General features: G+C 41.8%; 1 long non-coding RNA gene across 1 annotated transcript; it reads right to left on the bottom strand.

Moving 5' to 3' along the window:
- Positions 1-26,537: 26,537 nt before the first annotated feature.
- On the bottom strand, positions 26,538-142,303 carry LOC142153118 (uncharacterized). Its single transcript, XR_012691448.1, has 3 exons — positions 142,199-142,303; positions 27,754-27,869; positions 26,538-26,814 (listed from the first exon to the last, which is right to left on the bottom strand). It is a non-coding gene; the product is annotated as an uncharacterized LOC142153118 (long non-coding RNA).
- Between the last annotated feature and the right edge of the window lie 1,876 nt (positions 142,304-144,179).

Raw genomic sequence — 144,179 nt, 5'->3', positions numbered from 1 at the left:
GTAAGTCACATGAAATAGTGACTCCTAGATCCCTTTCCTCCTCAGTAGTTTCCATTATAGTGCCATTAATACTGTATTTAGACATTGGGTTTTTGAGACCCATACCTAGACCAATATGTTTTGATGTCTTTATTGAAATGCACTTTGTAAACATTGCAGGGTGGAAAAAGTATGTGAACGCTTGGATTTAATAACTGGTGGACCCTCTTTTGGCAGCAATAACCTCAAGCAAATGTTTTCTGTAGCTGCTGATCAGACCTGTACAATGGGACAGGATGAATTTTGGACCATTCTTCCTTACAAAATTGGTTCAGTTCAGTTTTCTGACAGAACTCTGCACCTGTTCCTAGTCCTGAAGATATCTGACCTCACCACCCGTAGTGAATCACAGCATAATATGCACAGGTGGATATGTAAATTACAATTCAGTTTTAGGGTATGTTTGCCAGAGCACCTTTATTAAAATTTATTTTTCATCTCCTAATCTGTGTTGAAGTGGGTGAGGATAGAACAATCATTTATTCAATGTTCGCACCAGCAAATTTTTTTCTGGAGGTCTGCAAAAATGCGCTGGATGGATTGCTGAATTTATACATAGAGGTATGGGGGTAAATGTATCAATCGTCTCTTGCCGCCGGTCAGCGACTGAAATCTCAGCATTGTGTACTCATCAGATCCCACTAGGGCCAAAAAAAGTAATTTCCGAAAGTGCAAAACCTACAGGTATATCGTCTGACCAAATGCACCAGTTTGTCAGCCTAGGACATTCAGAGGTGCATCCCTGCATTTCGGTTTTGGGAACTCCCACCGGAAAAAAGCACCGGAAAATCCGACAACTACAATCTTCAACTACTTTTTCTTATTTGCATATCTGTCAAGAAATGGTGGAGAGAAAATATCACTTCAAAGTCCAGCTTACTGCCACTGTCCGACCATTCCCATTATTTTTAAATTTCCCCCTAAAATATTGCTCAAATTTAGCCTCATTTCTTAACTTAATCAGAAGAGTGAGAGGACTCTCACTCTGCGTCAGCTCCACAGTTTAAATCACAGCAGTAGTTTTGGGTGTGATTAGTAATATGAACCCATTACTTGTAATCTCTTATCCCCTTTGTCTGCTAGAAACTATTACGATCACATTCTTGAATCATGTAGGACAGGCGTCGTGGTCAACCGGTTGCTCGACGGTTGTTGTGCAACTACAGGTCCCTGAAAATCTTTCCTTTCAACCATAAGAGCACAAAGCTCTGTCAATGGGAATTGGTGACACTCACATAAAGACTACTGGACTCACACTTATAGGTGTTGACTGCAGAGAATGTGTAGGGAACATAAGCTTATCAGTGGAACACAAAAGTGTATAATCAGCTATTTATTCTCAGCCGATGAGGTGTAACAGTGTAAGAAGCCATCAACACAATGGACTGTAAGTAATTAATGTAACGTGTCATCAATGCAAGGAATGTTTCCAGGGCTGTAACCTCTAATACAATAATCCCACCGAGGAACAGATATTGGGTTTAGTAATATAAGGGAGACTTTTTTGGACTGTAAACTAATACACATTTCATATTTTTTCCAATTTTGCACACTATTATGGGTGCAAAGCTGCTACATGCTGTAGATACAAAATACTGTATGTCAGTCAGACAATGCACTTCTTGATAAGTGTTTAGTTCATGAGAAAATGTGTAAACTAAGGCTGGGTACACATTAGTGTTTTCAGCAGATTATCAGGCCAATCATACGATAAACTTTCATTCGACCCAATATTGCATCAGTGTGTACGCTTCAACGATTAATGGTTATCGTTCCAAAGCTCATTGTATCGTTTGTTTTGATTTTTAAACCAAACTTACAATCTCGTTCAACGATGGAACAATGTTGTTCCAATCCTGCAGTGTGTATGCACTCAGGAGCGGCAGTGTCCATAGATCTCTATGGAGTGTGCAGAGTCACAATCTATTCAGCCGATGGTTATTTGCAGAGACTTTCTTATTGCTCAGTGCTTGTATTCCTATTGAGTGAGGAGATCGTGAGGATTATTACAGCTTCTGTGCACGAAGCTAGTCTCCAACTTTGTTTTTAAGAGGAACCTTACTAATGGAGGTGGTTTCCTGTCCGGACAGATTTGGTGCGCACCACAGAAACAGCTGAATCTAGCAGCCGCCGGAGCGGCTTAGAGGCGAGTGATTCATTTTCCGTCTCACAGAAGCAGGTAAGCGATTTTTTGCCTATAATACAACGTGGGCTATTACCGCTAGATACTACTCTTTCCTCCTAAAACGGGGAAGATATTTATGCCCAAATACATCGTGGGCTACTACCTCTAGATACTATTCTCTCCTCCCAGAAAGTGGGCAGGACATTTATGCCCTAAATACATTGTGGGCTACTACATGTAGGACGACCAATTGACGGAAATCTACATACCTCATATACGGAGGAAGATAGCGGCATAGAGAAAGTGGGCGGGATATTTATGCCCTAAATACATCGTGGGCTACTACATGTAGGACGACCAATTGGCGGAAATCTACATACCTCATATACGGAGGAAGATTGTTTGCATACATTGATTTGTAGCAAGTTTCATACTGCCGGATATAACGTGTATAATAACTGTGGAGTCATCTGGATTTTTTATTCATCAAGGAGACACATAGGGCTAGATTTACTAAGCTGCGGGTTTAAAAAAAAAAGGGGATGTTGCCAATAGCAACCAATCAGATTCTAGCTGTCATTTTGTAGAATGCACTAAATAAATGAAAGCTAGAATCTGATTGGTTGCTATAGGCAACATCCCCACTTTTTCAAACCCGCAGCTTAGTAAATCTAGCCCATTGTTGCTATATATTTCCATACTGATACAAGATTTTATTTTATTTTATTTTGTTTTATAAAAGTGTTTTACTCATTACAATATTGAGTTAAGACGCTAGAGTCCGTTTTCTGCAGATTTCAAAGAGTATTGATTGGATGCGGTGTTGGTACATTTTAATTATTGAGGGGATATACTTAGAGATGTATGTACATGTATATTCTCCATTTTTTGTAGATATGTGAGATCGTGATGGTCTAATAATTTGGTATCATTAAATCTTGATTATATGGTTAATAAGAAGTGAATTTGCGCATTCATCTTTTTTCTCTCTTTATATTGCGGCCGATGGTTATGACAGAGGAAGAGCACAGATCTGAGGGTAGATCATGTAAAACGTGTATAGTGTGTACACAGGAATCTACATGGTGATCGAGACCTTCTTCGGTAAAATAGTTAATGATATCGCATTGGGAGAAATTTTCTGTAGTGAGTACCCAGTCTTACCCGCAGAAGCTGTGTGGTTCACTGTCTATTGTGTTTTAAAGGTTTTTGTTGGTCATGAGTTAAAGGAATTTGGAAAGACATTTGTAAGATATATATATAATGGTAAGGTGTCTCTAAGGCCACTGTCCATTATTCAATTCTTCTGCTTTTGTTATGCAAAGTAGAAACAAATAGAAAACCATAGAAGACAATACTGGACAGCACCCACCACAGGATGATCCTCAATCATCTTCCAGGTGCCGTTTAGCATCGGCTTCAATGTTTTTATTTATTTTCCTATTGGATTACAAAGACAAAAAGCATTTCCCGTTGGTTTATGACAAACAGAGAGGTAATATTTTAATCTATATTACAGTGGTGAACTAGGGTTTTCATTTTCATGAAAAAGAAACCTAGTGCTTCTCACATGCTAAACACACACCCAAACAGGAGCAGCCATGACCCAACGTGGCTACTCTCCCATGAACTTGTGGGCATCAATATACTGCTCAGTAATGTGCATAGAGAATCGTATAAGCTGGTCAAGAAATACAGTTCAGGAGCAGTGTGTATATAACACAGCAATTGTCACAACTTATTGATTACTATGTGCCCTATGTGTTCAAGATGTGGATGGTGTAATCACTGAGAAGGTGAATGAATATTCCGGACTGACCTGCTGAATTTAGTTTGCTAATGAGGGCCAGTGTGCCAGTACGGATTCCAGAGTGATTACTGTGCCAGTCAGGATTCCAGAGTGATTACTGTGCCAGTCAGGATTCCAGAGTGATCCTGTGCCAGTCAGGATTCCAGGGTGATCACTGTGCCAGTCAGGATTCCTGAGTGATCACTGTGCAAGTCAGGATTCCAGAGTGATCCTGTGCCAGTCAGGATTCCTGAGTGATCACTGTTCCAGTCAGGATTCCATGGTGATCCTGTGCCAGTCAGGATTCCATGGTGATCCTGTGCCAGTCAGGATTCCTGGGGGATCACTGTGTCATCCAGGATCCCAGAGTGATCACTGTGCCAGTCAGGATTTCAGAGTGATTACTGTGCCAGTCAGGATTCCTGAGTGATCACTGTGCAAGTCAGGATTCCAGGGTGATCCTGTGCCAGTCAGGATTCCTGGGTGATCACTGTGCCAGTCAGGATTCCTGGGTGATCACTGTTCTAGTAAGGATTCCAGGGTGATCACTGTGCCAGTCAGGATTCCTGGGTAATCAGGATTTCTTGTTAAATCATTTTTCCTAGATAATTACTTTGTCTTGGGTAGATGTCAGTGCCATTCAAAATGGTAACTCACTTTCTGGGTAAATTACTGGGCCTGTCAGGATGTCAAGGTAATCAGCGTGACATTGTTGTTCCCTGATTAATTAATGTACCACTCTGAATGCTTGTTTAAATGAAATTATATTGAATCCTGTGTAAACTACTGTGTCATTCAGGATGCCCAGGATACCCTTTAACTCACTGTGCCAGTTGGGATCCATGGGCAATCACTGTCTGTATTCTTCATGTGTACTCATGTGCCACTCAGATCGCTGGGTAATTACTGTGAACTAGGTAGGAGTTGTGCCGATGAGGATGCCTGGGCAATCACTTTGCCAACCTGAAGTTTGCAGAAACCCTGTCAAAACAATGTCCAGTTATTGCGTCAATAAGTATCACAATAGCTGAATAACAGCTTCAGGTGGGTACTGTATTACCAAGATGGGCAGCCTCACTCTGCAGTCCCCAGAGAATTCTCCTGCCTTAACCTGTCTAACGCTGGTCACGGCAGTCTCTATGGGGACTATGATGTGACTCAATTTAACAAGCGGTGAACAGCTTTGCTTTTCCCTGCCAGCCTTTGAAAACGAACGTCACCTGAAGATGGCATCAGCTTACCGATCATCGCCGAAGGAGCAGCTCCTCATCCATTGTTGAGTGATATCGCTAGGTCCTTAGCAGCACATGTGCAATAGTCACACAGGCGTCAGAGCCTCCATGATGGAGTCTTTAGTCATTTTCGGAGGGGGGGAGAGATACTGAATGACTCTTACTGCCGCCCTCTAGCCAGCAATAATAAATAGACCCCTAAGTACAATCACACGTAGATGTCTGAACTGATCACCAATTCAATTGGGAATGGTGGAAAATTTAAACTGAAGTGATTGAATATAAGTTCTTTAAAGTGTGTATAATCTAACACTGTGACAAAGCTTTACCAATGTTATAATGTGAGTTGCGATCGTTCATTCTTAATCTGATCGTTGTTTTAAAAATGTCATTGCAACATGTTCTATAATTGAAAATATATCTAATTATATATATTATATGTCCATTATCAAAGACCAGCGTTAGGCCAAGTTCAACCAGCTGCTGACTTCTCCCCAAAGGAAATTGCGCTAAATAATGAGATTTAGACCTGGAATTCACCCTCTTTAAGTTTGGTCAATGTATAGGAACGCTTACATATATGTCTGTGAATTTTACAATAACATCGACTTTTATTTCACCCTTGGTGGATTTATCAAATTTTCTAAAAAGGAAAAGTGAGCTGTTGCCCATAGCAACCAATCGGGTTCTAGCTATCATTTATCTTGTACATTCTAGAACATGACAGCTAGAATCTGACTGGTTGCTATGGGCAACACATCCACTTTTCCTGTCTAGAATGTTGGATAAATCTACCCCTTAGCTGCACTTTAGTTGGTGCTGTATGTTCAAGGGAATCTTTAGTATTCGTTCTGTTGGCAGTGCATCATGGGAACTTGGTTCAACAAAAGTTTGCCCAAAGTTGCCTTGTTGCTCTTTTGTTTATTCTGCTGAAGTAAAGCCTTCTGCTGAATGCCAGTGATCATTAAAACTTTTCTTTTTAAAAAAAAATTAAAGATTCAGCAACTTGTAGTTAATCTCACGGTAGGACGGCATCTTTGTCAGTAGGTGAAAAGATTTTACTTGACATAAAATTACCTCAAGTGCAGACTGGAGGCGAGAAAAAATAACATCAAACAATAGAGAGACGGATGAGTTGTCATGAGAACATATGTGCAATTTATTGCTTGCCAGCATATTTAATTTATATGAGAAAGTAGAGTTGACTATTAGGAAATTATCTTTCAGACAGGCTCTGCGTTCTCCCTCTCGCTTCCTTTTCAAGACGTTCATGCTGTACAAAAGCTTATAATGAGCTCTAAAGACCGAGATTTGCTTATCACACTTCTCATCTCCAGGTATAAGTTCACTTCAGCTGCAGAATTAGACACTGAACACAGAGGTCAGAGGTCATTGACGACGTACACTTGATTTGCAAATGTCCTTGGTGGCGCTTGTCCCTAGGCAGAGTGCCCGGTGAACGCCTTCTCTCTGCCCACAGAAGTTGCCTCTGACCACTAGAAGAGGGCAAAGGTGTGCGTAGAGGCGGAGAACTCGTCAGATATGCATTATGATCAAGCCAACCATCTACATCTTTAAAAATACCCCTTTCATTAAATAAAACTCTCTCTTGTTCTTATAATGGCATAAAGACAGTCCTGGGGGTATAGTTACTAAACTGCGGGTTTGAAAAAGTGGAGATGTTGCCTATAGCAACCAATCAGATTCTAGTTGTCATTTTGTAGAATGTACTAAATAAAGGATATTTAGGATCTGATTGGTTGCTATAGGCAACAACTCCACTTTTACAAAGCCGCAGTTTAGTAAATATACCCCCAAGATTGTCTTTATTCCATGTCGTACTTTTGTGTACTTGAAGCTCTATATTACTTTGGACAAAATGCGGCAGAAATTAGGCTGAAATGCAACAGAAAGACGTAATATGTGTCACGTTAAAAGGCTGAAAATGTCTGTACGTCGCTGCTCACAACAAGGAACTTCCTTATAAATTACCCTTTCTGTCCCTCTGAAAACAACAGCATCTTGCTCCATAAATCCATACTAACCACCTTTTTACCCTTCCCTCTCGGGGAGGTGTAGTGTCAGGATGAAAGGGGGGTGTGGTGAAACGCGTCATTTTGGCCAAAATGACGCGATTCACCGCAAATCGCGTCATGAAGGCTCCCGCAGGTTGCGGGAGAATGGCCTGCTATACCTGGAATTCGGGACTAACCCTGACATTTCAGGAGTGTGGGCAAGTATGCATTAACCATACCTCCCAACGATCCCGATTTTGGTGGGAGTTTCCCGAATCGCAAATATTGAGAACTGTAAGGCTCATGTGAAAGGGCTGGGGCTTTGCCTAAAAGTTGGTGTTTTGGGATTCATCTCTGAGGTGGATCAGTAATGGGCTTATTTTGTCCGACTCTGCCTGTTTAAATGTTGGGATTTTATGCCCCTCTTTGGCTGTTTATACCTAAATGACGCTCGGAGATTCTCCTTCACCTAATTCACAGAAGAAGAGAAAACTCCGGGTACAGGATGTGTGAACATTTTTTAGCAAAATGGAAAAAATCCAGATGAGATTAGAGGAAAACTTGACTAATGATTGTTGAAACTGCATTTTTATATTTTGGAAGTGGGTGAGAGGAAAACTAGACTGTAAAGATTTTTCTTTTTTGGTTTTAGTTTGAATTCATAATTAACCTGTCCTAAAAAAACCATGGTGAATAGGGGAACTTGAATAACAGAAATGAATGTTCTGGAGAACACAACGAGAAACCACTGCTGCATGTAATATTAAGCACACTGTGTACAGACGACTTAATTAAAGCTGTATAATAAGGACCCTATTTTGAAACATTGTCTGAGAAAAGTGGCCTGACGTGGTTTCTGCGTCAGAAACTAGATGTCAGGTTTTTACATGTCAATTACACCTTTGTTAAATTTCAAGCCTTTGGGGATCAGAATATTATCTAACTTGCAACACTATTAAAACACGTTCCTCCTTTTTCTAAATAAAAAGGTATAAATCACGACAAACGAATAAAAGAAATTACGTAGAAATAAAAACAATTGGTCCATTGAACAAACAAAAGGGAACTCTATAACAATGGCGGGCACATACCAGGCATGCTACTTGTTGGACTTCATTCCGGACAGTAGATGCTCTCGAATACTTTTATTGGGGGGGGGGGGGGGGGGTCTCCTATTGTTCTCTTTATAGTTACTTTATTATAATTCCCTTATGATGAAAGATACAATCTTCACAGATGAAAGATAACCATTACTCAGACAACACTGGTAAATCTCACAATCTAATCAGTCTACTTTTCTAAACAATGGAACAAGATGAATGGTTCTGTTCTTTAGGAAATAACACATTGTGGGATAGTAGTCAAAATCCATGTGTTAAAAGCAGGAAAACTGGGCAAGCGCAAAGATCTGAACGGATTTAACAAGGGCCAAATTGTGATATCCAGACGAATGGGTCAGAGCACCTCCATGGGTTGTTCCCGGTATGCAGTGGTTAGTACCTACCAAAAGTGGTCCAAGGACAACCAGTGAACCGGCGACAAGGTGATGGGTGCCCAAGGCTCACCGATGTGTGTGGGGAGTGAAGACTAGCCCATCAGTTCCAATCCACAGAAGAGCTACTGTAGCACAAATTACTGAGAAAACACAGAAAACAACTGTGTACAACCTACAGACTCCTTATGTCAGTTGCTTCTCCATGATGAGAACAGAGCTGTCTCTTCAGAGAGTTCTACTGTACAACGTGACAGGGAAAGATGCGGAGAGCGGAGGAGGCAGATCAGACACTTGTTACATCGTATTTCGGGAAGCTCTGTCACTGATACTTGAGATATAATTGATACAAGATGCACCTTTATATTCACATATAGATACTACATGGCATATGCTGATGTAGGGAAAATTCTCTAATAAGGTGAAGCTCATGTGTGTCCAAAATGTCATTGTTCTACTCCAACAACTCAGAGGCAGCTCTATGCCATCGGCAAGAAAATAAAGACTGTAGTTTACCACAGTAAGAAACTTCATTGAATTATAAGCAGGAGAGCTCATTTACTGACATTGAATGTGGGAGCACAATGTGCACTGTGCATCTGCAACCAATCAGCCTTTAGCTTTCATCTGTGATGAGATCAAGTTAGACGATGGATGATTGGTTGCCTCAGCTATTATATATATATATTAATATTCTGTTGCAAATATAAAAAAATTAGTTGGAACAGCATTAATTGTTTGTTGGGGAGAGCGCAGCGTATCCATTTTTTTTGTTTATATATATATATATATATATATATATATATATCGATCAGCCACAATGTTAAAACCACTGACAAGTGAAGTGGATAGCATTGAATTATCTTGTTGCAATGACACCTACCTAAGGGGTGGGATATATTAGGCAGCAAGTGAACAGTCAATTCTTGAAATTGATGTGTTGGAAGGCGGAACAATGGACAAGCGTAAGGATCTGAGTGACTTTGACAAGGGCCACATTGTGATATCTAGACGACTGGGTCAGAGCATCTCCAAAACAGCAGGTCTTGTGGGGTGTTCCTGATATGCATGGCTTATTACCTACCAAAAGTGCTCTAGTAAAGGAGAATCGGTGAACTAGTGACAAGATCATGGGCGTCCAGAGCTCATTGATGCAGGTGGGGAGTGAAGCCGAGCCTGTCAGTTCCAATAGCAACTAATCAGGTTCTAGTTATCATTTATCCAGTAAATTCTACAAGGTGTTTGAAAAGTCACTGTGCACTTATCATAAAGCAGTGAAAACAGTGGAGAATTGAAGCAGTGGAGAAGTTGCCCATGGCAACCAATCAGTTGCTCCGTATAATTTTATAATATGCATATTAGAAATGTTACCTCAATGCTGATTGGTTGCCATGGGCAACTTCTCCACTGCTTCAATTCTCCATTGTTTTCACTGCTTTATGAAAAGTGCACAGTGACTTTTCAAACACCCTGTAGAGCAAAAGAGCTACAATCTGATTGGCTGCTTTGCGCAACACCTTCACTTTTCCTTTTCAGAAGTTTTAGATCATTCCACCCTTTGAAATTACCTCTAGTATGTACGTGAGATAAAAAACAACAACAAATCAAACAATGGCTAGACAGATGAGTTACTATGAAAATATAAGGGCAATAAAACTAATAAATTGCTTACTATTGAGTATATAAAGGAAGCTGTACCTTGCAGGGAGAGCTGACGGCTATCCAGACCACCAATTGTTATTGGATCATTAATATTTATACACAAAATACTATATGATCTTTTCCTTTAGTTTGAAGCAGTTTATGCTCATTGATAATATAATTGATAAAAAGGAGTGTAAGAAGTTTTTTTCTTGCAAGTTCTGTGTGTATTAACTTATAAAGTTGTATTCCATGTAATTAAATGTAATATATTTTTTACTCACTCTAATACAGATGCTAGAAAATGTTGAAACGGTTTGAAATTTAAACCAATTTCATTGGTTTGCTGATATTATGCTTTATCAAGGTAAATACACATATTTAAAAACCAGGTATAGTGCCAGAACTGGTGTAATTTTGTTTGGTTAATTATACAGTGAATGGAAGAAAACTCTGTTCCTGCAAATTATTTCTATCAGTGACCCTTACTTGCAGCACAGGTCAGAAATACTGTCTTTTAGTTTCCATATGGAATCTTAGTACCATTCATATTATAAAACTCACACGCTGAAGCAGTTTTGTAGACGCCAAAGCACAATAGAAAATTATCTTTCCAATTTAAAGATCTCTTTGGAGAGAATGAACACTTTTTCCGCCTGTCATTCTGAGCCTTGAAAAGAAAATTGATCGTATATTGTAGCTCACACTAATTTTGACACCCAAATTGCACATAATAATCTAAGGGGATATCAGGCGGGGTTGGCGAGGAAGCGCCGCAAACAGATCTGGGATGTTCCTAATGCTTTGCTTGATAACAGGTCTATAAATGGCCTGTTTTATCTTGGTTACAATTAGAGATGCTCAGGCTCGGTTCCTCGAGAATCGAACACACTCGAACTTAGGGGATCCGAGTACCGAGCCGGCTCGGTACTTTCGCGCGCCCTTGGAATTGAAAATGAGGCAAAACGTCATTGCTACGTCGTCGGATCTCGGGATTTTTGGATTCCTTTTTAAGGATCCAACATAACAGTGAGTGTGAGGGAGGGCGGGCCCAAGGAAAATTCCATCTTGCACCATTTTTCTTTTCTGCCACTGCTGTGTGCCAATGTGTCCTAGATGTGGTAGGAACTGCCGTGTGTTTGTGTCATTGCTCTGTCGCTTACCATCCAGCCAGGTCACTGCAGTATTTGTCCGAAAGTGTATGAAAATAATATTGTGCTCTGTGAAGTGGTCGAAATTGACTGCAAATGACTTGAAATTAGTGTTATTGAGGTTAATAATAATGTAGGAACAAAAAAAGAGCAAAAATATGTGATTTTAGCATATTTTAGGATTCTTCCTAAAAAATCCAAAACCAAAACCAAAACACAGGAGGACGGTTTTGCCAAAACCAAAACCAAAACACGAAGCTAATCCAGATCCAAGTTGGGTCAGTGAGCATCTCTAGTTACAACACATGCAGAAAGAGACCGGCTTTGTATTGTGTTGTTGTGATATCAGGATTGGTTGCACAGAATATGCAAACAATTCATCTGAAAAGCAAGATACCATAAGTGCTGCTGCCCTCTCCCAATAGAGGCAAAAGCTGAATTTAGGAGAGAGAATTCCAAACGGAAACAATATAGTACTGGCCTGACCAACCTGTGACTTGTGTGACACTACCAAACCCAGCATGGAGTCCCTGCTGTCAGAGCATGCTGGGACTTGTAGTTTCACAACACCTGGAGAGCAACAGGTTGGCCAGGTCTGGTAGAGTAGAATGGGCAGCACGGTGGCCTAGTGGTTAGCACTTCTGCCTCACAGCGCTGGGGTCATGAGTTCAATTCCCAACCATTGCCTTATCTGTGTGGAGTTTGTATGTTCTCCCTGTGTTTGCGTGGGTTTCCTCCGGGTGCTCCGGTTTCCTCCCACACTCCAAAAACATGCTAGTATGTTAATTGGCTGCTATCAAAATTGATGTGTGTGTGTGTGTGTGTGTTAGGGAATTTAGACTGTAAGCTCCAATGGGGCAGGGACTGATGTGAATGAGTTCTCTGTACAGCGCTGCGGAATCAGTGGCGCTATATAAATAAATGATGATGATGATGATGATGATTTACATGAGCGCCATTCCACTCTTAATGTCACATGTTTTTGGTTAATGCAAAGCATATATATATATATATATATATATATATATATATATATATATATATATTATTCAGAAGTATAGTATATATGAATCCTGCTGTATAACTAGACTACACAATGCATTGTATAATCAATACATGGCATGACTGGTAGAGCTCTGCATTGCCACCAGGTGGATAGAAGTGGTATTGTAGCCTTTTGTGTACAAAATGTCCTCGGTATGGGGCAGAGCCTGATTAAGGCCTCATGGGACCCAAGCAGATACTGGTTTTGGACCCCTTTCCTTCCACTCAGTTTGACAAAAGACCCACATAAAACATGCTAGAGTCATCTGGGCGCCTTAGTACTCACAGGACCCTAGGTGAATACCTCTGTAAACATGTTAGTGCCAAGTGGGTGATGTCAAACCTCCTAAATTTCCCAATAGAGGCAGGAAAGTCCTAATTTGTGGCTTTGTCCCATGGGATGTGAAGTTGGGAGGTATGTTTCGTTCACCATAGCTCCCAAACTTCCCCAAACATCTTTGTCCCGATTGGTGAAAAAGTTGGGGGAGATTCTGTTCATTACTGCTCTGCATGGCACCAAAATTCAAGTGGCAGGAACTAAGCCCTGATTGGCTCACAAAATCTGTACAGATTCGCTGTCACCAATACCGGGGAGCGAGGAAAGACAAAAGTACTTACCAGCATCCCTACGTCGGTGATCCGTTGAGTAGAATCTTCCTTTCTTCTTATCTTGGACGGTTCCACCGTTGCCCTTCGGATGGCTCCTCTTTACACTCTTCATGGGCTCCTCTCCAGGGGGCCACACAGTCACACTTTGACAGAGCTGATACAAGCCTGTACCAGTTACCCCAGGGTGGCAAATAGAATGCCTGTATAGTATTATATTTGTACCGTTGGGCGACGTATGTCTCTTCCTTCATAGTATGACTTTGTTAACCGTTTCTTGAAAGTGCAGTAATTGCTATTGGTGTATCTGTATTAATAAAGTTTACTTTTGTAATTTCGATAAAAAGCTATAATTTTATGTCTGCAAAGACAAAGCATAACAGATATAAAATTGATGTTTATTCATTTACTTTGGGCACCAATTGAAAATCGTCCATGTGGCGCTTTGAATTCTGAGCTGGCCTCACAACGCCAGGACACGTTGCAAATATTCCAGTTGACGATTCAAACCTCTCAGGACCCCAGCTGGCTTATAATAATTAGGTTGCCTCTCGCCTTTTAGTTATTTAATGGGAAAATGAGACCGATCCGGGTCTGGCTTACTTAAACATCTGACTATTAATTGTGCTTTCTGGGTTCAGTTATTAATACAGAGATCATATAATTAGCGAGCTGAGCAGGGGGCAGCAATAATCAGTATGTGGGCATGTTTTTTTTTTAATGTAAGCATTAATTTCATTCAAATTTACAAATACATTAGAACAGGGTGATCAGGGGCTATTTTCATTAACATTTTAATGTTTTATGTCCATAGACCATGGAACAATAAATGTTGTATGCAGTAAAATTGTATAAATTAAAAATGTTTCTGGTGTATGGAGATTTGCAAAAAATCTACGAAATATACTCCATATATATGAAAGTATATTATATTACATATTATATGAGCATCTGTCGACTACAGGCAGTGGAGGCGGATATTTTGTGAAATGAACCTGAGTCATTATAAAGTTGTCAAGTCATTAGGAACCAGTCCCAATTTTCACTGGAATGTCCTGATTTTCTGAGAGCCAATAGGGTCGTTGACTACCTGAAGGAGGTATGGTCGCATGGATCTTGGCATTGCTTAGAGGGATGTGACCTAATTTGTCCCACTTTGTGCAATTGTTAGATGTGGCGGTATGGTAGTGACATCACTGAAATACCTTATAGACAATGTTTATGGCGCCCTAGTCCCTAGTAAATCTATAATCTGCATTCTCATGAATATTAACACAGCCCACAAACTGCCTACCAACAAGCTTTTTATATATATATTAAATGGTATATATTATAGTATTTATCTTTGTCTTCCATGTTTTTTGCTTGCCAATGCCAAGGGCTGTGGCGAGAGCAGTTTACAGGGCATTCCAGGCATCGGAAATAAAGGTTAAGCCCTCCTGGCCCAGCCGGCAATGAAACTGTGATTATTTATTATGTATCGTGATGGTGTTATTTTATGCTGTTTTACTTTTTATCTTAAATTTTGCCAAGTAAGTCCCTTAGATACTACTAGGTTATCCAACTAAAAGAGTTATGCTCACCTGGGATTATTAGTCACTCTGAGGAGTTGCGCCAACCACTGGCTAAAGACTTTGCGGGACTATCACTAGCGGTTGGCCAGGTTGGGCCATAAGAACTGGTCAACTGTAGAGCCAGAATCGGCCAAAAAGCCAATCATGGGTTAACTGAGGGTTGGGACAAAGACTTACTTGAGTTTCTCTTTATTGCCTGACAAATGGTTGCCCTTTTATCTTGGTTGAATTCAACTAGATTTCCCAGAGCCACTCAGGACAGGGTGCCTGGTACAACCCGAAGGCTTATGGAAAGGGTCAAATGAGTAGTCTTATCTAAAACCAGTGCCATTGAGGCCACACCACAGTGGGAACCGATCTGGTCACTTAAGCCGCTTTACTTTATCTAAAGGCAAGTTCCTCTTTCTTCATTCATTTCCATTGTTGTCCTCCCAGTTGTCAGGCCATTTAACCAACGTGCCAAGACTTTTTTACCTGTTTTGTGTGTGTGTGTTTTATTTACTGGGAGTCAGCTTAGGCAAACCGAGGGGGGGTGGGGGGTTTTACTATTGCCTGGAAACTACCCTCCAAGCCTAGGAAACTGTATAATTGAGGTGGCTGGACCCTGCCCCCGCCTCACACGGCTCTTCTTGAAAAGGGAGAGCTGCGTGCACCTAACAGTAGTGCATGCAGCATTGCCCATGTAGATTATAGGGATAGGAAGTGTTGGAGAGCAGCCAAGTACTGTCTAATATTATATCCACGCCCCCATGCATTCTGGTCATGCCCACTGGTGGCGTGATGTGGAAACCCCCCTCTACAAATACTGCGTTTGCCCCTGAGTCAGGTTGGGGTTTCCCAAGTCCACCCCTAGTAGACCTTACTAAGAGTTTCCACCATGAAGAGAGAGAATACAGCACTGCATTTTGAGAAGAGGTATCTAACTGTAAAATTATCCAACCCCCCTCCAAGTACACAGAGATGGGTGTTCCATTCAGTGCTCAAAGTGGGACGCTATGTGCCGGTATGACGTTTCGGCTTTACATGAGCTATATTTACATTAACAATGCTCAAAAGAGTTAATCTGGGCAAGAACTGAAACAACCCATTGGACATTCGCTTTCATTGCACTTAATAAACATAAGCTAATTTATTGGTCACTATAATTTTAGTGCAGATGATCCCTTTGAGGAATGTTAGTAAATAACCCTCTTTTTGTGTTATGACATAATATGGACTATCCAAAGAAATTCTACTATCCTAAGAATCTGTACAGTAGAAAGGTAGCTGAAATGTTGTCCACATAAAACAACATCCATGTAAGATATTCTGCAGCAGCGACTAGCTCCTTAAGAAGGCGACAAACAGCAATGACTTCCCATTTGTAATTTACAAGGAATAACACACTTATACTCATTACCATCTCATTTGAACAAATCAGAATCATCTCCTGTTTGTTCATTCTCTTTGTAAGTACTGTGTGATTGAAGTTAATGAGGGTTTTTGTCCCCTTATTTAACAATCCCTCCATCTTCCAAGTTCAATAGCGATTGTTGTAGGAGTGATTTGCAGCGTGAATGCTGTGGATTAGCTGACGCGGTTTGTATTATTATCTGTGCTTACTAGTTTCAATGACTTTAAAGAGATCAGTTATTTATAATATAGGGAATAACACTCGGGTAAAGTACAGAACTAGTGGAAGAGAACATAGAAAATGATGTGGATATGTTGTGGAATTCGAGAACTGTGTCGCTTGTCACTGAAAGCTGCAAGTCACTGACTTGGGTTTGTGAATATATTGTGCTTTGTTTGCAGCAATGTATGATACAGGACGTCCTTATCCAGCAATGCATGATACAGGACGTCCTTATCCAGCAATGCATGATACAGGACGTCCTTATCCAGCAATGCATGATACAGGACGTCCTTATCCAGCAATGTATGATACAGGACGTCCTTATCCAGCAATGTATGATACAGGACGTCCTTATCCAGCAATGTATGATACAGGACGTCCTTATCCAGCAATGTATGATACAGGACGTCCTTATACAGCAATGCATGATACAGGACGTCCTTATCCAGCAATGTATGATACAGGACGTCCTTATTCAGCAATGTATAATACAGGACGTCCTTATCCAGCAATGTATGATACAGGACGTCCTTATCCAGCAATGTATGATACAGGACGTCCTTATCCAGCAATGCATGATACAGGACGTCCTTATCCAGCAATGTATGATACAGGACGTCCTTATCCAGCAATGCATGATACAGGACGTCCTTATCCAGCAATGTATGATACAGGACGTCCTTATCCAGCAATGCATGATACAGGACGTCCTTATCCAGCAATGCATGATACAGGACGTCCTTATCCAGCAATGTATGATACAGGACATCCTTATCCAGCAATGTATGATACAGGACGTCCTTATCCAGCAATGTATGATACAGGACGTCCTTATCCAGCAATGCATGATACAGGACGTCCTTATCCAGCAATGTATGACACAGGACGTCCTTATCCAGCAATGTATGACACAGGACATCCTTATCCAGCAATGTATGACACAGGACGTCCTTATCCAGCAATGTATGACACAGGACGTCCTTATTCAGCAATGTATGATACAGGACGTCCTTATTCAGCAATGTATGATACAGAACGTCCTTATCAAGGTTCTGTTTCTTTGTTAGCCAAGATTTGATTTAAAAACACACGCACACTCATATATATTTACACATATAACATACACACACATGCACTTTTAGGGCCCGAGTCATTAAGAAAAGTAAGGCAAAAAAAGGAGTAAATGTTCTCCGGGACAAACCATGTTACAATGCAAGGGGTGTATATTAGTATATTAATTTGCATGTAAGTTAAAAACTAGAGATGCTCAGGCTCGGTTCCCCGAGAACTGAACATACCAGAATTTAGCAGAACCGAGTACCGAACCGGCTCGGTACTTTCGCCCTTTTTCGGATTTGAAAACGAGGCAAAACGTCATTGTTAAGTCGTCGGATCTCACGTTTTTTCGATTCCTTTTTAAGATCCAACATAACGGTGGGTGGCAGGGAGGGCGGACGCAGGAACAATTCATTCTTGCACCAATTCTCTTTTCTGACACTGCTGTGTGCCAATGTGTCCTAGATGTGCTAGGAACTGCCGTGTGTTTGTGTCATTGCTCTGTCTCTTACCATCCAGCCAGGTCGCTGCAACATTTGTTTGAAAGTGTGTGAAAATAATAATGTGATCTGTGAGATGGTCAAAATTGACTGCAAATGACTTGAAATTTGTATTATTGAGATTAATAATAATGTAGGAACAAAAAAAGACCAAAATTATGTGATTTTAGCATATTTTAGGATTTTTTCTAAAAAAATCCAAAACCAAAACCAAAACGCACGAGGGTGGTTTTGCCAAAACCAAAACCAAAACAGAAAAGCTAATCCAGATCCAAAACCAAAACCAAAACCAGTTCACGGGGGTCAGTGAGCATCTCTATTAAAAACTGTCTGTTTTCATCTAGCACACAAATACTTAAAAGCTTTAATTTTACACTGAAATTTAAAGTTGATTTCGGACATGCCCCACCCCAACTATAAATCTGTCCCCACATTTTAAATGTACCTCCCCTCCAAAGCCACATGGTTTTGTCCAGGTGAAAATTACTCCTTTTTTATGCTTTGCTCTCCTTAGTGACTCAGGCCCTTAGACTCTATGTCCCTGTGGAAATTTGCACTCTCAGCTAATCAGCCAAAGTCGGGCTCCCTGCTGTTGTGGTCGCTTGCCAAAGATGGGTTTTGTATTCTGTGCTCGAAGTGGGGCGCTATGTGCCGGTATGATGTCTCGGCCCTTCCCACAGGCAACCGGAACCGGCAAAACGCAGGGTAAGCGCGGCAGGGGAGCACTGTGCCTGACAAGCGCTCTGTCTGCCTGTATTCCCCTGTTGTCCATTTCTGTAAAAGAAATAGTTGGTACCGCATCTGTCGGCAGCTCCCTCCACTCTTCTCCCTGATCAGCTGCTCCTTTCTCACTGACTGTCGGCGTGACGTCATCACGTTCCAACAATGTCAGTGAGGAGCAGCGCAGAGAGGAGCCAGAGGACCGAGGATAGGAAGAAGAGGAAGAGGAGAAGACAGAAGAAAAGAAGGTGATAGAAAGGTAAATAAAGAACGGAGGGGGAACAATGTGATGAAGGGGCAAAAGTTTGATTAAGGAGGGCACAATGTGATGGAGGGGGACATAGTCTGATGGAGGGGGCACAGTGTGATGATGGAGGGAGCACAGTGTTGAAGGGGCAAAAGTGTGATTGAGGAAGGGGCACATTGTGTAGGACGAGGGAGCACAGTGTGAAACAGGGTGATGAATGATGACACAGGGTGATGAATGAGGGCACAGTAAGATGAATGAGGGCACAGTGTGATGAATGAGGGCACATTGTGATGGAAGGTCACTGTGTCATGAATGAGGGCACAGTTTGATGGAGGAGGAAGCACAGTAGGATGAAGGAGGGCACAGTGTGATGGAGGAGGAAGCACAGTAGGATGAAGGAGGGCACAGTGTGATGGAGGAGGAAGCACAATAGGGTGGAGAGCACAGTGTGATGGAGGAGGAAGCACAGTAGGATGAAGGAGGGCACAGTGTGATGGAGGAGGAAGCACAGTAGGATGAAGAAGGGGGCACAGTGTGATGGAGGAGGAAGCACAGAAGGGTGAAGGAGGGCACAGTGTGATGGAGGAGGAAGCACAGTAGGATGAAGAAGGGGGCACAGTGTGATGGAGGAGGAAGCACAGTAGGATGAAGGAGAGCACAGTGTGATGGAGGAGGAAGCACAGTAGGATGAAGGAGGGCACAGTGTGATGGAGGAGGAAGCACAGTAGGATGAAGGAGGGCACAGTGTGATGGAGGAGGAAGCACAGTAGGATGAAGGAGGGCACAGTGTGATGGAGGAGGAAGCACAGTAGGATGAAGGAGGGCACAGTGTGATGGAGGAGGAAGCACAGTAGGATGAAGGAGGGCACAGTGTGATGGAGGAGGAAGCACAGTAGGATGAAGGAGGGCACAGTGTGATGGAGGAGGAAGCACAGTAGGATGAAGAAGGGGGCACAGTGTGATGAAGGAGGAAGCACAGTAGGATGAAGGAGGGCACAGTGTGATGGAGGAGGAAGCACAGCAGGATGAAGAAGGGGGCACAGTGTGATGGAGGAGGAAGCACAGTAGGATGAAGGAGGGCACAGTGTGATGGAGGAGGAAGCACAGTAGGATGAAGGAGAGCACAGTGTGATGGAGGAGGAAGCACAGTAGGATGAAGAAGGGGGCACAGTGTGATGGAGGAGGAAGCACAGTAGGATGAAGGAGGGCACAGTGTGATGGAGGAGGAAACATTGTAGGATGAAGGAGGGCACAGTGTGATGGAGGAGGAAGCACAGTAGGATGAAGGAGGGCACAGTGTGATGGAGGAGGAAGCACAGTAGGATTAAGAAGGGGGCACAGTGTGATGGAGGAGGAAGCACAGAAGGGTGAAGGAGGGCACAGTGTGATGGAGGAGGAAGCACAGTAGGATGAAGAAGGGGGCACAGTGTGATGGAGGAGGAAGCACAGTAGGATGAAGGAGAGCACAGTGTGATGGAGGAGGAAGCACAGTAGGATGAAGGAGGGCACAGTGTGATGGAGGAGGAAGCACAGTAGGATGAAGGAGGGCACAGTGTGATGGAGGAGGAAGCACAGTAGGATGAAGAAGGGGGCACAGTGTGATGAAGGAGGAAGCACAGTAGGATGAAGGAGGGCACAGTGTGATGGAGGAGGAAGCACAGCAGGATGAAGAAGGGGGCACAGTGTGATGGAGGAGGAAGCACAGTAGGATGAAGGAGGGCACAGTGTGATGGAGGAGGAAGCACAGTAGGATGAAGGAGAGCACAGTGTGATGGAGGAGGAAGCACAGTAGGATGAAGAAGGGGGCACAGTGTGATGGAGGAGGAAGCACAGTAGGATGAAGGAGGGCACAGTGTGATGGAGGAGGAAACATTGTAGGATGAAGGAGGGCACAGTGTGATGGAGGAGGAAGCACAGTAGGATGAAGGAGGGCACAGTGTGATGGAGGAGGAAGCACAGTAGGATTAAGAAGGGGGCACAGTGTGATGGAGGAGGAAGCACAGAAGGGTGAAGGAGGGCACAGTGTGATGGAGGAGGAAGCACAGTAGGATGAAGAAGGGGGCACAGTGTGATGGAGGAGGAAGCACAGTAGGATGAAGGAGAGCACAGTGTGATGGAGGAGGAAGCACAGTAGGATGAAGGAGGGCACAGTGTGATGGAGGAGGAAGCACAGTAGGATGAAGGAGGGCACAGTGTGATGGAGGAGGAAGCACAGTAGGATGAAGGAGGGCACAGTGTGATGGAGGAGGAAGCACAGTAGGATGAAGGAGGGCACAGTGTGATGGAGGAGGAAGCACAGTAGGATGAAGGAGGGCACAGTGTGATGGAGGAGGAAGCACAGTAGGATGAAGGAGGGCACAGTGTGATGGAGGAGGAAGCACAGTAGGATGAAGGAGGGCATAGTGTGATGGAGGAGGAAGCACAGTAGGATGAAGAAGGGGGCACAGTGTGATGGAGGAGGAAGCACAGTAGGATGAAGGAGGGCACAGTGTGATGGAGGAGGAAGCACAGTAGGATGAAGGAGGGCACAGTGTGATGGAGGAGGAAGCACAGTAGGATGAAGAAGGGGGCACAGTGTGATGGAGGAGGAAGCACAGTAGGATGAAGGAGGGCACAGTGTGATGGAGGAGGAAGCACAGTAGGATGAAGGAGAGCACAGTGTGATGGAGGAGGAAGCACAGTAGGATGAAGGAGGGCACAGTGTGATGGAGGAGGAAGCACAGTAGGATGAAGGAGGGCACAGTGTGATGGAGGAGGAAGCACAGTAGGATGAAGAAGGGGGCACAGTGTGATGAAGGAGGAAGCACAGTAGGATGAAGGAGGGCACAGTGTGATGGAGGAGGAAGCACAGCAGGATGAAGAAGGGGGCACAGTGTGATGGAGGAGGAAGCACAGTAGGATGAAGGAGGGCACAGTGTGATGGAGGAGGAAGCACAGTAGGATGAAGGAGAGCACAGTGTGATGGAGGAGGAAGCACAGTAGGATGAAGGAGGGCACAGTTTGATGGAGGAGGAAGCACAGTAGGATGAAGGAGGGCACAGTGTGATGGAGGAGGAAGCACAGTAGGATGAAGAAGGGGGCACAGTGTGATGGAGGAGGAAGCACAGTAGGATGAAGGAGGGCACAGTGTGATGGAGGAGGAAACATTGTAGGATGAAGGAGGGCACAGTTTGATGGAGGAGGAAGCACAGTAGGATGAAGGAGGGCCCAGTGTGATGGAGGAGGAAGCACAGTAGGATGAAGGAGGGCACAGTGTGATGGAGGAGGAAGCACAGTAGGATGAAGGAGGGCACAGTGTGATGGAGGAGGAAGCACAGTAGGATGAAGAAGGGGGCACAGTGTGATGGAGGAGGAAGCACAGTAGGATGAAGGAGGGCACAGTGTGATGGAGGAGGAAGCACAGTAGGATGAAGAAGGGGGCACAGTGTGATGGAGGAGGAAGCACAGTAGGATGAAGGAGGGCACAGTGTAATGGAGGAGGAAGCACAGTAGGATGAAGGAGAGCACAGTGTGATGGAGGAGGAAGCACGGTAGGATGAAGGAGTGCACAGGGTGATGAAGGAGGGCACAGAGTGATGAAGGAGGGCACAGTGTGATGGAGGGGGCACAGTGTGATGGAAGGTCACAGTGTCATGAATGAAGAATGAGGAAGCAGGATGTGAGGCACAAGGGAAAGCAAGGAGGAAAGGAGAGAGGGGGATACCTGCAATGATGATAGGGGCACACAGGAACAGAAAAAGGACACATATAAGAGAAAAATAAAAGGGTACCATGGAAGATATAAGGAAGATATTCTGGAAAGTTTTATTATAATATTATGAAGATATAAGGGAAAATACAAATTAGACATGATGGGGAGGTGGCGGGACACAGAGGAAAGGTAATTTGACACAGAAAAGGAGGGGGACACAGGGTAGATAACCTTGCATCATTTAATATATATTTTATTATCCTATATATATTATATTATATAGTGTTAAAAGGCCTCTAAAATGAATTTCACTCTACTAAAACCCCTAAACCCTCAGGGGGCCTAGGCGGTTCATGTCAAAGTGAAAGTTCCGAACCAGCGCTTCTAAATTTCCACTTCAACCACTGATTCTATTACTATGTACATCTGTACATTCAGCCAAGGACTTGTTACGCTCAGTTGAATAGCCGTAGGTGGGCTCCCTAACTACGGTGTAAAAGTGTTTACCAGAGCATGGTCTCTCACCGAAGTTCCGCTCAATGTAAGGAAGAGGCGGCAGGGATGTAAAGACAGGGTAGGTGGGAAGAAAATCAATGAGACGTCCGTTCCCCTTTAACATTGTCATTTGGGCTACAATGAAATGACTTGATAAGTATTCCTTAAACCACATGATGCCCATGGTATGTCACCACACCAGTAAAGCCTTCTCACAGCTGCATTTCACCAGCACGTGCGGAGTGTTCGGAGCCGGCAGCCCGTCCTGGACGATGTGACAGCTTCCAAAACTGGAAGAAGATAACCCACACTGAGCGTGGTGTCAGATTCCCAGCGACTCCTCGTTCCTGATGCCCACATCATATGTCATATGTTCTCCACAGGGAGCTGAGCAGCAGAGATAATGACGCTGATTACATGCCTCCCGTCCTTTATGTTCAGATCCCCCCCCCCTCTCACAACAGCAAGAAAGGGGGTGAGGGGGGCGAGTGTAAAGTTGAGTTAATGAAAATCAATAGAGGATAAAAAAAGGTTGTGATTTGATTTGAAAAGAATGGGGGCGACAGATAGGGTATAATCTCGCTGCTAAAAATATATCACTTGATGAGTAATTACAGTGGATTTAAATATATATATATATATAAAAAAAAAAGAGGCAGTGAATTGTGAAACATGGAATTCAGCTCTGGGCAAAAGGACTCAAATTAAAGTCGCTGACATCTGGCAGACGTCATGGGGTCCTGCAGAGACCGCTTCAATGTCACACGTTATTTCTCTGCTTTGTGTACTGGACAGATAATTAGTGACTTTTTAATGTGGAAGCGAAACTTTAGTTATAGGATACAGAAGCTGTTTGTGTTCAAGTGGGTATAATTCTGTGGTGGGATTTAGCACACAGGGCACAAATGTCTAATTATGTCTCTTGTTGTGCATGATGTCACTAGACAAGGGGCTGACCGGCCTGGGGGGCACCTTGACCAGTCCTATAGTGGGCTACCAGGGGGTGGGTCACCACCTGCTTTTTTTTCTTGAAAATGTTCCTAATAGGCTGCTGAGCTAAATCCCCACCCCCCCCAACCCCCCCCCCCCCACCCCTCCCATCCCTAAACTAGACGTATACAAAATCATTGGTTGGTTTAAGTGCATAATTACACCTGTGAGCAATGGTAGTAAGTAACCCTGAAGAAATATGGATTAGTCTAAGAAAATGGACTATCCTAGGAATCTGTACAGCAACAATATAGATAAAACTTCATCCAAATAAAAACCAGGGGGTGGCTGCATAATATTATTATGTGGTTACAACACAACAAGTTTGTGTTTTGTAACAGCTGTGAGTGTAATTAGTCAAAAATGTGATAGATGTTTATAGTTCTTACATAGTCTAACTCCCAACGTTTTACACGTTGCCCCTTGAGACAGATGGCATAGGAGGTGGCGTGGTTATGCCGCGCTGGTATTCCTCTCTGCAGTGTTCATATAGTTTTATACTATCAAGTGTACTTGGCTCTATAGATCCCATAGATGGACACAGCAGACTGCACGGATGTGGCAGCAGTCCATGTATATCGTCATGGACCAGGCAGGAGAATCTAGAATATATGGGGGCTACCAATGGTGGTTTTACGCTAACAGACACCCCCAAGTGATGTGGGATTGAATGAGCCGATACAATAGTGTAGTGATGGGACCAGAATATTTAATTACACAGGGCCAGTCTAAGTGCCGATTACTAGTAATGACGGCTGTGTACGCAGCTAGAACATGTCTGTGCAGTCAGGTGCAACTGTAAAAATGTGTTTTATGTACAGAAGACATTAAAGAGAATCCTGATAAATGTATTTCATGTAAAAAATAAACAATACTTGTTTTTAATGTCTTTTCATTAATGATTATATTACTAACCGGTATTAATGTATTTAATAATATTTTTTAAATCTGTCCGTTCTGACAGGAATTTATACTGTATATACATATGCATTGTGAACCTGGTTGTGTCTGACTTTATAGCATACTTGCCAACTCTTGGCATTAGCTTTCCGGGAGGTCCGAGGGGCAGGTGGGCATGTGGGGGTGGGGCTCGGAGAATTGTGTCACTGGCCCCGCCCCCTAAACGAATTCCCCCCTAGACACGGGAATTGTGTCACTAAGCCCCGCCTCCTCATTTTACCTTACCGAGCTGCCGGGATCCGGGAAGTTGTCCTGCTCTCCCGGGAGACTCCCAGAAATTTGGGAGTCTCCCGGACATTCCGGGAGAGTAAGCAACTATGCTTTATAGGCAATACTCGTATTTAATTAGAAACGTTTCTAGAGATTCTGTTATTGTTGGCTACGGGAGTACCTGCTGCCATTTTCCGCCCATATATAAAAAAACGCACATAGCGATCACGTTGCGTTCCTTATTGAATTAGGCCCTCTGTGTGTAGAGGGCCTGATTCATTAAGGAATCAGGCCCAAATCCCGCAGGACACAGGAGGCGACACACCCTGAAGGGGTGGCTCGAGCGACAAATGCAATGTGGCAGAACCCCAATCAAAGTGTAAGCTCTGGGGATCAATAATGTGACGTGTTTTAATTGTAACTTATGCAACCGAGAACTGTGCAGAAGGTTTAATAAAGTGATTATTCCATCACAGAGATGGTCAGGTACTTAATTATTTCTCAGCCATAATTGTACTGCGCTACCCTACTTGTGTCTGCACCACGCCAAACTTTCTTATTATTAAACCTGTATGTACGGGGGCACCTGTCTGTGTATCTTTCCACTGTCGAGACTCGGCCTGATGGAACATTTTAAATATAAAAAAAAAAAGATGGCCCCCTGATCCAGCCCATGGCAGCCAAATATAGGAGTGGCCCAGGGGGGAGATCCCCCCAGCCCCCAAACCCAGCCAGTCTCTGGAAAAGGAGACCGGATCTAGGCCTGAGTGGTGAGTGTATAGGTAGGTGCCAGGGAGTATACCCCTGAATACACCTAAGAGACATTGATGCATTCATGCAACTAGATATTAGATGGAAGCCAGAAGTTATTATTCATTTTGATTTGCGGAGGGACAGACATGGACCTTTTAGGGGCAATCGGGGATGGATGTCTCCTCGGTTGCAACACGTCAATAAATTTTAAGAAAAAACATAAGCCAGGAAGCACCATATTAAAAAGGGGCTTTTAAACCCCTTTATTATCTTCCCTGATCCCCCTCCTCAAAATTCTACATTAAGGCGTAGTTAGGGTGAAATTTCACTTTAGACGCGTTTCGCCACGAACAAGCTGTTCCTTCCAGCTACATAGTTTGCACTGTATTGTAAAGTTACTTTCAATTGACTAGAGTTGGGACAACAGCGGTCAATTCCTTCTGCTGAGTGGCGTGATGGGGATAGGACTGTGACCATTAAGTCATAATGACGCTGGCGAAACGTGAGAAAACTCAAATGCTGTACACAGTGAAATTCTGCTTTCATTCTTAACCATAGCCATGACAATACGGAATTATACAATGGGTGTTGCAGATCAAATTACAGATATAGGAATGATTACAGAAAACTCATTTCGAATACACAGAGATTCACAGATTGAAAGATTAGGGGGAAATAAACATTTATGCCTGAACGGTGAATCATCTGACGGATGGGTCCATGTGTATGTAAACCGTGGCCATTCCAGCCTTTATCTACATCCAGTGTCTGTCCAGTAAATTCAGTCTTTGAGGGTTGGTGTCACATGCTGAACGTGGGCTGTGTTTTATGGTATAAGCGAAGCGTATCGGGAGACTTCATCTTCCCTGCAGACAAAAGTTATTAAGACAAAGACAATGAGAGTTTTTATTTTCTCATTTTAAGTTAACACAGTGATTCTGCAGGAAAAGGGAATGAAGGCAAAGGACAACTAAACCTTCAAATTGATCATTTTATATATGAAGCCCGAAGTGAAAATGTATTGCTCAGTCTTCCATCCGGCTTTACACCGCAGTCCTATTAAAAACTAATATTTTAGTATTATCTGTCTCCTCCTTTACAAACAGCTGATTCCTTATCCCACATCTTCTGTGACTGATTTCATTACAAAAAAAATATTGCGACACTCAGCTTCCCAGCAATACTGACTAGGCAGCGATACTGACAAAGAAGCGATACTAGCAAGGCACGGTAAGAGTTAGAACAACGTTATCACCAGTGGTAACCTTTTCATGTATAGGGCGGATAAGAAAAAAAAAACGGTATCATCCGCTGAAACTCCCATTTTTGCAGTTGATAAATCATCCCCTAATGAGAACTAATGCAGGACAAAAAGCTGAGATTTCGGTCAGTTAGGCTGCTATGACATCACTGGCCCAGCAACTAAGTATTAATCATAGTGTAATTATGCAGACCTATAACTCACGCTCGTCTGCTTCAGTTACAGCGACACCTCCCTCCTAATATAATAACCTGCTGTACCACAGTGAAAGAGAGGTATATTATGGACCTCAGTAAAACATACACTTTGATTATATATTAATGCCGTGACTGTACGTGCCCTTTAAATATAAAGCTATTTCCCAATACAAAAGGTTCAGTATTTATACAAAATGAACCTCGCACATTCCTCGGTGAAAACATAATTAAATGGAAAAACATATTAATTTCTTCTTAAATGCAAATTAGTAATCTACTTTAACCATTAACTTTAATTTACAGCATAGACATACAGTAATTGCAGATAACACAAATTGTAGGATCACCTTTCTGTCTTTTCTTTCCTCAAATGTCGGAACAGCTCTGTTTGCTCAGGCGATCATTCAGTTACTCGCTGTACACTGCCATATTTATGTGACCATCCAGCACACATCAGAAGTCACTGTTGGGATGCAAATGGAGCAAGTGAGCTATCGGACAAAAGCCAGGAGCAAGGATTTTTAAAGCGGGTTTTCCAAATGTATACATAGAAATACAACACCTATGAGACCAAAGCGTCATCAGATTAATTTCAAGTCAACAGAAACCAGTACTGATTGTTAAATGGCTAAAGCGTGGAGTTTCTGGCCAGTGAAGGGTGGACGTGGGGGTATTGAGCAGCTGGACACAACAATGTGTGATCTGAACCCAACCAAGTGCATCCCAGGTTATAGTGAGCCCAGGCTGGCTGACGCTGGGGGTGCTTATAGTATTTGTAGCAGGATTTTAGGTATTTATTAGCAGTGCTGAACCGGCGTCAGTAGGGGAACCGCTGTTTTTTCTGCAGACACAAGACCAACTCTGTCCATAAAAGCAATAAACAATTAATAATAAATAATAATAATAATAATAAATAATTAATGATCAAAATGGTCAGCAAGACGTTCCCCTTTCATATCCTATAATCAGCCCTAGAGCTAGCCAGTCGCGGCTGATTATCACTTTAATGGTGAATCCAGCATCACAGGATTCCCACTTATAACGATAATCAGCTCTCAAACTGTCAGCCAAGGCTGGTACCTCTAATAGAGGCAGGGGCACAAGGCTATGTAGGCTTTCTCCAATAAAGATTATCAGCCCTGCACTGGGGTCTTACAGACGCCTCTGAGCTGCGGGAGTCTGAGTGATGAATGGGTCCCCTGCATAACAGCTAAGGGGTCCATTAGCCTTCTAGCCGCTATGCATAAAAACATAAGTTAGAAATAAAATCCCCCTATATCTCTTATATAATTACATTGTATTAGAACATGGCCAACACAATCCCCACACTCCTGGTTCAAAAGCATACTTGTCAACACTCCCAAAATGTCCGGGTGACTCCCGAAAATTGGGTTGGTCTCCCGGACTCCCGGGAGAGCAGGCAAGTATCTAGCATACGGCAACTTGCTCTTCAAAATGACGCGATTTCTGTCGTTTTGGCCCTGCCCCTGCTTCAAAAACGGCATTTTGTCGCTGGGGCGGGGCCAAAATGACGTGATTCACCGCGCCCTGCCTCTCCCGCCCTCCAACCACGCCCCCCCCCCTCCCTTCCCCGGGATCTACCGGGAATTAAGTTTTCAAAAGTAGGCAAGTATGTTCAAAAGTGATATTTTATTTTAAAATATAAATAACTAAAAAATCTCCTGTTCCTGTTAATCTAACGTTACCCAGCACTGACAGCTACCCCTGGTAGAAGCCCAATCCCCTCAACAAACGCTCCATTCATCCCAAATGTCCCGATTCGTGGACCAAAAAAGGGACGTGGTCTAACCAAAAGTGTGTGGAGTTTTTCATAAATTTGTCTATTTGTGGGTGGAGTTTGGATGGAACAGGTGGGGCTTATTTTGTCCCGATTTCGTGATTCTAAATGTTGAATGCAAACCAACAATAAAACTGATTGCATAATACATTTTCCTAAAAAGGAAAGTAAATATCAAATATCAAACAGTGTTCTACTGCAGTTTGTGCACCCATTAGTCATTGTATTCACTCTTCTGCTTTTTTACAGCAGCCCCGAAGTGAGACTCCGCTCCAGGGAACTGGTAGAGGATGAGAATGGGGGCGGAGAGATAGACAGCCAATCGCAATTAAAGAGCTGTACAATAAATATTTCCCTAAATGCAGAGTTTAGCTCAAAAGAACATTTCAATATAATAAAACAGAACTTAGCTCTGTCTTCACTTCTAAACATTATGTTTTATTATTTTGTTGGAAGCGTTGCATATTGCTCTATATATACCTGTCTTTGCCTATTAGCCTAGTGTAATGTATTTTATTTTTATCAGAATAAATGAATTATCACAGCATTCCCAATCTCGGGGGCCCGTTTTTCATCTGTTTGCTTTTCAACTCCAGATTAGTAGAAAAATATCTCTACCTGAGTGGAATGAGATGCTTGACCCGCGGCATTGTGTCTTATTGCATTTCTCTTTGTGCTTTTATGCAGTTTTCCTGTTGATTGGGCAGCGTATTTGTTCTATTTTGTTAAATCCTTTGATAAATATATGCTTTATGCTTCAAAACATGTCCTGCCAATGGAGTAGCCCTGTTTCTATAATCAATAGCTCATAAAGGGATAAACCTATTAAATAAACAGATTGTTCTGAGTTCTGACCGTTAAGTCCATATATTAAGCCTTATGCCACAGGGAAAATCTAAACAAAACTAGAAAATGAAGAAAATAATTGCCATTTACGGTGGATTAACTCCTGCACTGCTGAAGAAAGGGATCTCTTATTTACTAACGGGAAAATATATTTTTAAGTATGTCCTTTTCCTGTTTATTTTTCTATAAACGCTCAGTAAATTATACGACACAAGACGAATATCTCAGACTATAATAAAAAATAATGTACCCTGGTGCCAGTTAAGGCCCTTGGCATCCCCTCTCACTCAGTTCTGTAATGTATGCCGTTGGGATGTATGTTGTTTTAAAAAATGTGGGGTTCTGATATTTTTTAATGTTGTCACATGGGTTCTCTAGGTACCGCTAGGTTCTATCACATGTCCCTTAAGCTATTTTGACCAGGGATTATTAGGGAAACCTGTCACACAGAGGCACTCAGAGAAGTTGACTCAACTGCTGGCTAAAAACTTTTGCGGGGCTTCCTCAGCCATATAGAGACAAAAAGTCAGCTGGAGAACCACTTTGCCCGAAAAGACACTCATGGGTTACTTCAGGGATGGAACCTTGCTCAAGTGAATTATATTTTAATGCTCAACTAATGGGTGCCCATTGTTCTTCTCTAGTTTTAGAGAGACTTCACGGAGCCGCTTTTTGCAAAGTGCCTGTTGCAATCTAAATATTTTGGGGAGTCACAGTGGCCACCTTTTACGATGCATTGTTATCTGGAGTCAGCCCCACTGAAGCTCCACCACTGTGGGAACCAGAAGGTGTTTAAAAACAAGTAGCCCAGCTATCCAGGGGTTGTTCTACCTTATAGTTTGGGCACCCTAACTAGGTGTTAAGTCTCTTCTTGGATTAGTTGAGGATTATGATGAGGAAAGGACCTGTTATGATTCTACTTATTTTGCTACTTTGTGGACCTGAAAAGCAGGATGACATTGGGCTTGGTCCCTGCCTTTTGACAGTGGAATGAGCAGTGTTGCTTAGTAGGGGTGACAGTTCTCCAGAGAAATGGTGGGGTAGTCTACGGGGCTATCTGTGTGGTGAACCCCCTTGCTGATATTGATTGTACCCTTATCCTGTGATATTGTATATACAGATATCTATTTTTGTTATAATAATACATTTGTATCTTTCCAGTTGTTTTTGCCCAAGTGATTCCAAAGGCAATCTCAGGCTGACCAGTTACCACTTTGTGGGCAAAAGAACTAAACGTACGACTGGTATCCTCACAGAAATATACAGCCAACTCCAACAGGCATTTGTTTAATTCAGGAAGCAATAAGAAACATGTCAGGTGCGGGGGCTTATTTAGAGATTCTAGTTGGCACCTTGTTGTCGTAATTTATATAATACATTTCTCATCTCACAATTGATATTTGTTGGTGGACCCTGGTTTTGTTGTACACTTGAGCTATAATTTAATGAAACCACCTGATAGGCGGTGAAACACATTCAGTATATATTATTCATGGATGGATACTGCCCCTCCTATCTCCTAATATAAGATGGGATTTTGCATTAGTGCATTAGTTCCTAGGCAGAGTTTCATCCTTAAGACAGGATTAAATATCTGCATAAATTAAGGAGGACAATCAATTGCCACCTATACGTTTGTGCAATTGCAGAAAAGTTTTGATTCCTATTATGGATGTGATCTTTGGTTCCATGAGAACATGTCCATCTCATCAGCTCCTATTGGTTAATAAATTCTCTCCAATATATACTATTTAGAAACATGTTCTGCAATCTTCCTATTATTATTTTTGACATCTGTATATTTGTAAGTGTTCAGTATATATACCTAATATAATTGGTTACTATAAGCCTCCAGGTTATGTGCAAGTGATTTTAATTGAAATCTATCTCTGATAAACCAGCTTTTAAAAATGAAACATATAATTTTGTATACATGTAATTGATTTTATTCACTGTTTTAATACATGTCGCTTTTATCCAAATACAATCCCATTTTGAGTTCATTAGAACTGTTTATTTCCTTTATATTTTGCTGTTATTATCGAAGACAGAAGTCTTCTATTTAACACTTGCTCCTAATATACATATTTTTAACATTTTAGAGCACCTCTAAAGGGTCTTTTTTTATGCTGTTATATTAATAGTGCTTTTGCCATGCCCAGAGAACATAAGCACTATATTTTTATGTCTAAATGCTTTAATTCACTTATTTTTAGTAACAGCAATGCAACTGGAAGTTCGAACCAGAGTCCCAGTTCCAAGCATGCATCGGGCCCCCAAGCAGATCATGACAAGGGCCCCCAGAGTGAGAAGTAGCTGTTATCGCTCTGGATAGTTTTCACAAATATTTATAAATCGAGGTGGAAAGTAAAGGTTGTCGGTGATCAAAAAAGTTGCTAATTGCTGTGATACGTATAAGCTTATTACAATTGTGCATATTTAAACTTAACTAATGCCATACTTGCCTACTTTCGGCAAGCGTAGTCCGCGAGAGAGGCGCGACTAGAGGGCAGGAGGGGGCGGGGCACGGCCAAACGCGTCATTTTGGCCCCAAAAATGCCGGTTTGTCACGGGGGTCGGGCCAAAATTATGCAATTTATCGCGAATCGCGTCATTTAGGCTATGCAGTCGCGGGATGCGGGAGACTTGCCTGCTTTCCTGGGAGTCCGTGAGACCGACACGAATTTCGGGAGTCTCCCGGACATTCCGGGAGAGTTGGCAAGTATGACTAATGCTGGTTGCACGCACTGCGGTGTCACAGGCGTTAAAGGGTCATTGGCCTGATATCTTCTCAAGAGTCTGAGTGTGAAGCCATCTTCCAACTATAAGACGCAGTATGTGATCCGGCTGCTCGTATCAGGCTCATGTAAATCATATTGGACAATGATCCTGTTAATCGTCTCTCTGATCATTTAAAATGAGCAATATTTTGGAAGAGGACAATTTGGGCCATTTTAAACCAAAATTAGTGATGTGAAAACATGGTCTGTACCTGGAAAGTAGGGACATTTAGCAACTATTGCCATAGTGCTCAGACTGAGTAACCTGATCCTATGTGGCTCTGCTAGTGTGATGGACAATGTGACTGGGGTAGAATTATCAAACCTTCAATCAAGGAAAAGAGGAGGTGCTGCCCATAGCAACCAATCAGATTCTAGCTATCATTTATCTACTGCGTTCTAGGAAATGACAGTTAGAATCTGATTGGTCACTAGGAGCAACACCTCTACTTGTAGTTTTTAGATTTGATAAATCTACCCCACTGAGTTTGAATGAGGAATCTTTGGATTCCATTACAGCAATGGGCTCAGGCCTACCTCCAAACTCCTCCAAAATTGACACTGCTATAATTTATGTCTAGTTGTTTATAGATAAACCAAACCCAAATAGTTTTGCTTTAACATTGCATTATGTAATATCGGTACAAATCCTGAGTAGCCATTTTTGCCTTTGGAATTTTTAGTTGCAAAATAAACCATGTCAAGCAGGTGGAGGAAAGGGTTAATTTCTAACCTCATCAGCATAGCGAAAACAAGATTACACAATGGGATTATAAACAAATTAAAGGCCAAATAAATATAAAGAGTTATAATTGGGTCCTATTTTAAGCAAAGCCCAAGAAATGGCTCCGGCGTGTGGGTTCTCCAGGCAAATCAATTTATCTATAATTGGATTTGGCTAGCAGCCTCTGTGTTAGCCATATGTGGTTGGGAGCAAGGAGGGGAAAGCACAGTAAGGTAATGATTAGCAAAAATCCTCACAAATAAACAGTAAAGGATTCCATTCTACATTCTTTCATGCCTAATGAGCAGCCGTGTGGAGATTTATAGAAACGGGGCAGCCATCTTGTTTTTCAGAAACAATGGCTGGATTTAAACAAAAAAAAACACGGACAAATTAGCACTTTGGCTTTTGTAAAAGCAGAAACCAACGCTCTGTGTGACATGAGGTTTGTTCAGTCCATTGTTACCAATCATTGTTCTTTTTGTAATGCTAAATATTAACACATTTAATTTTCCACTCATTCTTAGGCGGTTAAATAAGTCAAAAATCATGTGGAAACTGCTTCTTTTGCATGGTTTAGGCATTTGTAAGTTACAAAGCTATGTAACAAAAGCTAACGCAGAAGATATCATAGATATCTCCTGCATTAGACTAAGTTGCGCATTAAACCGCAGTCCCCATAATTTTCAATAGGGACTGCGGTCTGGGGCTATTTAACAAGTTTAAAAAAACATAGCTTTCAGAGCTTGAGCCCATTGGCTAACACCATTCCGTCCAATGGGGAGAGCATTGCAGTAGAGGGATCTTCGGATCCCTCACCGCAGCCTCCCTGCTTTCCCCTCCGATCACTTTCGCAGAGTGGCATTGCGCATGCGTGACCTTAGACCTTGCATGCGCAAAGCCAACTTGCGACAGTAAACAGAGTGGCGAGACATAGTTCTCCCGCAGCTCTAAGGTATTGTCGAAGTCAAATAATTGGATATGGTGATTTCAAATTAATATCTATCAATTAGGGATGTGCACCGGCGACTTTTGAGGTCTCGTGTTTTGTGTTTTGGATCCGGATTTTCGTTATTTTTGAGGTTCGGATTTGTCTCGCAAAACACTTGACGAAAGGTCTCGGTTCGGATTTAAGGTATTGGATTCGGATTTTTTTTGAAAAAAACATAAAAAGTTTAAAAATCAAGTTTTTGGGCTTATTTTCACTCCTAGGCTATTATTAACCTCAATAACATTCAATAACAAGCATTTCCACTAATTTACAGTGTATTGTGAACACCTCACAATATAGTTATTAGTCCAAAACGTTGCAACAAGGTATCTTTCTGGACTGCGTAGAGGAGTGGGTCACCACAATATATATTAAAAACCCTGAACTTTTATGAATCGCACCAATAAATGTACCTGGACTGCGTAGAGGAGTGGGTCACCACAATATCTTAAAAACCCTGAACTTTTATGATTCGCACCAATAAATGTACCTGGACTGCGTAGAGGAGTGGGTCACCACAATATCTTAAAAACCCTGAACTTTTATGATTCGCACCAATAATTGTACCTGGACTGCGTAGAGGAGTGGGTCACCACAATATCTTAAAAACCCTGAACTTTTATGATTCGCACCAATAATTGTACCTGGACTGCGTAGAGGAGTGGGTCACCACAATATCTTAAAAACCCTGAACTTTTATGATTCGCACCAATAATTGTACCTGGACTGCGTAGAGGAGTGGGTCACCACAATATCTTAAAAACCCTGAACTTTTATGATTCGCACCAATAATTGTACCTGGACTGCGTAGAGGAGTGGGTCACCACAATATCTTAAAAACCCTGAACTTTTATGATTCGCACCAATAATTGTACCTGGACTGCGTAGAGGAGTGGGTCACCACAATATCTTAAAAACCCTGAACTTTTATGATTCGCACCAATAATTGTACCTGGACTGCGTAGAGGAGTGGGTCACCACAATATCTTAAAAACCCTGAACTTTTATGATTCGCACCAATAATTGTACCTGGACTGCGTAGAGGAGTGGGTCACCACAATATCTTAAAACCCCTGAACTTTTATGATTCGCACCAATAATTGTACCTGGACTGCGTAGAGGAGTGGGTCACCACAATATATTAAAAACCCTGAACTTTTATGATTCGCACCAATAATTGTACCTGGACTGCGTAGAGGAGTGGGTCACCACAATATATTAAAAACCCTGAACTTTTATGATTCGCACCAATAATTGTACCTGGACTGCGTAGAGGAGTGGGTCACCACAATATCTTAAAAACCCTGAACTTTTATGATTCGCACCAATAATTGTACCTGGACTGCGTAGAGGAGTGGGTCACCACAATATATTAAAAACCCTGAACTTTTATGATTCGCACCAATAATTGTACCTGGACTGCGTAGAGGAGTGGGTCACCACAATATCTTAAAAACCCTGAACTTTTATGATTCGCACCAATAATTGTACCTGGACTGCGTAGAGGAGTGGGTCACCACAATATCTTAAAAACCCTGAACTTTTATGATTCGCACCAATAATTGTACCTGGACTGCGTAGAGGAGTGGGTCACCACAATATCTTAAAAACCCTGAACTTTTATGATTCGCACCAATAATTGTACCTGGACTGCGTAGAGGAGTGGGTCACCACAATATCTTAAAAACCCTGAACTTTTATGATTCGCACCAATAAATGTACCTGGACTGCGTAGAGGAGTGGGTCACCACAAGATATATTAAAAACCCTGAACTTTTATGATTCGCACCAATAAATGTACCTGGACTGCGTAGAGGAGTGGGTCACCACAATATCTATTAAAAACCCTGAACTTTTATGAATCGCACCAATAAATGTACCTGGACTGCGTATAGGAGTGGGTCACCACAAGATATCTTAAAAACCCTGAACTTTTATGAATCGCACCAATAAATGTACCTGGACTGCGTAGAGGAGTGGGTCACCACAATATATATTAAAAACCCTGAACTTTTATGATTCGCACCAATAAATGTATCTGGACTGCGTAGAGGAGTGGGCACTGGGCACCACAATAAAATATATAAAAAACCTTCAACAGATCTGCATTACACTACACATACGGCTGCTCCTCCATCCTCTCCATCATATACATGTTGGAGTTTTAGCGTGTGACAACCTCTTGTTTTTGATAATGTCAGTGCATTTGGAATATTTTTCAATTTGCCCCACACCACTGAATGTACTTTATCTATGATACGCAATACGCATCTATCTATCTTGACTGCGTAGTGTGGTGGCCCCGGTACACAATTTGGTACCGAGGCCACAATATAATTAAAAAACCCTCCACGTGTCGGAATTCCACCAAACAAGTATCTGGACTGCATAGTGGGGTGGCCCCGGTACCCAATTTGATACCGGGGCCACAATACCTCCTCCAAACATGCTACAGACAATTCGTCATTGAGAGACCCCAGACAGACAGGGTCGAAGTGTTATTGTTTGACTTTGTAAACCCAAAAAAATGTCCCTGTTGCACATAGTCGTGCAATGAAGACTGACTTTTTCATTTAAAGGCACGATCTTTAAAGTGTAGTGTTTGTAAGTCTAAGTCATATTATACTTTTGGTAAAATTGGTTTTTTTTGTTCCTCTTTATGGTAATTAATTAGTAATAGAATTAAAGTAGGAAATAGAATTAAATAGAATTAAAGTAGGAAATAGAGTGGTATAGAGTTGTAGTGTGGTATAGATAGAGTGGTCCACACAATATAATAATAAAACCCTCAACTGGTCTGAATTCCACCAAACAAGTATCTTGACTGCGTAGTGTGGTGGCCCCGGTACACAATTTGGTACCGAGGCCACAATATAATTAAAAAACCCTCCACGTGTCGGAATTCCACCAAACAAGTATCTGGACTGCATAGTGGGGTGGCCCCGGTACCCAATTTGATACCGGGGCCACAATACCTCCTCCAAACATGCTACAGACAATTCGTCATTGAGAGACCCCAGACAGACAGGGTCGAAGTGTTATTGTTTGACTTTGTAAACCCAAAAAAATGTCCCTGTTGCACTTGCACATAGTCGTGCAATGAAGACTGACTTTTTCATTTAAAGGCACGATCTTTAAAGTGTCAGAAAGAGAGAGAAGACACAGGAGAGGAGAGTTGTAGCTGGGGACCTGGGGTGGAAGCTCCCAGGCTCCCCCAGCATTGCCTGGAAGTCTGAGCGTGGTGACTGAGCCAGGGCAAGGAATGTGTGCCCTGGATGAGGGGGAGAACTCCATGCCACTATAGTGAACCCAAGAGAGAGGGGGACACTGCACATGGAAGAGGCCCTGGAGTGAGGGCTGCTACAAGAGGCATGGTAGCTCTAGTGTCAGATCCTGAGGCTGAGAGTACACAGAGTGACGTGTCAGAGCACAGGAGACATTATCCCCGCAGAGGAGGGATGAGCTGCAGTTGAGAGGTATGTTGTTGAAATAGGACATGCACACTTTAACAAACCAATCATTTCAGCGACAGGGCCTACCAAACAACTTTGACTGAAATGATTGGTTTGTTTGGGCCCCCACACCAAAAAAGCTATTCATCTCTCCCTGTACAGACTAAACAGGCTCTACTGAGGCAAGATGTCGTCCTCATCCTCAACCTCTGATTCCTCTCCCCCTACAGTGTCTACTTCCTCCTCATCACACATTATCAATTCATCCCCGCTGGACTCCACAACCACAGGTCCCTCTGTAGTATCTGGAGGGCAGTGCTGTACTTCATTGAGGAATTGATTATTCATTTTTATAAACATAATTTTTTCAACGTTGTGAGGAAGCAACCTCCTTCGCCGCTCACTGACCAGGTTCCCCGCTGCACTAAAAACTCTTTCCGAGTACACACTGGAGGGGGGACAACTCAGGTAAAATAGAGCCAGTTTGTACAGGGGCTTCCAAACTGCCTTTTTTTCCTGCCAGTAACAATATGGACTGTCTGACATGTCTACTTGGATGGTGTCAGCAAAGTAATCATCCACAATTTTTTCTATTGTCACAGCATCCAATGCAGCGAGAGTAGACATGTCTGCAATGGTTGGCAGGTCCTTCAGTCCGGACCAGATGTTATCAGCATCCCCGCCAGTGCCTCTTTTGGGAAAACTGAGCTTTTTCCTCGCAGCCATAGATGTGGAAGAAAATGAGGGTGGAGCTGTTGGCATGTCACGGTCCTCTTCAGAGGACAATCTCCTGACCAGCAGGTCTTTGCACCGCTGTAGACTTGTGTCCGCCGGAAACAGAGACACAACATACGCTTTAAACCGAGGATCGAGCACGGTGGCCAGAATGTATTCCTCTGACTTTAAAAGAGTGACCACCCTCGGATCCTGGCAAAGCGTACGAAGGGCTACATCCACAAGAGCTACATGCTTGCTGTAATCGCAATGGCTTACCAGCTCCTCCCTCACTTTCTCCAGCTGCTTCTGCAACAGCCTGATCAGGGGAATGACCTGACTCAAGCTGGCAGTGTCGGAACTGACTTCTCGTGTGGCAAGTTCAAATGGCTGCAGAACCTTGCACAACACGGAAATCAGTCTCCACTGCGCTTGACTCAGGCGCATCCCCACTCCTTTGCCTATGTCGTAGGTGGCTGTGTAGGCCTGAATGGCCTTTTGCTGCTCCTCCATCCTCTGCAGCATATAGAGGGTGGAGTTCCAGCGCGTCACAACCTCTTGTTTGAGGTGATGGCAGGGCAGGTTCATGCTTTTTTGATGTGCCTCTAGTCTGCGGTAGGCACTGGCTGAATGCCGAAAGTGTCCAGCAATTTTGCGCGCCACCGCAAGCATCTCCTGCACACCCCTGTCACTCTTGAGGTAATGCTGCACCACCAAATTAATGGTGTGGGCAAAACATGGGAGGTGCTGGAAATTGCCCATATTTAATGCCCGCACAATGTTACTGGCATTGTCTGACACCACAAATCCCCATGAGAGTCTAAGTGGGGTAAGCCACTGGGAGATAATTTCCCTCATTTTCTCTAATATGTTGTCAGCGTTGTGCCTCTTATTAAAGCCTGTAATGCACAATGTTGCCTGCCTTTGCATGAGCAGCCATTTTGTAGATGCTGCTACTGATGCAGCTGTTGCTGTTGCTGCGGAAGGGGATGCATCTACCCAGTGGGCTGTCACAGTCATATAGTCCTTCGTTTGCCCAGAACCACTTGTCCACATGTCCGTGGTTAAGTGGACAGTGGGTACAACCGCATTTTTAAGAGCACTGAGGACACTTGATCGTACTTCTCTGTACATTTTTGGTATCGCCTGCCTAGTGAAGTGGAATCTCGAGGGGATTTGGTACCGGGGACACAATACCTCCATCAACCCTCTAAATCCCACTCCACTGATGGCGGACACCGGGCGCACGTCTAACACCAACATTGCAGTTACAGCCGCAGTTATACGCTTTGCAATAGGGTGACTACTATCGTATTTGGTGGTCATGGCAAACGACTGTTGGACGGTCAATTGTTTGGTGAAAGACTTAGCGGTCTTACGACTTCCCCTCTGGGAAGATGACCGACTAACAGCAGCAACAGCAGCAGTGGCAGTAGTAGGCGTACCGCTGCAGGATTCCTCGGATGAATCCCGTATTGAGGAGGACTCAGTCTGGCTGCTGACTTGGGCTGCAGGACTGAATCTGATGGAGATTGTGGAGGAAGTTGACGAGGAGGGTGTTGCTGGTGTGTATCCAACTGGACCACGGGATTTAGGTGTCCCTGTACCGATGAGGGTCCTAGCCCCAGTTCCTGAACTAACCACTGAACTATGAAGGTTATTCAGGTGACGTATAAGGGAGGATGTTCCTAGGTGGGCAAGATCCTTACCCCTGCTTATTTGAGCTTTACATAAGCTACATATTGCCATACATTGGTTGTCTGGATTTGGATAAAAATAACTCCAGACCGAAGAGGTGCATTTTTTGGTCTTCTGACCAGGCATGACGATGGGCTTTTTCATCCCATGGACATCAGCTGTTTCCCCCCCTGGTGCCTCATTTACAATAACCACATCACCATCCTCATCATCAAGTTCCTCCACAGCGCCAGCTACATCATCAATAGCCTCCTCCCGAGCCACCTCTTCCCGTACAGTGATGGGAAGGTCAGGCTTGACAACCACCAACACCCTTGGACTCGCCTTGGGGATTTGTGATAATTTCTCTTTAGAAGGCAGAGTTGTTTGCTGTTTTGTTGCTGACAGCATAACTCTCTTCAATTTTTTGTAGGGGGGGGGAGGAGGAGGAGGGCTAAGATCCGTGGGTGAAGCTGAACCACTAGTCATGAACACGGGCCAGGGCCTAAGCCGTTCCTTGCCACTCCGTGTCGTAAATGGCATATTGGCAACTTTACGTTTCTCCTCAGATGATTTTAAGTTTCTCTTTTTGCTACTTTTTCTTAACTTGGGCTTTTTGGATTTTACATGCCCGGTACTACGAGATTGGGCATCGGGCTTGGAAGACGACGTTGATGGCATTTCATCGTCTATGTCATGACTAGTGGCAGCAGCTTCAGCATTAGGAGGAAGTGGGTCTTGATCTTTCCCTACTTTATCCTCCAAATTTTTGGTCTCCATTATATGTAGCACAAGATACTGCAGAATGTGTGAACTTGGTAATATTGCAGTACCAATGGACTTATACTGCTGGATTGGTTTTGCAAATTTGGTTATAATTATTATTTTTTATTTTTTTTTAAAAAATTTTATTTTTTTTTACTTTTTTCTTATTTTTAAAAAACTTGGGAATAGTGGGGAAATAACTATGCCCTTAGAAGCACAGAGCACAGGACACAGCACCACTGGACTGAACAGGACACGGCACAGGACCCAGCAGCACTACGGAACTCAGCAGGACAGAGCACAGGACACAGCACCACTGGACTGATACTGCAGAATGTGTGAACTTGGTAATATTGCAGTACCAATGGACTTATAATGCTGGATTGGTTTTGCAAATTTGGTTATAATTATTATATATTTTTTTTTTTTTTTAATTTTTTATTTTTTTTTACTTTTTTTTTATTTTTTAAAAACTTGGGAATAATGGGGAAATAACTATGCCCTTAGAAGCACAGAGCACAGGACACAGCACCACTGGACTGAACAGGACACGGCACAGGACCCAGCAGCACTACGGAACTCAGCAGGACAGAGCACAGGACACAGCACCACTGGACTGATACTGCAGAATGTGTAAACTTTGTAATATTGCAGTACCACTGGACTTTTACTGCTGAATGTGTGAACTTGGTAATATTGCAGTACCAATGGGCTTATACTGCAGGATTGGTTGTGAAAATTTTGTGGTAATTAAAAAATATTAAAGTAGTTTTTGGTATTTTTTAAAAAAACTTTTTTTTATTTTTTTAAACACAGGGGAATATTGGGGAAATAACTATGCCCTTAGAAGCACAGAGCACAGGACACAGCACCACTGGACTGAACAGGACACAGCACAGGACCCAGCAGCACCACTGACCTCAGAAGGACAGAGCACAGCACACAGCACCACTGGACTGATACTGCAGAACACAGCACAGCACAGCACAGCACTAAACAGCACTAAACAGCACAGCACAGCACAGCACTAAACAGCACAGAACTAAACAGCACAGAACTAAACAGCACAGAACTAAACAGCACAGAACTAAACAGCACAGAACTAAACAGCACAGAGGACCACCTAACACACCCTCCCTCTACCCTGATCAATGCCCGAGTGAAGATGGCGGCGACTAGCGGGGAATTTATAGGATCCGAGTATCGCGAGATCCGACAACGGGATTATGAGTCAGAGCCTCAGTTTCACTTTTGAATTTGGCGCCAATACCCGGATCTGTCTCGGATCCGACTCGGATCCGCAACCTTCGGGTGGGCTCGGATTTCAGAAATCCGAGTGCGCTCATCCCTACTATCAATCTGATTGTCCATGTCTGAAATTATGCGAATAACACACTACGGCGTGGAGGAGCGTAATTAACCACAACACGTGTAAACACTTATACACACACATTTGCACGAACACATACACTTGTAAATAGCTCATAATAAAAATAGTTGCAAACACATAGTTATTTATAAGAAAGCGTAGCAGAGTTTATAGTTAAATATTAACAAGTTATATACACTTTATTGAGATCTAAAGATCAGGTTACAGGAAACACTTATTGTTTGGTATCATTCTAATTCCCTATTTATTTGCAGACGTCCGGTTCTATTGGCTAAGATATCGCTCTTTGCGTATGCAAGTTATGGATTATAGGGAATAAATGATCAGAATGATATTGTGTGTGTAATGTAAATAGACTAGTTTGAACCAGCTTTCGGTGGGAAGATAAGTATGCATCTTTTGGAGAGCTGATCCCCACCCTTGGAGGGCATCGATTGAACTGGCCAATGACCTGCATTACACTGGACTGTCCTGAAGCCTGAACCTATGGAAACATGCCAAATCATCTCTATTGTTTTCACTGGATCACTAACTGTATATAAGCAGGGGCTCTGGGGCCAGCAGACACTCTTCACAACCACAGTCTTAAGGACTTAATGACTGTATGCTGGATCCAGGGCGCCTACGTATGTAATCGGCTGTACTTATCTTATTGAATTGTTACTCTGCTGTTTTTTGCTATTAAATCGCATTGTGCTTTGGAACCACACTATTTGAAGTAGACAATCGTCATTGGATAGCGACTAGACGTACATAACAGTATGTAAAGGTACTGAGGTAAGTAAAGTCATTGCTGGGACAGCCTCTTATTGGAAAAATCAGAAAAGTCATCTGTTGCGATAACACCCTGTTAATTAATAAATAGGCCCCTTAGAATCCAAAAGCATTATGAATCTGAACTCTGGAAGGATCAGGAGACTAATTCAGTGTTTCCAGTGGTGAAAATTATGATTGCCATGAAAAAACTGGATTGGTGTAAAAATGCAACTTTTATTTTGTTTTTTTATTATTTTAATATATTTAAAATACAATAAATAAAGCATTATTTACATATGTTTTAAATGAAATAAGTATTATTTTATATTAAAAGGCTGTATGACAATACGGAGGTGAGACCGTCTGTTAGAGGCTGTTACAGCGTATCTACCATGGAATATGACAATGGCCCTGCTTTCTTTTGCTGTATAATACACATTTAAAACTATTACATGGAAACCCCCCTATACTGTAAATTATAAGAAGATTATAAGTCAAAGAGGACATTACAAGTGACCTCGGTTTCCCGGCCTACAACCGTTATACGGTCATGGGACACTACCTGGAGACTTCTGAAATCCTTATAATCTCCAGCTGGGGTTGTAGTACTCTATATATCATACATGCCAACGTTTCCTCGTTGGCTTCAGGGAGGTGGGCGTGCGGGGGTGGGGCTTGACGGATTGCACCATTTTGGCCCCGCCCCTAAAGAGTTGTCACAATATTTGCATCATTTAGCCCCGCCACCCACCACTTATCTATGACGGAGGTGAGAACCGGGAGGTTGCCATGGTCTCCCGGGAGCCCGGGAGGTCTCCCAGAAATGCGGGAGTCTCCCGGAAAGCAACTATGCGCTACAGAAAGGCCGCTAATGAATCTCTAGAGAATGAAGTGTCTTTTACATTACTGAAGTCATGTTGTCTTACCTGTCAGTCTTTAATTAAATCTTGGTCTTCATGAAAATGGCCACCTCCATAGGCATCAATACATGGACATAGGACACAATTTCTGAACAGTGTCATCATGCCACAGATGGTGAAGCCGACCACGTCTTGTACTGGCTCAGCATCAGGGAGAATGCCAGACTCTTCACTGAGTGAGGGAGATCACCCCTGTTTCAGGGAGTCTCCCTGACATTCAGGGAGAGTTGGCAAGTATGCTCTATATATCTCTACTGCACACCAATAAAAAATAATTTAGGATTAGGAGATAATTGCTCCTTGCTTACTGGCAAGCACATACGTATAATTAATAAAATAATACAAGATATAGCTTTTAAAGTGTCATTATAGTCAACATGGGTCCAAGTCTCTTATAGCATTGGGTCTCCATACACTGATCTCAGTGTTACTGTCATGATCTGGACTCCATCAGAGATAATAGTCTGTAGGCTACTTAGCGAAGATTGACTGTTATCTTTGTAAATGGTCCTGAAAATGATGGCAGGAGCCTGAAGCAATTGCTAATTTGCAGCCTTCATTGAAGATCCATGAATGGATTTGTTTAGAATGCTGGACCCATGAGTGTCAGGGTGAAAGATGAAAAATAAAATCCCCAAGAGACTGGGCTGACAAAACTCATACAAGTTACGAAACGTGACGCGATTACCCTTGCAATACGCTGGGGACGAGGGAGAGGTTACATAAATAAGGGCATCTGGTCATTGGAGTCTTTCCTGGTGCGGATTAACTCTAAAGTAATCTCGGTCTCTAGAATCTGTACATATGGAAATAGTTTCACAAACAAATAATTACACACAAATGGGAAATGTTCTATGAAAAAGACGTGCACATCATTTAAAGGGTATGTTCTCCTTTAGTTAAAAAAAATCATATTTAGTGGTAGAATTACCAAACCTTCCAAAAAAGGAAAAGTGGAGGTCTAGACAATGATAGCTAGAATCTTATTGGTTGCTATGGACAACACCTCCACTTTTATGAATATTTGATAAATCTACCCCATATTCTTCTCTTCCTCTGACTAGCAGTATGGTGGGAGTACTCACTTATCATTCCTGGGGGTAAATGTGTCAAGCTGCGAGTTTCCAGCGGGTTTGAAAAGTGGAGATGTTGCCTATAGCAACCAATCAGATTAAGGTCATCCTTTAATTGACAATTGCATTAAGTTTATGCAAAGAGTCAATATTCGCAGTGTTGACCCTTCTTTTTGAAGACATCTGCAATTCGCCCTGGCATGCTGTCTATCAACTTCTGGACCACATACTGACTGATGGCCGCCCATTCTTGTCTAATCAATGCTTGGAGTTTGTCAGAATTTGTGGGTTTTGTTTGTCCACCGGCCTCTTAAAGAGGGACCACAAGGTCTCAATGGGATTAAGGTCTGGGGAGTTTCCTGGCCATGGACCCAAAATGTCGATGTTTTGATCCCCGAGCCACTTAGTTATCACTTTTGCCTTATGGCAAGGTGCTCCATCATGCTGGTGAATACATTGTTCATCACCAATTTTGTTCAACTCTATGGCGAGATTTTATATAGTAAATAATGACGATAGGTGGTTTTCTATTGCAGCGTTAAGTGTTGAAAGAAAAACAGGCCTATCACGTCATGTATCGGTAAATAGACCCCATAGTCTAAGAACTGCTTGTAATATGTAGCTGTCTTTGGGCATAAGGACTTAGGGATCAATGATCCTCTTGTCCATTCACAGATTAGCAAACGCTCAAGTACAATGCATCTAAACTAATACATGGAATATTCCCGGCATGAGCGTTATCTTTGTATAATGCAGCAGTAGCCAGCAATCAGCACTTCAATGTAAACTCACTCTGAAGTCTTCCTGTCATAGTCAAACTTTCTTCCTTCAGGATGTGCCGGTAATAGCTGTCATCTTGCTGGGTGGGTATCAAATATTCATAAAGAAGTATCTTTCTAACGCTATAAGCCCATAAAAAATGCATTTATGCAGGCTAACTTGTTGGTAATAAAATAAAGATAATTCTTGCGGTATAGAGATATGACTTGTTTTTGAGAAGTGTCCCTTAAATATATATTTATATAAGGACTAAAGGACTAAATTTCAGTACAGATTTGCCATGCAATTGTCTAGTCCTATATTGGTGCATATTCAAACCTGATGCAATCGAACGTCAAATATATCATGAATATCTCACAGGACAGCCCACTAGTGGTAATGACCAAATTCATACTTTTGGGGAAGGTCAAAATTGGGTCATTTTGGCTCCGCCCACTAATGTGATGTCGCAGTCATGTCATTTCGTTGCAGGGTCAAAATTATGCGGTTCCTGCTGAAGTGGGTGGGATTTGGAGGGAGAAACCTGCTCTCCTGGGGGTCTAAGTACCCAAAATTTAATGAGGGGGAAGGCAAGTATGACCTAATTTGCCTGTTCCAGAACTGCACAGTTGCATAACAATTAATCAATACACTTTATAAACATCTTTTGTAACCGTGGTTTCTAGGCAACACAATTTGAAAAGCGTTTACAGCTTTCTAATCAGCATTAAACAGATGATTAACTCATTTAATGCCAGATGTGTGATAAGATTTCACATCAGGAGCAGCTAAGATTTTGAAGCCGAAAACTGTCCCTCAGGCTCTCCCCTATCGGCTGTATGAGAACCTGCAAAGTTCTCTTTGCAAAGAATTTCTTCAAAAAGAATTGCAGATCAAACTTCCCTCAGCAGGTGGTGACAGTTTTAGGATGGTGGAGCGTTGGCTATCTGAGGGAGATAGAGGGGACCTCAAAAGTTTTTAATGACAGAGAAAAATGACAAAAAAACCCACTTTGTGCTCACGGTGAATGAGACGTTCCAGCAAGCCGAGGACAGTGGGGATGGAGTGTTCCTGGCTGTAGGAGAGTGACATCCAATTATGGAAAGCACGATTGACAAAAAAAAACTTTTAATCAGGGTGTCTTGAAATTACATTCAAACTCTGCAGTGACTGGGACAGTGTCAGCTATATTTTGGATATTCATGAATCCTTTTAATGTGAGGATTTGTCCTGCCCTTGTCTCTATAGGACTTCACCTCTGTGTGGTTTTGTAGCTGTGAAAAGTTTTTTTTAAAAAGTAACCAAAACTTTATAAGGGGTCTGACATACAGGGTTGTGTGAGACTTTGTGGGTCCTGCTTCTACAAATACTGTAAAATCAAAGACACTTTAAAACAAAAATATATATATTTTTTTTATTTGTTTTAGTGTAAATGGTATTTAATACTAAAATATGTCTATTTTCTTTGGTTAACACATGTAGCCCCCTGGAATGTGTGTACTCCTGGGTCATTTTTTAATGAATGAGCTTATTAATATTTTTTTTTAATAAAGTAGTCCTTGTTTTTATCTTTTTTTTCCCCCAAAATCTGGGGCCTAATTCATTAAGGATCTTAACTTAAGAAACTTCTTATTTCAGTCTCCTGGACAAAACCATGTTACAATGCAAGGGGGGCAAATTAGTATTCTGTTTTGCACATAAGTTAAATACTGACTGTTTATTCATATAGCACACAAATACTTGATAGCTTATTTGTACACTGAAATTTAAAGTTGATATTTGTGTGCTACATGAATAAACAGTCAGTATTTAACTTATGTGCAAAACAGAATACTAATTTGCACCCCTTGCATTGTAACATGGTTTTGTCCAGAGACTAAAATAAGAAGTTTCTTAAGTTAAGATCCTTAATGAATCAGGCCCCTGGACGGTTCCACGGTGCATGTATGAGCCGGCAAACCTTCATGCTACATATACGAAAACATTTTGTTCTTATTGGTCCCTAAATAGCATCATTTTCTATCTTTTGTTTTTATTTTTTTGTTCTGCAATGATATAGCTTGCGGTGATAATGTGGTCAGCTTCACTGGAATACACACATCCTCTTTCAGGTGCCAAGTTTAATTTATTTTTATGGAAGTTCCACTATGATTAGTATGTGACCAACAATTAAAAAATTATTCACACTACAGTTAAAATGTTCTGTAGGCTGTGGGACTGCTACCCCCATGCTGGTTACATGCAATTTTAAATTAAATGTAACTCACATGTTTGACCAACCCCAGATTTTAATAAAAATTTAAGGAAGTAATCTGAATATAAACTGCTTTGAAATGATGCCCCCACAATTTGGAGACTGAAATAGCATAATTAGGGACTTTTAAAAAGTATTCCTCAGGCCCATGTGAAGAAAATATGCGGTCATCCATAGCAACCAATCAAAGGTTTGCTTTCATTTTCTAAATTCTGCTAGAAAAATGGTTACTGTTTGCAGCATAAACTTTTCATACAGTTACCTGTGGGACAGTTTTCAGAAATGTCCTCCAATGGGTGTAGAGGATAAGTTATAGATAGTCTCCACTGAGTTCTGATTGGTTGGAACTTCCATGCTATCAGAAACCTGGGAATTAAAACGATAACCCCCATGCTTCTGATTGGTCAGAAAGGTTAATAAATGTTCTCACGAGTTTCCTTGTATCTCATTGGTTCAATATTCCAAAAAAGGACATAGGGCAGGAAATCCCAATTTTGTCGAAGGCTGTCATGTTATTAGAAACTTTGACAGTAAGTGGTTTCATTTATTTCCCAGAGTAAATGTACATTGTTGTAGAAAGGGCAAAATAAATGGATGTAAAAGAGTTTGAGCTGCTGTCGACAAGATACATAGTTACAGTTTAATTTAAAATGAAATGTAACTATGGGAAACAGTATAGCAAATAAAAGAGCTAAAGGTTCCCAAAGAGTTATATAAGACTAATTTTTTCATAAACTGACTCAACTTTGGAAAATATGTAGGGGTATCCTAATAAGGTTATCAGTCAAAATTCCATTGCCTGGTTTGCTCGGTGCAGGACAGTGCTGACCTAAATTTAATATCTGACCTACACTGAGGAAATCAAATAAGGCTGAAACAGTTTGGGTTTAGCTGGCTTTTCTGTGTTACAGAAAACAAGATGTCATGCTCTAAAAACCCAGTTGGTGGATCACTGACTGGAAGGGCTGTCATGTGAATATTACCCAGAGGTCTGTTCTCCTTTTAGAGTGGCTTATTTGCCATTGTAGTGTCAAACATGTGATCTGTGCCATGCTTCTATGGTGCAGTAAAGCTATAAAAATGACTCCTGACCTTGCAGGTGAGACTTTAGGACTGAGCCTCTGGTGCCAATGACCGACAATGACCCAGGCCAAAACATGTAATTGCAGGTATATTCCATTAAATCCCTGCTTTACACTGGCCGATACTTACAAATTTACATTTGCAAAGTGCTGTCACAGCTTCGCTGCAAGCCAGATGGAAGCTGACCTGAAATGTTTGGACGGCAAACCCTTAGAAAGAAAATTAATTATGTCAAAGAAAACACTTCTCCGGTGCTTGCAGAGTAAGATCCCATCCAAGAGGCTGAGCTAAGTGTAGACAGATGCCTGCTAAAAATTCAAGCACTGTGTATCCTGCTGCAAACGGTCAGAGGTATTAATCAGTTGGCGTGTCTGAGACATGGAGCTGGCTAATTTTAGCAAATGTTCCTTCTTGGATGCACATACTGTACTGGGAATGCGGCCCAGTTTCTACGTCCCTAAGAGATGGAGCTGAAAATATTTTGCAATGTTTGATTAGAATGCATATATAACTGGGCTAAAGAACTGGCCCCCGCCCAGTGTCATAGGGCCACCTCCCGCTGTTGCACAATAATAAAATAATTACCTATATCGTGTGTACTCTCTTGTGTCCGTTTCCTGCTTTGCAAAAATGACAAATTCAGAGAATCGCAAAATCCCAAAACGTAAAATATGCTTATGAACTATGTAGGTTCAGCGTTACACTGCAGCTCGGTTATAAAGTAATGTCTGTGCATTTACTATAGACAGCAGAAACTCCTCATATATATTTAGGACAATGTTCAAATGGGGTCAGATATATTATTATTATTATTATCATTATTATCCTTTGACCCCATGGGAATTCAATCAGTAGACCATACAGGGTAAAAGAGTACAGAACAATAAACAAATAATACCAGGGAGTAAAAGTATTAAACATCGGTTTCTGCAAGTCGCCGGATATCGGCGACTTTGCAGAGGAAATGTAGTATGGCAATGAGAAATGAGGGCTGTATTTAAGCTTGAATTAATTTAAAAGCTAAGGCTGGATAATAAAACTGTACTTAGTACTCTGGGGTTGATAGTTTAACTAAAGGGAGTACGCCCATCTGATGTCATATGGGATGACCAGGCATAGCACATAAATTAGATGGACAGAGAGTAAGCAGTCTCTTGGCCTCTGGATGTTGTCCACCCACCCTCCCTGGTTGGATGACATTAGGGCCTGCTGGGGGATGCAGGCTGTTTCCATAATGATGGAGTCGGTTCCGGTACGGATGGTGTTGTTGGTGGTTGTCAAGGATGCTGAAGTTGCCGGAAAACACAGTGCAGTCGACAGCCAGTGGTTAGGGCACACGTTACGGTAGCGGACACCTTAACCCGCCTCTCTTCGATGGAGTCGGCTATAGTCTCGGTCCAAGTACCACCCGTGCTGGTCGGTTGGTGGTTGCATTCCGTTAGCCCAGAAGGGTTGCGGGTTCTGTAGTGCCCGGGGCCAATGCTCCATATAAGGTAGATATGTGCGCTCAGGGAGTGTTGTTTGTCCTCCATCTGCGGGTATCCCATGGTTAATGCTGGGGCACCCTGGATTGCCAGGCGGATGACGATCTGACTGCTCTTTTCTCCACCACCAGACCTTCAAAATAAACTCTGTTAATTCTGCCACACTAAGGTGTTGTGTCATTTATTCAGATATAGTTAAAATAAGGTTTAGAGGTTAAAGGAAGCAAAGATATCAGCCATTAAGCATTTTATGGATTTCAAGACAATACTTGTGAAACGGCGTCTTGCAGAAACCAATTCTTAATACATTTACCCACAAGACTCTAAGGGCTAGATTTACTAAGCTGCGGGTTTGAAAAAGTGGGGATGTTGCCTATAGCAACCAATCAGATTCTAGCTATCATTTTGTAAAAGGTACTAAATAAATGAAAGCTAGAATCTGATTGGCTGTTATAGGCAACATCCCCACTTTTTCAAACCCGCAGCTTCGTAAATCTAGCCCTAAGAGCTTCAAACATAGCTAGTACAGATAACTTGGAGAAGAATAGGTATAGAGACAGGAGGGAAAAGGGTCCTGTTCAGAGCTTACATCCTAAAGGGAGGGCAAACAGACAGAAGGCACAAAGCGTAGGAGGAACAAGCAGCGGGACTGGGGTAGATGGGTGAGGAGATCAAGCATGGCGTGAGGGTGAGGTGGATGGCTGTTAGGCTTTCAGAAACGGATGAGTTTTAAGTGCCCGTTTGAAGCAGCGCTGATTAGAGGACAGTTGGATAGAGCATGGGAGGTCGATCCAGTGGACGTTCCAGTGTAGTTTAAAAAGCTGGTTATGCAGATATTTGAGTTATTTGAGATCACTCATCCCGCTCCTGTACATGAATCAACCAATCCTTCCTAGTGCAGTGTTGCCAAGCAAACTGCCAGACTGTCAGTCACTCTCTGTCTCCTATGTTTGAAAAGTACCTCCTCCAAAAAAACTATAATACTTTGTAAGAGCAGTGACTGAACTATAGCTGTCACAGGGAGTGTCCGGAGATGCTTTTCCATTGGTTAATCCGTTTCGCGATCTGCTCTCCTAAGCATGAGCAATAACCTACGTTTTTGGCTTTTCAGGAACTTTTACTATGGGGCCTGGCGTTTGCAGGTTATATATTTGATACTGCTTACCGAATGTATTGCAGCCAAAGTCATTACAAAATATAGCTCACTGAAGCACCTTCCAGCTCCCTGGTGTAGACAATACTTTATATTTAAAGAGGTGACATTTTGGTCTGTAGAAAATTCTGATTAAAATTTTGCAGTGCAGCTCGTTGAACAGCGAATAGACAGATGGATCTAATTTGGTACAAATTTCCATTAATTAATCACTGATTGTTTAGTGTGTGACTGTAATTATAATACTCAATCTGGCATTTGCTGCGGTTTCACAGTCACTGCCGCTCCCTTCTGTTTCAAAAGTCAAACCGGGGCCGGTCATGTATCTGGTGCAAATGCACACTCAGTGGGACAGCCGAAAATGTGCTTCCCGCTGCTCTGGGGGTGAAAGTGTTACCCCAGCTCAGGTAAATCGGGACAGTTTTGAGGTATGTGTTACCAATTATATATACATCTGATGTTAGTAAGGGTTGTCAGATGTTTAGCAAAGTGCCAAAATAAATCCAGTTTTGGGACTTTGACCAAAAACAATTAAAAGCAAAAATGTAATATAAAGTACACACACGATTCATCAAGACACCAATACTGAGCGCAAAGTGTGTTTGTTTTAAAACACACAAAAATCGGGTATACGCACGTCCATATTCAAAAAGGAACGGATCTGAAATTACGTGCAGTGATGAATTCGGGTGTAGGTCCGCTGTCCTCTACTACACAAGACTGCAGGATACGTCCAATGTCTAAGTGCAATATAAATTTGCAAAAGAACACACAGAAAATAAACCTATTCAATTAATGTCATCTGTTAATCATATAGGCAATAATGACAAAAAAGTTTTTTTTGTTAATATTTTCTTTTTCTTCCATCAAATACATTTATTAGGATGTTTTGAATGTTTACTGAACATGAAATACATTTTTACAGTTGCTCCTGATTGCAAACACATGTTATAGCATGCATAAAAGACTGTCGTCACTACTGATCAGGACTTAGACTAGCCCTGTAGCTGGAGCAAGAGATACGGCAGAAAAACAAGTAACTTTGAGATGCCAAAAGCTTGAATCGGACGTGGCTGCGTGCGCTGGAGTTTGGCGCGTCCTTACTGTATACTGATTATAGGGGAACGTCCTTTCCCCACTTGGTTCCCTCCCAGGCATCGTAAACTTGCCTTTTGAATTGAACTTTGCTGCTTTTAGCTGCCTATGGTCCGTTTCTGGGTATGTGCAGAGTGATTTTGTTTATGATACGCTCAAAATCTGCAGATACGTGCCTTGATGGATCAGGCCCATGAAGTGCACAATACCCTTTTACTGTGTATTGGACCACTAGAGACAGTGAATTGCTCCTGCAGTTTCTCACCCACCTCTTCCCTACAACTCCATATTGACATTGTAGCTCTTCACACTAACTGAAAACTTGGCAATTTGATGTTTTATATTTGTAATACTTAATATATGCTGTAACTTCATTAAAGTGGATCTGTCAGGTACTCACAAGTACATATTCAAAAAGTACTTGATATCAGAACAGACAACATATACATAAACATATGTTACACTTACTGTGTGTTACTCTATATACTGTAGTTTCTTCTAAATCCACATTTTTACACATTTGCATAAACTTAACCATCATCTAGGGCATTTAAAAATAATCCTGAACGAGAGTGTGGAGCAAGTACTGGCAGGAGCATGCTCACTGAGCACCTGAGAAGCTTTTTGTGACATCATCAGACTGCAGGATGTCGCCAGCTGTCAGCACATTGGCTTTGAATGATCACATGATATTAGTTACAGGATTTTCAGCTCATAGAGCATCGTGACCAGGGGCAAACACAGGATTTGTAGAGGGGGGTTTCTACACCATGCCGCCAGTGGGCGTGACCAGCATGCATGGGGGCGTAGCTATAATATTAGACAGTGCTTGGCTGCTCTCCAACTCTTCATATCCCTATAACATACATGGGCAATGCTACGTGCACTACTGTTAGGTGCACGCAGCTCTCCCTTTTCAAGCAGAGCTGTGTGAAGCGGGAGCAAGGTCCAGCCACCTCAATTATACAAAGCCCCATGCTTGGAGGGGGGTTCCCAGGTACTAGAAACCCCCACCCCCTCTTGGTTTGCCTATAGTGACTTAGAAGTTAGTTAATCAAGACATCCTGAATAACATCCTAATATTTTTAAGTCTCAGCCATTAGTATTATTGTAGTGTGTAGATCATTATTTGTTATTTGAATTCAGCTACTTTGGTCTCTAGATGGATAAACATCAGCTGCCAGTCTGTATAGCAAGGTTACATCATCTGTCTGTTAATGCCAGCGTTTGATAAGGAAGTGCTTACTGATTTATTGCATGAAGAAGTAAAATTATGGTGCAATATTAATTCCCTTGAAAAGTATATGAAAAATGACATGGTTCCTAGGGGTTTATGAATAAAATGTTTTCCCACATGCAATCCTAATTAGAAATTTAATCATGAGTAAGAAGAGCTTTTGATGGAAGATTTGTTGAGAATGATGAACCAGTTATTAGCTCAGGATAGACAAAGATTTGATATTGGTCAAAATGGAAGTGCTAAAATCAAAGATAGTTGCAACTCAATTGAGACATTTAATAAAAGCATTCAGGTGAATAGTATTAAACTAGGGCAGACAGTTATGGAAACTAAAAAAAATAAATCTAAATTTCCAGGAGAGCTTAATGATTATAACACTGGTAGTATATATAAATATATAAATGGCTGAAAGAAAGCCAACAACATTCTTACGGAGTAACATTAACATGTTCTTCCCAAAATATACTTTGGACGTTTCTATTTTTGGGTGTTTCAAGTCCTTCGTCACCTTGATCTTCCAAAATCACATATGAATTAGCAAGACTGCTAATGTTTTCTTGTTTGTCTTGAACGTCTTTGGAGAGCAGAGAGCGGGCATACCCGGGGTCCATGGGAGCCTTGGATGGGTGTCAACCTGGCACTGCAAGGACACTCTCACATCTGGGACCCCAGCATGTTCTAGTTTGTGGTCTTTGTTTCATTATACATTTCCTAATAAGGTAATTACTTCTGATGTATTCAGTTTTATTATTATCAATAACTCAGTATATACCCTGTATATACCAGATCTTTTAACTTTGGTTTTGCCACTAGCTGAAAACTTGAGTGCAAATCTGTTCGTGACTTTTTACTGGGATGAACTGCAGGTCACAGCTTGTTTCAAAATATGTTCCACAAACTAGGTCTTGCAATTATAGCCATGGAGCCAGACATATAATGAAAACATTGAATTGTTTATTGCAGAGAAAACAACAATCAAGGCGATGCAATGAACACAGACCGAGTCAGAGTATAATCAGATTTTCAGGTATAGCAGATAGCAGGAGTAATGCAAATGTCAGGTTACCTCCGAGAGAAGATGCAGGTGATTGATTTATGTCTGTACAAAGAAGCAGGAGCTGGCTAAGCATGGATTTCCACAGGAACAGAGAAGGCAGGGAAGTAATCCAAAGGTACAAACAGGATCAGAAACATTAATGACCAGCAAGGAAAGCTGGGAGAGGCAGGTATATATATGAGACACTCAGGTGTGGATGTCTAAAAGTTAATCCCTGGTAGCGGGAAAAGATAGAAAAGCAGCACCTCTGGTGTTCCACAGGTACTGCAGGGTAACATAACAAGAATCAAAATAGTCCCAGAGGCAGATCATAATACTGCTTTATAGACATGTAGAAGGAGGACTGGAACCAGTGAAATAGCTTAAACTTATCATTTGGAGCTTTTAATTTGCAAATATATTACTTGTTAATGCATGTGACACTTTCCAGCCTAGTAAAAGTTAGTTGTATTTTGAAGGCCTCCTTTAGCATTCGGAATAAGTCCAGCCAGAAGACATAATAATATACCACGGCAAAACCATGTAGGGTGCACTGAGGGGTGGGTATATTTAAAATATCTAAAGTGCAGTGTAAAAATAAAATCTGTCCATTATTTGTGTGCTATTTGCAAAATCAATCAGTATTCTTTCTCCCTGCATACCAAAAATGTAATTGGCACCCCTATATCACAGCATGGTTTGTCCAGGTGCAAATATGCAACCTTTAGCTGTATTTGCTCATAGCGTTAACTGAGGCCAAAAGTTTGACATATTCTGCAAGATATATTATTATACCATATAACTGAGTACACCAGTATTTAAAAAGGTTTCCTCAGTCAACCAATGAGAACTATGATCAGGGAGGACAAGCATTAATACCCAAATGGAGACCTTCTTTCATAATGGAAAGTCACCAAATTATGGAGCTGTCCAATCAGCTTGTGATCCTAACTGCAGGAAACATTATCATAGAATAATATTATAGGGTGAGTTGTCTTGCTAATTGTATGATACAAAAACTGTTTATCCCCCATTTAAACTTTTTTTTTATGTATGAAGCAGGCAGAAAGATATGCTAAAAGATTTAATGAATATAGAATTATTGGCCCTATATTGCACATAATTTGGGGCACCAGAACCAGAGTGATTCATGCATCTTACATATTACAATATATTGTGCCATGTGCGTTTGTTGCAAACCGCTATTAAATTTGTCCGACCGAGCCACAATGGGACCAAAAAATAAAATTGAAGGAACTTCCGCAGTGTACATAAAATATTAGGCTATGGATGAAGCAACAAGAGATTCTCAGAGAACCAGTTACGCGCTTAACTATCTGAGGCTGTAAATGATTCAGACAACAAAACCAGCAGGTAGTTTCATTGATGGCTTGGTGAAATCTCTTACTGTAATGAGAATGTAGCATTTAATACAAATGCGCACTGCTAAATTCTTTTCTAATAGCTGTGAAATGACATTTACGGAACAAGAGTCAGCTCGGTAGTATCACTGCACTTTTGTGATGTTAGAATCGATAGAGAAAAACATTTGAGTTGAAGTGAGGATGACGCTAAGATTGAAATAAATGTATGAACAGGACTGAAGGGGAATTGTGAGGCAGATGGAGAAAAAGGGTTTACATGGTATTAGGCAGGGCACGATTAAGGGCTTCAGCACCCCCTCACCTTCCATGCCAGGCTAATATGTGTTAGGTAAAAGTGAACTTGTTCTTAATTTAAAATCCGCCCCCCCAATGTTTATTTTCCTGTGTTTTCGAAAAATCATCTCCACTTGGCTTTTTAAAAGGATCACAGCAATCCTTGTCACTTATTTCGTTTTCATTAAAATCAGAACTGTATATCAGAACGGCGGCATGAACGAGCGCTATTTGGGGTGCAGAGGTGAAGGTGGAGGGGGCTGTCGTGCCTACGCCTGTTGCCATCTTTTAAGAACAAGAATTTTAATCTATCGATTGTGTTCCAGCGGCTAACAAGGATGCACTACAATTCCTGGCTCAGAATCATTGTCATATTAAGAAGGAGGGGGTGGAACTGACTTTCCAAAACTTGTCATAACATACGCCAATTGGATCTATTCAACAGCAAAGTAATAAATCTTTTATGTGGAACCTCTATAAGCTGGTTGATATTTAGTGCAGGGATAGAGAACAGCTCAAAAGGTCACAGTGAGTCCTATGCCGGACAGTGGACGTCCTGAAGAATGGGACAAGGTGAGGGGGGAGCCCGTAGCGACACCACCGACTGCAACAGTGACAGTTGCTCTACTGCCTGCACCCTTTATCACCTCCAATCAGCACAGAGCATGGACAGAGGAGCCCAAACAGATCCCCAAAACAAGCAAAAAACTTCATGTGTATTTTCTCTCTATTTCATTTTTATACACTATATCTTGCAAGATGAAGGTAGAAATACGAATGTATTCATTGTTGAATAATGACATTATTATTATTATTATAATATGTTTGTTTAAATTATCTAACAATCAATATTACCAAACAGACCAGCCAAACCAGTAGAGGAAACAAATCCACCATTATTTTCTAATAAGCTCTTCCAACAAGAAATCTTAACAATCTACAATGCTTATAACATTATAATAAATATCTCCCCCCCCCCCCCCCAATAGCCCAGATTTTTTCTTAGAAGTTTGTGCAGTTTTTGGATATGTTTATTTTACCTCGATTGTTGGAAGCTGTGGTCTCCTGTTGGCATGCTGTTGTTTTTGTTCATTTTAAGGCTAAAGGTAGGAGTGTTGGGATCTAATGTAGGCTCTTGCACACACATATGGCCTTGTTTGGTGTTTTCAGCAACATGTATCTATTAATACCGCTATATAGTTCTCAATCCCCTAAGTTGCACTTCATTGGTGACATTGGTGCAGTGTAGACAGTTTCTTCCCTTGTGAGCAATTGGATGTGTATATATTTATATATTTAGTATACAGACAGGTCCAGGTCATGGTCTCCTTCACCAATAAATTGAAACACAATGGATAGAGTTACTGACTGTCTTTCTGCCATTTCTTCTTGGATGTCCTCTCACCAACTCAAACTCAATCTTTCAAAAACAGAATTAATAATATTCCCACACGCCAATAGAAGTTACCGACATGACATTTCTATTTCTGTTGATAACATGACCATAAATCCCACCCTGCAAGCTCACTGCCTAGGTGCAATCCTTGACTCACAACTATCCTTTGTTGCCCACGTCGACTATATCTATATCATCTAAAAAACATTTCCAGAATACGCACATATCTGACACAAGACACTGCAAAAACAATAATTCATGCACTCATCATCTCCCACATCGACTTTTGCAATTTCCTCCTTACTGGTCTTCCCCGAAACAGACTCAAATCCCTACAATCTATTTTGCACACAGCGGCTAATTGATTATGCTTGCAAATCGTTCTTCCTCTGCTGAATCACTGTCAGTCTCTACATTGGTCGCCTGTTTTTCAACGAATCCAATATAAAATTATCTCCGATCTGCGTCTCTCTTCCACTCTCTTTACTTCTTCCCATTCTCAGTTACATGACTTTTTTCAGGCTGTATATATGCAATATAATGTAGAAGGTGCCCTTTGTGTATCTAACCCCCATTGTCCCATAGAGTGTAAGCGAGCAGGGCCCTTTTACCTCTCCGCCTGTCTGTAATACCCAGTATTGTTTTTTTGCTGTTTGTTCCCAATTGAAAAGCGCTACGGAATTTGCTGGCACTATATAAATGAATCTTGATGATGATGATATCCCCAGCGCAGATATGGACCCAATGTTGAGAGAGTTGGCAAAAGTATGTAACATCTTTTAGATATTAAGCAGATAGGTCAAATATATTTCTGCTAATCTTAGCATGTACTTTAGTCAAGTGTGTCAATGCTACTCAATCGGATCTTTTAATAGGTGTATCTGATATAGTTTACTTTAAGTTCACTTGTCTGTATAATAGTCCGCAACATCCACACTATATTGCTCTATTCCCACTCTGAGGATCTTAAGAACCATTGTATCGTCCACTTTTATTATCTTAAAAGTTATGACTGGTTTGTGCTGTGGAGTAAGTTTATGTTGATGCATAATTCATAACACTGTCACACACTAGTTATAAAATATCTTGTCAGCGCAGGAGAATTTTCTCTCGCATACTGGTTCAATACCTAACTGGAGTCGTAGCCATAGAATACAGCCTCCCCTCTACTTCCCTCAATGTGACATTGTGGGGGGGATAATCAAAATGAGGTTTTAATATGTCCCAAAGATTCCCTGTTTGTGAAACAACACTGACAAAAGCCATTCACTTATTATTCAGTGCATTAAAATGCTGTCATAATATTATGTTATTTGTGAGCGGATAATGAGAAAAGCGTTTCAAATAATTAGGAGACACGGCTAGATGCTGTAAAGCAGGGGAAAGCAATTAAGGTTTTAAAAGGCAAAGCTGATGTTCTATTCTGCTCCGTATTTCGTTGAGAATAGGATGGATTAACCATTGAAAAGCCACCACGGGCGCATTCTATCATGGCCGGGCTGCACTGGGATTAAGTCACTGTGGGTCACTTTCAAACAATGCGGAGGTGCGGCGCAGGCCACCTTCTTCTTATTTTGCTACATCACATACTTTTTTGTGCATTTATGCTGTTTTTTATGTGTATTTTGTATTAATGCAAGTAAAACATTACAATGCAAGGTTGTGATGCATTGCATTAAGGTCGTCCTTATTTCACAGAACCAGCTCTGCTTAAAGTAAAAATAATTAAACCCTCCCAGAGGCTTAACAGAGCAGTGTAGGGAGCATTATCTAAGCGTGCAGAGTATATTTTTGAAAGCAAATCAGGGCCATTAAGAGACAGCAGGGGCCTTGGGGGTGGGACGACCTGGCTGTACTGGACCCCTTGCATCTTAGGGCCCTGTAGCCGACACAGTACCTGCACCCACTATAGAAGGGCCTGGGTCTTAACGCTCTTCCTGATCCCCATGGGTCAAGTAAGGTAACATTATAGGTCGTATTCACGTTCGGACAGAAGTCCTATTGAATGCTGCAAGAATTCATACTGTACATGTTCTGAAACAGAACTAATTCCAAAGAACTCAATTGCACGCATCTCCTGCTAGAACGCTAGTGACACTTATGACTGGCTCGGACTTAAAGTGTGGAACAGAGGATTGAAGGGGCGGACGAGCGTAAGCAAATTACAGTAAGGGCGTTTCCACACAGTTGCACCCGATTCAAGTCCTGGGTATCTTGTAAATGTGCTACAGGGCAGCTGTAAGTGCCGACTGATAGTGATGACTAGAGATGCTCAGGCTCGGTTCCTCGCGAACTGAACACACCCGAACTTAGGGGTTCCGAGTCGATTTGCAAGTCGGCTCGGTACTGTCGCGCTCCCTCTGAATCGTAAATGATGCAAAACGTCATTGTTACGTCGTCGGATCTCGGATCTCGCGAGTTTTGGTTTCCTTTCTAAAATCCAACATCACGGGGGTGGGAGGGAAGGCAGACCCCCATTTTTCTTTTCTGCCACTGCTGTGTGCCAATGTGTCCTAGATGTGCTAGGAACTGCCGTGTGTTTGTGTCATTGCTCTGTCGCTTACCATCCAGCCAGGTCGCTGCAGTATTTGTCCGAAAGTGTATGAAAATAATATTGTGATCTGTGAGGTGGTCAAAATTGACTGAAAATGACTTGAAATTAGTGTTATTGAGGTTAATAATAATTTAGGAACAAAAAAAGAGCAAAATTATGTGATTTTAACATATTTTAGGATTTTTTTTAATTAATACAAAACCAAAACCAAAACACACGAAGGAGGTTTTGCCAAAACCAAAACACAAAGATAATCCAGATCCAAAACCAAAACCACTTCACAGGGTCAGTGAGCATCTCTAGTGATGACTGACAAGGCATAGCCTTGGTTTATGTATATAATCTAAAAAAAAAATGTAATCACATTTTTATAATGATAGTATTATGATTTCAATGTGCACATATTGCCAGTGCGTAGGCTGCACTCTGTTGTGTCCGCTAACATACGGCAAGTAACGTTTAGGCAGCGCGTACTAACACCCAGATTCAGCTGGAAACGCTTCCTGAGATCTGCACAGATTTGAATACTGGCGTAATTACGCTCAGGTTGTGTCCTCTTATTTTCAACCACGAGTTGTTTTCTGATTAGAATAAGGCCCTATACGTGCACTTTATATTTCCAAATGTATGTGCAGTAAGTTTAAGCAGAATATTTGGACTTAAATTGGATGCTACTCGTTGGGTACTTTTCATATTTGTCCTTAAAACTGTTGGACAGATAACGTCACAGTCCTCTTCTCACAAACTGCCCAGACTGGATGAGGACTGTTGATTCTATAGTCCAATAAGAGTTAGGATAACAAACTTCTCTAGGTCGTCGGGACTTTGAATATTCCACTTCATCTGGCACAAGCAATAACATGATTTTAAGCTAGATTGGATAGGGAAACTGTACAGGGAAATGGAGTGTAGAAAGCTGTGTAAATCAGTCCGATGAATAGAGACAACACTGTGATGATTCAATGAATGTACGGCATCTACGGAAATTGTGTCTTCTCATCCATACGTGTTTGCATTTACATTATTTTATATACAAATCCTCATACTAGGATACAGCAGCACATTTTCATAAACCAGCATATACCTGTCATCATTTTAAATAGCTAAAAAGGGAACATTTCTCTTCAATTCACACCCACAAAATGACATTTTGCATGTATCGTTAAAGACCAAAGATTGTTATACATAGTACAAATATCACAATGCTCTAAAACATGTGATAGTATACTGACTGGCTGATATTACATGTTAAGTAGCCAAACAAACAGTTTTGGGAGTCCAGGGGTTAAATGTAACAAGCCGAGAGTTTCCGACGGGTTTGAAAAGTGGAGATGTTGCCTATAGCAACCAATCAGATTCTAGCTGTCATTGATTTATTTAGTGCATTCGACAGCTAGAATCTGATTGGTTGCTATAGGCAACATCTCCACTTTTCAAATCCGTCGGAAGCTCTCGGCTTGATACATTTACCCACAAGAGTTGTTTATTTATTTGCATGTCTACAGTAAATCCAAAAAGGGCACACATTGAAAGCAGAGATCAACAGATTGTTTAAAGAAAAAATTATTTAGATGGTCTGAAATTTTGGTATTTGGAGCCTGCAAATTCTTTTGGGCTGTCATTATTGTTCTATGAAAACAAAAAAAGAAAGAAAAACATATAGTAAAAATATCATCTTTCAAAACAAATTGTTGTCTTGTTTGAACCGTAATAAAAGGTTTGTCGACTGATTGGCTGAAAATGGAAATATTTGCCTCATGCTAAAAATGACTCAACAAACTGAACAACGGGAAAGTTGTTCATTTCAGTTAAAATGTACAATAAGACAGAGAGCAGAATTTAAAAGAAGAACGATGGTTGGCAAGTGGTTATGCCAACTCCCCAATATTTCAGAAACATGAGGACACACTGAAGCCCCTGGGCTACTCTCGTGACTTATCCAGCTCAGCTAGACCCTCATGTTGCAAGGACAACATGGTCTCTCTGCCACCCAGACGCACACCTCAATGTGCAGAGAGGCAGAAACATTGTTAGCGGAGAACTGTGCAAAAGTGTTACCATCCCATCTAAGTTCTATCTCCTAAACCGTTAGTAATTCCATACTGGCCTACACTCCTGGAATGTCTGAGAGACGCCCGAAGTTCAGCAGTTCTCCCTAACTTCTGGAAGACCAGACCGCCCTCCCGCATTCTGAACGCTTCCTAGTGATGTGGGAGTGGAGGGACGGCCTCAATGATGTGAATCACAGGGGCCAAAATGATGCGATTCACGGTGCAACGCTCCAGCCCTTAGCACCTGACCTCCCCTCCAGGTTCTCCGGGACGGGAGTGTTATAAAGTTGGCAAGTATGTCCCATTAAAAGTGTAAGATAAGATCTCATCTCCGCCAGGTCTGGTGCAAGACTGAAGCGGTTTGATAAGGAACTCCTCTGTAAAGTTGGCCCTCTCCACCCTTTTATATTATTACAATACTCTCGCTCTGCAAGCTAACATCTCTGCAACACAAGGCTCACCGGTGCGCCAACTGAGTACTTCAGCAGGAACGCCTTCCTTTACCTCTACCTATGTAAACTCCTGCTCTTACGCCATGGCCGCCATATTGCTTTTTAAAGTTGCGTCAATCAAGGCACCTTGGTGGTCCAGAGCTGCTTGGCATTGCCAACCTACCATTTTCTGCTATGCAAAACGACCTCCGTTATATTTACAGCAACTCTTTGGCCCATTATATTTAACATTAAACCGTAATGCCCTCTGTGGGTATCTGGTGTGCTATTCAGGGAAATTCGAAGTTTGCTCCATCTCAGTCAAGGAAATGACTTGTCTTAGAAAGATCTGAATCTCTTAAGACCCGTTACACAGGAATCACCCGCTGAAGACTAGTTCTCTTTGACACTCTCACAGAAATCACCGCTAATATTCTGCACAGTAGCAGAGAGTTGAAGTAATATCCACTCACAAGTCTCTAGGTTATGGGAAAGTACAAGTATCAAGTGACGGGACAGCCAACGGGACACTTGGTATTTGTCAGCTTGTCACTTCTGGATAAACTCGCTGACATTGCTTGTCTAATCTCGTGAAATTTCACTTCGACAAAAAAAAAAAAAGGCATCTGCTTTTAAGCACATCTCTGGGTAACAGTGACAGGACCTTCCAATAAACGCAGGAAACAAGGATTTTAATGAATGTTATTAAAAATAATAAGATGTCTTTCCAGCGAGCTGATTCAAAGCAGCCCTTTTTCTTCCCCATCCCATAAATGTCATGAAATGCAAAGACGCCTTGAGGGTGATTCCGACTGACACACAATTAAAAGATGATCCTGAACATTCTAGCAGGTGTCACTGAGGAAGAGCTGGTGAAGGCTCGTCTTGTCTCTGCCACCTTGAACACAGAGAGTCTTCATGGGGTGTTGCTATTTTGATAGTTTTCGTGTCTTTTATTATAGGTAGCGCTTCCTTGTCATTTGTAGCTTTGTACTGTACATAACCTGTTAAAAGTTAGATTGCACTCTTTGTAGTCCGTACTAGACTGTAATACATAACGTCTTCCGAGCAGCTAACATTGCCCAGGTAGGATTATGCCTGGCACAAACTGTATCAAGTGCATATTTCCTTTTTGGCTTTTTTTTAAAATGAAAGTATAAGGAAGTCTAAAAAGAAAAAGAAAATTTCACAAGAAAAATCTAGCGTAGCGTAATTTTAAAAAGAAATATCTAACATAATAGACCAAATATAAAACATACCCTTCTAGGAAAAAAATCAGCTGTAAAACCGTACTTACCTACTCTCAGGGCTCTGCAGGGCACCTCGAAATTAAAAAAAAATGACTATGGTCATTTAAAACAGAAATTCACGGGGAGGAGAGGGGGGAAGGGGCTATGAATCTTACCTGCATGAAGCTGCTCCTCTCTGCTCTATCTCCTCCCCTCCGCTCACTGACAGTGACAGGCCGTGATGATGACATCATCACGGCCCGACAGTGTCTGTGAGTGGAGGGGAGAAGACAGAGCAGAGAGGAGCAGCTTCATGCATGTAAGTTAAAGAAAGACATGGGGAGCTGAGGGGAGGGAAGCGCAGCGCCAATTTTGACAGGGGGCGCCGATTTTTAAAGGGGGGGCGCCGATTTTCACACTGTGCCTAGGGCGCCAAGGACCCTAGCACTGGCGCTGCCTACTCCCTCATAATGTCCAGAATATTTCCGAATTTCGGGGATTGGCAGCAGATAAGACCATCCTCTCGGATCCTAGTTCACTTCTGAAGTGGCTGGAATTGTCATCGTGGTCCCACCCCCGCTGTGCAATGACGAGAATTGCATTATAGCGGAGCTGTGATTACATAAATCACTTTGTCACGGACCCGCACTTATCCCTCCGGAATCTCCCAAGAGTAGGTCATATGTAGGCGAGTTTGTGTGAAATTGTACCCCTCTATCTTCTTTGTGCTTCCTGCTGTATTGCCTGTGGCAAAAAATATCTCCGTGATTTTAACGGGACTATCCCAATTCTTGGATGCAAAAGTGGATGTGGCTTAATGAGAATGTGGGCGTGGTTGTGAATGGTTTGGGAAGATCTGGGCGTGGTTTGGGCACATCATAGGAAGAGTTTCGTTGTTCGAATTTGTATTTTATGTTAAAAGGTATAGTCAATATGCCAATAGCTGTTCGGTGAGACTCTGAGACTTCTGCATGATGAGCTAAACACAGATAAGTCCGAGTAATTCCATGTAATCAGTCAGCACGTGGCTGGGGAAATAACGCATAGTAGAAAGACATGAATGACCAACAAGCATAATAACAAACAAGAGCCATAAAAGCAAGAATTACAAGAAAAGCGTAATACTGAACATAAGTTGTAATAAACAAGGTATATAAGAGACAAGGATAGAAGGATGCACAAGTGGAGAAGGTGACAGTGAAAAAGAAGATAGGATGTGAGAGGGCTGTATTTGTAAGAGCTTACAAAGTAATGAGCAGGGGCAAGACTGAAATAAGAGGGGGACATGGACATCACAAAGTGAGAGTGTGGTCCGAGGTAGGCAGGACTAGTAAGAGGGGAATTAGGTCGGTGATAGGTGCTGGGCTTTGACAAATTGGTATTTTTTTAAGGAGCATTTAAACCATTAGAGTCTAGTGAAGAGTCTGATTGGGCATGGAAGTACATTCCATAGGTTCGGAGCACCATGGGAGAGTTCTTGGAGATGGGAGTGGGATGTGGTTGACAGTGGGGAGCTGAGGTGCTGAACATTAGAACAAAAGAGACGGTTGGAGGGAGTGTGGAGTGAGAGAAGAATATCTAAAGGGCTTTGTAGGTTTATATATGGGTGAGGAGTTTGAATTGGATTCGAGAGAGGATATGGAGGAGCCGGTGTATAGAGTGGGGGCACAGAAGTGGAGCGGTGGAAGAGAAAAAGCCTTGAGTGTGGAGGATGGATTGAAGTGCGGTATCATCTACATGGTCCCAAAATGTTATTTCGAATATGAAACCACCATAACTTTCTAACAGGGCATCACTCCTGTATAATTAGAAGTTCCTTGACTTTACTCCATTTCACTCACAGCATTCCAAATGAACACTTTATATGTTGACTATAGGACCTCAAACCTGCTGCAATTTCACGAATTGTATCTAAAATTTGAAAATTCACAGTAATTTCTTGAATTTTAGATTGATTATAAAACTTGGGCTAAATCTGAGAAAGTCAGAAAGGTTCAACCATGTGTGAGCCTGTTTGCTCTCCGGCTGGACTTCAAGTAATCAGAACACAATAGATCCATCTACTGACAGGTGACACATCAAGTTCATCCCGGGAGCCAGGAAGGGAGTAGTAAGAATGACATTTCTGAGCTCGGCCAACTGGTACAGTAGGGGAGGCTGGGTTTGGGTCGATGCCACAAAGCTGCGCCAATGTGGTGAAGGCATAATGGAGCTCTTCATTGGTAGCAGAAAAATATTAATTTTGGCAGCTGTATAAAACTCTGGTTGCAGGGTGGACATCACGGGGCACCTTTGATTCATGGGCCTGGCCTGTGTGTACTAATTTTGCACACCTGCCCATTCATTTTTTTAAATACCCCAGGCGCATGGCCTTAATCTATGAACCTGGGGACAGCGATCATGGTTACAGTCATCACCATGCCACTAGTTACACCAGTACATATTACTCATAGTTACCATCCTTTCCAGGTTGGCCTCCAGGAGTATCAGGGGAAAGGTGGGCGTGAGGAGGCAGGGCTCGGCTAATCGCGTCATTTGGCCCTAGCCCGTGACTTAACTAGAAAGTGGGCAGAGGCGGGAAGAACTGCCAGCTCTCCCGGGAGTCTGGGACACCTACTTGGAATACAAGAGTCTCCCGGACATTCTGGGAGAGTTGGCAAGTATGATATTACTGAATTCCAAACATACATCTAAAAAATGTGAATAAAGTAAAACTATTCAGAAAATATTACTTCTGAAGCACAGTTGCAAGTGTTTTGTAGAAGTAGTTGAATAATACGAGTTATTTGTTGTGTGCCCACTAATGTCCTAAAGCTTAAGTAGGAAAAAGGGTGTCAATTATTAGGCGATAGATGGATTGGATAACTTCAGTAACAATTATTGTGGAAGCCAAGCGATTGAAAAGTTAAAGCTTATAAATAATATAAAAAGATCTTGCAAGGTACTTGAAGCTGATAGATGTGAACATTAATTATTGGGCAGTGAGGACAATCAAACGGACATTATACCGTCATGCAGAACAGCCACTCGGATCTTGATCCTTATGTAAATGAAACATTTCCTTATTCGTCAGATACTTAAGCTGCAAAGCAAGTAAAAAATCTTTTATGCAGCCCTTGGAAATGACTGTTTCAGACTTCAGTATTTGAAAGACGATCTTACAAGCGAGACAGCTCTTATTGTTTCAGTCTCGCTGTTTTGTATGAGGCGTAAGTGCTGTATAAATCTCCTAGACTGCTCATTAAAATAATCGTCTTATAACGGCTAATGGCCAAGCTCTGAACTATATCTCTCTGTCTCTCGTTTGGCATTAGAGAGAGAGCAATTTCCCTAAACACAAACAAAACACTATGCTGTAATGTACACAGTGCATCACTAATACCGACGGGGCCTGTAAACTTTATTTGTTCCTATATAATGTACCGTTTCAGAAGACTGTGAGACCGTGGTAGGTGTGAGTGCGTGAATATCATATACTAATAATATTACATGACTATGCAGAGTACGGTTTACATAAAGTTGCTTATTTTTTGAACAATAACTAGAGATGTTCACTAACTCCCGTGTTTTGGTTTTGGTGTTGGATCTCTATTAACTTTGTGTTTTGGTTTTGGATCCCTATTTTTTTTCTAAAATTCCTATTGTTTTGCTAATATCACATAATTTGGCTCTTTTTTTTGTTCCTACATTATTATTAACCTCAATAACATTAATTTCCAGTCAATTTTTGTCAAGTGACAAGAACACTGCTGCCCCTCTTTCTGTGTGAGCAATTGCACTGAGCAATGTCACTGGAGAATGGAGAGTATCAAGAACACTGCTACCGCTGTTTCTGTCTGAGCAATGGTACTGAGCAATGGCACTAGAGACTGGAGAGTGATAAGAACTCTGCTACCTCTCCTGTTTCTGTGTGAGCAATGGCACTGGAGAATGGAGAGTAACAAGAACACTGCTACCCCTCCTGTTTCTGTGTGAGCAATGGCACTGGATCTCTTGAGGAGGGAGGTACTTATGGAATCCAAAACCTGCGAGATCTGACAATGCAACATTGACATTTTGCCTCGATTCAGATCCGAGGACGTGCGAAAGTACCGAGCCGGCTCGTGAGCCTACTCGGATCTCCTAAATTCAGGTTTTCAGAAAACCAAGACCGAGCATCTCTAACAATAACACTTCTACCCCAAATACCTCCTTGCTTAATGCACTTAGTACAGGGAATTCATATGCAAGGCTTAGATGATTTTTGTCCTCTATACAAACTGTAATCAATCTAAGGGGTTTCTATCTGCCTTCCCTTTTCCCACTTTATGCTATTGGTGATGAAAGGATTGCAATGTCGACTTAGGAAATCTTTTACAGAATAAAAAAAAATGAATGCAACAGAAAAACTATTATACATTTACCTCTATCGCTGGTTTCTTCTAACTAGACTTGATTATTGCCAATTTTGAAACTTTACACAAAAAAAAATGTTTGTGGGTCATCTTTTAGGATGCATGCCAGCAATCATGGGGAGCCACTGTGCCAAAATACCATTCCTTGCTTTCAAAACACAGTTGGCCTAATTATTGGCTACTCAACCAAGTAAATTAAGGGTTCTTATAGAACTGTAATATTGTTGGCCAGATTTTCCTGGCATAGTTTGGGTGCGGTCATTCCCGTCAAAAGCAAGGTCAATGCTAATCACTATGTAATGGTACCAATTGGCCATCTTCATTCCTTTTGGCAGAATTTTTTCTTGACAAGAGAGGTGTCTTCTAGAACGACACTGCCCACATCCACATAACATGTATAGCCAATGGTTTGATGAGCCTGACAATGATGTTACCCATATGTCAAGGACTTCTCAGTCATAAATCTGTAACAATGCCCAAGACAGCCGGTACTTCCACAGCAACCAGGTATTGCTTGGGTGGTTTTCCTGTGGCAGAATACTGCGTCCTTCCTGTATATTTCCTGTGTGATGTTACCAGGGTGTTAGGACTCTCGCCCACTAGATGACCCCTATCTTGGGGTTCTTTGAGCAGACAGGATAGGAAGCATAGACGATACAACAGTAGTCCTGATGCAGAAGTCCTAGTGTCTTGTTACTTGGATCTGCCGGATATTTCTGATAACAGATTTCACCTCAGTGAATGCAATTAAAGTTCTGACAGGTCCAATTAGTGCCCCAGAGAAGAACCGAAAACAGCCTTTTATTTCATAGTGACGGATGGAAGGTGATGACTGTAGTCACATCTTGTCACATCCAGAGATTGGTAGACTGAATGCCATCGAGCAGAGTACTTACATGTTCTTACTGTGCGACTGTAGATGGCTGCTTAACCTGATTACCAAGCAACATGATGTTTGCACAGTTTTAAATATACAACCAAATTGCACAGATTTGATTGCCACTCAGTAGCCAATCAATTTTACCACCCTGATTGATGGCATTTTTATCTTTCTCCATGGTTGATAGAACCCCAAAGATGTAACAATGTTTATCCAATCAATCAAATTGCCTTGAACGTGAAAATCTGTTACGAAACATATTATAAATGTTGGAAATGAGACCGTGGCAACTTTGGTAGCATTTCTTTATTTTAAATATCCAAACTCTTTAAATAAATTAAATCTGAGGAACGTTAGCAAATCACATCAAACATTGAATTATGTTTTGTCCCCCATACATTTTATCTGCATTGTGCATTTCATTATTTACAATTCCTGTCTCTGCCTGATGAACAGTTTGTACATCCGCAGTTCTAGTTTCACAGATCTAAGTAATTTATTATTATCTAAAAGTGGAAGAATCAAAGAAGTGGTCTGGGCAGCCAGTCACAGCCTTGTCTGCTTCGTCTGTACAAATAGTGTCAAACGCAGCTCCTGCCCAATATCTTATTGACGCAGCCAGGCTGAGATCTTCAGCACGTCCGAACCGTTTGACAGATGTGTAGAAAATCTGATACTTAACTTTGTTTAAGGAAAAGCACAATGAAATCCCTGTCTGTAAACTGCAGAGCTTTTACAATCCAAAGATTCGAGTAGAAAGGAGGAGGAAACCAGTTATTAAAATCAATAAATATTAATTTTAACACTAGAGAAACCCGATGGTAACTGCCTTAAATTAAAGTGAAACGTAATTAATAAATTACTTTATTATCAGAATTCAATAACTTTTGTATACCCTACATTACATGTAGAAATCTTAAAAATTAGTATAATGAATAAATAACTATACTATCAAACTTCTCCCATCGAAGTTACACTGCTGGGCATGGTTCACGCAAGACGCAATGATATATGTGACTGGAAATAACTGTCACAGTTTCTAGACCACTCAGCAGGTCACATGTTCCAGGTCACCCAGCAGGGCTGTAAATAACTGTCACAGTTTCCAGACTACCCAGCAGGTCTCAGGTTCCAGGTCACCCAGCAGGTGCACAGTAAGAGTTCACTAGTTGTCACAGTTTCCAGAGCAACCAGCAGGTGCACAGATGTATTGCTAACCGTCACAGTTTCCAGAGGACAATGGTAATGAATTGTTGTAAATGTAACCAAAATAACTCCGAAATGATGCAACCGATTACAACACTAGTATTTTTCTGCAAATCTGCAGCCCCAAAATTTGGTGTATTATGTGCCTTGCTCAGACAACGGCATCATAGAAATAAGTCACTCCTAAAAGTTGTACTTACGCTATTAATATATAGATGATGCAAAACCTATTTTACAATTCCGAGAGCTTTGCAATGTGTAGATAATGTGGTGAATACTGCCTGTGAGTTCAGTAGCATCAATCCATAAAGTGAATCTCCTACGTTCCGACAGCCAGGCCGAATGCGTTTCACGGCAAGTTGCTTTTGCAATGAAATTAGTTTTTACAATTCCCCTTCTTTACTACTGGATTCTGAAGGAATGGGAAGCTGCAGCCAAGTTAGACACACCCTGATTGTCATTAGCTCCACCCTCACATTATTACTATCTCCACCTATACACATTTGTAAAAAACAAAACATGGGGAGTGGAAATTACAGGGTTTTTTAAAAAAAACGTATCCCCATTCTACGTGCGAACAATTCCATATGCTTCACTGCCAGGATTTAGTCTTGAATTTGATGGAATTACCCCTTTCAATTAATTTTATGTCTGGAATACCCAATCCTCCCCAAAAAAAAAAAATATCACCGAATTTCAGGTTTATTCAATTACACTGGGGTAGTTTTCTTAAGGGGAACATGCATTTTTGTTTTTTGCCATTCTACAAAAGGTGAAGAAAGAAGAAAAGAAGATTTTATTTCCCATTTAGACTATGGAGGATCATAAAGAAGAATATATTTTATTTTATGCTTAATAAAATGGTGAATGCACTGTACATGCAAAATGACAAAGCAAAAATGGAATTAAAGATTATAAGCCTGATACACATCGGAAACAGAGCATGTAACATGAGCGTAGTTCTCACCATGTTCAAATCCAAACGGATATCAATTTGCATTTCAGCTAGAATCTGCCCAAAGGCTGCTTACTGTACGTAAACAAACAGAACAGACTGCAGAATACACGTAAACATATGTTGTATGTGCAATATAAGGTCACATCAGAACGCATAAAAAAAAAATATATCATAAAAATAATGAGCAGCTGTAAACAGTATATTAATTAATAAAATATGGTTGGTTTAAAAAAAATATATATAAATAAAGATGTTCTTAATGCGTACTTTACATACAACATAGTTGCCAACTTTTTACACCTCAAAGATGACAGATCCCAGATGGGAGGTGAGGATGGAAGAGGGCGTGGCGGGGCAAACCGCGTCAATTTGGCTCCCACCTGTGAAATAATAAGGCAAAAGCATGTTTTTGCCGCAGGTGGTGGGAAGAAAATGACGCAATTCACCTTGAATCGCGCCATGGAGGCTCCCATCCTGCCCACTTCAGCGGGAGAGTGGCCCGCTCTCTCGGAAGTCCAGGAGACGTACCTGGATTCCAAGAGTCACTTGGACGTTCTGGGAGAGTGGCCAAGTATGACATACAATGCATTTTTATAGTCTATCTCACTTGCATACACATGTTCTGTGATATCTAGTGGCACACTTACGTGTACCTTTCCAAACACTATGCCATGCCAGTGACCGCTGTCAGTGGACACACCTGCCCTGTAGCTGGTGCAAATGGGTCGTCTTAAACTAAGCGTACTTAGGAGAAACCCAGGACTTGAATCTTCCGCACCTGTGTTGGAATGTACTTACTGTATATGGCCTACCTCCTCCCGCCCATACCTCCTCCCGCCCATACCTCCTCCCGCCCATACCTCCTCCCGCCCATACCTCCTCCCGCCCATTCCCATCTACGTTCCGTCCTTCAAGTCTTAGACAGGCAGAAGTGCCATTTGCGTTCGGACATGAATTACAGGCATTTGCGTTTATTGGCGTACGGCCCGTTCCTGAGCACACGCAGAGCTATTTCATAAAAGAAAGAGTCTCTTCCGCTAATAACTTTCTGCAGAATTTTGCACAGATTTCTCTCATCGCTATTGAAGACTAATTTGCGAATATATACAGACAATAAAAAAAACTGAGACAAACTCATTTCTTCATAATTTTCATTAATTCAATAAAAAAAAATTAACATCTGTGACCTTTAAAGCATTACAAGCTCTTCAGTTTTATTCAATGAGTCAGCAGACAGGATGTCTGATTGGCAGAGTACAAATATGTTTTCTCAGTATCACTAAAACAGTTTTAGATCTACAAAGTTACACATTAGTGACCTGTGAGCAAGACACTGTTTATCCCTATTGGGCTTCTCGGTTGTCCCATTAAAAGGGTCAATTTGCACTTTGGCAAAACCATATTTTAATGCATGGGGTGGGGGGATCTTAAAATGTGCAGACAGATTTAGAGTCGGATGTTCTATCTCAACTCTAAATTGCAGTGGAAAAAATGAAGCTGTCTAGTATTTGTGTGTCACATGCCAAAGCAGCCAGTATTTGCTCAGCATGCAATAAATAAATACATTTGTATCTGTGACAGGATGGACCTTCTATGCTACCCTGTCTGTTGTACCACTGGTGACCAGTTGGTTTTGTATTGCCACTGTCCCCTTTTCTTTTTTCCCAAATGCGCCCTCTAAACGTAGTAGTTGAGGCTTAATTTGCTGCCACCACTGAACTTCTTAGCAGCATCCAGAACCGCATCCTTCTGGGTAACTGTCACTGCTAGTGTTACCCCTTGCTGGTACACCTGGGATGGTTCCCCTGGCCTATCACACTGGCCAGAGCTGCTGGGTAGCAGGTAGAGTGGTGCATAGGCAAACCGAGGGGGGGTTTCCTAGTGCCTGGAAACCCCCCTCCAAGCCTGGGGCACTGTATAATTGAGGTGGCTGGACCCTGCTCCCGTTTCACACAGCTCTGCTTGAAAAGGGAGAGCTGTGTGCACATAACAGTAGTGCACGCAGCATTGCCTATGTATATTATGGGGATAGGGAGAGTTGGAGAGCAGCCAAGCACTATCTAAAATTATAGCTATGCCCCCATGCATGCTGGTCAGGCCCACTTGCGGTGTGGTGTGGAAAACCCCCTTCTACAAATCCTGCATTTGCCCCTGTTGTGGTACTAGACCCTGGGTCCAAACCTCAGAACAGCCAAATAACAGATTAGATTTGGGTCTAATCTGCAGGTTACAGGAATTACAGCAGGGAATTAGTTGTAAAGCAAGCTTTCAAAACAAATGATGTTTATTAACTCATAATAAGGACAGTTCACACTAGTGTATGGTACTAGTGATCAGAAGGTCAGATGGAACAACAATACATTACATAGTCAAACAGAGTTCTTTTTATACAGATTCTGACACAAATCCTGGCAGGGGTAAACCAGCCCCCTGATCTGAGATGCTCCGAGGCTCCGTAAAGACTGATAAATCACATTCAATTAATTACCATTAGGATGTAATGAATCCTTTAACCGTAGATCTAACGCAATTTAAGCTTTAACAAAATTTACAGCAATCTGCAATATCTTCAATTACTTGCTGCTTGCAATATTTGGACAGGTTCTGAGATGCACATTGAAAAGCCACACAGGACAGAAAGGCAGCGGCCCCCCTGCTGTGTATACAGGCTAAGTGTTTGTCACTTCACATGAAAAGACTTACTTAGCATTTCCTGCTATCAACAAAACAGACTTCTTCTGATCTGGCACAATACATTAGAAATCAATACATTCCCTCTACTGAAATACAATATAAAAATTATCAGTACATTTGTAATGCACAGTATCAAAAATCAGTAATGATATAAATTGGCACACTGCGATAATAATTTAAGTATATTATTACAATAAGTTAATTATAAGTGATCCAGCCACAGCATCCCTTGCAGTGCACCATGGTTTGTCCATTTGCACCTTTTTTTACGTCGCTCCTACTCTAAATGACGCCCATTATCTGTTGTACAATGTGTTTCTATGTGTGTATTGTGATGAAGCGAGAGGTTAATTTGACAACGCATTTGAAGTGCTTCATTTCTCACATGAAGTATGGACTCTGAGCAGAATACTTTTTTTTAGACCTTTTGTCCCCTAGACCCTCATGTATGTACTGAACCCATGAATTTATTATGTATATATTTTAATCATGATTTAAGTTATGAATGTATACTTTGTATTGATAACTATAATTGAAGTTTGCACTAGTACTAGGTCTACAAGAGAGTGATAGTCTGCCAAAAGCATATTGTGGGACACTATAACAGGAAGTCATATGTAAATCATTATCTCTACTGTTCCCGGGTCAGGGGAAGGCATCACCTTGACAACTGCATTCCTTTCCTGGCAGGGGTCCTCCTATTGTGTGTGAGTGTGTGATAGAAGTAATAGGGAAACTATCCAAATGATGAACCATACAAAGATTGGGATCTACAGATTACTGTATATTGTGTTTAAATCCTAACTGGCTACCATGCTCAAACATCCACTATGATTGGTGCAGTATTTCAAGTGCTTATTTGAATTTATGGCAGGGGCCATGTCTCTCGCTGGACTGAATGAAGAATCGGAGAGCTACTGAATGAGGATCAGCAAGGCTTCTTTCTTCATTTGGAACTCCTGTGGATCTGGCAAGTCTGTGTGCCCACCAAAAGTGGGGTGACAGTGAAGCAGGACTGGTGCTTTGCTGGGATCAAACACAGGCCATCCACCCTAACTCCAATCACCTACGACAAGTCCCTCTGCAAGAAAAACCTACTACGCCAACTATTGAAGCAGCATTTGGGATGTTGGTGGAAAACTTTCCAATTGGGATCCAGAAAAGGGAGCATCAAAGAATGTGAACTGGAGACCGGAAGAAAGGCTTTGGTTGGAGACCAGAGAGAGACACAGAGATTCATTGTGGGAGATCAAGGGGATCGAAGGCCAGACGGGCTAGGGTTTACGGATTCTGCTGGACTGAGAGGATCATAAGCCACAGAGAAGATCGGAGCTCTTCTTCCTACCTCTTCATTCCCTGCTGGTCTTGAGGATGTGTTTGTGCCTGCCAAAAGTAGGATGACACTGAAACAGGGAGGGAGAAAGAAGCTAGACTGCATCTTTATTTATGGAATTCTAAACTGTACCCAAAAGTTAATACGAGTTGATTCTGAAGAAAGAAGAGGTCTAGGGACTGAACACATGCGACTCTTAAAACTATGCAGACCTAAAATCATTGACATGGTGAATGCTATTTGAAATTTAGTTAGAGGTTGTCATATTTTGATCTCTATTATTTTTAGACTGACAGGCATAAATGTGAACATGTGTTGTAGCAAATCAGTCACTTTACTGAGAATTGGCCACCATAACACCTACCACGGAACGCAATCCTGCATATTGCCCCAAGCGTCTGTAATTCCACAAAAGACTGAGGCATGCATCTGTATATGTCCTTCACCACCAAGAGGGCTCATTTGTCAAGCAATAACGTGCCATACATCCAGATCTTTCCTGGTTCGTTAATGACCCTATCTGTGTCGTTACCTACAGTGGCCGACCATTAGAAGTAATTTTCATCTTCGAATTATATCATTCCATTTTTCAACATCTCCATTGCCTTCAGACTTATTTACTTTTCAGAAACCTTACTATTTCTTATTTTTCCTGAGTCATTTGCTGGCTGTCTCAAACACAATTAAGCAATGTCACTCACTAGCAACAGCTCATGAAAAAAATATCAGCTCCTCGGGCCAGTATAAATAAAGTGACAGCGTTTATGTTCCCTCGGCAGCGCTGCATATAACTTATCCGTGTGGCACATAACTCATGCGGCGGGCGCGCAGGACACCTTGGCAGTTAAGCAGCGAGACAGCCCGGCTACAAGGCGCTTCAGAAACCAATTAAATGCATTAGGAGTGATAGGCATACCGCCACCTAATTGTCACTAATGAATGGAGCTTGCCTTGCTCACAATAATTGTGTTTTTGTCCAGGCTGCTTATTAGGGAATCATGGAAGTATTTTTTCTGTGTTAAAGCTTTGTGTGTGACATTGAAGACTGCTTTATAATTCATTTGAAAGTGTCTACATATTATTATGTTATTTTAGTGTCAGTAGTATGACAACGAGATTTAATATTCCCACTAGACCCGTTGACAAGGCTTGCAGTAATTTGGAGAATACTTATATCCTGTAAATAGAAGTCCGTCAGGATTAAAGATCCACTACACTTAAAAGGACTTGTAAAAACGGCCCTTTCTCGATGCCCGTTGAACGCTGGCTCTGAGCTTCATTTACAGGCTAGTGAATGTAGCCCAATCGTCATTGAAAATAAAGCTGTATTAATCCCATGTAAAGAAATAAGTGCTCACAGTGAGAAAAGTGAAGTTGTTGCACATGGCAACCAATCAGATTCTAGATATCATTTTCTAGAATGTACTAGATAAATGATAGCTAGAATCTGATTGGTTGCTATGTCCAACACCTTAACCTTTTCTTCTTAGAAGGTTTGATAAATCTACCCATTCATCTATATTGTAACGCTGTAATTTATACATGGGCACGATTTATCAAGACATACATACTGATCAGTGTTACGGATTTTTGAAGAATTAATCCAAAAACGAAGTCTCTTCAGAATATGTTCTTTATTTATGTATGCGCAATACAGACCATTCAATTCAAATAGAATAATGGTAATTTCATATTACTTCTGCAAGCATTTTATGCCTTAAAACCACAAACTTATACGTAGATAGAGCATCATTTAAAACTTTAAACCAATAATATCACTCCACATATCAGGAACTATCAATATCTTCCCCTCGCCCCACAGATATAGGCATTAATCCAAATAAATCTTGCCACATGTTATCAGGCACTAACTTACTGTACCTTACTGTACCACAACTTCCCTATTCCCGTAATATGGAGGGCACATTTATTTTAGAAATACTTTTTAGACATGTTTCTCCCCATACCTTAAGCAATATATCTATAGAAGTAAAACAGCTTAATTTGTCAATATATTTTTATGCACGTACCTTCTTAACTCTTAAGCTTCCTAACTTTATTTTATAACCAGCTTTAATTCAACTTCCATTTGTGTGAATTGATTATCCATATCAATCACAATGTGCTTTTATTTTAAAAGTGCGCGTAAATCAGGGATACGTACGCCCGAACTCAACATGGAGCGCAAGTGAAGATACGTGCGGTGATAATTTGGGGTGTAGCTCTGCTCTAGTACACAAGACTCTGCAGGATACGTCCAACACCTATGTGTAATATAAAATCACAAAAGTACGCTAAAAAAAAAGAAAATAATCAACTAATGTCACCTGTTAATAATATAGGTAACATAAAAAAAACATAAAAAAAAAGGATTTTATTGTTGTTTTTTCCATGAAATATATGTATTAGTATATTATGAATATCTACTGTACCATAAATACAATTAAGTTGCTCCTGATTGTAAACACATGTAATAGCATACACAGCCATCAGTATTATTATTATTATTAATCCTTATTTATAGGGTGCCGCATGTCCTGTGGCTGGAGCAAGAGATACAGCTAACAAACACGTACCTTAGAGATGCCCAGAGCTGGAATTGGACTTGTGCGCTTGAGATTGCACACTCTTACTGTACACTGACTACCAGCAAAATCCCCCTTCCCTGCCTTGTTCAGTCCCTGAAATCGTAGGCTGTAGTAAGTGTCCTTTGCGCTGGAAGCTGCGTTCTGTGTAGGGATGTGCACCGGCGACTTTTGAGGTCTCGTGTTTTGTGTTTTGGATCCGGATTTTCGTTATTTTTGAGGTTCGGATTTGTCTCGCAAAACACTTGACGAAAGGTCTCGGTTCGGATTTAAGGTATTGGATTCGGATTTTTTTTGAAAAAAACATAAAAAGTTTAAAAATCAAGTTTTTGGGCTTATTTTCACTCCTAGGCTATTATTAACCTCAATAACATTCAATAACAAGCATTTCCACTAATTTACAGTGTATTCTGAACACCTCACAATATAGTTATTAGTCCAAAACGTTGCAACAAGGTATCTTTCTGGACTGCGTAGAGGAGTGGGTCACCACAATATATATTAAAAACCCTGAACTTTTATGATTCGCACCAATAATTGTACCTGGACTGCGTAGAGGAGTGGGTCACCACAATATATTAAAAACCCTGAACTTTTATGAATCGCACCAATAAATGTACCTGGACTGCGTAGAGGAGTGGGTCACCACAATATATTAAAAACCCTGAACTTTTATGAATCGCACCAATAAATGTACCTGGACTGCGTAGAGGAGTGGGTCACCACAATATATTAAAAACCCTGAACTTTTATGAATCGCACCAATAAATGTACCTGGACTGCGTAGAGGAGTGGGTCACCACAATATATATAATAAGAAAACCATCAACTTGTTTGATTCGCACCAATAAATGTACCTGGACTGCGTAGAGGAGTGGGTCACCACAATATATTAAAAACCCTGAACTTTTATGAATCGCACCAATAAATGTACCTGGACTGCGTAGAGGAGTGGGTCACCACAATATATTAAAAACCCTGAACTTTTATGAATCGCACCAATAAATGTACCTGGACTGCGTAGAGGAGTGGGTCACCACAATATATTAAAAACCCTGAACTTTTATGAATCGCACCAATAAATGTACCTGGACTGCGTAGAGGAGTGGGTCACCACAATATCTTAAAAACCCTGAACTTTTATGAATCGCACCAATAAATGTACCTGGACTGCGTAGAGGAGTGGGTCACCACAATATATTAAAAACCCTGAACTTTTATGAATCGCACCAATAAATGTACCTGGACTGCGTAGAGGAGTGGGTCACCACAATATCTTAAAAACCCTGAACTTTTATGAATCGCACCAATAAATGTACCTGGACTGCGTAGAGGAGTGGGTCACCACAATATATATAATAAGAAAACCATCAACTTGTTTGATTCGCACCAATAAATGTACCTGGACTGCGTAGAGGAGTGGGTCACCACAATATATTAAAAACCCTGAACTTTTATGAATCGCACCAATAAATGTACCTGGACTGCGTAGAGGAGTGGGCACTGGGCACCACAATAAAATATATAAAAAACCTTCAACAGGTCTGCATTACACTACACATACGGCTGCTCCTCCATCCTCTCCATCATATACATGTTGGAGTTTTAGCGTGTGACAACCTCTTGTTTTTGATAATGTCAGTGCATTTTGAATATTTTTCAATTTGCCCCACACCACTGAATGTACTTTATCTATGATACGCATCTATCTATCTTGACTGCGTAGTGTGGTGGCCCCGGTACACAATTTGGTACCGAGGCCACAATATAATTAAAAAACCCTCCACGTGTCAGAATTCCACCAAACAAGTATCTGGACTGCGTAGTGGGGTGGCCCCGGTACCCAACTTGATACCGGGGCCACAATAAAATAAATACACCCTCCACGTGTCAGAATTCCACCAAACAAGTATCTGGACTGCGTAGTGGGGTGGCCCCGGTACCCAACTTGATACCGGGGCCACAATAAAATAAATACACCCTCCACGTGTCAGAATTCCATCAAACAAGTATCTGGACTGCGTAGTGGGGTGGCCCCGGTACCCAACTTGATACCGGGGCCACAATAAAATAAATACACCCTCCACGTGTCAGAATTCCACCAAACAAGTATCTGGACTGCGTAGTGGGGTGGCCCCGGTACCCAACTTGATACCGGGGCCACAATAAAATAAATACACCCTCCACGTGTCAGAATTCCACCAAACAAGTATCTGGACTGCGTAGTGGGGTGGCCCCGGTACCCAACTTGATACCGGGGCCACAATACCTCCTCCAAACATGCTACAGACAATTCGTCATTGAGATCCCATTAAGTATGTTAAAGACAGACAGGGTCCAAGTGTTATTAGTTGACTTTGTAAAGAAAAAAACTGTCCCTGTTGCACATAGTCGTGCAATGAAGACTTACTTTTTCATTTAAAGGCACGATCTTTCAAGTGTAGTGTTTGTAAGTCTAAGTCATATTATACTTTTGGTAAAATTGGTTTTTTTTGTTCCTCTTTATGTTAATTAATTAGTAATAGAATTAAAGTAGGAAATAGAATTAAATAGAATTAAAGTAGGAAATAGAGTGGTATAGAGTTGTAGTGTGGTATAGATAGAGTGGTCCACACAATATAATAATAAAACCCTCAACTGGTCTGAATTCCACCAAACAAGTATCTTGACTGCGTAGTGTGGTGGCCCCGGTACACAATTTGGTACCGAGGCCACAATATAATTAAAAAACCCTCCACGTGTCGGAATTCCACCAAACAAGTATCTGGACTGCATAGTGGGGTGGCCCCGGTACCCAATTTGATACCGGGGCCACAATACCTCCTCAAAACATGCTCCAGACAATTCGTCATTGACAGACCCCAGACAGACAGGGTCGTAGTGTTATTGTTTGACTTTGTAAACCCAAAAAAATGTCCCTGTTGCACTTGCACATAGTCGTGCAATGAAGACTGACTTTTTCATTTAAAGGCACGATCTTTCAAGTGTAGTGTTTGTAAGTCTAAGTCATATTATACTTTTGGTAAAATTGGTTTTTTTTGTTCCTCTTTATGGTAATTAATTAGTAATAGAATTAAAGTAGGAAATAGAATTAAATAGAATTAAAGTAGGAAATAGAGTGGTATAGAGTTGTAGTGTGGTATAGATAGAGTGGTCCACACAATATAATAATAAAACCCTCAACTGGTCTGAATTCCACCAAACAAGTATCTTGACTGCGTAGTGTGGTGGCCCCGGTACACAATTTGGTACCGAGGCCACAATATAATTTAAAAACCCTCCACGTGTCGGAATTCCACCAAACAAGTATCTGGACTGCATAGTGGGGTGGCCCCGGTACCCAATTTGATACCGGGGCCACATTACCTCCTCCAATTTCCAAGTGTAGTGTTTATAACATCTTAACACTACACTAATTCTAGCACGTCAAAACCTCTTGTTTTAAATAATGACAGGGCATTTAACTTTTGATTTAATTTATTGAATTTGTTGGCATTTTCTTTTACTTTTTGAACATGGCAAACGACTGTTGAATGGTCACATAATGCCAAAAAAAAAGGTGCAAGATGGAATTGTCCTTGGGCCCTCCCACCCACCCTTATGTTGTTGAAATAGGACATGCACACTTTAACAAACCAATCATTTCAGCGACAGGGCCTACCAAACAACTGTGGCTGAAATGATTGGTTTGTTTGGGCCCCCACACCAATAAAACAATTCATCTCTCCCTGTACAAACTAAACAGGCTCTACTGAGGAAAGATGTCGTCCTTATCCTCAACCTCTGATTCCTCTCCCCCTACAGTGTGTACTTCCTCCTCCTCACACATTATCAATTCGTCCCCGCTGGACTCCACAACCACAGTCCCTCTGTACTGTCTGGAGGGCAGTGCTGTACTTCATTGAGGAATTGATTATTCATTTTTATAAACATCATTTTTTCAACGTTGTGAGGAAGCAACCTCCTTCGCCGCTCACTGACCAGGTTCCCCGCTGCACTAAAAACTCTTTCCGAGTACACACTGGAGGGGGGACAACTCAGTTAAAAAATAGAGCCAGTTTGTACAGGGGCTTCCAAACTGCCTTTTGGAGTTCTACCACGTCACTACCTCTAGTTAATTTAGATTGCAAGGCTTGTAAATATAAATACTTTGAAGATAAAAAAAAGCAGGCTGCACAGACTGTGGAGCTAGAAAGTGAAATTAAATGGACCACGTTACTTTGGTGGCTATCTATGCCCCCCCCCCCCCGCCCTACACTTGTAGTTGAATATAAATAAAGCAGCCTGCATAGACTGTAGAACTAGCAATTCAAATATACAAAGAAATGGACAAAGGCAGTTTGGTATCTGTCTGCATCAGATCCCCTCTCCACTAGGAGTAAAACAGAAAACTTTTCAGCCGTTATATAATCTAGAATATAAATAGAAATTGAGAAATGCAATTTGGTATCTGTCTGCATCATAATCATCAACATCCTCCTCAGCGCCAGCTACATCAATATCCTCCTCCCAGTGCACAACATTCACACCTTCATTAGCCAAATCTGTAACTGGACTGTGGGTGATCCTTCCAGCATATGCAGAGGGCGTGCTGCAAATGCTGGATGGAGTCACCTCTTCCCGTACAGTGATGGGAAGGTCAGGGTTCACAACCAACAACACCCTTGGACTCGCCTTGGGGATTTGTGATGTCATCTGTTTAGAAGGCAGAGTTCTTTGCTGTTTTGTTGTTGTTGCTGACAGCATAACTCTCTTAAATTTTTTGTAGGGGGGGGGAGGAGGGCTTTGATCCTTGGGTGAAGTTGGACCACTAGTCATGAACACGGGACAGGGCCTAAGCCGTTCCTTGCCACTACTTGTCGTAATTGGCATATTGCCAACTTTACGTTTCTCCTCAGATGATTTTAAGTTTCTTTTTTTGCTGTTTTTTGAGAACTTGGGCTTTTTGGATTTTACATGCCCTGTACTAGGAGATTGGGCATCGTGCTTGCCAGACGACGTTGATGGCATTTCATCGTCTATGTCATGACTAGTGGCAGCAGCTTCAGCATTAGGAGGAAGTGGGTCTTGATCTTTCCCTACTTTATCCTCCAAATTTTTGCTCTCCATTATATGTAGCACAAGATACTGCAGAATGTGTGAACTTGGTAATATTGCAGTACCAATGGACTTATAATGCTGGATTGGTTTTGCAAATTTGGTTATAATTATTATATATTTTTTTTTTTTTTAAATTTTTTATTTTTTTTTACTTTTTTTTTATTTTTTACAAACTTGGGAATAATGGGGAAATAACTATGCCCTTAGAAGCACAGAGCACAGGACACAGCACCACTGGACTGAACAGGACACGGCACAGGACCCAGCAGCACTACGGAACTCAGCAGGACAGAGCACAGGACACAGCACCACTGGACTGATACTGCAGAATGTGTGAACTTGGTAATATTGCAGTACCAATGGACTTATAATGCTGAATGTGTGAACTTGGTAATATTGCAGTACCAATGGACTTTTACTGCTGAATGTGTGAACTTGGTAATATTGCAGTACCAATGGACTTATAATGCTGGATTGGTTTTGCAAATTTGGTTATAATTATTATATATATTTTTTTTTTTTAATTTTTTATTTTTTTTTACTTTTTTTTTATTTTTTACAAACTTGGGAATAATGGGGAAATAACTATGCCCTTAGAAGCACAGAGCACAGGACACAGCACCACTGGACTGAACAGGACACGGCACAGGACCCAGCAGCACTACGGAACTCAGCAGGACAGAGCACAGGACACAGCACCACTGGACTGATACTGCAGAATGTGTAAACTTTGTAATATTGCAGTACCACTGGACTTTTACTGCTGAATGTGTGAACTTGGTAATATTGCAGTACCAATGGACTTATAATGCTGGATTGGTTTTGCAAATTTGGTTATAATTATTATATATATTTTTTTTTTTTTAATTTTTTATTTTTTTTTACTTTTTTTTTATTTTTTACAAACTTGGGAATAATGGGGAAATAACTATGCCCTTAGAAGCACAGAGCACAGGACACAGCACCACTGGACTGAACAGGACACGGCACAGGACCCAGCAGCACTACGGAACTCAGCAGGACAGAGCACAGGACACAGCACCACTGGACTGATACTGCAGAATGTGTAAACTTTGTAATATTGCAGTACCACTGGACTTTTACTGCTGAATGTGTGAACTTGGTAATATTGCAGTACCAATGGGCTTATACTGCAGGATTGGTTGTGAAAATTTTGTGGTAATTAAAAAATATTAAAGTAGTTTTTGGTATTTTATAAAAAAAACTTTTTTTTATTTTTTTAAACACAGGGGAATATTGGGGAAATAACTATGCCCTTAGAAGCACAGAGCACAGGACACAGCACCACTGGACTGAACAGGACACAGCACAGGACCCAGCAGCACCACTGACCTCAGAAGGACAGAGCACAGCACACAGCACCACTGGACTGATACTGCAGAACACAGCACAGCACAGCACAGCACAGCACAGCACTAAACAGCACAGAACTAAACAGCACAGAACTAAACAGCACAGAACTAAACAGCACAGAACTAAACAGCACAGAACTAAACAGCACAGAGGACCACCTAACACACCCTCCCTCTACCCTGATCAATGCCCGAGTGAAGATGGCGGCGACTAGCGGGGAATTTATAGGATCCGAGTATCGCGAGATCCGACAACGGGATTATGAGTCAGAGCCTCAGTTTCACTTTTGAATTTGGCGCCAATACCCGGATCTGTCTCGGATCCGACTCGGATCCGCAACGTTCGGGTGGGCTCGGATTTCAGAAATCCGAGCGCGCTCATCCCTAGTTCTGTGGTGTGTGGTTTAGTTCTGGGCCTGCACAGACCGATTTTGCGGATTATACGCACAAAATTGTTGCTTACATCCCAGTGGCGCACGCAGGGGGGGTTTCTGAGTCTCTAGAAACCCCCCCCTGCGCTAACTAAGTGGCCACTGTCCTATACAGCAGCCGCTGCGCTGTCAAAGAAGGGTCCGCGGCGGTGCTGTATTATATACAGCACCGCCGCAGACGCTTCTTAGACAACGCCGCGGCTGCTGTATAGGACAGCGCTGGCGAAACGGAGCTGCTCTCTCTCTCTCGTTTTTTGTTTTTTTGCGTTTTTTTGAGGTCGCCCCCCCCCCCCGACAATCCTCCGTGCACCGCTGCATCCCTTGGTGAATCAGGCCCTATGAATGTTTGGTAATAAGAAAGTATATTTACTCTATTGTTTCTCTTGTATTCTGATGATGATGATGATGATGATGATTTTTAAATATATTTAAACATTTGTTCCAGTTTTATCCCTAAAGTTAAGCACAACTTCACTACTGCTTTCTGATGCTGTACGGTTATAGCTTAGCAGGTGTCAGGAACATAGACAATGATTGGAATACAGAACCTTTTACATGACCGGGAACCACAGACAAATCCCCTCCTGACCTGTACGGCTTTCACCAAAGATCAAGTGAGACACAGAAGATCTTTTCCCTTATCAGCTCTGCAAAGTGAGACCAATTAGAAAGAGACAATCCTGTCACATATCCCCATTGTGAAGCTTTTCTACAGGATAGGCAAGGTGGAGAGGTAAGCTGCACTGTTCTTTTGTTACAGAGCACCCTTTATGTGAATGCAATATCATGTCATCATCATCATTTCTATATTTATATAGCACCACTAATTGCGCAGCGCTGTACAGAGAACTCACTCACATCAGTCCCTGTCCCAATGCAGCTTACAATCTAAATTTCCTAACATACACAGACAGACTAGGGTCAATTTTGATAGCAGTCAATTAACATACTAGCATGTTTTTGGAGTGTGGGAGGAAACCGGAGCACCCGGAGGAAATCCACGCAAACACGGATCTTCTGTGGATGTAGGCTTCTGTCTCTTCATGTAATCCCAGACTTACTTTGCAGTATTTTTTCCACACCTGCCTAACACTTTTGCACAGTACTGTATGTGCACAGTATATAACCAACTACAACAGCACAAAAACAAGATGCACATTTTTACATTATATTAGCTTATTATGTTACCCTATAATAATTATTTATGTCAGTCAAGTTATGCAGCATTATTCATTTAACCACATAGAACCCATGCTAAATTTGCAAAAAAAACCGCTGGTTCATTTTTACAGTCCCAACAGAATGCACTGAAAACCCATAATAAAAACTCATTATAATGCCTCAACCATCCTCCTATCCTCCGATTCTTGAACAGGTTGGAAATGCTTTATTAAAACGAAGGTTTTAGCCTTTCAGAGCAGCTCATTTCAAAACAAGTGCAGCTGCTGAGCCTGAATCTTCCCACTTCTGTGGAGTGTTGGAGCAGGTGGTTGGGGAGACTCTGTAGGGTCCTACAGAGCCTAAGAGCTTCTTTGTAAAACATCGACGTTCCTCTGGAATCAGATTAGCTCCAAACTTTTGTTTCAGCAGTTTACTAGGAAAAGAGCTCTAACTTTTTTTTATATGTAACAGCCTGTGTTATTCATCCCAAGGCCGCTATTGTCTATCATCAAATCGGAGCATGGGGACATTTAATGACACATACACATGACCCTAATACAGTGTTCGAGTTGCTGATAGATGCCCCTGAGTACGTTAGTAAGAACCGAGAGCGGTTAGAATTCACGGGGGTCAGACAATGTATACAGAGAGAAATTCTATAATGTTGTGTAACCATAACTGACTTAATATTATAATTTCTAGGGCCACTTTGCTGATTCACCTAAACACGTCATGTTCTCCTTCTAGGACGACCTCGATGCTGCATTGTTATGTTATAACAAATGTTCAATAAAAGTGAAAACACTAACAGTATCTCAGATTATTACTGGTCTATATTCCTTACGGATCAAAAATTTCACCTTTTCATTGTCAGTGAATTTACTGACGGCTGGAAATCGTGACCTTGGTTACCTACAGCCCAATCACCACTTGTCTTCTGAACTTATTATAATTTATTATTCTACATTTTGATCATTATTCTTCAATACAAATTTAGTTTTAAAGCTTACAGTAGAACAATAGTTGGTGAAAAACGCATTCAATATACGGTATACAGAAATGTGGACATTTGTATCTTTTAAACCTGGGTGTGTGTGTGTACCTGGAGATTATTATAATTATTATCAGTAGTAGTAGTATTTTCGTAGATTTGTAAGGCACCACATTGCTCCGCAGTGCTGTACAGTATAGAAAACAGTACATACATAAAACAGGTCATACATAACACAGGACATACATAAAACAGTACATACATAACACAGGACATACATAAAACAGGACATACATAACACAGGGACATACAAGGTAGACAAAATAAACGCAGACATGAAAACAAAGGGTATGGAGGACCCTGCTCATTAGAGACCTTACATTCTAAAGGGTAGAGGGCACAGCTGTAACAAGAGGATCGAGTGTGGCTCAGAGTGGAGATTTGGATAGTTGTGAGGCTGCATTAGTGTGAGTAGTGTTATCGTGGATAAAGTCACCTCTAAAAAATAGATGGGTTTTCAAAGAGTGTCTAATGATTTGAAGGCTGTGAGAAAGTCTGATAGAGCGTGGTAGGGAATTCCATAAGCGGGGAGCAGCACGGGAGAAGTCTTGTAGGCGGGAGTGAGAGGTGGTTACCAGAGACGAGACAAGGAGCAGGTCAGAGGTAGATCTAAGAGGGCGGGAGGGGGAGTATTTTGATATGAGATATGAGATGTATGAAGGGGTAGTGTTGTTGAGGGCTTTGTAGGTAACGGTGAGTAATTTGAATTGGATTCTGGAGGACACAGGGAGCCAGTGTAGGGATTTGCAAAGTGTTGCAGCAGATGTGGAGCGGTGAGAGAGGAAGATGAGTCTTGTAGCAGCATTTAGGATGGATTGAAGTGTGGATATATGGGTGTCAGGAATACCAGATAGCAGGAGATTGCAATAGTCAAGATGGGAGATGATGAGAGAATGGATAAGTGTTTTGGTAGCATGTTGATTAAGAAAATGGCGTATTCTGGCAATGTTTTTAAGTTTGAGTCAACAGGACTGGGAGAGAGTTTGGATGTGAGGTCATTCATCCTCTGGTGATGGTACACACTTGGCCACTTGATTATAATATCTCCACGGGCTAAAAGTAGCCAAGCAAGGTATTGACAAGGAGTATTATAGGTGTAAAAAAATTAAATGTTGTAGGTAGGACTTGTAAAAGTAGGTAGGACTTTGAAACAACATTTTACATTTTCCTATGTGGCTGCATTGCTGCAGATCGTTTGCCCTTTTCTTCCTCAACATTCCATAAGTGGACAATAAATATGCAACCTCCGTAAGTGTAAAGTGGTAAAATCAGCACCTTTGCACAAAATGAAATACTCAGAGACCGACCTTCACAGTGATGCCAACTGAAGGGAAAAGGATTGTGTGAAAATAAAATTATGGCAGAAGTTGTTTTTAGCTGATTTGATGGCTCTGCTTTGGTTAAAGACAAAGGAAAATCTGGAAATGAATAATAATTGCATAAAAAGACAAATAAAACCAAAATGTTATAAAAGACAGAAAACCATCTGTGACCCTTTCTATTAAGGACAGTGTTTGCCATGTGTGTGTGTAGAGCTGCAGCAGATCATTCGAGGAGACCTCGAGGCGGAGACCCAGCTTGACTAATATCAGCAACTTATCAGATCAAACTGAAGATCGACATGATGTGTTCAGATAGCAACAAAGTAAAGGGGGAGACGTCTCTTGGAAGACTCGGCACAAATCCGTTAGAGAGCGTTCATATGGTGAACTTGTTTCAGAGCTAACTGATAAACGTAACAAATGCTTAGATATTTTTAGATGCCTCCACATGCTTCGCAAATGTCAAGTACAAGTGTTCTGGCACTTATGGAAAAGTCGGCAGATTGCATCTGCCCTCTCTATTTTACTATCATTCACACAATATTCCCTATAGTAACCCCGTATATGATACTTCAACAGTGACACCACACATTATACTGGCTCAATGACCCAACACCCAACACTTTATTCCATGTGCACAGCTCACTGTGTGTGACCCCTATACAATACAGTGATCATTCTATGGTCCATTATACCATACTAACACTATTATGATGGCCAGGATACAGTGCAGAGCTCCTTCTGTAAGACCTGTATACCCACGACATTATGCAGAGCTCCTTTCTGATGACCAGGAAACCTTTCAGAGCTCCTTCAGTAAGACCAGTATATCCACTATATCATGCACAGCTCCTTTCTGATGACCAGTATACCGTGCAGAGTTATTCTTGTGAACCGCATAAGTCTCCATGTGGCTAGTATGCAAGACAGACCAGTTCCTGGTAGCTGGAATTCAAAAAAGACCTCTTCTCTATGGCCTCTTTGTGGTGAGTGTAAAATACAGACCCTTTCCTGGTCACTAGTGTACAAGGTTGACCTCTACCTAGTTGTTAGTAGTATACAAAGCAGACATTTGCTTGGTGGCTAGCGTACAAAGCAGATCTCTTCCTGTTGGTTACTGAATACCTCCCAGCACTCAACTTTTTCAAACAAGATTGAGCTATGACCGGCTCCCCCTGGACATGGCCAAAGTCACATCACAATGGGGGTGTGCCTAGGGCCTCTGATGCCCTAGGATGCCCCAATCCTCCTCCTTTTCATGAATACAACCTATCTCTCTGCTGCAAACACCAGTGGTTGGTGCACGTGGCATCTGCTCATCTGCTTTACTGGAGGTTTGTTTATTGTACAAAATAGACTCAATACTAGTAGCTAATATATTATTATTATTATTATTATTTTTATTATGAGTACTGTCGCAGATCTATGAAGCGCCACAATGCTCTGCAGTGTCGTACAGTAGGAAAAACAGTACATTCCTAAAACAGGGACATACAAGGTAGACAAAATAAATGCAGACAGTAAAACAAAGGGTATGCAGGACCCTGCTCATTACAGAGCTTACATTATGAGTAGAAGAGGGCACAGCTGATACAAGAGGAGCGAGCGTGGCTCAGAGTGAAGATTGGGACAGGTGTGAGGGTGTATTAGTGTGAATAATGTTATCGGGGATAAGGTCACCTCTAAAGAAGAGATGGGTTTTCACAGAACATCTAAAGATTTGAAGGCTGTGGGAAAGTCTGATTGAGCGTGGTAGGGAATTCCATAAGCGGGGAGCAGCACGGGAGAAGTCTTGTAGGTGGGAGTGAGAGGTGGTTACCAGAGACGAGACAAGGTGCAGGTCAGAGGTAGATCTAAGAGGGCGAGAGGGAGAGATATGACATATATGAAGGGGTAGTGTTGTTGTTGAGGGCTTTGTAGGTAAGGGTGAGTAATTTGAATTTGATTCTGGAGGACACAGGGAGCCAGTGTAGGGATTTGAACAGTTGCATCAGAGTGGAACGGTGAGAGACGAAGATCAGTCTTGCAGCAGCATTTAGATGAGCATATACTCACCTTCCTCTTGGTATTTCACTCATACCAGGTACCTGACTTGACATCACGCTATTACAGGCTGATAGTCCATTTCCTCTCTAGCACTGAACTCTGATTGGCTGTCAGGTTTCTGTACAACACAAGATATGGAACCCTGCCAGCCAATAAACAGCTCAACAGAAATGTGTACACAAAGCAATCAGGTAGCGGACAATACCCATAATGTCCAGCAAGCGCTCTGGGGGGGATTCATGCTTTAGTCTGGGTGGATTCTCTGCATCTCTGATAGCATTGTGTTCCCTATAGATGATTGGACCGATAGTGAAAAGCATAAGATATAAGTAAAATCTCCTTATCTTATAACCTTTTTTTTCCAGTCAAATAAACTAAAAAAAAAACCTGAAACATCACTATATTTTCATGCGGCGTATTCTACAACCAGCGCTGTATGGGGTTAGTGCTCCTGAGAGAGTAGCTGATCTATCATGCACAAAATGTATTTGATGTCTTTAAGCCCAGGTGTCCTGAAAGCGTGAAATAGATTTTATGCAAATACAGTAATTTCCACAATACAACTCTACCTGGAAAGTAGGAAATCTGCCGGAACCATCTAGCAGCACCATGGTTCCATTGACAAGCAGCAGACCGTCACACACGCTGGGCCTCTAGCTGCTGGTTCGTATTGTAGGAAGTGACAGAAATATAAATCACAGCTGACTGAATGAAGACCTATCAAATTTAGAATAAAATAATTCACGAATTGTCTGTTGATTAGAAGAAACAACCTCATTACTGGGAGAAATGTCATTCAGCACCTATTAATGTCCCCACTTAACAGGTGCAGAAGCACAGCGCTGCCTACAGATGTGTTTGGTATTGATACAATATGTATAGTGAAATGTTAAAGGTTCTAAATATTTTCCATAATACAATAATCGAAACACTGCCACCAGCAGGAAGAGTACAGTACTGCATTGCTGCCTACAGATGCTTTTGGCATTGATAGAATGGGGCTGATGCTTAGTACCATCCCATATGCTGATTCAGAGGCACCTCTGCACCAGTAACATATGTGCCAGGTTTACGTTGGGTGTACATCAGATACACTTACACCCAACTGCACTTACTTACACTTACGACCCAAAAAAAAACCACCCCCGCGAGAGCTGCTGCGCATGCGCAGCAGCTCCGTTTCTTCAGCGCTGTCCTATACAGCAGCCGCGGCGCTGTCTAAGAAGCGTCCGCGGCAGTGCTGTATACACTACAGCACCGTCGCAGACGCTTCTTTGACAGCGCCGCGGCTGCTGTATAGGACAGTGCAGCTATAGCGGCCACTTAGTTAGCGCAGGGGGGGTTCTGGAGACTCAGAAACCCCCCCTGCGTGCGCCACTGAACTGGGTCATGAGCCAGAGAAAGGTTGTTAAACATTTGCTTTGATAGTGAAAAAAATGCATTTACAATTAGGTTTGATTTAAATTTAAAACAAAACAAAACCTCTTTACAATACAGCAGGTATAATCTTCCTTGTCATGTACAAATGAAAGTAACAAAAAATGAATTAATGAATATGTCCATAAAATCATAAATATAGGCAGGAGCAATGAAGAAAAATCAGCAAATCAGTAGCATCTGACTAGGGCTGGATCCCACAGTCACCTGCAAGGGATATAGGTACTGACAGGTGTGTCTGTGACTCAGTGCTGATCGGCCTCTGTTCACAATTACCCTCCATTGCTGTACATGGGTTGTATTTGTACACTCCTTCCCTTATCCCCCCCTCTACTGTCTCTGTCATGCATTGCACTCCTGTACAACAACTGCAAGAGGAAGCACAAAGTGATTGGTCTATGTGCTGTCACTGACTGAGGAGTGCTTTGCCTGGTTTAATGTGAATAGGTAATTGTCAGTAGTGTAGAAGTGTAGGACAGCCGTAATTGGCATAAGGGGAAGGAATATCATCTGGGATAGGGAGTATGGCTGGGTACACACTACAGCAGGGTTTCCCAAACCCAGTCCTCGGGACTCCCCAACAGTGCAGGTTTTCCATATCTCCTTGCTGGAGCAAAGGTGTATTCATTACTGACTGACACATTGTAACAGATCCACAGGTGGTCCTAATTATGTCAGATGTGATCCAGAAAACCTGCACTGTTGGGGAACCCTGAGGACTGGGTTTGGGAAACCCTGCACTACAGGGTTTTCACCTGATTATTGTGCCAAACACATGATAAACGATATTGCATTAGTGTGTACGCTCCAACAATGAACGATTATCGTTCCAAAGCACATCGCATTGTTTCATTTGATTTTTAAACTGGACTAAAAATCTCGTACGATGGAACAATGTCGTTCCAATTCTGCAGTGCGTATGTACTCAGGACCGGCAGTGTCCATAGATCTCTATGGAGGGTGCAGAGTCACAATCTTTTCAGCCGATGGTTATGACAGATGAAGAGCACAGATCTGAAGGTAAATCATGTAAAACGTGTGTGGTGTGTACACAGGAATCAGCATGCTGATCGGGACTGTCAGTCGTTGGTAAAATCGTTAACGATATTGCATTGGGAGACATTTTCCTTAGTGTGTACTCAGCCTAAGTAAAAGTGAAAAGTTAAATAAGGATGGGGTTTTTGAACTTGGTATTTTCTGTGCACAGTGTAGGGACAGATCTAAACTTTTATTGTTTAATTCAGCGGCAATAAAACTTGCAGTAACCGAAGCGCACTCGGAGAAGGGTCAAACAAAGTTAAAATGCCACATCTGAGTATCAAAGTTCTACAGCCTTCAGGCTAAAGGACAACCCGATGCTAGGAATTCAGACAAAGTTGAAACTTAAACAGTGTCCCACAGTTCAGTATAATGCTTCCAGAATGAACCAAACAGATGTTTTTCTTAATCCGTCCACTGCAGGCAAAGGCCAATGAGTCACGGATGTGTTGCGTGTAGTTAGAATCAGACAACGTGTTTCTATAGAGAATATTGTTTTCTGGGTTATTCTTTGGGGCTTCTGGGAATGTTGTTTAAAAGATGCAGAGGAAACAAGTTTCACTGTTAAATTGTTAATCAATGTCAATATTAATTTAAATCAGTAAATAAAATAAACCAAGAGTGTGAGGTCTCCGTAACTTATCAGGCCAAGCGACCGATCCTGAACCTGGTCTTTTTATCAGTAGATAAAAAAAGAGAATGCAGGAACAGAGTATTTTGGACATAACCTGCAGGAACAGAGCAAGTGAAGCATTTAAAGGTCTTCCATAGTGAGGGTCATACAGGCTGCTCTCCTGACCTCCATCCCACATATTCAGTGACTCTCTCTCTTATAGCCACACCACTCCAGGCCAGGATCTTCCATAGCGAGGGTCACGCAGGCTGCTCTCCTGACCTCCATCCCACATACTCAGTGACTCTCTCTCATAGCCACACCACTCCAGGCCAGGATCCTCCATAGCGAGGGTCACGCAGGCTGCTCTCCTGACCTCCATCCCACATACTCAGTGACTCTCTCTCTTATAGCCACACCACTCCAGGCCAGGATCTTCCATAGTGAGGGTCATACAGGCTGCTCTCCTGACCTCCATCCCACATACTCAGTGACTCTCTCTCTTATAGCCACACCACTCCAGGCCAGGATCCTCCATAGCGAGGGTCACGCAGGCTGCTCTCCTGACCTCCATCCCATATACCCAGGGATTGAAGCCACACTGCTTTGCACAGCACTTTCCTCGCTGAGGGTAATTTTCCTACATTTGAAGGGCTTTACATGTGGCCAACTGACTCCTCACTACTGTGCCTTGCAAAACATTTCCCACGTTAAGTGTTGTACATGTGACCAATCTCTTCACCTGGGGACTTGTTAGAGACTAGTTATCTCTATTATGGTGCCTCCTCTCAATGTACCCCTGATGGTGGAAATCCCATCCAAAATGTCGGGACCTACTCTTCTCTGGTTCCATGTCCTCGGGAAGATGGCTCCCTACTCTAATAGACTCTTATAGACTTTGGTTTCCCATGTTATGACCCTATCTCCAGCGCTAGTGCTTTCACACTGCACCCCACTGATGACATGGCTATATCATCACCTGGGGATACCTCTCTGGTGACTCAACCACACACGTCACTGGTGCCCTCTCCCGTTGTAAGGCACTACCTCACTATACTAAATATCTCCCTTCCCCCGGGGACCTAGCCTGCCAGCACCAGGAGGCAGGGCCTGCACGTAACACTACGGGTGTTACGCAATTGACAATGAGCAATGATTTTCACAAATTGCATGGCCTAAACAAACGGGCAGGACTAACTTCATCACTATGCACAGTCCCTGTGTTCTGCAACTTTTACATATCACTTGATAAAATGGATCTTATCCTAAGTTTTTAACAATTAGAATTTTATTTTCCCCTCTTTTTCAAATGAGATCGTTTTGGCGGCTAACCACTGGGCTGCTCTATACAGACAAAGAATAAAAAGACATTGCAGGGTGATTCATTCAGAAGCAACAAGTAAAAGGTTTATGGTGGTGGAAATTGATGAGCGTTTCAGAATAAATTTTCATGGGGACTGGTGTCTGTGTTTTTGAGCTGATTGTCTGGGAAGTGGATGTTTTCTACCTAACTTGGCTCAGCCAAGCTTCTTCAAAGATTTCAGCGCTGGAGGGAAGAGAGAGAAATGAGCAGGGGCAGCTCTGCGAAATTTCTAGAGCTCTGCTTTTTTCCATTACCAGTTCAAGAGGCCCAGGTCCCCTCACAATCCATTACAGAAGTCATTAGTAAATGGAGAAGTGGATTTCTACGCTGGATGCTGCCTTTAAGTCTATTTTGAGCTAATGACAATGCTGAGTTTAATAGACTTAATGCAACCGATTTGTAACAGCAAACATAATTAAAATGAAAATTACATGCAAAACCAAGTCTATTAATAGTTTACATTTTAATAGTCATCTTGCGTTCAGTGTGGACAAAGAGCGTTGGCGTTCAGTCGTAGCTCAGCTTAGCCAATGACGGTCTCCTCGTAAAGTGCAAGTGGAGCCGGATTAAAGAGAAGACAAAGTAATCATTTGCTAAAGTGGTTTCATGGGGATATTAATTGCAAGACGGCTCAGGTTGGTATAAAAGTATTTCCAACGGGAAACCAATTAGTCTCTACATTATAATTTTGACATAGAAACAGAGTTTGATGGCAGATAAGAACCTATGGGTCCATTTGGCTGCCCTTTGTTTGTTTGAATGTTGTTGGTTTATTTTGGGGAGGGGGGGTTGTTAGTTTTCTTAATGTGTTTTAAGTCTTAGCAATAGTATTGATGACACATGCAGGGAATCACCAATCAACCAACCGCTATAAGAACCTGCTCAGTGCTCTCCTCAGTGCCTGAGTATCAGTTGTGTCCCACATCGATACTCCGGTCTATAGTAGGCAGCATAGCAGCTCCTCGTGTTTCTTCAGCTCCTGTGTACAGTCTCCCCAACAGCAGCACACCCATAACTGCGTTACCATCTGCGGTGTCATATCACCTAAGTTCTCAACTGTTTTCACAAAGGGAACCAACTACACTGGGCCACGACCTGGGTCCTCACTGAACCAAGTCCCTATCCTCTTGCAGGGATCCCTGGTGAAGTTCGGTCAGGGTCTTAGACTCCATGCCAGAGTATCTCGCCTGATAGTGCTCTGTTTTACAGGATCACTGCGATATACTCTGTTGTATCCATTTGTTTACTGCCTTACCCATGCCAACATATCTGTGTACCTTATTGCACACTAGGCACTTTTCAACCAGTGCCAACACCTCCGTCTACCTTATTGCACGCTAGGCACTGTTCAACCAGTGCAAACATATCTGTGCACCTCATTGCACACTACATGCTGTTCAACCAGTGCCAACACCTCCATGTATCTTATTGCACACTAGGCACTTTTCAACCAGTGCCAACACCTCCGTCTACCTTATTGCACGCTAGGCACTGTTCAACCAGTGCAAACATATCTGTGCACCTCATTGCACACTACATGCTGTTCAACCAGTGCCAACACCTCCATGTATCTTATTGCACGCTAGGCATTGGTCAACCCATGTCAACACCTCTGTGTATCTTTTTGCACGCTAAGCATTGTTCAACCAGTGCCAACACCTCTGTGTACCTTTTTGCACGCAAGGCACTGTTCAACCAGTGCCAACACCTCCGTGCACCTTATTGCACACTACATCCATTTCAACCAGTGCCAACATGTCTGTGCACCTTATTGCACACTACATGCTGTTCAACCAGTGACAACACCTCTGGGTACTTTTCCTCTGTTGTTGACAGTACATCACCATTTATTCTGTATTCTACCTTGGATGTGTTTATCCCACATGCATCATTTTACATTGCTTCTATTAAATCTATAAATCTACACTGTTATCAACCCTGTTACAAATCTTTGTGTGGTCTGGGAAGAAAACATACCTTCCCTTGTAGACCACAAGTAATATCACTAATGAGAACATGTCATTTAACCAAACCATTATTAGTCCACTATCTTTAAATCAAATCCAAGGATTTCCACTATCTGGATTAATTTATTGTGGGATACTGCATCAAAAGACTTGCTAGAATGTCAATAAGTCTACATTCACCGAACCATCCTGATTTACCACTCTAGTAACTGAGTAAACATAATCCCCCATCAGAAAATCGTTGCTGTCTTGGATCTTGTAAATTGTTTGACTCTTTTTAAAAGTGATTCCGTTAATTTTCTGTTTCCCGTTAATTGATGTGAGATTCACTAGTCTACAGTTATCTTCCTAACTGCCTTTTTGTATAGTGCAACTAATTCTCTAATCACCTGGAATTATACTTGTCATCAGCAACTGGCAGTGCTTAAATTGTATGTAAAAGATAAGGTGATGACTATCCCCACTACAGCAGGAGAAATAGGGCATGGCCAGTCCACGGAGAGGGCATTGCCAGTCTGGAGTGCGTGTGGGTAGCACTTAATCACTAGTCCACCTTCGGTCTACTTCATTGTCCCTTGTAGTACCAAGTGCACCACTGTTTATTGCATATGCATAATATATAATACTAGTGTTCAGTATATAGCAGTACTAGTGATCAATATACAATACAGAGAACATTCTGCTGACCGATATACAATACATAGAGCATTCCAGTGAACTCTATAAACTGCATTTCATATCCTGCCCCTAATCTTCTTACAATGCCAGTAACTATGCTACAGTGATTGCAGGTGGTAGAAACACTGCCACTAAAATGGGTACAGCTGCCACGAGACCCAGAGTCCTCACTGTGCTTGCTATGGCCGCACATGTCAGTCTGCGCTCTTTCCTGTGATCAATTATTGCAGAGTGCGCCCAGTGACCAACAAACTCTGCGGCAGGTGCGGAGAGACAATAATGGGCCAGGAGGCGGGAGACTCGCCTCCGCTCCCACCATTACTTCAATGCCAAATAATTGTGCCTAAGGATGTCTGGTACAATAGTAAACTTTAGTTGTATTATGGGTCTTTTTTGTCATTCGCAAAACCACATTAGTGGATGCGCTAATGGGAATTTGAGAAGCTGGTTGTCACGGATTCCACACTGGAGCTTTTTATATACACAAAGGGGATGATTTAATAAAGGATGGAAAACCCTTGAATAAATCAATAAGGGTTTTCTCACTTTAAAGTGTTTCCGCCACGGATAATCCTGCTGTCGCCAGCAGTAAGAGGAAGCCTATTTACCAAGTATCCCGTCAATACTTTTACCACTGCAATACTTGTTATGGCCATCTCAATTACTGTTCCCGCTTAGCACCGTTGTGCCGAGGGCTAGCGGTCTGCTAACCCCGCCTACTCTGTATTAGCCCCACCTACAGTCGTTTAAAACCCTCCAACATGAGGTCACTTTCAGAAATTTTTCCAGCGCCACTTTAAGGTCCCAATCTGCATAGCTCCATCATATTAGACTGACCGTAAACATTTATTTTTCCATCCCAGCACTACTAATACCTACGCTACGCTGAGGAATTGGTGTCACTATATAAATAAATGATTTTGATGCTAAAGCATTTAAACTTTCACTTTGGCAAGCCAATTAGTTATGTGATCAATACATCTTTACTTAAGTGTATGAAATATAAATATTTATAATCAAGCACGCGATGACTCACTGGTTATGTTGCAAAGTATAAGCCAACAACAGTCATTGCAACACTAAAACTGGTTACATAAAGGCACAAGGTACCAAAATCAAATATTATTTTTAAAATGTATTTCTATGTAGCTGATAAAAATCATAATTCTTAATTAATTTAATGTGCTTGGTTGTGCTCTCATCAGAGTTTTTAATTGTTGGGGATATTTTTCGTATTGATATACCAGTGAGTACAGTTGGCGTAGAAGCCGGCTTTCTGTAATCGGCTCACCTATACTTTTTATTATTATTATTATCATTTATTTGTTGGGCGCCACAGGGTTTTCGCAGCGCCTTACATAATATTTTATTCTCCTTTCATCTACTTTGTGTTCTGATTGCTGCCTTTAAAGACCTATTTGTCAATATAATAAATGTCTGCGTTTGGGCTTGGTTCTGCTGCAAGTGGAAAGTGTTATATAATGTCACTTTGAGCTCACATTTTGCTGCATGGAGGTGACAGGAGGTTGGTTGGGTCTTAGGAAGTCCTGGGGGGAGTTAGAGGTTATGGAGAAACCTGTCAGAGAGAGAAGGTTAATCAAGCACATCAGGACTGCCCATAGGTCCTGAAGCATTAGCCCTGGGCTGACAGTTAGGAAATGAAGGCTGAGCAGCTAGATACCGGTGGGTTCTCAGCTGGAAAAGGATTGGGACACAAAGTATGAAGCTAAAAGCAAGTGACAGGAACGGTGGACTCGTAGAAGACACACGTTGCACACAGGAGAGTTACCCCCTCCTTCCGGCTGCTGGGAGGCCAAAGTTTGAACAGTGTATCGTGTGTTAGGTATCCTAGAACTGAGTGCCTGTGTGTTTTACAATGTTGTCCATTTTGTTCTAGAACCAAGTTGCAACCAAAAGGCGGAAAGTTTGACCTAAAAATAAAAAAGTTCTAAAACGAAATATGATTAACTTGAAAAAAACAAAACAAAGACAACCACATCATAGTGAATGCCTGGTAAGCATAGAAAAGATTTTTCTACAAGGGAGAGACAATTGCTGGAGATGTGACATGCAGACATCACTGCGAACATTGCCGGCCATTGCGGTAGGAATCTGCGCTTACTTTTCTGCGCATATCTATGAGGTGCGAGGAAAACGAGAGGAGATTCGTGCCATAACATCGGCACGATGCATCTCCGTAGACATTCTGAGATACAATGTGCTGAATGGAATTCCCCCTACTTTCAGGGGCCAATTTAATTCTCATTGGTCAAGGGGTGTTCAACTGAGGGTATTTCCAAGTCGTATGGTACCTGAATACCTCTAAGGGGTGCAAAGAAAAATCCATGAAGTTGCATCACCACGGAGTGCCTTCGTTACCATGCCAGAGGAACTCTGCAACACCTTAAAATCGTTTTAAATAACTTGTCCTGTGTTCATCAGTAATAAAAGACGGGACATGATGGGTCTGACAAACACCATTGTCTTCCCCTCAGTTACTCTGGAACATTCACAATTTTATAAATGACTGAAAGTCCCGATCGGCATCCAGATACATGCATAGTCCGTTTATAAAATCGAATCAAATGCTGCGATGTGATTTTGAATGATAAAACATGATCGTGGGAGCGTACACACTAATGCGATATCGTCAGGGAAGGGCTGCGGCAGAGTACAGTGAAGACAGAAGAATCATGTGTCCGACCCCTTGACTGATTTGGAACGGAACTCTGCAGAATACAATCCTTCCTGTGCAGCTGTTTCCTCATTAACATTGGAACCTCGCAGATTCTGTCTGTACACGTGCTGCTGAATGATCCACACCACAATGACCAAATAAATACACAATTACTTCCAGAAGCATGCATTAAACATACATAATTGCTTCTTTTTTTTCCCATTTAAAAGGCTGCAATTATAGCTTCAAGAAGTGCATTAAGGAAAGTGACTGATGAGACCAGTGACCAGCGCAGACTGCTGAGGTGCGGCTCATGTGAAGGTCGTTTGTGAAGGACAAGTAGGCAGCACCGCAGATGCACTTAGATTTCCACCTGGACCCATAGGATTGAGGTGCGCGATGGATGTATTTGCAGAAGAGTAGGAGTTTGCAAAGTAACGGGGGGGGGGGGGGAGGGGTGCAGTTTTATAGAGCAGTGGATAAACGAGATTTCATTTATAAGAGCCATATTACTGGAATGAAATATTAGTGTGGATATATACGAGGGTGATCCTTTCCCAGCACCGCCGTTCGCCTCCTGCAAAACGACTTGAATCCAGCACTAGCTCAGAGCTGGCAAAGATACAGGAGCAGATGTATAAAACCTTATAAAAAAGCAGCGGCACATTGTAAACTTGGTATTAAGAGCTGTATTTATTATAGGCAAACTAGACACTTGCAAAGGTTTGGTGGGGCTGAATATTGATTTACTGTTCCATTTTAGTTTTTGCCCAATTTAGGGGTAGTTTTTTCAAACTTTAAACAGTAAAAGTGGAAGTGTTTCCCATAGCAACCAGTCACATTCTAGAACTAGAACAGTATTAGGTTACCTGAAACACTGCGGGGGGTAATTGGGCGGCCCTCTGGCCTTCAGAAGAGCCTCACATTACCCTTTATTGTAGTAATTGAGAGTTAGAACAATACATTTAATCAGAGAGAGACATTGAGGCTCGGAGGACCGCACTGTGCTAGAGAATGACAGCTACAATCTGATTGGTTGCTATGGGCAACACCTCCTCTTTTACCTTTTTGAAGGGTTGATAAATAATGCTTCCACTTCCCCCTTCCCAAAGGCTACTAGACATGCACTGTGGGAACTGGGGCAATTAATAAGGTTACAATTCCTAGAGGGGCAACTAAGCTACCCCAGTAGTCCCAATATAAAGGGCAGAGGATATTTCATTTACCTCTTATAGGGGGCCTATTTATCAACGCTTTCCCCCATGTAAAATCCCCGAAAACAACTGTTTTCTGGGATTAACCGCTAAATAGGTATGTATGATTGTAGCATCGCAGCAGATATCTCAGATATCTGCTGCTTTGCACCTCTTATAGTTTTTCTCAGCACTTCCCATAACAGTGTATGGAGAGTGCTCAGTAACGCTAAGTACCAATGACCGAAACTAAGTTTTCAATCATGTTAATGTTCGCCATCTGAAGCTGGCGCCATCTGAAGCTGGCGTACATTAACTTAACTGAAAACTTTCACTGAAAACAGCTCTGCTCCACAGAGCAGAGCTGCACAGCGCATGTGTGGAGGGATCATGTGATCCCTCCTTGTCACATGACTCACCTTCTTGCAGTCCAGGAGCTTTGTGCGCAGGCCCGAGGTTATCGGTCGGCGCCTTGTGCACTGAAATTACAAGGAGGAATCATCATCATTGCAGTCGGCATCACATGGGAGGAGAAGAGAAGACCTAAGTGAAAGGTGAGTGTTGCACTTCACAGGAACAGCAGTTTTTCGGGACTGCTGTTCGTGTGAAGGTTTTTTACTAAATATAAAAGTTAGTTCAATCCTTAGCAATGTGAGAAGGACTGAAAACTAACTATCATATTTGCCCATGCGTCTTAAATAGGCCCCATAATATGAACATCGCTTTGATGACAACGGATAATTCATTCTGCTGTGCGGTGAGATTGGGATAAAACTGAGAGCACGTAAGGCCTTATTCTTCCATAAAAATGTGCGCTATTTCTTGGCCAAATGTAGAACGAGAGCGAATAATTGGCAGAACAGTTTTTATCCAATCAAGCGCTTCCTTCACTCCTTGCCTCCTTTTGCCAACCATTTGAATTGCACCTCCTGAGCAGGCAGCAGGTCAAATAGTGATGGTTTAAGGTCAAAGTAGGTACCCATAGGATCCTAAAGGAGTTGAACATCTTTAGGGTGGGTCGGAAAACCCCACTGTGAGTGGGACGACGAGGGTTCCATAGTTGCATCAGGCAGCTCGCCTACAGGGTTCCCAGAAAAATTGAGGGCCGGCAATATGACGTAAACAAGGTTTCAGAGCAGGGACACTGTGTATACTAGTCTGATGGATAAATACAAATATATATACGCTGTTAATTGACTACGTGCACATGATATAAGCCTTTTATTGCTGTCAGATCCCATGATCTTCAAAACACTGGTGCAGAAGAGTCATTGAGGTTTAATGCTACAGAATAATTAATTCACGCGTCATTAAGTAAATGAAACCTAAAAATGTTCCTGGCTGCTCAGCAGGATCTATACATGAAGAAGGAGTCACGACTCGGAGCTGCTAAGAACACTGGCATTGATTGCCAACATATTGACTTCCATTACTCTCATCCCAGCAGGCTGTACAGCTTGACTGCAAGCTGAGCAACGCATTCCTGTATGTAAAGATGTGTGTACCATGAATATGGGGGTCACATAGACACTGCAGCAAACAGCAGAAATGTGCGTTTATCTGTGCGCCTGGTCTGACCTTGCACTTAGGCGAATTCTCTAATCATGCATAACATTGACTGATTACCATTAATAGTCTGAAATGCTATATAAAGTCTGATGAGAAGGCCAGCGGACTTTCATGTCTAATTATGACTCTACAAATCACCATTTACTAGCTATGAATATAGATATTCGTGACGGCAAATGGATTTGCACATCCAGGACCTGGTTCATTAAGGAACGTGCCATATTTTGCGTTCAATTGCACTGCGCATGCTCAGAGACAGTCTATATGCCGGTGAACGCAACGTACAGTAAGGGCGGGCGAAGCTCCAGCGCACTGAGCAGCGTCTGATTCAAGCTTTGGGCTTCATAAGTGTTTTTCAGCCGTAATTTTTTTTTTAATATTTTTTTTTTTTTATATTTTTTTGTACACTGTGCTGGGATTTTATATTGCACATATGTCTTGTACGTATTCTACATCCTATTCAATTCTAGTTTATGACGAACCTGCGTATGCCTGATTTACGTGTACTTCTTTTTACTCAATCAATTTGGCCCACAGATGGTAAAATTTGTAAATATACACCTCCTTCACGGCAAGCCAAGGTCATGGGAAAGGACTGTTTTGATGTTAGATGTTGCCCATAGCAACCATTCAGATTCTAGCTGTCGTGTATCCAGTACGTTCTAGAACACGATAGCTAGAATCTGATTGGTTGCTATGGGCAACACCTCCGTTTTTCCCATTTTAGAAGGTTTAATAAATCTACCCCTTAGTTTAAATAAGGTGCGATCTATATATTTAAGTTAATGAGGAGAGTACATATATGTTAGTTTACAACATAGATAGGGTTATTTACAAACAACAACACTTGCATAGTGCAAAGCACAGAGCCATTGCATCTACATTTACAGGCCAGAACATACGTGTACACATGTAGATATTGAGCATGATCACGGACTATCTGCCCCTCTGTATTGCGGATTGTAAGGTAGGACTCTGCAACTCACGTCTCGCACCGCTGAAAATATCAGCCCTCACCGCGGCCTTCCATCACGTATCACCTGACACTGCCGGTAATTAAACTATTCAGATTCTGATTGACCCTTTCATGTTGTATATAATTAGGGTTGCCTTTATTACTAGTGAGGAATTGTATAATTACCTGTAATTATATACATGGGCTTACCAGTGCATATATTTACTTATCGAGCTTTAGTTGAAGGATTTCTGTACCTGAATGGAACAAAGTACTTGGTTAAAATTTCACAAGTATAATCTTCATCACCTGAGATGATGCAGGTTCATGGTAATACTATGCGGTACCAATAAATTCAGGAATTCCTTCATAAATGCATAATCTGAACCACTGTCATTTAAATATCTCGACCAACAAGTCTAAGGGGTAGATTTACTAAAGGGCGGTTTGGTGAAACCACCAGTTTTCGGCGATTTACTAAAGCCCAAACCGCCATTAAAATATTTTACAAAACCACCACTTTACTAATCCCGATTTTAACAATGATTTGCAAAACCGCCATCCAAACGGCCAAAATAAAAGAGATGGTTGTGAGTGGCAAGATTGCACCCTCCAAAAGACAGGACAGTTTTAGTGCCTGCTTCTGATGCTGTTTGAGCTATTTTGCCATTCAGAACATAGTACCTTTCACATTTAAAATATTGGGGCAATCATTATTTATTGATTAAGGGGCAAATTTTTTTTTAATTAACTTATTGGAGGCAATTCTTTTTCTTCATTTTAATTGGACACAATTATTAGATTAAATTATGGGGGAAATGAGAATATATAATTATATTAACTGATTGTAAATGGTGGATATAATTATGTATGTTCCACAATTTGGCATTACATGATGCCCGAATAATAAAATAAATCAATAATTTTGTCCCCTTAATTTAATGAAAAATAAATTTTGCCCCGTAAGTTAGTTTTAAATACATTTTGCCCCTTAGTCAATAAATAATGATTGCCCCAATAATTTAAATGTCAATGGTGCTACTTCTTATGTTCTGAATGGCAAAATAGCTCAAACAGCATGTCTGAGCTATCAAGCCAATCAGAAGCAGGCATTGAAAAACCTTTTGGATGGCGGTATTGATGGCGGTTTTAACCAAACCACCGGTCGCTTAGCTGTTTTCAATCCGCCACACATCGCCAGCTATTTTACATCGCAGCCTCAAACTTCCCAATAGTAAATGCAGCAGTTTGTGACACTAAACCGCCGGTGATGTGCGGCGGTTTAAAACCGCCACCAAACTCGAATCTTAGTAAATCTAGCACTAAATCTTGTTTTTGAAGATTTTACACTTGGCTTGGCATATAACTGCATCTATCCCACAGCAGAGAAGATCATCCATAACCCAACATTCTTTTCCATCTTTTTTTTGCAAAATTGACTTGCTCAACATATTGCAGTGCACATCTTTGCGCAGTTGGTATAAATAGGTGCGCAGTCCACAAACAGACTTTCATGTTGTCATAATAGCACGTGTCTGATTCATGCTGTGGTTTATACTCAGAAATAGCTCTTAGAACCATCAATTGAGAGTGGGACTATGGCAATTTGCGTAGTGTATTGCGTGAGAGTTGGGAAAGTGGGCGCACATATATGTGTCTCAGCAGACTTGCATGTTTCTGGCATGTACACCGTTCTGTGCCTGGAGTGGTGGGACGGGGATGGGGCGTTCTAACGCCGACCGAGTAAGGCGCGTTCACGCAAATATGGCCCATCCAGACCCACAGAAATGCCCGTATACACCTGTAAACTCGCTGCCGCTGATGACTGACCCGTAAACCAGGCGCATATGCTGCCGGAGGTGGGCGCTCTCCAGATGTCTGCGGTCCTGCGCATGGTCGGGAACGCGCTATAAGTCCTCGCTCTTATTTTAGGAGTAATTTGCTCCCATTCTGCAGCCATCTCTGCTTCAGCCTCAAGGACAGCAGATCCACTATGTATTGTCGGTTCATTTACTCCAACAGTTAGCAAGTAAAGGTATAGAACTAAATGTATAAAATACACAAACTAAATCATTGTAGACATTACCTTATTTTGTGTATAGTGTCCTTCTGACAGCCAGAAGACAGAGCATTTACGTATTCGCAGGGAGGTTGGAGAACTGTGTGCAGCGTAAACCTCTATGAAATGACTACTCCTTGGCGGCAGCTGTGTTTTTGGACAGGATGATTCGTCCTTTCTGCACCTATTTAAGCAGCCGACCAACCCGAGACAATGGATGTGTATGTTGTCACTCACATGTAGCCAGTACCGTGTGACATGTGGCCAGGTGCCTGACAGGTAACGTATAAACACACTGACACCCCTCATTAACCGACCCCGGTGTTTATTTTGGAGATGCGTACCTGGCTGACTTCTCCTATTCAGCAGCGAGAGCAGGTGCAGCGCTTTCTAGACGTAAAAACACAATAACTCCGCGAATCAGCTGGACGAGCCTTTCAAGTCCCGGCAGTTGTTGATAAATTCACTTATGCATCAGATGTGACATGAAGTCTGAACAATGCCTTGAAATTCTCATCATGCTGTGATGTATTTTTCTTTTATGTTTTTTTGCCAGTTCTAACAATGGTCAGTAAAACACTCATGACTTGGCCGACCAACTTAGAGGTGCATTTAATAACGTGGTGCAGAGAGCAGCAATGTACTGTAACCCATGGTAACAATTATTTGTTGACCTAGTGTTGGCAGACTAATAAAAGCTGATATCTGATTGGCTGCTACATCACGTGACTGCCCTTTGTTATTAAATGCTTTCCACGGTATCCTCAACAGAATTCAAGTAGATAGGGACCATCTCTCCCGTCTGCTCCCCAGTAATGCTGGGCTTAGTAAGAGCGCATTGGGTCTGATTCATTATAGAACGCAAGAGTAAGCTTAATTTGCCATTGAAAGGATCACACGCAAGTGAATGTGTATGTACGCTGTATTCAGCTTTCATTCTATAAGTTACAGAATGAATTGTTATGAAGCGTCATTTAAACATGAATAACATAACTAATACAGCAGGAACAGCTTCCTGACAAACCAGAAATATTTTTTTTTAATCTTTGCTACAACATGCCCGGAAAATCCTAACCCCTGCACGAGCGACTGCTAAAATCACCTGTCAATCATTTGCAAGCCCATAATTACGAGCAGTTTGACAGTTCGGGCGGCCGTCATCATCATCCGCCAGGGCCGGTGCTAGGGTCCTTGGCGCCCTAGGCACATTTTCAAAATCGGCGCCCCCCTGCCCCGCGCCCCTGCCCCATTTTCAAAATCAGCGTCTTTTCTTACCTCCTCTCTGCTCTGTCTCCTCCCCTCCACTCACTGACACTGTCGGGCCGTGATGTTGATGTCACGAGTGAGTGGAGGGGAGGAGACGGAGCAGAGAGGCGGCGGTGGTGATGATCAATAGTCCCTCCCCCCCCTCCCTGTGGATGTATCTGAAGCTGTGCGGTGGCCGTGAAAGGTATGGTCAGCGGTCGCCACACAGTTTTAAAGAAATTTTTAATCTGTGGCGCCCTCCAGGCGCCCTCCAGAGCCCGGCGCCCTAGGCAAGTGCCTAACCTTGCCTAATGGGAGCGCCGGGCCTGTCATCCGCTACTTACACCCGCCCCAAACACCTGCAAATGAATCCGCTTTTCCAGCCATATCTGCGCCAGCGACCCAGTCTGAATCTGTACACAATTGTCAGAACACTCCCTCACTGTACATTGCTTACGTTACAACACGCCTCCCCTCCCCCGTGACACCTCGTCAGGGGTAAGGAGTTGTAGGTGCCAGGAAACAAGACAGTGTCAGTAGCTACTATGTTCTGGTTTATTGGGAACAATAATTAAGAAACAAGAGTTAAAAGAACATTACCAGTCCATACAGACACTGAGTGCCGGTCTCTATCATCTATATCCTGAAAAGAGCAGATTTATCAGAGTGAAAGCCGTATATTTTTCTATATAATTGTTTTAAAAAAATGAAGGCGTTTATATACATTACATATACTCTAATAAAGTAATAAAATAATTCCTTCAGTAAAAGAGACTTTAAAAATAAAATTATATCATTGTTTATTTAAAAAAGAATATGCAAGCGCTCATTTTCAGAATTGAAAACTCTCTGAACTTCAACAGACCAGACAGTAGTTTTTGTTTTAACAAAAAATAGGTTGTACTTCAATTTACAAATATCATATTACAATTGGCTGAGAAAGTATATGGGCGTATCCTGATCCTTATGGCTCTCCAGACTGCAATGGGGAATTGAAGAAGTCTTTGTTCAAAAATCTCTTGATTAGAAACATCTGTTTGGATGTTGATTTAACTCCTTCATTCCTGTTCACATTCTTCATCAGCTCACACGAAAGGATTAAATAATATAACATATGACATAATAAAACCACATCAAATATAAATTATATACTAAAATAAGATAAAATATTTTCATGCTAAATAAATTGTCTTTATCCAAAAATGTCTTTTACAACTCATATACATTTCATTTTTTGTTATTATTACAGTGTAAGTCGGTTTTAGTTTCCAAAATAATAACAGTCATATATAGTGCAACAGCTGCGCTAGTGAAAAACACCAGGGGCCTGAGTCATTAAGGCAAAAAAAGAAGTAAATGTTCTCCGGGACAAACCATGTTACAATGCAAGGGGTGCAAATTAGTTTATTATTTTGCACATAAGTTAAATACTGGCTGTTTTTCATCTAGCACACAAATACTTGATATCTTTATTAGTACATTGAAACTTAAAGTTGATCTAGGACATGACCTATCCCAACTATAAATCTGTGCACACATTTTAAATTTATGTCCCCCTCCAATGCAATATGGTCTTGCCCAAGTGCAAAGTTACTCCTTTTTTATGCTTTGCTCTCTCCTTAATGACTCAGGCACCAGATTTACAGACAAACATAAAAGTCCATATTAAAGTGTTTCTCTTGTGTTGAGTTTTCTTCTTTATTTCTGTTAGCATGTAAAAAATAAAACAACAAAACAGTAGTGTGACCCCTATACACACTGCACACATAACACAGACTAATGTGGAAACGATGTCAGAGGCGATATTTCTTTTTGTCTACCACTAACGGCCGTATAAATCTCTATATGATAACTAATTCCTAATCCCAACAAGTTAAAGACACTTCTCTTATGTGTAGATTAGTTCTATTAAAATACAATATTGTGTATATATAAAATATTCTGCAAGAATCCTACAAAATGCAGCTTTATTAATCTTTAACACCAGACTCTAGCTGGCTTCTGGCATAAAATATATCACAAAGCCAAGGGCCGGAAGGCCTTCAGAGGATGAGCCTTTGATGCTAAAATTCACAAGGGAGTGGTGACCGGATACAGTTAGTATTCCACATACTTGCCTCGGCTCAAAATTTTTGAGGAGTCCTCCTGGACTGCCGGAAGAGTAAGCAAACCTCCTGGATCCTAATAAATGCCGAAATTCACGGCACTGAATATGGTGGGGGGGCTTAATCGCGTCATTAAGACCCGCTGGGAATTTCGGTATTTTATAGTGGGGGCGGAGCTATGGTGATGCAAAGACGTCACCACGCCCCCTCCCACCCCTGTCACATGACCTGTCCTTAAGTATGGTATTCCACATTGCAATACACATTCTCTTTTCTGCCACACACCCTTCTTTTGTCCTAGCCTATTGGGCTCGACTGGAAAATGTTCATTTTTCCAACAAAAGCCAAATTTATTTAATTTATATTTTTCAGATTTGTATCATTTTTCACGTTTTTATTTGTATGTTTTATGCTATATACATAAATGTAAATAATAATAATAATAATAATAAGAAGAAGAAGAAGAAGAAGAAGAAGGAGAAGAAGAAGGAGAAGAAGAAGAAGAAGAAGAAGAAGAAGAAGAAGAAGAAGAAGAAGAAGAGGTGTTTTGGTCTATTATGCCCTGTCCCCAAATATCTTTTCCAATTAAGGGTGTCATGCAGCATTGGGCGCAATTTGCGCAAAAAACAGAGCTGTAAATTGTGTCTGTGAAAATCCTGCAATTTGCGTCATATGCAGAGATGCAGCGTTTTTTGTTTTTTTTTACTTAGATGTGTCCCCTCAATTGACAAAACCAGCCCTGTGCTGATTAGGACTATTCCTATCCCGCTGCCGCTGTGGGTGTGGGTTAGTTGGCAAAATGAAAGTTGTAGTGAAGCATTTTTACATGGTGCACTACTGATCCCAGCAAACCCTGGTCATCTTAAAGTGTTTTCGTAGGCTGGCAGTTGTAGTACCACAAGTGACAGCATACCCATGGCGATGTGCCCTTGCCAAATTTTCCTCGCACCGACAGAAAGAGAGATGTGCAGGCAAATCAGCCAGGTATGGTATTATCCGATGATGAACTCATTAGTAAATTGTAAGAGGCTCCTACTGAACTTCCCGCAGAATTGAATACCCCCCTAAGAGTTGGACTTGTGAGTCCTGAGTGCTCTATGTGAAACTTTCAAACCACCTACTGTGCTGTACACTGACAGCACCGGTAACCACATGTTGTAGCTGTATCTTGCATAATGCAATAGTGATATCTAAAAGAAATACAATAAGTAAAGTGAATAAAAGCAATATCTAATGAAATTCCCGAAATACCAGAGAAATACAAGAATGTAAGTAAAAATTGTTCAGGTTTTGCTCCACTTTAATCCCCTCCGCTTGCTTTAGTTAATAAATGTTAATTTATGTAGAAATGACTTTGTAAATTACATTTCGGATTTACATTTGTGTTTGTTTCCATACTAGAAGTTATAACAACACAGCAGTGTGTCACTGGGGAGTACTCTGCACAATGTGTGACTGTATATCCAGGTGTGGGTAGATTGTGAAATTAAACCTAACAATAGGGCATAAACAAAGTAACTTTTATCGACTACTAAACAGGCTGCTAATTCAAAGTAAGCCTTGTATCTAAATGCACAGTTGTATTATTACTTCCTTTTCTAATGAGAGCCATATTTAAAGGGACTCCCATTGCTTGGGTCTAAGAAGACTCTGCTTCCGGCTGTCTGTTCTTCTCATCGTACAACTCTTCTTTTGGTGAACTAATTCATTTGTTTGTTCCCCACTACCACTTTTACACTGATGCCACCCAAATCTACATCTCCCCTGACCTTTCCCCTTCTCTACTATCTCATGTGACCATCTGTCCCTCTGCTATCTCCATGTGATGTCCCAATGCTACAGAAAGCTCAACGAGTCCAAAACAGAACTTATCATCTTCCTTCCGGCAACATCAACAACGTCACAGTTTCCTCAAGCTTGGTGTCACTCTCTGCCCTCAACTTTACTCCTCACATATGGGGCCTGATTCATTAAGGATCTTAAGTTGAGAAACTTCTTATTTCAGTCTTCTGGACAAAACCATGTTACAATACAAGGGGTGCAAATTAGTATTCTGTTTTGCACATAAGTTAAATACTGTTTTTTTCATGTAGCACACAAATACTTGATAGCTAATTTGTACACTGAAATTTAAAGTTGATATTGTGTGTTACATAAAAAAAAAGTCAGTATTTAACTTATGTGCAAAACAGAAATCTAGTTTGCACCCCTTGCATTGTAACATGGTTTTGTCCAGGAGACTGAAATAAGAAGTTTCTCAAGTTAAGATCCTTAATGAATCATACCCCTAGGGCTAGATTTACTAAGCTGCGGGTTTGAAAAAGTGGGGATGTTGCCTATAGCAACCAATCAGATTCTAGCTTTCATTTATTTAGAACCTTCTACAAAATGACAGCTAGAATCTGATTGGCTGCTATGGGCAACATCCCCACTTTTTCAAACCCGCAGCCTAGTAAATATAGCCCCTACTCTTTCTCCCAGTGCTGACAGCTCAAGATTCAAAATAATGGCATCATCCTCTATTTCCTTACCCAAGATGCACCCACTCTCTCATCCTTTCCTGCCTCCTTTCCTACAAGCTCTTCTGGCATTCCAAACACCCTTATATCCGTGCTTTAATCTGTCCTAGAACTGGTTTTCTCTCTCTGATCCACATCTGCTGCAAATTCTGACACTGGATCCCACAATCTCCGGAATCCAATTCAAAATCACTTACCCTCCCCTACAGAGCCATAAACAACAGCACCCCTTCTTATATCTTAAATCTCATCTTAAAATACTCTCCCTCCCGGCCTCTTAGATTTACCTCTGCCTATGGGATTTCCTACTATGGCCGGTCAGATTCTCACCCAGCGAAATCTTTAAATGTTCTCTGAAAACCTCTTTAATAAAGGTTACCCTACTTCCGGAAATACTCGCACTACTACACCATTACAGCTGCCCCAATCTCCACTCTGAGCCAGTGCTAGTAGTAGCAGTATACATTTATATATTTCAAATATTCGCTTTTTTAGCAGGCAGTAGAAACACAAGTACTTAAAACCCTTTAAGCTCATTCATTGGATCCAGACAAAAGCATTTGTATCCAGTACGTCCATCAGCCTGGCTGCATATTGACTTATATAATTATTTCACAGTTATTGAGGATAAAACAATGTTTATATAGTTCAGTTACCTGTGTCAGACTGTTTATCATGGAATTATTGAGTTGCGTGGAAAAGATATTGATGGATGGAGATTGGGATGACAAAAGGCACTTTGGAAATATAGCTATAAGACATTTTGTGGGCTGAACCAATATTTATTCCCCAAATCCTTAGGGAACAATTACATCTCTAAGGCACTAAGTGCCAAACTGGAGCGACAGTTAAATATATAGGTAGAATCAATATTCATAAGAATTATTGCCTCAATGATGTAATTGTTTCCTAATCATCTGAATGGCTCCTTTCCCAAGAGCATTCGTTCAACTGGCCAAATGGATGACACCACTATGAGTAGACAAAGACCATACTTTGAAACATTCTAGAAGTAGTGAAATAGTTTTGGAAAATACGCCGGTTAGAGATCATTCAAAAGTTGTCAACAGTTTGTTTTTTTTTTTTTAATATTTTCCTAGCTGAAGTCTCTGCTTCCACTTCTAAATATATTCCAGTAGGATGGGTGATGGTTGTGATGGGTAACCTTTAACTCCAGAAAGTGCTCCATCTCATCGGGCTTCTCAGCTCTACAGGTGAACAAGACCTACTCAACTTGTTGAGTTCTACTTGGTCCTTCTTGGTCTCCTGGAGGAGTTCATGGAGTTAGTCTGCTCCCAGATCCTCCATTAGAGTACAGCAAACTGCTGCGACCAATGACCTACACTCGAGATAAAACTTTCCCAAATTTATATGATAGGTCTGCTGAATCCAAGGATATTATGTAGTCTGTGTCCCAATGGTGCTGAATGACTATGTACGGCTTTGCCCAGGTAGGCTTGAGCTTGTCTCAGTGCCCTAGAACAGGCACCTTCTGCCCTATTTCTATCTCCTTCTTCCAGGTGGTATGGTCAACGTTGCATTTGCCTTTCTGTAGCCCTGCGGTTTTCTAACAGGCCTGTCAATCTCTGAGGCCACATAGTCTACAATGGAGAGATCATTAGTGGTGAACGTCCCATCTCAATTTCCCTAGACTAAATGAATTGGTCCTCTCTCTGATGCATCGTCTGTACAACAATTCATAACCAAGAATCTGGTGGGCTCCCATGACAGCTCCCTGAAAGCGAATAGGAGCTGCTTCAAGGAACGCTGCCAGCCTGTCCCCATTGTACTGCTCAGGGCAGACGTAGGGTGAATTACCGCTATTGTGATGTCTTGGGTTGCCAGAGATCAGAGGTGGAACTAGCGAGCTGTGGGCCCCGGGGCAAGGAAGCAGGGAGGACTGAATTTGGGCCTCCAGCTCGCTAGTTCCCAGTGGAGCAGGTTCCATTATACCCATGGGTCCTGATGCCCCGCTCCTGTTTCACCACTGTCAGAGATAGAGCAGATGCTGGGTTAGGAATTGCACGACTCATTGACAGAGTATCCGTCGGTTCTACCATAGCCTGTGTCACAGTGCACTAACTGGCTTCAGCCTTCCTGCTTTGGCTGCTGGTGACCAGGGTCAAAAAAGTGCCAACCAACCCCCCTCCTAAATTGTTCCCCAGGATCACATCAGCTGGTAATCCACTCACAACTGAATCCTTTCACCACTACCCAATTCAGGTGCCATGGGGATGATGGTGCTAGGTTCTGCGTGCCACTGTGACTTTGGCTTGATGGTGGTGCAAATAGCATACCTGGGGCAACAGGATGGGACCTTGAATGGCTAACGCACTTGGAAATGAGCTGTCCTGGGCATTGCTCTACGGCTTAAATGGAGGCCTGGGGACAATAATACATCTAATACATGGATACTATAAGATAATGGGCCAATGTGCATGCTTCAAACAGTTTAACCCATTGGTGAATAGTGTGCTTTTGTTCCCCGCTGTCATGTTGAAAACCTAGAGCGGGGCATATAAACATTGCCCAGGTTATCGGTAGAGATGCTAAGGCTGGGTTCCCCGAGAACCGAACGTACCTGAACTTAGCAGATCCGAGTACCGAGCCGAGCCGGCTTGGTACTTTCGCGTGCCCTCGGAATTGTTACGTCGTCGGATCTCGCAATTATTGGATTCCTTTTTAATATCCAACATAACGGTGGGTGGGAGGTTGGGCGGACCCCCTTTTTTCTTTTCTGCCACTGCTGTGTGCCAATGTGTCCTAGATGTGCTAGGAATCCATGTGTTTGAGCCATTGCTCTGTCACTTAACATCCAGCCAGGTTGCTGCAGTATTTGTCTGAAAGTGTATGAAAATAATATTGTGACCTGTGAGGTGGTCAAAATTTATGGCAAAATTAGTTTTATTGAGGTTAATAATAATGTAGAAACAAAAAAAGAGCAAAATTATGTGATTTCAGCATATTGTAGGATTTTTTCTAAAACATCCAAAAACAAAATACGAAGCTAATCCAGATCCAAAACCAAAAACAAAACCAGTTCACGGGGGTCAGTGAGCATCTCTAGTTATCGGTGAACAGGTTGGTACATATGGCAAAACTATGGGAGAAAAACACTTTGGATGTATTAAACTATAAACAACATAGAAAATCAATTTCTTTACATCAGGTGCAAAGGGGAGCCTAGGGGGGCGTAAACATTATTGACAAGGCCCGAGGCTAGCCCTTTCCTCCAAAATAGTAACCCGCCTGAAAATGGTTAAGGTCACAGGTCATCAATAATTGCACTGCTATGCTGCTTGAAGGAATGCAGCCCTCACAATACTATGACTTAAAGCAAATCTGTTCTGGCAGAGATCTCTATTTCTATCGAATGAGAAAATCAACTGTTATACAGTAAAAATGTCCTTTATTTCTGTACCCAAATCCTCGGCTTCTTAGAACATAAAACTTTTTATAATCTATTATACAAACTTCTTATACGCAGGTTAAGGGTTGAGATTTTAGTCCAATTAGTTAAGAGATTCAAGTCTTGATTTCCTTATTCTAAAGCTAACAAATCCTATCTAAATGAAAACTTATTATTGATAAAAGGAATTACAGCATATTTTGGGCCCATCGTTTAATAGGCTTTTAAAATCCACCGAGATTAACCGTCCTCCATCAATCCTCACATTTTACAGATAGCAATTTGCTCACTGAGCCAGTGTGCATGGATTAGAAAGAGTGAAAGTGGAATATATTTTAGCTAAGGCCCACTTCATCATCATTTCCTATTATACCAGCATATAGCTTTGTAATTCATTTTTCAAAACTTGAAGAGTGTATTAAAAATTGTAATCTCTTCCTACATGCTATCTTAATTGAGTGTAAAGTTTGAAATTGGTTTTAAATTTTAAATCAGGTTTTGATTTTCAAATCATTCAAACTTCCGACTCCCTCCGTCTCTTTCGGCTCCCTCTTTTCAAGCCATCTAATTTCGGCAGGGGGGCGACGATGACCCCAGGAGAGTTTGTGTCAGACTTTTTTCCTCCGCTGACTCAGAGTAATCCACTTGCCAGCATAATGTATGTATTTTGCAAGAATAGCTACTTACAATTTTCAGATTGGCTTGTCAGATCCTATTGTTTTAAGCGCAATGAAGAACATGAGTGAGAGGGTCTATGATTAAAGTTTACAAACACAAATTATCTTAAGGAAGAGAAGGGGGAGAGACAATTTAAAGGGAATTAAAGTTCTGTATAACTTTACTTTGTCACTTAATCTCTTGGCACCTAGCTTATGAAGCAGCAAATTATCTTAAAATAAACCTATTATCGCGTTTTCGAATAAGTAAAGTCTGCTTTATTTTCTTATTGGAATCAGCTTATATTTAGAGATGCTCAGGCTCGGTTCCCCGAGAACCGAACGCACCCGAACTTTGCAGATCCGAGTACAGAGCCGGCTTCCCGCGCCCTCGGAATTGAAAACGAGGCAAAATGTCATTGTTACGTCGTCGGATCTTGGATCTGGCGAGCTTTGGATTCTATAAGTATCGCCCTCCACAGCGATCCAGCGCCATTTCACAGAGGGACACAGAAGGGGTAGCACAGTTCTTGGCAGTCTCTAGGGCAGTTGGGCAGTGTCATAGGAAGAAATGAAAGAGGAGGGGTAGCAGTGTTCTTCAAAGTCTCCAGTGACATTCAGGAGAGCTCCATTGCTCCATTGCTAATTGTCATTGCTGAAATAGAAATAATAGGGCTGACAGTCTTGGTCTTCTAAATCTGCAGTCACATTGTACTGTGTTATATAGGTAACACATAAACAGGAGAGCTGCATTGCTAATTGTCATTGTTAAAATAGAAATAATAGGGCTAGCAGGCTTGGTCTTCTAAATCTGCAGTCTTTGTTTGAAAGTCTATGAAAATAATATTGTGACCTGTGAGGTGGTGAATTTTTTTTGACTGCAAATGACTTGAAATTAGTGCTATTGAGGTTAATAATAATGTAGGGGGGGGGAAGCAAATATATGTGATTTTAGCAAAAAAGTAGGGATTTTAGAAAAAAAAACAGGATCCAAAACCAAAACACGCAAGGGCAGTTTTGCAAAAACCAAAACCAAAACACGAAGTTAATCCAGTTCCAAAACCAAAACCAGAACACAGGGGTCAGTGAACATCTCTATTTATAATTTGTTAACTTAGATACATTCAGTAGCCCAGGGCCGTAACTAAGGCTGTGCGAGAGGGGTGACCGCCCAGGGCGCAACACTGAAGGGGGGCGCAGTTTATGAATATTTTGGGTTCATTTGGTTAAAAGCGAGTTCTAGGGGGAGCGAAAGTTCTCCTTCTCGCCCCAGGCCAGGGCTGGTGCATGCCCAGGGGGCACCTTAAGTTGTGCCTCCCACCACCCCCACTTGAAACACCGCTTCCAATCCCTCGGAAGCGGAGCCCCCAAGTTCTGACCTGCATTTTTGGCTCATCAGACACTTGGATATTACATCATAGCCAAGGGCCACACTCCCAATATCACACTGCCCTCCATGAAGTGGGCACGTTGCGGGAGAATGGCCTGCTCCCTGTGGGTCCAGGTCACCTACACGGAATACAGGGTCTCACGGAAATTCAGCGAGAGTGAACCAATATGATATATATATACTGTATATCAAGCATTCACATACTATGTGCAATCACCCGGACCAGTAAGCATTCAGCTCTGTATCCAGGCTCACAGATCACGCGTGTGCATGCGTATGTACAGACAGACATTCTTATCATTAATAACATAAAACCACTCTGTGCAGACACACAGTTCTCCCAGACGCAGTGTATGACAAACAATCAAAGATAAACTGTTAGTAGATATAACATTGTGTCCCGCTGGTGCACTCATCTCCTTGGTATAGAATACTGTCAGTTATGAGAATATTTGACCTTTTCCAGTCCGCGCTCTGACATTTAAATCAGAGCAGGTAGTGTAAGAGGGGCCCATACGGTTACTCCGCATCCGTTATCAGACGACAGTTGTTTAAGTGATACACTGGAGTTCACTGATCTACATAGGTAGAGTCAAAACTTGCTTGTTTAAAGAGCCACTGACAGCAAACGTTCATATTCCCTAATATATTACTAGGACAAGAGGAAATCTATTTTACTATTATTACTATGTGTCACTACAGGTCACAACAGAAGCTAGATGGAAGGGTATGCTGGTGCTTGTAGTTCTACAAGTACCAGCACGCACTGGCAGCCACGGGCACGCTAACACTTGTAGTTCTACAAGCACCAGCATACACTATGCTTTTTGTCTGGTTTTCTCCTCTCTGCTTCAATAAAATCTAAAAAAAAAATCTGGAAATAAATTATGAGCCTACTCTATAACTCAGGCCCAATGTTGCATTTCCATTGGCCACGTGGTGAATTCAGCCCTGACTGCATTGATAAACTGATTAATGTTTCCTCTGAGATCAACAACCTGTAAATGATACCTTTAAAAAATCATTCTAATGGAAACCTTCTAGAAAAGACCCAGTGATCTGGGTTACACTGCACGGCAGATTCATAGCAAGAGATTCATTTGCCGGCTATTACCGCAGGAATCTTCACTCATCTCTATGGGGTGCAAAGATTTGCGCCATAACATCAGTGTAATGTGTCTTTGTGGACGTTTCCTGGACACCTCACTGTCGCCTTGTTTCACAATTTGCCCGCTTGTGTTTGAATCAACTCATGTCCTGTTGCATTGTGCAGGGGCAAACGCAGTATTTGTAGAGGGGGGGTTCCACACCATGCCGCCAGTGGGCGTGAACAGCATGCATAGGGGCATGACTATAATTTTAGACAGTGCTTGGCTGCTCTCCAACTCTTCCTATCCCCATAATATACATGGGCAAAGATGCCTGCACTACTGTTAAGAGCACGCAGCTCTACCTTTTCGAGCAGAGCCGTGTGATGCAGGGGGCAGGGTCCAGCCACCTTAATTATACAGTGCCCCAGGCTTGAAGGGGGGTTTCCAGGCACTAGGAACCCCCCCCCCCCCCACCCTCAGTTTGTCTATGCTGTGATCCCAAAATGCTGCAGCGTCCTCACAGCAAAATAAAAAATAACAGATATTTACTATTACATCTGATTTTATATCACCCTTACGTCCTATATTACTCAGCTGTCCAGCCTGTAGGGTTTTGGGTATTGTATTTCAGAGCATATCATCCATCTGAAATAAATTCTGTCCATAACATGCTGGTGTCGGGTACACCTCAGCGATAAAGTGCATCTGACCTGCAGCAGTCTAGCCATATAATGGAGTTGCTTTGGAATTGCATTTTCTGTGTTAAAATAATAGTGAAGACTTCTTCATAAATTATGTAGTTACATTACCCGAATCTAAGTGACCGCCTTAAGACTGCAATATATAATTTTTTTCTTCTTCAATTGATTGCTGTTTATTTCTCTAACCCACTGGCCCTTGACTAGGTATGCTTCAAGTATCGAATTTGTCTTTGACCCAATCACCTTGTTATTTATTAAATAGCTGCTATGGTGTTAACCTGAATTAGAAGTTCGCTGTTGCAGTTAAATGATGATAAAATAAAGTATAAAATTATCATTTGTGGCTGCTAAAGCTTAAATGGCTAAATTTATATAGTTCTGTTAGCATCATGTAAGTTTGAACAATGAACATTGGGTTTGAGTTTGACTTTTCATTTTTCTGCTTGCAGGGCCAAATGTTAGGCTGGGTACACACTATAGGGTTTTCAGCTGGTTATTGAGCCAATCACATGACAAAAGACGTTTGGCGCGATATCACATTAGTGTGTACGCTCCAACGATCATGTTGTATCATTCCAAAGCTCATTGTGTCGTTTCGTTTGATTTCTAAACTGAACTACAAATCTCGTTCAACGATGGAACGATGTCGTTCCAATCCTGCAGTGTGTAAGCACTCAGCACCAGCAGTGTCCATAGATCTCTATGGAGTGTGCAGAGTCAGGATCTTTTCAGCCGATGGTTATGACAGATCTGAAGGTAAATCGTGTAAAACGTGTATAGTGTGTACACATGGATCGGCTGCTGATCGGGACTTTTTTTTTTTGCTTCAGTTGTTGGTAAAATTGTTATAGATAACACGGGAGAACATTTCTGTAGTGTGTACCCAACCTTAGATATTTGAGGAAATACTAGAAGATGCAGCAATTGAAGCTTGAACAAGCTCTATCATTACCAACACTGAACAAGCTATTTTAACAACCAGTATAAGGAACATTTCCCTGTTCCCTTCATAAGGGGTATCATTTTGCACCCCTGCAGTCAACATCATCTTGAATGCTAATCCATGTGAACAAACTATTACATCACAAATAGCATTTGTCTCTATTTAAGTAAATCCAAAATGACGAATCTAAGAGCTGACTGAAAGGAAAAGAATGATCTGTTCTCCCGTTACCTCTGCATATCCCATCTTCCATTGTGTGAACAGCCGGCCTGTTATCTCATAGGGATCAATGATTTGTACCGGGAATTATTCTCTCTTTAGTTTGGTCTCTGTTTATGATGAAAACAAGTGAACCGACTTAAGACTGCAGGTGGGATAAAACCATTCATAGTCATACAATACCACTTATTTCTCCAGTAGGGATTATTTAATAACATTGAATTTGGAATGAAAAAAAAAAATGTAATCCAAACCACAGTAACCAATCAGCAATTAGCTTTTTATCTGACTAGTGCAAGATAGACAGGGTAAGAAAGTGACAGTGCATACCACCCAATATTTGGGTAGGCGGCCTCAGTATAGGGGATGGCTACATCACAATGAGGGCCGACTCTACGTTATGGCGGGGGCGTATCTAATGCTTTTGAAGTGCTCGGCTGCCCGTTCTCTCCTCCCCCTCTTCCAAAACCTTCATTGGTGCCCACAGCACTCATTCACTGCAAATGAACAGTCAATACCTCCCTAATTTTTCACCATTTGAGACAAAGCTGTCTTGATTTTGATTGCGGGACAGAGCCATTGGCAAACTGAGGGGGGGTTTACCTAGTTTACCAAGCACTGTCTAAAATTATAGCTACGCCCCCATGCATGTGTGGAAACCCCCCTCTATAAACCCTGCGATTGCCCCTGAGAGCCCTCAAATTGAGACTGTCCTGCTATATGGGAACGGTTGGGAGGTATGGGACTGATTTAATGTAAATGCTGCACCTAAATGCAATGTCAGCATAGAAGCCCTCACAGTGTTACTAATATATCTGGAACTTGTCAGAACTAAAGGTGTGTACGATAAGGTTATGTTTTGTGGGAGGAACATTATTTCTCAAACTTCTTGGACGCGCAAAATTAAATGCTTTAGATTCTGTCGTGGATAGCTCCCAATAGCCCTGATTCTTGGACTTAGAAATGAAGGTTACTTTGTGATAATGTGGGTGTAGTTGGATGGATCAGGGTGTGGCTGGATGGATCTGGGTGTGGTTGAATGGATCTGGGTGTGGTTAGATGAATCTAGGAATGGTTGGATGGATCTGGGTGTGGTTGGAAGGATCTGGGTGTGATTAGATGGATCTAGGTGTGGTTGGATGGATCTGGGTGTAGTTGGATGGATCTGGGTGTGGCTGGATGGATCTGAGATGGGTTGGAAGGATCTGGGTGTGTTTGAATGGATCAGGGTGTGGTTAAATGGATCTAGGTGTGGTTGGATGGATCTGGGTGTGGTTGGATGGATCTGGGTGTGGTTGGATGGATCTGTGTGTGGTTGAATGGATCTGGGTGTGGTCTGGGTGAATCATGGGAGGGGCTTATTAAAATGCTAGCAAGTATGATTATGACTAAGTACATTAAGTAGGGTATGGTATATTAAAGTTTACTTGTAATGGTTTCCATACGGGACAATCAGGTCCCAAATCAATATATATGTAGACCTGCCAAAACAATTGAACATCTATTTTGGATCTATCAGATGTCGAACAGACTTTATGTGTACAGTCATGAACCAACCACACTTACGGTGCAAAATGATGCGATCTTTACAATTTTGCTACAAACACCCATGTATGTTTGTTGTAACTTAAATGTGTGATTAGGGTTTAATATGTTATTTTAGGATTCAGTCTGATTTTATACATATTAATATGTTCTGTTTAGACACATATATACAATCATAGATGCATGCACACAGTTAGGGTCTGAGTCATCCAGACACGTATCTGCCGATTTGAGTATATCGTAACCAAAATCACTCCGTGCATGCCCAGAAATCAATGTTACATGCCCCCCCTTATTTTTCATTAATGCCTTTATCAACAGGTGCCATTAATTATATATATATATATATATATATATATATATATTTATGCATTTCTGTGCATTTCAGAATTTTTAATCCACATATGTATTGGACGTATCACGCAGTGTCTTGTGTAGTAGCGTACAGCAGACCTACACCTGAATTCATCAGCGCACGTATCTTCAGATCCACTCCTTGATGAATTCGGGGCTGCGCAGAGCTGATTTACGTGCATTTTAAACCAAACATGCATTGTGCTCAGTATACCAGCCTGGATGAATCAGGCCCTTAATGTTTGAAATAAAAACATTGCAAATCTATTTTTGGGGTTTGGACCACGGCCACGATAAACCACAGTGATCTGGCTGATTGCTACGCACACCGCCATTTCCCAAGGTGCACTGCAGCGGAGGTCTTCTGAGTCCACAAGTCGTCTCCAATTCCCCACGTTCCCCAGCTGATGTGTAACAATATTTTAACCGTCATAACCTTGTGTCAGCACAAATATGGCTGAGCGTAATTATATTACAGCTGGGAGAGAGGTCCATATGCAGAGTCCTCTCCTGTGTGGAAGTCATCCATAGATTACAGGCATGCCAAGGGCAGTTTGGAATTTCACAGCCCTTTTAATCTTGCCGTACATAACAGATTTAACTGTGTTTATTAGCATTCCTTTAACGGTTCCCTGGAGCATCCCAGCAGATAAAACAGCAGCCGTCACTGGAGGTAGCCTATAAAATGAATACAAATCAGCTTGGTATTGCTGCACTGGAGCTGTGAACGAGACCAGAGTAACCTATACACCGGGAGAGATGTGTGTGTGTGTGTGTGTGTGTGTGTGTGTATGTGTGTGTGTCTGACTGTGTGTGTGTGTGTGTGTCTGACTGTGTGTGTGTGTGTGTGTGTCTGACTGTGTGTGTGTGTGTGTGTGTGTGTGTCTGACTGTGTGTGTGTGTGTGTGTGTGTGTCTGTCTGTCTTTGTCTGTGTGTGTGTGTGTGTGTGTGTGTGTGTGTATCTGACTGACTGTGTGTGTGTGTGTGTGTGTGTGTGTGTGTGTGTGTGTGTGTGTGTGTGTATCTGGCTGTCTGTGTGTGTGTGTCTGACTGACTGTGTGTGTGTGTGTGTGTGTGTGTGTGTGTGTATCAGTGTGTGTGTGTGTGTGTCTGTCTGTCTGACTGTCTGTTTGTTTGTGTGTATGTGTGTGTGTGTCTGACTGTCTTTGTCTGTGTGTGTGTGTGTGTGTGTGTGTGTGTGTGTGTGTATCTGACTGACTGTGTGTGTGTGTGTGTGTGTGTGTGTGTGTGTGTATCTGGCTGTCTGTGTGTGTGTGTGTGTGTGTGTGTCTGACTGACTGTGTGTGTGTGTGTGTGTGTGTGTGTGTGTATCAGTGTGTGTGTGTGTGTGTGTGTGTCTGTCTGTCTGTCTGACTGTCTGTTTGTTTGTGTGTATGTGTGTGTGTGTCTGACTGTCTATGCGTGTGTGCGTGACTGTCTCTGTGTGTGTATGTGTGTGTGTGTGTCTGTGTGTATATGAGTGTCTGTGTAAGTGTTTGTGTGTGTGTGTGTGTCTGACTGTGTGTGTGTGTGTGTATATGAGTGTCTGTCTGTGTCTGTTTGTGTGTCTGTGTCACACTGTTTGTGTGTCTGTCTGTGTATGAGTGTCTGTCTGTCTTTGTGTGTGGCTGTCTGTGTGTGTGCCTGTATGTGTGTCTGTCTGTGTGTGTGTGTTCTTTCTGTGTCTGTCTGTGTGTGTGTGTGTTTGTGTTCAGTGTGTGTCTTTGTGTGTGTGTGTGTGTGTGTGTGTTCTGTATGTGTGTCTGTCTCTGTGTGTGTGTGTGTGTGTGTGTCTGTGTTTGTATATGTGTCTGTGTGTTCTGTACTGTTTAACTCCTTGTAGTCCCTGTAGTTACAGTAGAACTCTTGCAAAATTAAGCCTTAGATTTGTCAGGGGACAGTCTGAACACTATCTCAGAAACCAAAGTGCGTTCCTGGATACAATGTGTACTCTGTGGGCATTTTATCTGATACAATTTGTTTGTACAGTAGCAGCGAAATGAATGTGTCGGAACACTGTATGTTAATCCTTTATTTTTTGCCAGCATAGATGGCTACAAAACATTATTTAGCTTCCAGATAACATATTAAACAAAACATGTGCTTGTTTTTAAATGATTTTAAAGGCACTCCCTTTCTATTAATGGAAGTATTTAGAGGTGACTGTATAATAATGTGCTTATTATAGGTCTTGTCTTATTAGTTATGAAGGTGTTATAACGCCTCCCTGCAGAGCTCACTTCCCTGTTCTTTATTTGATAATCTCTTTATCACCCCAAATTCCCATCCTTTACAGAGCAGGATCATCCATTAGGCAACCTTGGGCACCGGAAGCACCTAGATTACTCTAATCCATTATATATGGTTCTTTTTTTTTGTTTTATTTGGATTTTTTTGACCAATGGAGAGATGCCAGTGGGGCTCACACCAGTATCTTGCCTAGAGCACCATGGGATCTGAATCTGGCTCTGCCTATTTATGAATGGTAATCGTCTCCCAATATAATAGCTTAGAGGCATTGCCTAGTGGCAAGTGGTGGATATGACACCATATGGAGATGTGTTTTGTTGTCATTACCCTAGTGGCAAGTGGTGGATATGACACCATATGGAGATGTGTTTTGTTGTCATTCCCCTAGTGGCAAGTGGTGGATATGACACCATATGGAGATGTGTTTTGTTGTCATTCCCCTAGTGGCAAGTGGTGAGAATGACACCATATGGAGATGTGTTTTGTTGTCAATCCCCCAGTGGCTAAGAGGTAGCAGAAACAACTGTCTAAGTATGGTCATACATATTAACACAGAGGCATAGCATGTACAGATTAACTAAACAACCAATATGTTTGAGGTTAGAGTGCCTTCAATATATTAAAGCAGAACTCAGACTGGACAAGTTTGAATGTAACTGTTGTGCATGGGCATTTAAAGTCTCAGTGACACAAGAGTGATCTAGACTTTAGTTTAAGGGGGTTGAGATGATTTAGCAGAGCCCCTTCCTGCACTCCAATTGGTGGATACCTCCAGCCATTCACCAATCAGAGTGTGGAATGTCCTGCGCCCTCCACCAATCAATGTGCTACCCAGTAACAGTACGGCTGAGAAAAGACCAAAATAGTGTGGTAACCGGGACAGAGAGCAATACTCAGTTTCTTCAGGGACCCCTAACATAGCACAGAAGGAAGGAACCAGAGTGGAGACCCTCACTGTTAAAGTAAGGGGAGGCAAAGGAGGTTAGTTGTACAATCTATCACCCATAAGGTGGAATTATCTTTTAAAATGGAAAGATTTTCACAAAGGAACAGTAAGGAATTTAAAGATAAGTTATTTCCCTCTGGAATGTTGCCCCTCGTATCCCTGCTATAAATATATACATAATGCAGCAGAGTCCTAAATTATTCCAGCACCAAGGACAGCACAGAGACCCAGGATAAAGCAATCTGCACAATATCCATGAGTAACACAATGTAGGACGTACTGATTACTAACAATACTGTTTCATGTAGGAGAAGATTATAGTTTAGATAATAAGTTGAACAGTGTTTCGGCCCACAAAACAGCTGTCGGTGGAGGAATCCATTTGTGGACTAAAGCAATATTCATGAGACTGAAGCCCACCATTCCAACAAACACTGGTAGCATCACTGAGGCACGAGGCACACCCTGCCTCCTGCCTCGGTAATGTCACTATTTGCTAATCAATTCATAGGCTGAATACTGGTTAAGCCGATCAAATGGATCCCTTCACTGTGTGGAGGGGACAGGCCCTCATTAAATAGTCATCTTTAGCTCTATATCTACATCACATTAACAGCGATGCAGATTTTTACCTCTCTTTAACTCCTAGTACGACTGCACTGACCTGACAAATGTTTTCCGTCATTATCATTTTAATATAGATTAGGTTTCCTGTCTGTTGAGCAGCTACAATCGAGCTTACCTGTAGCGACTGAAAGACACAAGTATTTAGCACTTGACTGACTTGTGATACTTTAAGCAGAAGCCAAACACATGCTCACAGCTTGATAAAATCAATTTCTACTGATCCCAATCCACTCGCTTTGCTTAATCTCTAATCAGGATATATTCATGCGGATGTAATGAGGAATCCAATTTGAAATAATGACACCCAAAACAAGCCATTTCACCTTCCAGCTCTGTCTAATATATTACTGATGCTAGCACTTCCTTCAGCTTACACATGGGGAAAACGTACGCCTACTGAGCTCACAAGGACGTGAGTCTTTAAATGACCCCAAACAGATAAGGGCATGAGAGTACTCTTTATGGTTCTTTATGAGTATGTTATTAGCTGATAAAGAGTCCTGTGACCATAAAAAGCTATGAGACTTGGGTCATTTAAAAACACGTACCAACAGAGGGGTGACATTGGAAATCGCTCACTAGGGGGCGATAGGATGCAGTCTTGTATCAACACACTAAAGGCTTTGAAGTTAGGTAGAAATTCACACCCATTTAAAGAGCCCACAAAAGTAGCACTGATTTTCCTTCACAATGTAATTATACTCAATGACATCTTATAATAATCGCTACCTGCATGGCACATGAAAGATACTACAAGAAAGATTTTATTATTATTATCACCATTTATTTATATAGCGCCACTAATTCTGCAGCGCTGTACAGAGAACTCACTCGCATCAGTCCCTGCTCCCATTGGGGATTACAGTCTGAGTTCCCTAACACACACACACACACAGACTAGGGTCAATTTTATTAGCAGCCAATTAACCTACCAGTATGTTTATGGAGTGTGGGAGGAAACCGGAGCACCCGGAGGAAACCCACACAAATACTCCCCGTATTTGGGGAGAACATACAAACTTCTCACAGATAAGGCCCTGGTCGGGAATTGAACTCACGACCCCAGTGCTGCGAGGCAGAAGTGCTAACCACTTAGCCACCGTGCTGTCCATTGAAATGGTCATTCAGGAGTTTGATCATTTTGATTGGCCCATCTTTGAAAACAATTGTTTGAAATCTGACAGTTCGGTCCTTCTAGTGATTTCTATCCCCATCCTAAAATCTGCACCCAGTTCTGTCACCTTCCTGTGAACACTTAGCAGGGTAACCCCTAACAACCTGCTCTGCAATCACCCAGAACGTTGCGCCTCTACCTCCTATTGCGCTGTTCCGTGACTCCAGTGATGAACCAGTTAACAAAGACAGTTTAAGTTGCAGGGAATGAAAAGAAAGTTTGATTTCCCAGAAACTATTAGTATTCATTCTGGTCCCAGACACATGGCCAGTTGTATCAGCACAGGAGCTAATGCAAAGTGACAGGCGGGATTTATCTTGTCCTGGGCAACACGTGAAGATGAAGAGAATCAGGCATCGGCAAGTGTTCACATCAGCCTGAAAAGGTCAACCGTGGCTTGTTCACAGGACAGACACGGGGCTGTACAGGGACCCAGAGCCTAGAACACGTGTTACATCCAAAAGGATTCTGGCTCTGTCCAGGGCAGGCTGCTGTGCCCAGCAATCCTAATTAGAGGGATTATTCTCATTTTGGACACCTTGGCTGAAACCCTCAGAGTTTTAAACCTGGTTGCCAGCAAAATCTATTTTTGCTCTGTTGCTAAAGCCTGTTGTGGCTGCAGATCTCTAGAATGATTTCTATTTGTTTCATATCCCAAAACTTGTTGCAATACTTGAAATGTGCATCTGTATTTTTCCTATCCTGCAATATATAGCAAGAAATATATAGCTATATTAACATATCCTTTTGTTTTCAGCCATGCATCTTTATTATGTGTACAGGGTAGGACCTTTATAAGGTTAGGTGCCCTTGACACTGGGATGCAGGCTTAAATGTATCAATCAAAATATGAACCAATACCTTGTGTTTTTATCTTGCTAGATACACACAGATACCTAGTGTGAAGGAGAAGCGCTGACAACTGTCTTTTTTATCTTTAGTATTTATGCTTAAATCAATATTACAAGCTTATCCATCCAATAACAGATAAAACATAACCCTATTAATACATTTATTGCAACAATAAAAGACAATAATAAAAGCTATAAATATAAAAGAAAAACATAAATAAGAGACAATTCTAAGTGCATTTATCATCAATCCTGCCCCAGGTCAGACATAGAGTGAAATTATGATTTCATTAAATATTCAGCAGGTAAAGTAATAGGCATGTCGGCAAACAATCAACACATAAAGGGCAAAGATCTAGAAAGCAACCAGCAAATACTGTTTTATTAACAGAATATTTTAAAAGAAGCGTTAGGGTCCTGTTGTTGTGGAACTATACATCCCAGCATTACCTGCCGGCATTAAAGGTGATTTGGAACTAGAAATTCTAGCATGTCCTGTCCTATTGCTTTTAAAGAGGTGAAGGCATCACGTGACTCTTCGACTGTCATGGAACTACAAGGCACAGAATGCCTTGAAAGCAATAGAGAGTTATTAATATAAAAATTAGACTTAGGGGAAATCCGACCATATGGGTAACTACAAGTACCAGCATGCTCTGACAACGCTCTAGATAACAGTGGATGCTGGTACGTGGACCAGCGCAGTTTCTAGGGGCGGGCAGTTGTGCACCTTTACTGGGAGAAAAGCCAAGGGGTTTTATTTCAACTTTATGTAGTGCCAGGTAAGGGAGCGAGGCACGGCGGCATCAATCAGACTGGCATGCAAAATGGAGCTGCCAGGTGCAACTGAAGACTGAGAGTACCAGGGATAGATTTCACAGCCTAGACATGGGTGATCCTGGCAAACAGGAAGGAATGGGGGGAGACAATGACCATATATATGGAGAGCGGGAATGTTCTAATGCAGAAGTATAATGTGATTGGTGGGGAGGGGGAACCACACATTTTCAAGCATCGTTTGTCTTGAGATTACTGTGATTGTGACTTTAGATCAGCTGGAGAGCTACAGGTCAATGTGGAACTACAATTCACAGCATGGTCTCACGATTACCACTAATCCGACATTGATAAGCCCTACAAAGAAAATCCGAATTTCTGCAAAACCGTAAAACAAACAGACTTACCTTGAAGCTGACGCTGGAGATCTCCGATTGGAGCACAATGCTGACAGCAAGTGATTCCGATTGGAGAAGTGTTCGGCACTGCAGCTTGACATCATTGCGACGTCTGTAAATAGAAATTTAAAGCGGCAATGTCGGGTTAAGTGTTTTAACACTTAACCTTAGGGGTCCCCACATTGGCGCTTCAAATTTCTATTGACAGACGTCGCGATGACGTCACCCTGCAGTGCCGAACACTTCTCCAATCGGAATTACTTGCTGTCAGCATTGTGCTCCAATCAAAGATCTCCAGCGTCGGCTTTGGGGTAAGTCTGTTTATTTTACAATCGGTTTTGCAGAAATTCGGATTTTATTTGTAGGGCTTGTCGACATCGCTCAAGTGTACCCAACCCGGGTAACTCCCACTGAACAGTTCAGTGTGGACCAGCATCAGCTTTTCAGCTCTTATGTTTCCTGCACAAAAGGTTCAATAGAAATATATATTTATATTTATTTATGGCATGATTTATATATTTATGCTGAGCCAAATAAAATCTGCACATTGTGGAAACGAAGTGGGAAGCGCCTGGTGCGATTGTACAGTACAGGACGGTGCATTCAGGTAACACCTGTTGGTTCTACAAGAGACGACGGCCTCAGGCATTATTTATGTATTATTTAGCATGCCTAGGACACGATGTTTACATGGATAGAATTTGACATTTACAATCTGACAGGAGTGTGAACAGCTGGGAAAAAGATTGAACTATTTTAACCATTGGAACTGAAGGAGATAGATAATTTAGACAACGCCTTTATCTGTAATACAACGATGTCCATTGTGTTCGATTGGGCAGCATTGGAGCAATGGACCGGCTTAGTCATCCAGTCATTTACCATTGAACAATTACCATTTGATGACACTTAGGGGATGATTTTGTTATTACTCGCTTCACCCTGTACATGAAAGGGTCGCCTCTGGCGGCATTACGACCGGACACCTTTTGGCGACTATAACTTCCCTGTACCTTTACTTGAGGAAATCTACACGTATCGCAACTCTCCTTTTTTTATTTCTACTTCCTTAAACTCATATTTATAAAGTTAACAGAGGAAGAACAATGATTTCAAGCCACACCCTCCTTTTAAAGCTTCCAGTCTGTTATTCTAATTCAATCAGCATGACAGAGTGATCATCAGCCTTGTCCTCGTCAACACTCTTACCTGTGTTAACGAGCGAATCACTGACCTGATGTCAGCTGGTCCTTTTGTGGCATGGCTGAAATGCAGTGGAAATGTTGTTTTTGGGATAAAGTTCATTGCCATGGCAAAGAGGAACTTTGAAATTAATTGCAATTCTTCTGATCACTCTTCATGACATTCTGGAGTAAATGAAAATTACCATCATAAAGACTGAGGCAGCAGACTTTGTGAAAAATAATATTTGTGTCATTCTCAAAACTATTGGCCATGACTATCTATTTTCCAAGAGCAAATATCGTTGATGGAGGACAATATGTTTAATGTAAAACATCTTTGAATGAGATCGAAAATTATGAAATGAAGGGAATCTAATCTCCAAAACAGAACATGTTAGGCTAAACTACACAGATCCAATCAGATGGGGGTCAGCCTTAATAATTGTTACATATTCCTCATGCCGTGTGCCCGCCCAATGACCGTACAGGCTGATACCACCATCAGCCAATCAGATTTACCAGCATGTCTTAAAATATAATATCAATCCATTTTGAAGGTTTTAAAGGGTAAACCAATTTGTTGCCACAAATGCAATAATATTAGGGCATCTCGATTGAAAATTACCAAACTGTTGAACCTGATTCTGCTGTGTCCGGACACTGTCCTGCGTCAGCCTTGTTATCACTCATAATGGAAGATTTGGGTTGAGGTCTACTCATTGTGCCTAGAATACTGTGAATTATATGCAGGGCCGGTGCTAGGGTCCACGGCACCCTAGGCATTTTTAAAAAATCGCCGCCCCCCCACCCGCAAAAATTGCCCCCCCCCCCCCCCCCGCAAAAATCGCCGCCCTCCTCCCTCCTCCCCTTACCTTGTCTCACCACCGCCGCCTCTCTGCTCCATCTCCTCCCCTCCACTCACTGACACTAGTAACTGGAGGGGAGGAGACGGAGCAGAGAGGCGGCGATGGTTACAAAATAGCCTCTTTCCCCCCTCCCCGTCCATCTGAATGCTGTGCGGCGGCCGTAACAGGTATGGTCAGCGGTCGCCGCACAGTTTTAAAGTATTTTAGAATACTGTGGCGCCCTCCAGGCGCCTTCCAGAGCCCGGCGCCCTAGGCAAGTGCCTAACCTTGCCTAATTAGAGCGCCGGGCCTGATTATATGCCTCTTTTGGTTACAGTCACCTAGCTTGGCTGCAGAAGAGTGAACAAGATTTACCCAACTCCTTGTATCTTGTCTAATGTCATCTTCCTGAGACAACCCTCTTACCAAGTCTCTAACGTGTGAAATATTTTGCAGTAAGGGAAACAGTTAGATTTATTTTTTACTAATAATTATTTCACTGGACCAGTTCAAAGCACTCGCAGGAATGCACAATTTATAGGTTGTCTATATTTACCCTTGTTTAACTTTAAGTAACTGCTCTGCATGAATTTAGAGTTCAGCAAACAACCACTGATTATTACAGTCAGTATAAGCGTATGAGGAATATTAGATCATACACCACAACTATAGAGCAAGTATGGTCTTTAATCCATATAGGAACAATTTTGTGCTTATCTTAAGCAAAGTCACGGTCAGGGCCGGATTAACCCGAGGTCTAACTGGGCTTTAGCCCAGGGGCCTCGGGCATCCAGGGGGCCCTTCAAAGTCCTCAGCAGCATTATTGATCGGTCCGGGTCCCAGCCCGGTCAATGCTGCTGAGCACTGTCACTGTAGTCCTCCGTCCCTGGTGCTCAGAAATCTGCTTACTGAGGAGATCTCGCGAGTGAACTCTCGCGAGATCTCCTCAGTAAGGAGCTTACAGCGCGCCGGGGACGGAGGACTACAGTGACAGGTAAGTGCTTGGGGGGGCCCTCACGGGATACGGGGGGGCAGCGGGTGGCTCATATTGGGGGCCTCACGGGGGAATGGAGGCGCCCTTAGCCCAGGGGCCTCCATTCCCTTAATCCGGCTCTGGTCACGGTGCATGCTAAGAACCGAACAATACGCAACAGAACGCAGCCATGTGCAAGTCAGCTTCGAGCGAAAAGGACTCTTACTACAGCCTACGATTTCGGGGAGGGAACGGCATGGGGAATGGGCGGATGCATGTAGGCACTGTACAGTATGGACGTTCCAGTGCAGCCACGTCCAAGTCATACTCGGGCACACACAGACGTGCGCTGGTTTTCTGCCGTATCTCTTACACCAGCTAAGGTCTAATCTAAGTCCTGAGTCCCAGTTATGTCAGTATCGTATGCATGCTATAACATGTGTCTGCAGTCAGGAGCAACTGTAACAATGTCTCTTATGTACAGTAGACATTAAGTGCACCCTAATAAATGTTTTTCAAGAAAAAAAAAAAAGTAAAAATGTCCATGTATAATTTTAGATGACTATAATATTGACATGTTACATTAATTAAATATATTTATTTGCTCTCTATGCTTTCTTTTGAGATTTTATATTCTATAAAGGCATTGTAAGTATCCTGCAGTGTCTGGTCTAGTACAGCAGAGTAAACCTACTCCCGTAGTCCTCACCATGTGTATCTTGAGATTCATTCCTTGTGGACTTCGGGAGTACGCAGAGCCGAGTTACGTGGAGTTTGAAACAAACACTTGTTATCTATGCTATGTATGCTACGTATGCATGCTTTAAGGACTCAAGCTGTGTCACACGCCGGGTGATCGGGCGGCAAACACGACCCCTGGCAGACTTACCTTTCCCTGACGGCGGTCCGCTCCGTCCTGGGCGCCGCCATCATGGATTCGGGTCTGCGCACTCTTCTTCTTTAAAAAACCTATGCTGCTCCCCTATTGGCCAAACGAAATGGCTCCAAATTTAAAAGGCACCTCCTCTGGACATCCGGTGCCTGTTTTTTGAGTCACCTTCTGGTGCTAGACGTGGCTTTCTCCCTGTGTACTTGCTTGTCTGCAGAGCTGACACTCTATCCTCTGTTCCAGTGTGATTATCTATTTGTCCGCAGAGCTGACCCTCTACAGTTGTCCGCAAGAACTGATTCTCTCCACTCCATTCCTGTGTGGTAACCGGCTTGACTGCCAAGCTGACGCTCTGTCCTCTGTTCCAGTGTGATTATCTATTTGTCCGTAGAGCTGACCCTTTACAGTTGTCCACAGAGCTGACTCTCTCCTTTCCATTCATGTGTGGTAACCAGCTTGACTGCAGAGCTGACGCTCTATCCTCCGTTCCAGTGTGTTAAATTTTTGGTCTGCAGAAGCTGTCTACAGGACTGTTACTTCTCAGTGCAACTGCTGCTACCCCAGTGGTAACCTGTTTGTCCGCAGAGCTGACTATCCACTCTATCCTTCCTTGCTTACCATCTCAGCTGGCCTTCCCGAAGTGTTTCGCTTGGTACTCTTAGTAGGGGCCGTAACCTGCGAGACAGACGCAGCTAAGACCAAACCACCTTGCGGCGGTCCCTGGTGTTTACCGTCTCCTCGTTAGACTCCGCGCTCTACTTGAGTAGCACTAAACTGGGCAAACCCCGGGATTCGCATTGTGAAACCCTGCTATTTTGAAAGGCTGGGTCAGTGTCTACACCCTAAACTAATAATTGGCTTCCCTGCTTCTCCCACTCTTCTATCTAATACTTGTGCCTTCCATTTCTTTCTTTATACTGATAAATTTGGTAAAGATCAACATTTACCTTTTAAATGTAAGTCAGCTCCAAAATAAAGTTGCCTACAATTATTGCAACTTACTGTTATAAAGTTTGCTTTGTGAAATAGGACTTTGTGCTTGTTGAATGCTCTAAAGCAAACTGCTGCTGCCCTGTGACAGATATATTGTGCAAAAAAATTGACCTACTTAGGCAAGATCTGGAACCATCAAACCAGTGGATTCAGCAGTTTGACAGCATCAATGGAGGTAATTTTTTGAGGAGCAAAACAGAATAGCTTCTGAAGAAACTGCCGATTGGTGGTGAAACGCGTCAAGCTTCAATACATCCATCAAATCAGGTACTGTGGCGCGGTCCTTTGAAAAAGTGAGACTGTGATTTCGCTGGTCCCATATATTCACAGGGAAACTGACACTGCATATAAATAATATGGAGCAACAGCCTTCGGAAGTGTTTGACACTTTGAGACCGGAATATCAATACAGAAAGTCTGACAATCCTGATATTTGTGTTTGGGTGATTATGTTACCGTTACAGCCCCTTCTGCCAGTCATGTCATTATTTGCAGCATAACCAACCCTTACTATGAACATTGCTTAAAATTCTTACGTAACATTCAGTGTACTCGACAACTTTTTGTCTTTAAGACCATTTAGTTCATCCAATTACCCACAGAGTGCCTGAGGATTTTTTTTTTACCTTAAAGATTAAGTCAACTTTCGATTTTATATGCCAATTTTTTACTATTTCCTTGCGGACTGGACTGCATCATTAAGGTGATAGAGATAGGGAAGGATTATTACTTTATCATCCCCATTTTGACATCTTATCAGATATTTTCCCTTATTTTATTGGATCTCATCGCGTTTCACAGTCTTGCTTTCTTGATCTTTGAACGATGGTCCTTCCATGTTTCTGTAGCCAACATAGTTCTTAGGCTGTATCATTGATGAATGGCTTTTACTGTACAATGTCACTCAAACGTACCTTATAGAAGCCCAGAATTCCGCCTCTTCTTGGTGCTGCTTAGCCGGCGATTTGTGGATGTGAGTGCTCTGATCTCTGTCATGTTATTTCTGCACTATAGTTCCCTTAAATATAGACTATGGGTCCTGCTTCAGTGTTTCTAGTAATAACCATCTTGTAAGGCAGTTTTGTTTGCTGTACTCATCTATATGACTTATACTTAATAAATAATACATCTCAGACAAACTGAGAAGTCATTTAGAGAAGAGACACTCTCTGTCATTTAGTGATATCTGACCAAACCATCATAAATATCAGATAGTCAATTATGTTCCTATAAACCAACACGGTTTAACCTAGATTTTCTGATTTGTCATAGAGTTACTGCTACATGCCCCTGACTGTAGTTCCTGATTTGCCTATAATGGGTCTGCAGGTGGTCATTTATCCCTATGATGTCTTCAGTCCCCGAACGTCTCTTTCTTTTTCCTTTCACCCTTCATCTTGCTCTTCCCTCTTATCCCTTTCTCTCCCCGTCCTCCCCCTTCCTCCCTACCCTTGTCTACTGTCTTTTCCTGTCTCCCTCCTCCGTCCCTTTCAACTACTACATATGAACCTCTCTCGTATCTATCATTAAAGGGATATAACAAACTTAATTTTAGAATATTGTCAGAGCTAAAGATGTCTTGGAAGCCCAAGTATCTCGTCTTGCTCAAACCTTCCCCTTTAACACTTTGGCAGACCTCATTTGTCTACCCCATAGTTATATAGAAGAGTTGACAGCAGATGAGAACTGCTTGGCCCATCTAGTCTGCCTATTTTTTAACCTATAATACCCTCAAATTCTATTTGTTCCTTATTTCATGGTAAGGATATTCTTATGTCTATCCAAAGCATATTTAAATTGCTCTACTGTATTAGCCTCTACCACCTCTGATGGGAGGCTATTCCACTTATCCACTACCCTTTCTGTGAACCTTCTTCCCCCCAATGTCAGTGCATGTCCTCGTGTTCTAGTACTTCTCTTCCTTTGTAGAATATTTCCCTCCTGTACCTTGTTATAATCATTGATATATTTAAATGATTCTACCATGTCCCCCCCGTTCCCTTCTCTGCTCCAAACTTTACCTATTAAGATCATTGGTTGTTGACCCTGATAGGTGAATGTCTTTGATCTTTGATAGTTGATCTTATTCAATTGGTACAACCCCTGAGTGCCTTTGTTTGTAACATCCACATTTCTGTCATTTATACCTTGTCTCTTTAATTCTCTTTATGCTTCAGTGTTTTCTACCTCTCCTTTACTTTAAGCTTGATGCTTAAAGTGAATACAGAACATGCCTTTTCTTTATTTTTCAGAGCCTTCTGTGGGAGTGGTCTGGTGGAAATAGGGGAGCTGGTCTCCTGTTGGGGTGTTCCAGTCTATACTATGCAGCATTTAGACTTTTTATCGGCATCTTCCTATAACACTAAGTAGTTAGAGGCTGTTTTTATTAAACTGCAAATCCCATCAAACCCTGGCAGAGTCCACAAAAGTACTTAATATTAAAAAAAAAAAACCCACACACACAACCACCATGGGGTATATTTACTAAACTGCAGGTTTGACAAAGTGGAGATGTTGCCTATAGCAACCAATCAGATTCTAGTTATAATCCATTTAGTACATTCTGCAAAATGACTGCTAGAATCCGATTGGTTGCTATAGGCAACATCATTGTTTCAAACCCCCAGTTTAGTAAATAAACCCCCAAATGTTGTATTATTTTATTTAAAACAAATTCTCCCCCAAATCCTATTTCTACCTCTTTATTAGTTTAAGCGATAATAAAAAAAAGTAAAAAAAAAAAGGGTTTTGGAGAGTTCTTCTTAATAAAAAGCAAATAATTATAAATCCACCCTAGTCAGTCTACCTATTCCATACCCCAAGCTTTCAAAATCCCCCAGCAGATTGGTGTCACCTATGTGTAGCTACATGTTTAGTAAGCACTGAATAGGGTCACCACCTCCAATGACAGAAGCTGAGATAAAATTTTGGCTACTTTCCATTAGGCATGAGCGGGCTCGGATTGTGCTAATCCGAGCCCACCCGAACAGTGCGGATCCAACGGGATCCGAGCACTGTTCGGGTATTTCCGGCGGCAAAAAAAAAAACGAAACAGAGGCTCTGACGTCCAAGTCTCACGTTGGATCTCGCGAGACTCGGATTGCATAAATTCGCCACTTGCGCCCGCCATCTTCATTCGGGCTCAGATCAGGGAAGTGGGAGTTTGGAGTTTGTAGTGGTGCTCTGTCCTGCTGAGTCCAGTGGTGCTGTGTTCTGTGCTTTGTTCTGCTAAGTCCATAGTTTTTTTAAAATTTTTAAACAATCATAAAAAAAATAAAAAAAAAATAGCAAAAAAATTATACAAAAATAATTAAAAAAAAATAGCAAAAAAATTATACAAAAATCTTTTAAAAAAAATATAAAAAAATTATTTAAAAAGTATAAAAAAAAATTTTAGTGCAATATATTCTTGCAGTCCAGAAATATTAGTACTGCAATATTTACCTACGTTCATTGTTCTTGCAGTCCAGAAATATTACTACTGCCATATTTACCTACGTTCACTGTTCTTGCAGTCCAGAAATATTAGTACTGCAATATTAAAATACGTTCACTGTTCTTGCAGTCCAGAAATATTAGTAATGCAATATTTATCTACGTTCACTGTTCCTGCAGTCCAGAAATAATAGTACCAGAGATTGAACTATAATGGAGTACAAAAAACACCAAAAGTGGCCGGTGCCCATCCCTACTTTCCATTACATATGGGTCCCTTGTACCTGGAGGCACAGTAATAGGTCTATGGAATATGGGTAGATTACTTATTGGCTGCTTTTCGGGTGACGTCAGGACTATTTTACAACACGACTTGCCCTCTCCCAAGCCGCTGAGACTTATTTCTCTAACTCATCCTGTGAGCGTTAGAGAAAAAACACTATTTTCCAAATCAACAGGACATAATAATAAATCACATGAAGAGTTAAGATTTCCCCTGTCTGGAAGATATTTCATGTTTTGATTTCTGTAAATTTAAACAAGTGAACCCAACTGCAGACCCCAGCCTGTCTATATCTGGCCATCTGTGGTCCCATATTTTAGCCAAACTCATTTTGCAACATGGGCCAAATGAATAAGAAAATGCAGCATTATCTACGATCCATGGTCACATGGCCGCAATGCTGATACAAACTATTGTACATATTGTACCTCTGAGTTATATCTACATCAGAAGAAGACAGCTTGGTATTTCAGATGCGAGATATACTGTGTATCGTGAAGTCATTTTTCAGTGCAATATTTAAGTATTCTCCTAGCGGAGAGAATTTTGAGAGGTACAGAAACAAACTGCAGAGTTGCAGATTATGACAAATTCGGGGTCTTGCACCTAGTGAATCATATTCTGCAAGACCCCCTGGCAGATGTGACATTTGTGACATGTCCCCCCTGCAGCTAAATCCAAGAGGGGAAAAGAGCATTAATGAAAACTGATACATAGACTCATTTAGTACAAATATCTGACAATAATTTGTGCCCGAAGACAGAACGGATCCAGTTGTGCAGAATTAATAAGCTGCATTATTCTACATAGTCACTGGCATGAGTGATTCTTTTGTTATTGTTACATTGCAAGTAAAAATGCTTAGAAACCATGTTGCAGTTTTATACGTGTTTAATATTTATTAATATGTATTTGTTATGTGTTTAGATGCATTCAGTCTTTGTTTTCTAAACATGGAACATGGAACAGGAAGCTGTTATCTCGTTCAAGATTAAACTTAACTTATTCCTACACAACTGCTGTATTTACACTATTTTAAACGCATAATTGTCCACTCTCCTGAATGTCCTGAGAATCCCAGAATTCCGGGTAGGACTCTCGGAGGTGCAGCCATACTCCCGTGTTCCTAGTGGGAGCCTCTGGGACGTGATTCGCAGTGAATTGCATCATTTTGGCCCCTCCCTATGTGACAAACTGACGCTTTTATGTCATTGGGTAATGAAGACGGGGTAAAATGATGCGATTCGCCATGCCGTGCCCCGCCCTGCCCCCCTCAGTCCTTACATTTCAACTCTCCTTCAGGATCTCCTGGAGGAAAAAAGTTAATAGTTGGTAAGTGTGATTAGATGGTGGATGCCAATACAAAGACTGGCTCCAGGCTCTCCGATAATTATACACCACGTTCGTACAAATATGTGATCTGATGACAGCTAAAAACCACATGACCCATCTAGTCTGCCCATTTGTATTCATCATCATCATCAGCTATTTTATATAGCGCCACTAACTCCGTAGCGCTGTACAGAGAACTCACTCACATCAGTCCCTGCCCCATTGGAGCTTACAGTCTAAATTCCCTAACATACACACAGACTAAGGTCAATTTTGACAGTAGCCAATTAACTTACCAGTATGTTTTTGGAGTGTGGGAGGAAACCAGAGCACCCGGAGGAAACTCACGCAAAAACGGGGAGAACATACAAACTCCACACAGCTAAGGTCATGGTCGGGAATCAAACTCATGACCCCAGTAATGTGAGGCAGAAGTGCTAACCACTAATTCCTAAAATCCTTAGACTCTATTTATTTATCCTTAGCTTTTTCAGATTTAGGATAGCTGTATGTCTATTGCATGTTTAGATTTCCCTATCATATAACCTCTACCACCTCTACTGGAAGACAATGCCACCTGTCTACTACCCTTGTGGTAAATAAAATATTTCTTAAATTTCCCTGAAGCCTACTAAGCTCCAGTTTTACAGCAAGACGGGTCTGCATGTGACAATAAGGTAACACTTTGAAATCATTTATTAATGCATCCAATATTATTTTAAACAAATATAAGAGGTTATAAGGTTAAACTTGGAAAATGAGAACATTAAAAGACTCACAGTGTTGACTGATTCAATCCACTCTCTTTATTGTAGCAATTTGAGTCCAGGGGGTATGTTTACTAAACTGCGGGTTTGAACAAATGGAAATGTTGCCTATAGCAACCAATCAGATTCTAGTTATCATTTATTTAGTACATTCTACAAAATGACAGCTAGAATCTGATTGGTTGCTATAGGCAACATCTCCACTTTCACAAACCCGCAGTTTAGTAAATATACCCCTTGGAGTTTCCGTCATGGACAGGCTGCAATCAGGACAGTCACCACCAAAAATCTATATATAAAAAGCTCTAAACACAATGATGTCTGATTCATCTGCCGTTTTTGTGCGTATCGTACGCAAAATCACTCTTTTTTCCCACGTGCTCTTTTGCAAATTTATATTCCACATAGGCATTGGATGTATCCTGCAGCGTCTTGTGTATTAGAGCACAGCAGATCTACACCAAATTCATCAGCGCACGTATCTTCAGATCCGCTCTTTGTTGAATGTGTGAGTGCGCAAAACCGATTTACTTGCGTTTTTAAACATATGCACGTTGCACTCAATATGCCTGCATTGATGACTCAGCCCCTATCATTGCCATGGCAAAATAATCAAAACAAAACAAAAAAATGTATTTTATAAGGATAAAAAAATATATATATATAAAAAAGTAAATGAAACATTCACATGACAACTGGCATTCATAAATGGGAGCAATCAGACACGAGCAGATTGCCACAATCGCTCTGAAACAAGGTAAAAGTAAATGATGTCAACCCCAGTAACGTATCAATGGACAAAACAGCGTAGTTGTACTAAGAAGATATACAATGTAACTGCACATTGATTTTCAAATGGACTAAGAGCTTTGTGTTCCGTGTGCAGGGTATAGTTTAAATTCTGGAGCTCGTGGAACAGCTTGCACATGACAGCCACAGTAGCCACTGACACTTCCATCTGCTCGCCGAATAAATGATACAAAGCATTTAAATTAATGCTCATGCAAGACCACGGGGAGCTTGTTTATCAATGGTGAAATAAGCAGCTAGCTGTGCCAGCTATTACATCTGCATTAAGGAGATGGGTGACTGCAGTCACCCTCACAGCAAGACTAATAGGACCAAGCACAGAGTGCACCAATTTAGATTTACGGCCCTAAACACAACATGTTGTGGCCTTGTTACAAGGCACCTCTGCTGAGTGCTCCCAAAGCTGAGTGGTTTGTGTGCCAACTAACCTGATGGCAACAATAAGCGAGCAACCCAAAAAATCTCAACATCGGCACAACAAATGAAGATTGCAGCATTTCAGATCCTATTCAATCATACCCAAGGGCAACAAACATAGAACTATTTCTGTTCATTAACATTATTATTGTATATTTATATAGCATCAATTATATTGCGCAGTACTGTAAAGAGGGTATGTGCTCATTCATACCAGTTATATTCACGTCATCTGAGGGTGAACTATCCCTTTATATAAATAATTATTTACCATATCCTTGAGAAATCATCCTTGAGAATCCTTGAGAAAGTTCGTGTGACTGGATGAAATACATTGAATGCGTCAAAACGCGTTGGGTTCAGCTTCGTCTGCATTCCATGTGTGTTCCAATGGCGCAGCGAACGACTTAGGAGAACTCAAGGAGACACCCATCAACAAAAGATGAAAACCACACTGACGGGCAGGAGATGGAGAAGACTGGGAATATGTGGTAAGGAGAGCTTGTAGGGTAAGAATCATTTCTGATCTCAAATTCTACATCCGTCCCGGATGTAGGATTTCATGACACAACTTACTCCTGAAAGAGTTCTAAACATCGTCTGTTCGCTTTTCATATAAACATTGTCTGCTTGTTTTACGTTAATATTTACCCCCTCAGTACACAGACAGATGCAGGTAATCTTACTATTTAATATTTACTTTCCAGCACCCATTATACAGCATTTCTAGACCCCCTTTCAAACCCTTAATATCTATACCCCTATATATATTAGAAGCTGCACCTAACATTTTATTCGGGGAACACTTACTTTATTTTCATAATAATTTATAATAGTCACAACACATTGTCAAAGAAAAACTGAGAATCTAAAGCTCAACGAGTTTTTTTTATATATATATAACACAGTCTGTTCCCATTGTTATACTGCATTTTCCTACGGGTAATAATGCAATTATATCCACAGGGAAATCAGCATTAAGGTACTCCTGTTTAGAAGGAGAAACACTGGAAATAGCGAAGGCGGTGTAAGATAAATTAAGTTTCAGGGCACCCTAGAAGGCTGCTGTGAAGTTTCATCTGATCCAGGATATTCTCCTGTCTTTTAAACTTAAGCAGATGGCCATTGCGTGTCTGGTTTTCCCATATCCACCCATGATACTTACATAACCGAAAGCAGCTATTTTTTTTTATTTATCACAACTAGAAATGCACAGGCTCGGTTCCTTGAGAACTGAACACACCCGAACTTAGGGGATCCGAGTACCGAGCGCCCTCGGAATTGAAAATAAGGCAAAACATCATTGTGACGTGGTCGGATCTTGCGAGTTTTGAATTCCTTTTAAGATCCAACATAGCGAGGGGTGGGAGGGAGGGCAGACCCCCCATTTTTCTTTTCTGCCACTGCTGTGTGCCAATGTGTCCTAGATGTGGTTGGAACTGCTGTGTGTTTGTGTCATTGCTCTGTCGCTTACCATCCAGCCAGGTCACTGCAATCTTTGTCCCGAAAGTGTATGAAAATAATATTGAGACCTGTGAGGTGGTCAAAATTGACTGCAAATGACTTGAAATTAGTGTTATTGAGGTTAATAATAATGTAGGAACAAAAAAAGAGCAAAATTATGTGATATTTTTTCAATTTTTGTAAGAAATCCAAAACCAAAACCAAAACACACAAGGGCAGTTTTGCCAAAACCAAAACACGAAGCTAATCCAGATCCAAAACCATAACCAGTCCACGGGGGTTAGTGAGCATCTCTAATCACAACATCGTTAAAACTGGGAAAAAGCCTAGGGTGGAAAAGAGCGCTAATTTAAAAACCTAAATAAAAATGATAGGTTCAATCTATGAAATCATTTTTAGCTAAACCATAAATAACAGTAGATGACAAGGAACATTCATAAATGATTATAAAATCATTGGCATTGGGTACACCCTAACCTAAATAAAGGGGTATATAAGGGGTAGGGATATAAATGTATGAACATGGTGGCTGTATTGTTTTTTCAGTATGTAATTGCACTGTAAATTTTAAAAAAAGGAGAGAGAGAGAGAGAGAGAGAGAGAGATTGATTTTTTTCACTTACCCGGCAGTGGAACGCAAGTTTGCGTTCCAAATGCCGAACTTCCTGTGTTGGAACGCATATGCAGAAGTTGAAGCCGAGGGACCGGACACCAGGTAAGTTCACCCGCGTATAAGCCGAGTGCCCTTTTTCAGCATACAAAAGTATGCTGAAAAACTCGGCTTATAC

Source organism: Mixophyes fleayi, chromosome 4 (genome assembly GCF_038048845.1).
Source record: "Mixophyes fleayi isolate aMixFle1 chromosome 4, aMixFle1.hap1, whole genome shotgun sequence".
Lineage (NCBI taxonomy): Eukaryota > Metazoa > Chordata > Amphibia > Anura > Limnodynastidae > Mixophyes > Mixophyes fleayi.
This window is presented reverse-complemented; position numbering and strand designations above follow the sequence as displayed.